Below are 144179 nucleotides of genomic sequence, written 5' to 3' on the forward strand. Positions count from 1 at the left end.
ACAGTGAGAGGCCCGCGTAGCTCCCCCCCCCAAAAAAATGGAGAGGCTCAACAAAACCAAAAATTGGTTCTTTGAAAATATTATCAAAATTGACAAATCTTTAGGTAAAATGAACAAGAAATAGAGAAGACTAAAATTACTAAGATCAAGAATGAAGGAAGAGACATCACTACTAACCTTACAAAAATAAAAAGTATTTTAAGGGAATACTATAAACACTAATACACCTTTTTTCTTTTTGTTTCTGGCCTTGCCACGCAGCTTGCAGGATCTTAGTTCCCTGACCAGGGATTGAACCCAGGCCCTTGGCACTGAAAGCACAGAGTCCTAACCACAGGACTGCCAGTGAATTCCCTAATACATGTTTAATAGAATAAAGGACAAAACCACACACTCACATGAATAGATGCAGAAAAGCAGTTGACAAAATTGAACACCCTTTTGTGACAAAAGCACTCAACAAATTAGGAATGGAAGGAGATTTCCTCAAGCTATAAAGGGCATTTATGAAAACCCCACAAGTAGCAAACATACTTAATAGTGGAAGACTATTTTTCCCTAAGATCAGAAACAAGAATGTTCTCTCTCCCCACTTATATTCAACATTGTATTGGAGGTTCTAGTCAGGGTAATTAGGTAACATAAAGAAATGAGTCATTCAGATTGGAAAGGAAGAAATTAAACTATATTTATGTGTAGATGACATGATCTTTTACATAGAAAATCCTAAAAATTGCACTAAAAAACTGGTAAATAATAAACAAGTTAAGCAAATTTGCAGGATGTAAGGTCAATATACAAAAATCAATTGTATTTCTATACACTCCTAATGAATAATCTGAAAGTGAAATTAAGAAAATAATCACGGGACTTCCCATGTGGCCCAGTGGTTAAGAATCTGCGTGCCAATGCAGGGGACACGGGTTCGAGTCCTGGTCCGGGAACATCTCACATGCCACAGAGCAACTAAACCTGTGTGCCACAACTACTGAAGCCTGCATGCCTAGAGCCCATGCTCTGCAACAAGAGAAGCCACCGCAATGAGAAGCCCGGGCACTGCAACGAAGACCCAATGCAGCCATAAATAAATAAATATATATAAATTTATAAAAAAAGAAAGAAAGAAAGAAAAAATAATCCCATTTACAGTACCAGCAATAAGAATGAAATATCAGGAATAAATTTCACAGAAGTGCGTGGTTTGTACATGGAGAACTACAGAACAGTAGCTTAAGGTAATTAATGAAGATCTAAATCAATGGAAAGACACTGCACTCTCATGGATTGGAAGACAATATTACGATGGCAGTACTCTCCAAATTGTTCTAGAGATTCAAAACAATCTCTATCAAAGTCTCAGGTGCCCCCACTTTTTTGCAGTAATTTAGAAGATGATTCTAAAACTCATATGGAAATGAATGAGACTCAGAATAGCCGAAAAGTCCTGAAAAAGATGAACAAAGTTGGAAGACTTACATTTCTCAATTTTATTTATTTATTTTTTAAAAAATAAATTTATTTATTTATGGCTGAGTTGGGTCTTTGTTGTTGCACACAGGCTTTCTCTAGTTGCAGTGAGTGGGGCTACTCTTCGTTGTGGTGCACAGACTTCTCTTTGCAATGGCTTCTCTTATTGTGGCTCTAGGCACGCGGGCTTCAGTAGTTGTGGCACACAGGCTCAGTAGCTGTGGCACACGGGCTTAGTTGCTCCGCAGCATGTGGGATCTTCCTGGACCAGGGCTTGAACCTGTGTCCCCTGCATTGGCAGGCGGATTCTTAACCACTGTGTCACCAGGGAAGTCCCACTTCTCAATTTTAAAACTCACTGTGCAGCTACAGGAATCAAGAGAGTGTAGTACTGGCATAAGAATAGCTAGAGAGATAAAGTAGAACTGAGAGTCCAAGAGTAAGCCCTTACATTTATGGTCAATTGAGAGACAAGGTGCCAAGACAATTCAAAGGGAAAGAATAGTGTTTTCAACAAATGGTGCCGGGACAACTGGATATCCACATGCCATAGTGAACTAGCTCACATCATATGGAAAAGAACTAACTCAGAATGGATCGTATACCTAACTGTTGGAGCTAAAACTATAAACATTTAGAAGAAAACGTAGAATGAAATCTTCATGACCTTAAGCTAGGTATGACCCCAGAAGCACAAGAAAACAAAGTGGGGGAGAATAAATTAGACATCATCAAAATTAAACACTTTGGGGACTCAAAGGACACCATCAAGAATGTGAAAAGACAACCATAGAGTGGGAGAAGATAATTGCAAATTATATGTCTGATAAAGGACTGATTATATCCAGAATATATAAAGAACTCTTACAACTTAACAATTTAAAAAATCCATTTTAAACTTGAGCACAATACATTTTTCCAAGAAAAAAAAAAAAGATATACAAATGGCCAATAAGCACATGAAAAGATGCTCAACATCGTTAGCCAGCAGGGAAATGCAAATCAAAACTACAATGAGCTACCACTTTGTATCTACTATGATGGGTTTAATTTTTTTAAATGGAAAATGACAAGTGTTGAAAAGAATGTAGAGAACCCTCATACATCACTGATGGGAATGTAAATGGTGCAGCCACTGTGGAAAAGTTTGGCAGTTCCTCAAAAAGGTAAACACAGTGTTACCACGTGACGTAGCGATTCTACTCCTAAGTATATACTCAAAAGAACTGAAAACATGTTCATACAAAAACTTGAACATGACTGTTTCATAGCATTATTCATAATTGTCAAAGGTAGAAACGACTCAAATGTCCATCAACTGATGAATGGATAAACAAGGTGTCGTATATACCTACAATGGCCATTTTTTTTTTTTTTTTTTTTTTGCAACACCGAGCAACTTACAGGATCTCAGTTCCCCAGCCAGAGACTGAACCCCAGCCCCAGCAGTGAAAGCCTGGAATCCTAAACACTAGGCCACCAGGGAACTCCCCCTACAACGGACTGTTATTCAGGAATAAAAAGGAGTGAAGTACTGATACATGTTACAACATGGCTAAACATCAAAAACATGATGCTAGATTTTAAAAGCCAGCCACAAAAAGCCACATATTGTATGATTCCATTTATATGACTTTCCTGGAATAGGAAAATCCAAAATAGAGAAAGTAGGTTAGTGATGGCAGGACCTGGGGAGGGGGAATTGGGAGTAACTGGTATTTATTGGTAGCAACTGCATATGGAGTTTATTTTGAAGGATGATAAAAATGTTCAAAAATTTTATAGTATATTCTTTGAATATACTAAAATTACTGAATTGCACACTTAAAGGGTGACATTTATGGTATGTGAATTATATCTTGATAAAGCTATAATTAAAAAATGGGTCGTAGACTAAATGTAAAAAGCTAACATTATGAAACATTTGGAGGAAAACATAAGAGAAAACCTTTGCAACCTTGGAGTAAACAAATACATTTTAGATAGGACACAAAGAGCACAAATCATAAAAGGAAAAATGATTAAATTTCAAAAATGTAAAACTGCTGCTTGAAAAACATCATGAAGAAAATGACAAAGCAAACCACAGACTGGGGAAATATCTACAATACACAAAACTGAAAAAGGACTTGTTGCCAATATATATAAAGAACTCTTTCAATTAAGGAAAAAGAGAAAAGCCTGGTGAAATAGGAACAAAAACCTCACCACATGAGTGGCCAAAAAGATGCTTATCATCTGTAATCATCAGAGAAATTCATAGTAAAACCATGATCAGATACCACTACACACCCACTAGATCAACTAAAGCTAAAAAGACTGGCAAGTATTTATGATTATAAAGATAAACTAGAACTCTCATATATTTCTGGTAGGAGTATGAAATGTTAAAACCAATTAGGAAAACAGTTTGGTAGTTTTTTTAAAAAATGAAATGAAATATATTCTTACCATAAGAGACAGCAATTGTACTCCCTAGAGAAAGGAAATATATATTTAAATAAAGACTTGTACATGAATATTCATAGTAGCCTTATCCATAATAGCTAGAATCTGGAAACAGTATAAATGTCCATCAACAGGTAAATGGATACATAAATGATTGTATATCCATACAGTGGTATATTATGCAGGAAAAGGAAGAAAAAAAAAAAAGAATGAACTGTTGATACACACAACAACATGGTTAAGTCTCAGAAACAATCTGCTGAGCAAAAGCAGCCAGACAGAGAAGGGTACATACTGTACATTCCATTTATACAAAATATAGGAAAAACAAATCTATAGTTAGAGAAAGAAGATACGTGATTTTTTGGATCTGAGAGTGGTGCATGTAGATCACCTGGGGATGGGCACAGGGAACATTTAGGGATGATAAAAATATTCTGTATCTTGATTGTGGTACTGGTTACAGGTTGTGTGTATGTTTTTCTAAACTCATCAAATTTTACTCAAAATGGGAACATTTTATTATATGTAAATTATGCTTCAATTGAGCTGATTTTTTAAATTTCAAATTGGTTTTTAAAATATATGCAATTCAGGGACTTCCCTGGTGGCACAGTGGTTAAGAATCCGCCTGCCAATGCAGGGGACACAGGTTTGATCCGTGGTCCGGGAAGATCCCACATGCCATGAAGCAACTAAGCCCATGTGCCACAACTACTGAGCCTGCGTGCTCTAGGGCCTGCATGCTGCAACTACTGAAGCCCGCGTGCCTAGAGCCCATGCTGTGCAACAAGAGAAGCCACCGCATTGAGAAGCCTGCACACTTCAATAAAGAGTAGCCCCTGCTCACTGCAACTAGAGGAAGCTCGCACGCAGCAACAAAGACCCAATGCAGTGAAAATATATATGTGTGTGTGTGTGTGTGTGTGTGTGTGTGTGTGTGTGTGTGTGTGTGTGTGTGTGTGTGTATATATGCAATTCAGGGAGTTCCCTGGCAATCCAGTGGTTAGGACTCATGCTTTCACTGCTGGGGGCCCAGGGTTTGATCCCTGGTTGGGGAACTAAGATCCTGCAAGCCTCACAGTGTGGTTATATATATATATATATATATATATATATATATATATATATATATATATATATATATATATATATGCAATTCAGATCACAAAGGCCAATCTCTCTAATAATAAAGAACTTCTAAAAATCAAGAAGTCAAGGACCAACAATTTATGCAGAACATTTATGCAGAAAAATGTAGAAAGGCATGAATATAGTTTTCAGAAAAAGCAATACAAATATGAAAAAGATGTTTAGCTTCACTTATAAAAAGAGAATGCAAACATATACCACGATGGGGTTGCATTCTCACCTATCAGATTGGCAAAATTCAAAAGACTGACAACACACCCGCTGAGACTGTGGGAAAGCAGTCATGCATGAGACAGTCACATATGTATGCAGCTCATGCATAGCTGGTCCAGATGCAGAATGGCAGCTTCCCCAAAGAAGGAAATTTGGCAATAACCACCAAATTACAAATGCACATACATTTTGACCCAGCAATCTCACTTTTGAGAATGTATCTGACAGATATTCCTACATATGGACAAAAAGATGTGTATGCAAGTTTACTTACTTATAAGATAGTTTTTAATAGTAAATATTGGAAACTCAAGTGTCCCTCTGTGGGTTTTTGATTAAATAAACCATGTTTCATCCATATAGTGGCAGGTAGTTTTAAAAAAGAATAAATTCTGGGGCTTCCCTGGTGGCGCAGTGGTTGAGAGTCTGCCTGCCGATGCAGGGGACACGGGTTCGTGCCCCGGTCCGGGAGGATCCCACGTGCCGCGGACCGGCTGGGCCCGTGAGCCATGGCCGCTGAGCCTGCGCGTCCGGAGCCTGTGCTCCGCGACGGGAGAGGCCACAGTGGTGAGAGGCCCGTGTACCGCAAAAAAAAAAAAAAAAAGAATAAGTTCTTTGTATACTGATATGGAAATTTCTCTAGAAAATAGTATTAAATGAAAAAGCAGGGCACAAAACAGTGTAAATAACGTACTATCTGTTTTTGTAAGAAAGAGAGAAAAAATGTGTATAAATAAACTACTTTATTGAGGTCTGATTGACCTACAAAAAACTCTATATATTTAATGATACAACTTGATGAGTAATATACACTTACCTGTATTTTCTTTTATTTGCATAAATAAACACTAAGTATTCACAATAAATGAAAAAATGTGGTTCTCTGCAGAGAGCAGATAGGGAGGTAATGGGGTGATGGGGATGTGAGTGCAAGCAACACTTCTGAGCATGAACATTTATATACTGTTTTTGTATTTGAACCAGGTAAATGTATTACCAATATCTTTAAAAATTTAAGAAAAACCCACCAAGAATGATATCATCAAATCTAGGAAGAATGTAATAAAATTATTTTACACATGTACACATATGCACACACACAAGCTCCATCTGCCTCCAGGCAAGCATCATTCATTGCCAGCATCAAAGATCATTTTTCAGTTGATTTTTTTTTTTGGCCGCACCGCACAGCTTGTGGGATCTTAGTTCCCAGACCAGGGATCCAACCGGGCCCTCGGCAGTGAAGGCGCGGAGTCTTAACCACTGGACTGCCAGGGAATTCCCTGGTTTTTCTTTAAAGCTTCAGTAACTCTGCTCTGCACTACAGAGTAATGTGATGTCTGGGCAGTGATTAGCACAGTGACACAGGAGGCTTGGAAAAATCTAGCTGAAGATGGGAAGAATGGAGCTTTGACTTTCTTTTAAAGCTGCCAAGCATGAACGTATCTATGTCTCTTGGTGGGAGGCAGAGATCATTTTCCACTATGGAAGCCATAAGGGCCAGATACCCACTTTTCCAGCTTCCTTTACAAACAGGGCATGGGCACGTACGACACAGGCTTAGTCAATCAGCTGCATCCTCCCTAGAGCCTGAAGTGAGAGCCAGTGGTGTGAAGAATCCTTTCTAGGGTCATCAGCTGCAACAAGGGTACCACCCAGGTGCTGGGACAGTGTAGGCCAGAAACAATGGTAGTAGAGAGTCTAGGGCTGACAGTGAGTCCAGTGGTGATGTCCCAGATTCCACGTTAACAGACCCAGTAGATGCCGCAGCAGCCTCATTTTATATCACTGGTTTCGTTTTACAGCATAATATTTGCTGTGGCCCTGGCTACATAGCTTCCCTTGGACCTGTTCATTTTCCAGGCCTGGGTCTCCAAGTCTCCCCATATTCATGCTATACATTCCATTTTCCTTAAATCTGTCAGAGTTGGCTTCTGTTGTTTGCAACTAGTAACCCTGATTCAGGCATCTGGATTTTGTCAGAGTTTCTCTAGATAGAAATCAGAGTAAATAAGTGAACCCACAACCTAGCAGGGATCTCCAGGTATGCACTGCTGGTGGAAGAGTAAAAGAGGCTACAGAAGTCCCCTTAATCTTAAAATTGTGTGTGTGTGTGTGTGTGTCTCATAGGACAGCAGTGGGGGTAGGAGTCAGACATGAGAACACAAGAGGCTTTCCTGAGAAGAGGCTGCTGGACCAGGGTCCTGGCTTAAGCTGGAAGGCAAGCTTTGACAGGTACACATGGGTGTTAATTTCAGCCAATTATCATTGGAAGTAAAAGCTTGAGAGTGGGGGTAGGATAGAGAATCTGTGAAAGTGAACCGTCACATAGTTACCGTTTGAGGGTGTATAATTTTTAATAACAACCACGAATTCATATACTGCTCTTGAAATTTAAAAGACAGATGGGAAAAAGGGATTCAGCCGTGAAGGTTTGTGTGTTTGCTCCTCTGTATATGTCCAACAACACTTCCATTAGATCTGATTCATTTATTCATTTAATACATATTCACTGAGCAGATAAAAAAGTGAATTAAACATGTGTGTCTAATTTTACGACTCTGGAAACCCCGATAAAATGACAACAAAGGAATTTATAATTACTTTTTTCTTCATTTGGATCTATCTTTTTTATTGTGGTAAAACACACATAATATAAATTTTATCATTTTAACCATTTTTACACATACAATTCAGTGGCGTTAAATACATTCCTAATGTTGTTCAACCATCAACACTATCCATTTCATCATTCGAAACAGAAACTCCACACCCATTACACAGTAACTCCACGTTCCTTCCTCCCTCCAACCCTGGTGTCTCTGTTCTGTTTTCGGTCTCTATGAATTTGCCTATTCTATGTACCTCATAAAATGGCATCGTACAATGTTTGACCTTTTGTGTCTGGCTCATTTAACTTAGCATAATGTTTTCAAGATTCAACCATGTTGTAGCGTGTGTCAGAATCTCCTTCCTTTGTAAGACCAAATAATATTCCATTGTATAGATGTACCACCTTTCGTTTACTCATTCATCTGTTGATGGACACTTGGGTGTTTCCACCTTTTGGCTGTTGTGAATAATGCTGCTGTGAACGTTAGTGTACAGATATGTGTTCAAGTTCCTGCTCTAAGTTCTTTCGGGTATATGCCCAGAAGTGGGAAGTCTGGATCATATGGTAATTCTACATTTCACTTTTTGAGGAACTGCCATGCTGTTTTCCACAGTGACTGCATTGTTTTATATTTCTATCAGCAATATATGAGGGTTCCAAGTTCTTCACATCCTTACCCACACTTATTTTTCATTTTTTAAAACTAACAGCCATCTCCAAGTGGTATCTCGGTGTGGTATATTGGTTTTTAATGCATAGCCTCACAAAGCCAGGGATGTACACCCAAGCGTGCTTGACTGATCTTTCCATTACAAACCCTGGCCCTTCTGAGGCACAAACATGTTTGTTTTAACAAAGCAGAAGATTTCCCAACATTGCAGGACTTAGCTTAGACATGCAGTGTTTGGTGCTGATACCATGTATCTCATCTTTAGCCCCATACCCTGGAATCCTGTTTCGGGAACTGTGGGAAGATGAGCCTCAAGAACTAACTTTGATGTATAAAAGTGTCCATGACATTATTCTCTTATAAAAGTAAAAAAAACAACTAGAATAATATAAATGTACAACAGGTCAAATAAATTACAGTGTATCTTTTCAATGAATATTATGCAGTGATTAAAGAATGATAATTATGAAGTCTTTGTTGAACCATTGCACCACTGAAAAACACTTAAGTGGAGAAAATGGTCTATAGCTGTAGTAAAATAATATGAAGTTAAATGAACAAAGGCCAGAAAACACACTCCAAAAAAAAGTTGCTACGTTAGGTGATTTTCTTATATTATAGGTGATTTTCTTTTTTAAAAACATCACTCACGTCTTTTATTGCATTTCCAGTAAGAAAAGGGAAGGACAAAGTGAACCAGACACTTCACTGAGTTGGCTTATGAGTGACAACCGAATATCAGGTCTCACTTTCTAAAACTGAGATGCAATTGACATACAACTTTGTGTAAGTTTAAGGTGTACAGTGTGTTGATTTGATACATTTATATTGCAATACAATTGCCATTGTAGCATTAGCTAACTGTTCGTCATGTCACATAAGTACCATTTTTCAAAGTGATGGGAACAATTAAAACTTTAGTATCAGCAAGTTTGATGTTTATAAAATGGTATTGTTGTCTATAATCACTGTACTCTGTACACGTTTACGCTATGATATTGTGGTCTATAATCCCTGTACAAGTATGTCTCCAGGACTTACTTATCTACTAGTTGTAAGTATGAACCCTTATATAATATCTCTTCCAATTCCTCTACCCCCCAGCCCCTGGTAGTCACCATTCCACTCTTTCTTCAAATCTGGTTTTTTAGATTCCACATGTAAGAGATATCACACCATATTTGTCTTTCTCTGACTGACTTAGCATAATATCCTCAAGGTCCATCCATGTTGTAGAAAATGGCAGGATTTCCTTTTTTCTCATGGCACAATAGTATTCTAATATATATATATATATATATATATAAAATACTAATACACATATACATGTATATATTTACATATATTAGAATATTATAGAATAAAATGGATTAGTATTCTATATATAATAGAATTATGTATATTATGTATAGTTATTATTTTTTATTATGTATTGTTATATATATGTATGTTATCTTCTTTATCCGTTCATCGGCTGACAGACACTTAGGTGGTTTCTGTATCTTGGCTGTTGTGAATAATGCTGCAGTGAACGGGGGAGTGTAGATATCTCTTCAACATCAGTTTTCATTTTTGTCAGGCAGCCCATCTCACTATGATTTTGAAATTTATTCTGAATCATCTGCTGGCATTTTTTGCCTAGTTACATCCTTAGATGGGTTCCAAGAAAGGTGTGATTAAAAACATGGTGTCCAAATTCTAGGAGTCCTAGACAAATTTGTCACATTTGGATGCAAACCATCACCAAGGTTTATGGCAGTTGGTTTGACAGGAATATCCTGATCCTCACATTTCCCCATGTATTAAACAACCACTAGATGCTGCTATAGGCTGTGATATGCTTCCCAGACAGGCAGTGTTTGCCTTTCCTCTTTCCTGTGGGGAAATGACAAACATGCATTTAAAAATGTTTTGTGTTAGGACACACCTGTATGCATTTTTATGCCAAGTAAAGATCTGCAAATTGGAAGCATAACTTTTTCTACATCTTTTGAGCAGTGAGTTGGAACTAAGGACTATTGAGTGTCTTCTCTGGGCCGGGCAGGCAGTCTTCATTCATGTTCCATTTAATATCTGCACCGCAACACCCCCCATCCGCTCCCCAGCCCTCTCCACCCACCCTGTGCCCCCCAGAGGCTGAGCTGTTGAGACAGCATCAGTCAGCTCCTTCCTGCTCTGGCTTCCCCTTGGGTTTGGCCAATGGGGAGCACCCCCAGGAGGTGGCACACAGAGGACAGAGCACCTGAGGTGTTTGTCCCCCAGTTTCCACTGAAGAACCCCTACTGGCTGGCTACGTCCAGCCACTAAGGGCCCCACCACCCATAGGGTAGCCCTCCGCACAGCCTCTCTGTCTCCAGTGTCTGTCCTTGAGGCCCACGGGAGATGACAGCCCTATTGTTCCTAGTCCCTAGTCTCTGCTCCCAGAGGACCACACTATCCCTGGTGGTTATTCTACACCTTATTCACACCTTTGTAAATAGTCCCTTTAGTAAACTCTCCTCAAATTACCCCATAGAGTGTGTCATCTGTTTTCTGCCAGGACCCTGACCGATATAATCCCTAAAGAGATAAGGAGTAACTCACCCAAGTTTAAGGGTTCGTAGGTGGCAGAACCACACTGGGAAACAGGTTGGTCTGCATCCTTTGCCAGGCCGGACTACACTGCCCAGGAAGGAGCTGCCTTGAGGAGTGGGCAAGTTGGGCACCAGGGATGAGGTCCAGCACTGGGCACAGGGAATGGCCTCTTCTCCTCCTCCATGCCCTAGGCTGCTGCACGTCCTGAGCCCTTTCCCCCTCTGTATTTCCTGAAGTTGGTGTGTGCCCTCCTCATGATTCAAACACTGCATTTGCCCGGGAAGTCTTTGCTTGCAGAGCCCAGAGCAATCTCCCTAATGATTCCTGTGGTGGTTTTTAATACATGGCCACAAATTCTTGGAGATTCTCACCATCGGGAGTGGAGTCTAATTCCCCTTCCCTTGCATATGCGTTGTCCCTAGTAATTCGCTTCTAACAAACAGAATACAGAAGAAGTGATATGGTGTGACTTCCGAGGCTAGATCATAAAAGTAGACCAGCTTCTGTCTGCCTGTGTCCTCTTGGGACACTCCTTCATGGAATCTAGTTGTGATGAGACCTAGGTCACAGGGAAAGGCAGGTGATCCAGCTGAAACCCCAGCTGAGGTTCTAACCATGAGAAAGCCTTCAGGTCCCAGCCGTGGTTTGACTGCTACAGGAGAGATACCATCGAGAACTGCTGAGCTGAGCTAGGTGGTGACCAAGAAAAATAAAATAAAATAAAATGATTGCCATTGTTTTAAGTCACTAAGCTTTGGGATGATGTGTGACATGGCAATAAAAAATTTACAAACTCCTTTCTGCATCGGTGTGGTGGAGTCACCAATATTGATTGGAGTGTCCAATGTATTCTGGAAGACTACTCTTCTCTAATCCTTTTTAAAAAATCTCCAAATCTCTGATTTTAAGTTTCATCATGATTGTCTTGGATAACTTCTTGGGATTAAATGTAGCTGAATTTTGTTCAGAACAAGTTCATGTTCTAGGGCTTGCTTTTTTCATCAAGAAATATATTGTAGACAACTTCCCAAGTGAGTAATTATAGATATCATGCTTTTTAGAAAGTAGCTTCACAGTAATAAGCTTAGTTTTTAAAGAGTTTTCCCAAGCTAAATATGCCACCAGATAACATCCACCTACTACTGGAGAATTTATTAATTCATTCATTTAGACATTCATTCTCTCACTAGCTTATTCAAAAAACCACAAAGTGTTCGCTATATACCTAATGGTAGTTTTGAGAATATCAAGAACTTTTTAGAACACTAACCCTAATTTTATAGAGAACCTTTTTTTTTTTTTAAACTTTTATTTATTTATTTATGGCTGCATTGGGTCTTCGTTGCTGCGTGCGGGCTTTTCTCTAGTTGCAGCGAGCGGGGGCCACTCTTCCCTGTGGTGCGCAGGCTTCTCATGGTGGTGGCCTCTCCCCCGTTGTGGAGCACGGGCTCCAGGTGCGTGGGCTTCAGCAGCTGTGGCTCCTGGCCTCTAGAGCGCAGGCTCAGTAGCTGTGGCGCACGGGTCTGGCTGCTCAGCCGCACGTGGGATCCTCCCGGACCAGGGCTCGAACCCACATCTCCTGCACTGGCAGGCAGACTCCCAACCACTGCGCCACCAGGAAAGGCCTATAGAGACCATTTTTGCTTAACCTACCCAGAGTTGGTTTTTTATTTTGCCATGAAGAACCCTGAATATAACAGCAATTCATATGAGGTGTGAGGCATAAGCAATAGACTCTCAGGGAAATGGAGAGAATCTGAATCTGGTATCTTCCCTTATTGGGGTTAAGATAATTGTGGTAGGCAGTCTTTAAGATGGCTCCCAAAGATCCCTGCCTCCTGCTAGTCATGCTATTTTGTAATCTGGACCTAGTGACTCGCTTCTAACAAATAAAAGTGTGGCAAAATAATGGGATATCACTTCCGAGATCAGGTTACAAAAGACCATGATTTTCATCTTGCTCTATTCCCTTCTATGTTTGCTTTCTTTTTTTTTTTTAATTGAAGTATAGTTGATTTACAGTGTTTCAGGTGTACAGCAAAGTAATTCAGTTATACATATACATATACTCTTTTCCAGATTATTTTCCATTATAGCTTAAGATATTGAATATAGTTCCCTGTGCTATACAGTAAATCCTCATTTATTTTACATATAGTAGTGTATGTATGTTAATCCCAAACTCAAAATTTATATCTTCATCCCTGCCTTGCTATCCCCTTTGGGTTATAACTGTAAGTTTGTTTTCTGTGTGAGTTTTTTTCTGTTTTGTAAATTAGTTCATTTGTATCATTTTTTAAGATTCCACATATAAGTGATATCATATGATATTTGTCTTTCTCTTTCTGACTTACTTCACTTAGTGTGATAGTCTCTAGGTCCACCCATGTTGCTGCAAATGGCATTATTTTATTCTTTTTATGGCTGAGTAATGTTCCATTGTATGTATGTATGTATATATATATATATATATATATATATACACACACATATATATATATATATACCACATTTTCTTTTTCCATTCATCCGTCAGTGGACATTTAGGTTGCTTCCATATCTTACCTATTGTAAATAGTGCTGCTATGAACATTGGGGTGCAGGTACCTTTTTGAATTAAGTGTTTTCATCTTTTCCAGATATATGCCCAGGAGTGGGATTGCTGGATCATATGATAACTCTATTTTTAGTTTTTTAAGGAGCCTACATACTGTTCTCCATAGTAGCTGCACCAATTTACATTCCTACCGTATGTCTGCACTCTTTAGTGAAGCAAACTGACATGTTGGAGGGGTCCAAATGATAAGGAACTGATGGGGATTTCTGACCAATAGTTCATGAGGAACTGAATCTTCTCAACTACCATGTGAGAGCGCTTGAATATGGATCCTTCTCCATCAAGTTGAGATCACAGCCTCAACTGATACGTTGATTGCCACCCTGTGAGAGACCTTGACATAGATGATGCATATAGACTGTGCCCAGATTCCTGACCCACAGACACTGTGAAATAATAAGTGTGTGTTATTTTAAGCCCCTAAATTGCAGAGTAATTTGTTACGTACCAAAGGTAACTAACAGTAATTATTTAGGGATGGGAACTTGCAAGTTATGGCATGTGGTGATGAAATAAGTAATTTAACTATTGCTTAGTGTTGCCTACAATGAAGTATCCATTGAGGCAAGGCTCTGGGGGACCAGATGGCTGACACCAAAAACCAGCGTATAGGAAACAAGGAATTTAAGGGCTATGGGTGATGCCATTGCTTTGAACTCTGCTGCACAATTTAAGGAAAGAGATTGATAAGCACAAGTTCATAAATTCTTGTTCCTCTTCTACTTCGTTTTACTTTTACTTTTCCCTTTTCTTCTTTTCCCTTACCTTGCTGAAAAATTCAATGCTAAAGGCATTAGGTAGGACAGAACAAGGAAGGCATTTGTGCCTGGAGTGGAAGGAACTGTGGAGGCACAGAGCGGGTATTGGTGTCTGAATTGGGTAAGGAGAGCATTTATATAGGAGGGTGGCCTGGCATAGAGAGTCAGAACTTGAGTTGGCTGTGGAGGGCACAGGAGGGTGGCCTAGCATAGGTGTTAGAGCCCAAGAAAGGTGAGTAGGACAGCCCTGCAAAGGAGATGCTCAGTGAAGGCGTCATAGCCTGAGCATGACACTGAAAGTATATTAATTACCTCTTGCTGCATAGGAAATTACCCCCACATTTAGTACATGAGAACAATAAACTTTTACTATCTCACAGTTTCTGTGGGTCAAGCACTGAGACAGGGCACAGCAGGAATGGCTTGTCTCTGTTCTATGACATCTGGAGCCCTGGCTGACAGACTTGACAGGTGGAGAGCTGAAATCATCTGAAGTCTCAGCTGAGTGGGATCTACTTCTAAGGTGGCTCACTTCAGACTTGGAAAGCCAGTGCTAAAGAGTTGGTTTCTCTCCATGTGGGCCTATCCAGATGTGGCGCCCTCCACAGGGCTGTTGAGTGTCTTCACAACACGGCAACTAGCTTCCCGGAGAGCCAGTGATCCCAGAAGAAGTGATCCTTTTTAAGACCTAGTGTAAAAAGTCATATGGCATCATTTCCTTCATGTTTTATTCATTAGAAGTGAGTCGCTAAATCCAGCCCACGGCCAACGAATTAGGTTCCACCTTTTTTAGGCAGGAGTATCAGAGAATTCACAGACATATTTTAAAACCACTGTAGAAGCCATGGAGGGACAGCCTGGTATGGGGTCTCACAGTCTGAGCAGGGTGAGAAGGGCGTACACACAAAGGGGAAGCTGGCCTGGGTTTCCAGAGCCCAAGCAGGGTAAAGAAGACATCCATGTGGAGAGACAGACTGGTGTGGGGAGTTAGAGCCCAACTGTGTTTGAGGAAGTCATCTGTGTCTGTGTGGGGGTGGGAGCAGTGGTGGAAGATAGTTTGCATACAGGGGATTGAGCACGTGAGTAAGTGTATTAAGGATAACTGGAGTTTCTCACTGTCAGAAGACTGAGTTACAAATATAGAAAGGGAGAAAAATAACATAAATCCTGTGGTGTCAGAGGTATGAATGTTAACTCATGGTTTTCTAGATAAGATAGATAGATAGATGTGTGTGTGTGTGTGTGTTTCCTATTGCTGTCTAGGGGGCCTGGAAGAGGATAATCCTAATAGCAATGATCATACCTAGCAACCAGAAATACCATTTTTCCTAAAAAAGAACCAGTGTTCCTTAGAGAAATGGCAGATTCCAGGCTTAGAGCAGGAAATATACAAGATGAGCTCAAAACATCTTTTTGTACCAGAAGGCAAGGATTGCTCAAAGAATGTTGGAGACGCGTCAAAAGGACCTGTGAGCCAGCATGAAGGGGTTCCTGCTGGCCAAATCTGGGACAATTTGAGCCAGTCAAAAGAAATGACATTAAGAAAGTACAACTCATTAAAATAAAACAGGAAAGCATGAGTCTATATAAATTAATAAACAAATTAATTAATTACGAATGGGATATTTACAGAGTTTCAAAATATCCACAAAATACTTGTTAATTTCAAGGAGAAAACGGTGACTTTACAGTGGCAAGGCCCGGCAGACACTTTCTTACTTAAGTGGTCAAAATGGCGGTCCAGCGCTTAGGGCTCTGAGCTTCCACTGCAGGGGGCACGGGTTTGAACCCTGGCTGGAGAACTAAGATACCATGTGCCATGTGGTGAGACCAAAAAAAAAACCTATTAAAAAAAAAAGTGGACATCACCAGCAATGTGACAAATCAAAATCATGCACCATCTGTTTGGATGAAAATAGAAGGAAACAATATCACGTCAGTGATAACCCAAATCTAATCATGAGGAAATAGCAGACAAATCTAAATTGGGAGCTAAAAAAAAATAACTGAACTGTAATCTCCCAAAATATCAAGGATACAAAGGTTAGGGAAAGACTGAAGAATTGTTCCAGAGTGAAGGAGATTAAAAGGACATGAAAACTAAAAGCAATGTACCAGAAGGCAGACAGCAGAAGCAAGAAGAACTACAATCCAGCAGCCTGTGGAACAAAAACCACATTCACAGAAAGATAGACAAGATGAAAAGGCAGAGGGCTATGTACCAGATGAAGGAACAAGATAAAACCCCAGAAAAACAACTAAATGAAGTGGAGATAGGCAACCTTCCAGAAAAAGAATTCAGAATAATGATAGTGAAGATGATCCAGGACCTCAGAAAAAGAATGGAGGCAAAGATCGAAAAGATGCAAGAAATGTTTAACAAAGACCTAAAAGAATTAAAGAACAAACAAACAGAGATGAACAATAAAATAACTGAAATGAAAACTACACTAGAAGGAATCAATAGCAGAATAACTGAGGCAGAAGAATGGATAAGTGACCTGGAAGACACAATGGTGGAATTCACTGCTGTGGAACAGAATAAAGAAAAAAGAATGAAAAGAAATGAAGATGGCCTAAGAGACCTCTGGGACAACATTAAATGTAACAACATTCACATTATAGGGGTCCCAGAAGGAGAAGAGAGAGAGAAAGGACCAGAGAAAATATTTGAAGAGATTATAGTCGAAAACTTCCCTAACGTGGGAAACGAAATAGCCACCCAAGTCCAGGAAGCACAGAGAGTGCCAGGCAGGATAAACCCAAGGAGAAACATGCCGAGACACATAGTAATCAAATTGGCAAAAATTAAAGACAAAGAAAAATTATTAAAAGCAGCAAGGGAAAAATGACAAATACTAGGGAACTCCCATAAGGATAACAGCTAATTTCTCAGCAGAAACTCTACAAGGCAGAAGGGAGTGGCATGATATACTTAAAGTGATGAAAGGGAAGAATCTACAATCAAGATTACTGTACCCGGTTTTTGATCCACCTCCTAGAGAAATGGAAATAAAAACAAAAATAAACAAATGGGACCTAATGAAACTTCAAAGCTTTTGCACAGCAAAGGAAACCATGGACAAGACCAAAAGACAACCCTCAGAATGGGAGAAAATATTTGCAAATGAAGCAACTGACAAAGGATTAATGTCCAAAATTTATAAGCAGCTCATGCAGCTCAATAAAAAAAACAAACAACCCAATCCAAAAATGGGCAGAAGACCTGAATAGACGTTTCTCCAAAGAAAATATACAGACTGCCAACAAACACATGAAAGAATGCTCAACATCACTAATCATTAGAGAAATGCGAATCAAAACTACAGTGAGATATCATCTCACACCAGTCAGAATGGCCATCATCAAAAAATCTAGAAACAATAAATGCTGGAGAGGGTGAGGAGAGAGGGGAAGACTCTTGCACTGTTGGTGGGAGTGTGGATTGATGCAGCCACTGTGGAGAGCAGTGTGGAGGTTCCTTAGAAGGCTACAAATAGAACTGCCATATGACCCAGCGATCCCACTACTGGGCATACACCCTGAGAAAACCATAATTCAAAAAGAGTCATGTACCAAAATGTTCATTGCAGCTCTATTTACAATAGCCCGGAGATGGAAGCAACCTAGGTGTCCATCATCGGATGAATGGATAAAGAAGATGTGGCACATATATACAATGGAATATTACTCAGCCAAGAAACAAAATTGAGCTATTTGTAGTGAGGTGGATGGACCTAGAGTCTGTCATACAGAGTGAGGTAGGTCAGAAAGAGAAAGACAAATACCGTATGCTAACACATATATATGGAATTTAAGAAAAAAAAATGTCATGAAGAACCTAGGGGTAAGACAGGAATAAAGACACAGACCTACTAGAGAATGGACTTGAGGCTATGGGGAGGGGGAAGGGTAAGCTGTGACAAAGCAAGAGAGAGGCATGGACAAACGTAAGGTAAATAGCTAGTGGGAAGCAGCCGCATAGCACAGGGAGATCAGTTCGGTGCTTTGTGACCGCCTGGAGGGGTGGGATAGGGACGGTGGGAGGGTGGGAGACGCAAGAGGGAAGAGATATGGGAACATATGTATATATATAACTGATTCACTTTGTTATAAAGCAGAAACTAACACACCATTGTAAAGCAATTATACTCCAATAAAGATAAAAAAAAAAACACCAAAATATACTTTAGGAAGCCTTAAAAAAAAAAAAAAAAAAGATTACTCTACCCGGCAAGGATCTCATTCAGATTCAATGGAGAAATCAAAAGTTCTACAGATGAGCAAAAGCTAAGAGAACTCAGCAACACCAAACCAGATCTACAACAAATTCTAAAGGAACTTCTCTAAGTGGGAAACACAAGAGAAGAAAAGGACCTACAAAAACAAACCCCAAACAATTAAGAAAATGGTCATAGGAACATACATATTAATAATTACCCTAACCGTGAATGGATTAAATGCTCCAACCAAAAGACACAGGCTTGCTGAATGGATACAAAAACAAGACCCATATATATGCCGGCTACAAGAGACCCACTTCAGACCTAGGGACACATTCAGACTGAAAGTGAGGGGATGGAAAAAGATATTCCATGCAAATGGAAATCAAAAGAAAGCTGGAGTAGCAATACTCATATCAGATAAAATAGACTTTAAAATAAAGAATGTTACAAGAGACAAGGAAGGACACTACAAAATGATCAGGGGATCAATCCAAGAAGAAGATATAACAATTATAAATATATATGCACCCAACATAGGAGCACCTCAATACATAAGGCAACAGCTAAAAGCTATAAAAGAGGAAATTGACACTAACACGATAATAGTGGGGGACTTTAACACCTCACTTATACCAATGGGCCAATCATCCAAAATGAAAATAAATAAGGAAAGACAGCTTTAAATGACACAATAGACCAGATAGATTTAATTGATATTTATAGGACATTCCATCCAAAAACAGCAGATTACACTTTCTGCTCAAGTACGCACAGAACATTCTCCAGGATAGATCACATCTTGGGTCACAAATCAAGCCTCAGTAAATTTAAGAAAATTGAAATCATATCAAGCATCTTTTCTGACCACAATGCTATGAGATTAGAAATGAATTATAGGGATAAAAATGTAAAAAACACAAACACATGGAGACTAAACAATACATTACTAAATAACCAAGACATCACTGAAGAAATCAGAGAGGAAATCAAAAAATACCTAGAGACAAATGACAATGAAAACACGACAATCAAAAACCTATGGGGGGGCCTTCCCTGGTGGTACAGTGGTTGAGAGCCCGCCTACCGATGCAGGGAATATGGGTTCGTGCCCTGGTCTGGGAGGATCCCACATGCCACGGAGCGGCCGGGCCCGTGAGCCATGGCCGCCGAGCCTGCACGTCTGGAGCCTGCGCTCCGCAACGGGAGAGGCCACAACAGTGAGAGGCCCGCGTGCCGCGAAAAAAACAAACAAAAACAAACAAAAAAGCAATTTCAAGTTTTGTATGGTTTTACTTCTACCCACCTCACATAATGGTGAAGACATTTATTTAATAAAAACAAAGTCAGAGAAAGAGATTGCCTCCATTCAGGAATACAGTAGGAAAACCACTTGCTCAAAGTGACTGAGAATTCTTTGAGGAATGAAATCATATAACCTGGGATTGTGCTAAAAGAACCTCTCACCTCTTGTAGCCACTGGCTACAAGGTAGCCAAAAGTCAGACCCAAAGTTTGAGCAGTAATCTGATAAATTACATGATCAGTTGAATTCACAGCCTCACTGTTTTGTTTTTGTTTTAATTAATTTTATTTATTTATTTATTTTTGGCTGCATTGGGTCTTCGTTGCTGAGTGCAGGCTTTTCTCTAGTTGTGGTGAGCGGGGGCTACTCTTCCTTGTGGAGCATGGGCTCTAGAAGCATGGGCTTCAATAGTTGTGGCACATGGGCTCAGTAGTTGTGGCTCATGGGCTCTAGAGCGCAGGCTCAGTAGTTGTGGTGCATGGGCTTAGTTGCTCCAAGGCATGTGGGATCGTCCCAGACCAGGGCTCGAACGTGTGTCCCCTGCATTGGCAGGCAGGTTCTTAACCACTGTGCCACCAGGGAAGCCCCAGCCTCACTGTTTTTTAGCTGAAAGTCAAGGCAGTGATGAGGATTCTCAAAAGTGCAATGAGGTTCACACTTCTAACCATACTCAGCCTCGTTTGTCTGAAGAGTCACCTTGCTTGAAGACTCGTTAGAGACTCTGGAGCGAGTTACCTGCAAGAGAAGGCCAATCCCTCCTGGTGCTGTATCTAGACCTACTACGAGAACTATGGTTCTCAACCTTGGCTACACATCGGAATCACCTGGAGAGTCTTAGAAAACACTGTCTCTGGCTTTCATGCCTAGAAATTTTGATTTAATTTTTCTGGGGTCCAATTTAATTTGGGTTTTAGCAGCTCACAGACCTTCTAACTTGCAGCCAAGACTGAGTACTACTGGACTATAGAGATCAGACCCAGCTTGTCCCGAGGTCAGATTGCAACATAAAACACAGGAGCAGCCTTTTATGAAAAAAAATTTCAAGATTTAACTAACTCACGTCAGCAGCATGCATTATTTGAAATTCTTGTGAATGGGAGATTTGTCTTTTCTTTCCCATTTATTTATTTATTCAATCATTTATATCAGCATGGACTCATGGATATTTATTTTATATTTTGGGTTATCACCGATACTACTTTTATTGATCAAATTGCTCCAGCTTTAGCCATTGGGAGCTCTTTCAATTGACGTCTGTGTCCCCTTAACACTCCCAGAATTGTGAGGCTTTGTTTTTCAGCGCTCCCTTACTTTCTGGCACTACAAGATGCTCCAGGTTTTTCTTGCACATTTGTTACCCCAGTCCTAGAATGAGTCATATCTCCAAGGGACCCTGGTTCCTTTTATTGGAGAATGGTATTTGAAACCAAGAGCTGAGAGCTCTGTGTAATTTTTATATCCTGCTACACTAAAACAAACAAAAACCACAAATTAAACAAACAAACAAAAAAACCCCTGAGTTCCCAGGGCCAACCTTGGAATCCCTTTCCTGGCTTCCTTTGAGAGTTGGGGTTGGAGGTCGTCCTGACCATCATCTGTTTGGTGACCTTCCTTCAGGTGGGCACCAGCCTGGCTCTGGTGGGCATTGATAAAACTAACGAATGATAGCGTAGTAAGTACTCAAAGAGAGGGAGAAACTAATGCAGTGGGGTGGAGCTGGAAGAAATTTCAAGCCTTGAGAGTAGCTCAGGGTGTGCTGCTTGAGTACAGACACAGTAGCTGTCATCTTTTAGATCCCGTGCTCTTGGTACCCCTAACCTGACCTGCTGCCTGGCCCACAGCAGTCCTCCATCAGCATCCTGCTGATGGTCCCACCCCACTGAGCTCAGAGTTGCCCACAGAATATTAGCAGAGCCCTCAATGTGGGAAGCCCCAAAGTAGTTCTCCAGCCCTACTGCTTGTCCTAGGCAGAAGAATCCTGCCAAGTTTCTGAATTTATTCTGTGTGCCGTTTGGGGATTTCTGAACCATCCTTGGTGACATCTCCACTGAAAGCAGCATCTGGGAGGTTACCTCTGAGGTGAAGTTATCTAAGGGGTCCTCCAGTCAGCTCTGGACTAAGGTGGGTGGAGAGGGAACAGAGAAGAGCGAAGTAAAGGCCCTGTCCCAGGAGTGTGCCAGTCATGGGAACTGAGACAAACCCAATGAAGACAAAGGCTAGGAGGCAGCTGGCTCCAGGTCAGAAGGTTCAGTCAGTTGCTGTGGAAGTTCTGAGGTGATGACCCGTGGCTGCAGTGGAGGGTGGGAGGGGTAGGAGAGTTGCAAGGGGTGGCATTCCTGTAGGCAACTCACTGCTAACAGACACTGAAGCTGGCCAGCCCAGGTACCTACTAGGGAATAACAAGTAAGCCATCTTGACAGGGGTAAGGGAATAAGCAGGGAAATGGAGGCTGGGAAGGTTTTAGAATAGGATTCTTATACCTGGGCCCAGACAAATTTCATGGCCTGGAGACTGAAACTGGGTGCAAAGCTGAGAGATCACATGCGTTTTTCAGGGCACAGGGTTAACAGAGCTCATAGCATTTTTCTCAAAGGTTGAGAGCCACTGTTGCTTCTGGGCAGAGTGAGATAAAACTCGGAAGCTGCCTAGGATCGGACCTTACAGTTTATCAACCCTGTCTGAAGTACAGTGGCCTTAACTCAATGGGGCCTCCTAAAACCCTTTCTGTAGGGGGAAGGGGGACTGGTATTATTGTTTTCATTTCACCGAAACTGACAACTCATTCCTTTTCTATAATCCCAGGGGTCCTCTTGGAGATATCTCCGTGATTCCAGAGAAAAGGGTGCACAGCCTGGGGTGAGTACGTGAGACTGTGTGTGCAAACATTCATTCTGCAGGGGAGACAGAGCGAAGCCAAGGCCTGAGAAAGTCCAGGGCGCACACAACTAATTATGACTGCGACTACAACTTTGTGGAATACCTTCGGGGTCGCCCAGGGATTTGGGGGCAGATAAGAGGCCACGGGCTCGGAGGCCTCAGATTTGCTGTGTTGATCAGCTTCGGGAGGACAGAGGAAGCAAGGCAGGTGTGGGCGCCGGGGAAAGGGGACAGCGGCAAAACGTGCAGGAACCGTGCATCCGGCAGCAGAGACCCCGGTAGCATGGTGCGTGGCCCGATGGGCACTGTGCGTGGCCTCCGGCGCCCAGGACCCGCTGCAGACCGCGGGTTCACTCCCACACTTCCCTCCTGAGCTGCACAGGCCAAACCCGCTGTGGGCGGGAGGCACGGAGGTGTGGGTGTCCACTTCAACCGGGCTGGCTCAGTGCCAGTCGTTGCTAAGCCCTTTTGGACTCAAAAGCCTCAGATAAGGAGGTCAAAGCCCAGCTGGGGGTGGACGGGAGAATCCTGCCGCTGCTAGCCGGTCCCCAGCGGCTCCCGACCACTGTGCGGGTCAGTAGAGCCGGTGTGCTCGGGCGAAGGCTGCTGCCCCGCGTTCTTCCGCCGGCGGGAGCCCAAGGACCCGCCTTCGTTCATCATCCCCCATCCGCTCCCCGGGCCACTGCCGAGTAGCCCCGCGTAAGCTGCCGGGCCATCGGTCAGTCCGGGAAGTGCCCGCGAGGTCGTCGGTACAACAAAGGCGGCCCCAAGCGGCGCCTTCTGTCTTGTAAATACCGGGCCGGGTCCCCGGGCACAGTGGAGCCCCGGGAGAGAAGCAGCCGGAGGAATCCCGCCCCCACTCCGCACCCTTCCCCCACAATTACGAAGCGCATTCATTTGAAATGTTAATGTTTTGAAGCTTCCCTTAGGCCTGGATCTGTCTCCTTGAAAGCAGGCTGCAGCCTCTGGGATTAATAAACAAACCAGCATTTGGCTTGGGTGGGAGCCGGGTAAACATTTGTTGGTCTCAAAGAGAAGCAGGTGTACTAGGACAAACGCGGGTAAATCATTACACAGTCCCGCCACTCGCTTTAAAAAGACTCCTTTGTGCACAGATTCCAAGAGAGAGAAGTTTTCCCAATCTACAGGCCCTTATTTGCACCCTCCGGGCTGACGGCCCCAGCTCCGCTGACTTCCGCCCCCCGACCCGCACGGTGGAATCCGGGCTACAGGTAGAGGGCGGGGCGGCGCCGCGCCCGGGCGGAGCCAAGCCCAGGCCCCGCCCAGGTGCTATCAGGCCAGATCCCCGCCCGCAGCTCCACCGCCAAGTGGCCGCTAGAATTCCGGATGTCTTGGGGTAAGTCCCGACCACCGCGAGGTTCTGTGTTTCTGGCCCGCAGGCCTGAGCCTAACGCGCCCGGCCTCCTTAGCGGGAGGACACAGAGGGTTGTCACAACTGGTGTTTTTAAAAGACTTGACCTGTGTTTCCCTGCTCACATTCCATAGTTGTCGGGTTATTGCCAAAATAGCATCCTGTCGGATTCTTTGCTCAGCCCAGCTGCTAGCGATGATAATAGTACCCGCGAACACTTTGGCAGCTCTGACACTCTGCCAGTCACTGTTCGAATCCCTTCACATGGATTAATTTTTGATGAGATGATTCAAGTCATCAACGTTTCTTTCTAGAACAGGTACATCACTTACTCTCCACCCGTCCTCTCGGGATGAGAGCAAATCGGGATGCGCGCATAGGATATGGGGTTCCAGTTGTGCAGGTATGACTTCAAGGGCTCGGGGTTCATATGTGCTGGAGAGAGGCTGTGGAGGTCGCCAGGGCGCCATTGTGGTCCTGGAACGCTGCCAGGCCCCCACAATTCCCCAACTTCAACATTCTTTTTTTTTTTTTTTTTTTGCGGTACGCGGGCCTCTCTCTGTTGTGGCCTCTCCCGTTGCGGAGCACAGGCTCCGGACGCGCAGGCTCACCGGCCCAGCCGCTCCGCGGCATGTGAGATTCTCCCAGACCGGGGCACAAACCTGTGTCCCCTGCATCGGCAGGCGGACTCTCAACCACTGCGCCACCAGGGAAGCCCAACTTCAACATTCTTTAATCCATTAAACCCTCCAAGCAGGCGCTGCCTGGCCTTCCAAAAGCTTTTTCCTCAAGCTGGGAAAACCCAACAGAGAAATGATCATTTTTCAACTATGAGAGCCAACAACACTCATACATGATGAAGCAAGTCACATAAAAGAAAGAATTCCTTCCCACTCTCCTGGGAGAGGTCCCTCAGCGCAGAGGATATTGAGCTGCCCAAACTATGGGCCAGGCTGGGGTATGTACAGATTAGGAGGGCTCTCCCCCAAGAGCTGGAGTTTGTCACTGGAAGAAATCCCTGCCCAGGTTATTCATAAGCATTTCTTTGAAATCCCAATTCCTGTGTTTCCTCTGTCCCAAGTTGTGGATCCCCTGGGCCAGCTGAGGGACACAGGGAAGGGAGGAGGAACAGCTTAGAGTAGAGGAGCCCGCTCTCTATCCCAGTAATACCATCTGGGTGCTGTCAGAGGACCCAATGGACAAGGTGGGAAGAGATTGTATATCACCTGGGTAAGACTAGGCACTGTGGCCCCAAACTGTTGAATAAGCCTGGTCTTGTAGACACCTGTCTGCCCCTCTACCCTTGGTGTTCACAGATTACATATCTCCTAGGGTCTCCTAGATTTGTTTTATCTTGCAAGGACTAGTCCATTCCTGACTCCAACCTGGCCTCTTCCTCTAAATACCCCCAAAGTCTCAACCAGATTCTTACTTTTCCAGGTAGGCCTGAACCTCTGGCTTAAAAGGACAGCAGAACTATAGGGTTCCTCTACATGGCCTGATATTAAGGGCCCAGGATAGTACATGCTTCATGCCTGTGACCTTTGGAGAAAGACAGACACCTAAGTAGCTGGGTGATCTTTGGCAAATCATTTATCTTTGACAGTGTTCCTTAAGTTTCCCATCAGCAGAGTGGCTGGATAATAGAACCAAAATCCCTGAAAAGGAGATGTAGGGAAATCTGCATCGTAAACTCAGCACCTGGAAGCCTGCTCACCTGTTTTCTCACATGCTCTCCTGAGGCTCTACTACATGACAGTAGAGACGGTAATGTCACTACCACACTATCGTTTGCCCTGCAAGTGAAATACTTGAAACTGAATCACCCTGGCATCCTGGCTTGGGTGAGCAGCAGTCAGAGGGAGATTGGCTTTCAGAGCAGGTGACAACCCAGAGGCCTGCCTCCTGTCACCGTAGCTAGGCAGTCAGCTAACACCACCTCACTGTTGGGATGGATCTTGCTCCCAGCAGCATATCCCACTGCCTCCTGCCTAGGAGGAGAGCCCAAGCAGATCTTCACTGACATTCAATAGCCTTGTTCTGCCACTGTTTCCATCTCAAGGATATTAATCTCTAGCCTGCCTACGGCTATCAGAATTCTTTTTCAACACTTCCAATACATACACTCATCATAGCCATTTTCCAGACTTACTAGAAAGAGGCACAAAACTCTAATATGACCAAAACTCCACATGCCTGGTTTTCTGTATCTACTTTTGAGAACTATGGAAACACGGAATAGAGGATAATTGACTTATGTGAGAGGGTATATGATTCATGGTAAGTCTATTTTTTTTGCAGTATGCGGGCCTGTCACTGTTGTGGCCTCTCGCATTGCGGAGCACAGGCTCCAGACGCGCAGGCTCAGCGGCCGTGGCTCACGGGCCCAGCCGCTCCGCGGCATGTGGGATCTTCCCGGACCGGCGCACGAACCCGCGTCCCCTGCATCGGCAGGCGGACTCTCAACCACTGTGCCACCAGGGAAGCCCCATAACTCTGTTTTTTTACATTTTCCTTCAATAAATATTTACTGACCTTCTATAGCAACTTCTATAGATTCTGTCTATCTAATAAAGATATAATGCAAGGTCACAAATTTACTTTTTCTAGTAGCCACATTAAAAAAGGTAAAAAGGAGATGAAATTAACTTTAATAACATATTCTACTTAACACAATATATTCAAAATATTATTATTTCAACATTTTATCAGTATAACAATTGAGATACTTTATATACACAATTTTTGTACTAAGCCTTGGAAACCCAGTGCTTTGTATTTCCAGAACATCTCAGGTTGGACTAGCCACATTTCCAGTGCTTGGTGGACACACACAGCTGGACAGTGCAGTACCGTGCTGGATGCTGAGGATGAGCAGGTGGACAAGGTCTCTGACATCATACCGCTGACAGTCTAGTGTGGGAGACAGATAGTAGTCAACAAATCATTTTGGAGAGTGATAGGCGTTATTGAGAAAATAATACACCCATATTGTACAGAGACTGGGAGGCAGATTTAGATTGCCTGGGTAGTCGGAAAAGCCTTTCTGAGGCTGCGACCCAAATGAGGAGGCATTAACCATCAATTATCTATTGCCACAATAATGCTGTATAACAAGCTACTTCAAAACTCACAGGCTTACTATAATAGCTAGTTATTATTGCTCATGAGTCTACAAGTCAGCTGGGCAGTTCTTCTGGGCCCAGGTGGGCTCACACATGCATCTGTGAGCAGCTGCAGGTCAGGTGGGTGGCTATGCTGATCCTGGCTGGGCTTGCCTGTTTGGGGTCTGCTGGCTGTTGACTGGTATAGGATGTCCTCAGCTCTTTTCCATATAGCTTCTCATCCTCCAGCAGGCTAGCCCAGGCCTGTTCTCATGGTGGAGGCAGGGATCCAAGAGAGAATGTGGAAGCATTCAAGGTTTATGAAGGCTCAGGCTCAGAACTATTTATCACTTCTGCCACATTCTTTTGGCAGAAGCAAGTTACAAGGCCAGCCCAGATTCTGGGAGGAATTGGAAAGACACATTGCAAGAGGTGTGTGTACAGGGAGGGGTGGAAAATTCAGGCAATTTTGGCAATTCATCTCCCATATTACTTAAAAAGCTTTCAACACCATCAGGAAGTTATAACAATGCTAAACTCTATGTGCCCAAAAAAATATCCTAAAAACATAAAAACAGAAATAGAATTGTAGGGAGAAACTGACAAAATTCCTCTTACAGTGGGAGGTTTCAATATACCTTTTGCAATTATTGGTAGTTCAAGCACACAAACAATAAGTAAAGATATGGAAGAGTTCAACATAATTTACGAGGTATTTAGTTCACAAATATTTTCAGCATGCTTTCTGTGTGTGAGGCACTATTCTAGGTGTGCTGGGCATATATGGGTGAAAAGTCAACAATCCCTGTCCTCATAGAGTTTATATTCTAGTGGAAGGAAACAAACAGACAAGTTAATATGTAAAACAAACATGATTACTATGGTGAAAGACCAGAGGGAAAGGATATGGAGTGTGGGGATAGCAGGGTGAGGGGTTTAACTTAAATAGCATGGTCAGTGTAGAGGCTACTGAGGAGACACTGGAGCGAAGACCTGAGTGGTGAGGGCTTGAGTCCTGTGCTTATCTCTAGGACCAGTGGAGGGAACAGCAGTACAAAGACCCTGAGGCAGTAGCTGGGAGGTTCTAGTAGTAGACAGAGGCAGGCTTGGCAAAGTGGGAAGGGATAGGAGTTGTCAGGGGCCAGATCATGCAGGGCCTTATAGGCCATTGTAAGGATTTTGGATTTTAGTTTTCGTGATGGGAAGTCCCAGGAGGGTTTTTGTTGAGGGAGAGGGGTATCATAGAGCATTAGGGGTGAGGACCTTGGGGAGAAGAGGGCTGTTTCCAGACAAGAGTCAGGTAGCCAGACCTTTAGAGATGACTGGGTACCAATCCTTGTCAGGCAGCCTGTCCCCAGGGAATTTCCCTTGCTTTGTCTTTCAATTACCTAGACAGCAGTTTATTCCCCAAAGGATGTCACTATCTACAGAGAACATGTTCCAATTATCCCAGAAAACAAGGTAATTGGGATTGTAGTAATATTCATCGCCTCAATTCTCAGAATGAAAACCTATCCAAAGCAAGAACAAAAGGTAGCTCCAGAAAGCACTCCCTCCCACTTGGGAAAACCCAGTCATCAACTTATGGAGCCACAATTTATGTGAAACTGTTGTTAGTTTCAAGTCACTTTCTTTTTATGATATAATCTTACATTAAAAAAAGAAAGAAATGGGGCCATTTATTCAACAAATATTTACTGAGCACCTACTATGTGCCACACTCTTCCAGGTGCAAGGGATACAGCAGAAAACAAGACCGGCAAAGATCTCTAATCTCATACGGAAGATAAACACGCAAAATATGTGATATGTTGGATGAGGAGATAAATGCCCTGAAGAAAAATAAGGGGGGGAATAGTGAACATTTGAGAGTGGGTGTGTTACAATTTAAAATAGGCTAGTCAGGGGGACATTAGTTAAAAAAGTCCTATCAGCCCAATATTCCTCGGAACAGAGAGAAGGGTTGCAGAGTGTCAGAGAGATAAAGGCAGGGCGGGGCCCACATCTTGTAATACAACCGCTACAATGTTAAGGGTATGATTTATAATTTTATTCCACATTCCATGAAAAGGAAAAATTTCCTCTAGCCGATGTGGTAATTTCTGACCTCTAGTTCTTGGAACTGAATTATATAAGTTGTAGTACATTTTACTACACATTATCAGAGAAAGACTGCATAGCTCTATTTAGCAACTCCAGTTCTGACAGTTCCCATGACTGGGCTAAAACAAAGGCACAACAATGGCAGAATAGATTATTCTATTAGTTTTCTTTGTGGGATTTTCTTTTTCCAGCTAGAGTCCATCTGAGTGGAACTCAAGGTAGTGGGGATGCTGTGCTCCTCTAGGCAGCATACAGGGACAGCCTGCAGCATCAAAGGGTACACGCTTGCCTTAGATCCTTTTCAGTTTCTGAAATACATAGGAAATTTAACGGAAAAAAAATCAGACATCTGAGAGCTTTGCATAGAGGCATTCTAGCAAAGAAAAAAGCACCTACTGGGTATGTATGTGCACAGATTCAAATGAAGTGAAGAGAACCAACCTAGGGGGTGGGAATGGGGAATGGGCAGGAGTATAAGTTGAGGGAACTAAGAAAACAAAAGCAATAAAATATAAAAAAAAACCCAAAAAGCTGCTTGCCGATGTGTTATCCACACTGGAATCCAGTTCGCTCACTCTGGTAGGGAACTCAGGGCCATGGCAAGGGAATGGGGTGGAGCCTTCAGAGCATTTGTTAGCCTCAGTGGAACCAGGGAGGTAAAGGGTAAAGTGGTGGTACAGCTTGCAAATCCACAGTCTGAACCTCCTCTAGGAGGGGCCCTGGAATGGGCAGGCTCTCCTGTCTTTAGTGTGGGACACATGAGGGTGGAGAGCCCTAGCACAGCTCTTTTCGGTATTCATACACCAAGCTTCCACAGACTCAACACACACACACAATTTATTTTTCAAATCATGTACTGGATTCAAGATCTGAAAGTAATAATGGGTCCTGAATGCTTAAGAAAAAGTTTGATTTCCTCATTAGTTACAACACCTGGAGCAAATGCCAACGTCTCCATTACCTCACTTGTAAAATAAAGATAACAGGTAGAGATGCAAATGAAGACTTCCTCAAGAGCCTGATATCATATCTGATGCATAGTAGGTTCTTAATGTTCTCCCCCATCCTAACAAAAAGAATTAGATTACTGTCAAATGCTATGGGTATACTTTAAAACAGTACTTGTTAACCTTTAACATGTGGACCAATCACCTGGGGGAATCCTGTTAAAGTACAGATTCTGATTCAGGGGAGTTGGGGAGGGGACAAGGATTCTTGCATTACCCAAAAGGCTTCCAGGTTCTGACTATGCTGGGGGGTCACTCTTGGAGTAGCAAGAATGAACATTAAGTTCCATTACTTAACACAACGACCACACAAAAAGCCCTCAAAAGGAGCTCCAAGGACTAGCTATTTCTTTAAAAATTTTACTTTTCCACTTCAGCTTCATGCAAAGTCACTGACCCAGCTAAGTGCCCAGCACCAGCCAGGCCAGGGCATAATGAGCTTTGTGAGGGCATCATTTGGTCCCGGAGGGTTCACAGCACCCTTTTACAGAAAGATCCTGCAACTGTCTCCCCACCACTTTCAGCTTTTTGATCTTAGCCTTTGCCTCTGATGATAATTACCCCTTAATTAGCACCCACCACCATGTCATCTAAATAATTATAGTAAGTGCAGCTTGCACCTCTGCTGGCAGTCTTCAAACAAACTGATAAAACAAGATCCTATGCCAATTTTTTTTTTCTTTTTGCGGTACGCGGGCCTCTCACTGTTGTGGCCTCTCCCGTTGCGGAGCACAGGCTCCGGACGCGCAGGTACAGCGGCCATGGCTCACGGGCCCAGCCACTCCGCGGCCTGTGGGATCTTCCCAGACCGGGACACGAACCCGTGTCCCCTGCATCGGCAGGCGGACTCTCAACCACTGTGCCACCAGGGAAGCCCCTATGCCAATTTTTAAAAAGACAAAACTGACCCAAATAAAAGTCACATGCCGTGGAACACGCAGACTCATTACAACTTCCATTAGAATAAGCTACTTGAGTTGGTTTTGAAAAAAAAAAAATTATATAGTGAAGCCCTAACCCCAATGTGAGGGCATTTGGAGGTAGGGCCTTTGGGATATTATTAGTTTATGAGGGTAGAACCACTATATGAAGAGACAAAAATCATCTGTCTCTACCATGTGAAGAAACAGCAAGAAGGCAGCCATCTGCAAGCCAGGAAGAGAGTCCTCACCAGGAAGAGAATCAACTTGCACCTTGATCTTGGACTTCCTAGCCTTCAGAATGTGAGAAATAAATTTCTACTGTTTAAGCCAAAAAAAAAAAAAAAAGAAAAAAGTTGGTTTTGATACAATCAAGTATTGATATATTTGGGAAATTGTAAATGTCGGAATGTAAATTTTGCAAGCAGTTGTGCAAAAGTAAAACAATTCAGCCATACTAAAATCCACTTTAAATTCCTGTTGGGAAGGGCTACAGGACGTCTGAACTATTTTTTCTGTTTGTAGTTGCCCGAATATATTGGAGGAGTTTGGTAACTTCTGGTGCATTCAAAAGCAAATTACCTTTTGTGGAGGAAGAGGCGGGCTTTTCAAATAAAGCAATTAGTAGTTTTCTAATTTCCCAAGTGGATCTCCATTCACCGCCTACCTAACAGCAGTGCCATCCGAGCCCAAAGAATCATGTACATCTCTTAGGAGGAACCAATTGTGCTACTCTTAACGTGGTTTTCCTTCCGCAGCCTTAAAAACAAAAAAGGAAAACTAAAACTTTCCGAGTTTCTGAAGAGGTAATACATTGACACGGAAAAAACTTCGAACAGCACAAAATGGTGTATAAAGAAAAATAAATGATCTCCCATCATCCGCCACCTCCCTGTCCTCCCCAGAGGCAATCACTGGTTAAATTTTTTATTATGGAAAATTTCAGATATATAGGTAGAGATATTGGAATGAGCCCGTGTATAACACAGCATCAGCAATGGAAAACACCCCACTGGCTTGTTTCATCCTCCTTCCATCAGTTTTTGTAGGAGTTATTTTAAAATAAATCCCAGACACTGGATCATTTTATCTGTCAAAACTTTTAGTATTTCGTCTTTTTTTTTTTCCTTTCTCTCCTTCACATAACCACATTACTGTCATCACACCCAACAAGGTTAACGATAATTCCTTAATACCATCCAATATTCTCAGGGGTCACTTTTAACGGGTTCGGGATGGACAGAGGGAGAAAGAACTACGAAGGTAAGGACCGAGGGGATACAGGTGGCACAATAAAGAGCCGAGCTGACATCGCTCCAGGCCGCGACCGTGGATCGGTTGCCCAGCTCCCCGGGCCTCCCAGTTCCCGCTGTCATTAACTGCGCAGGTACAGCACCGGCCAGGACGGGTCGAGGGCCGCACGGAGCCGCGAGCTCCCAGCCTCCCGGCTCCCAGGCGGCGACCCTAGCAGGCCCGGCGCAGCTGTACAACCCACCGTCCCCTGACACCGGCGAGTCCCTGGAGGGGAAACGATTGACACAGCTGCCTGCACTGCGCCCCCGGCCCTCCCCCGTGGCACCTGCGTCTCCCGGCAGGGCCAGCAGCTGGAACTTGCTCCGGAGCCCGGGCCGTCCGGGTCCGCCGCCACCTCTCCTCCCGCTGCCAGCTCCCGCGCCGAGCTCTCAGCGCCGCGACCTCGCGGACCCGGACTACAACTCCCGTCGGGCCCCGCGGTCGGCCCAATGGCGGGCGCCGGAGCATGCGGGGCGCGGCGCCTGCGCGGCGGTTTGAGTAAGCAGCTGCGCGATTGGCTGCGGGGTCGGGCGGCCGCGCGGGGCCTGTGGGAAGCGGAGTGACGGAGCGAGCCGCTGTTGGAGGAAGGAGGTGGGGGCCGGGAGCGCAAATGGCGTTGAGATGGTTCAGGGCCCTGTTCAAACTCTAGCGCTGACCATTCACCGACGGAAGCGGCGGCGCAGGAGGCGGCGGCGGCCCATTGGGGGCACGTAGCGGGCTCTGGTACCAGCTCCGGCGGCGGCGGCGGCGGTAGCCAGGGAGGCCTAGGCCCGGGCCCGGCCGGCGGCGCTCGAGGCGGGGAGGGAAGTTGCGGTGCCGCCGCTCCTCCCCCCCCTCCACCGGGTTTCCTATTTACCGAGAGCGGAGTCGCGGGTTCTGACGGTGGCGGAGCCCTTTGCCTCTCTTCGCTCACCAGCCGGCCCCGTTCTCCCGCGCGGGGCTCCGGCGCCCGCCCGTGGGCCGTTGGGAGCGGGAGAGGCGGAGGCGGCCCGAGGCTAAAGCACTCGCCAGGCGCCGAGGGTAAGTGAGGTCTCGGGTGGCTGCCTAGGCCCGGAGCTTGCCGAGGGTGGGGGAGGCAGGGGTCCGGGAGGGGGTGATGGAAGTCTCTGTACCTCACCCACCCGGCCTCTGAGGAAGTTGGGCAGGGGAACGATCTGAAGAACTCTTTTGCCTTTTATTCTGAGTTCTTTCTGGGCTACGGCTGATTTAGTTCCCTCCCCAGGCACGGTCAAGTGCGTTGGTTTCAGGCCGGAATTTTTTGCCGTCTTTCCTCCGCCCCTGGCCGCCGCGGAGGCCTTCCACTGCCCTGGGGATTCGGTGGCAGAGGCTTCCGGGGCGTCGGAAGCAACATCCCTTTCCTGGGAGGTGGGGGTGGGGAGGAGAAAAGTTGCGTGAGCTTCCCCGGGAGGGGGGCCGCCTCTCCCCGCCACCTCCTCGCGCACCGCCGCCCCCAGGTGAGGATTTCTGGGTGATGAGGTTTGGCTTTTCCGGCTTTCATTCCGTCGTGGAAGCCCCTAAGCCCTTGGAGATCTGAAAGACGCTGGATTTGGTTGGGGGTTAAGTGTGAGGACCTTTTATCCCAGCGCACTTCCCAGAAAATTCGACCTGGCTTTGGGCTGGGGCAAAGGCCCACCGACAGAAAAGACTTACTTGTGAATCATTCTTTCCTTTTTGGTTAGGGTAATCTTTGGCGTTTGAAGCCTGAGCAAGATAGCCTGTGTTCTTGAAGTATACTGAAAGTACAATGTCACATACGTCTACACACTTGTTTTTGAATTTCTGTGTGCTTTACACTCGAGGCTTGGATAATGTCATCACAATAGTTTGTCTAGTGACTTTAAAAAAAAAAAGACGTGGAAAACTGTAAAGACAGTCAAAGGTAGGGGATATTGTGTAATGAACTCCCATGTATTCATCTTTCAGATTCAACAGTTATTAACTCTAAACCAAATTTTTCTCATCTATGCACTTTCCATTCCACACCCCTTCAAGTTAGAGAATCACTGACATTATTGCATCAGTATTTCAGTATATATTTGTTAAAGACATGGGTTTTTTAAAAAAAACATAAGCATGATTTTCTTGTAACTTGAAATAATTCACTGCTTAATATCAAATATTCATCTGCAGACTTTCAAGTTGTAACAGTTAATGCTTTATGGTTCTCGGACCACTTTTGCCATGAGTTTTTCTGGTATGGGCCTAAAGTAGCCCAAGTCTAGATTTTTGGTTTGGCCTTTAGTCAGCATTTTTAGGTAATTACCGTGTTAGTGTATCCAAAACATTCCAGCTTTGTTGGTGTATGTGTAAATATAGATCTGTAGATCAGGGCTTTACATCCCAGGAGGAATGAAAAGAAATGACTTATTTTGTGTTTCTTGTACCTGCTAAATATACTTAGTTTTTTTAGCTATTCTTAACAAGAAAGACAAGATTTTTTAGTGTAAATCTACAGTAGAAGGGGAAATAGATTTCCCAAAGGAGAAAGTTTTGTGAGATGTTAAAAGATTTTCGAACAATTACAAATTATTTTCTCTTAAAGCAGAACAATTACAAATTATTTTCTCTTAAAGCAGATCATGTGTATGATGACTAAATTAAGTATTATTTTGTCCAATTAGAATTGGCTTCTAACCAAAATATTAGAGGGGAAATTGCTTTACTAAATATATATATGCACACATACATATATCAAACTGAGTTTATAGGGATTCCCTATAAATTGGGAGAATTTAAGTTGATAAAGGGAAACATAAACTACAGATTAAAACGTTGAAAAGTATAGGTCAGAATATCATTCTGATGGTTGTATTGTGTAAGAAATGGATAAGGATTGATAGTGTTTAAGAAGTACTTTAACTTGTTTTAAAAATGTTTGACTCTTGATTTACTGTCCTGAAATTTTTGTCCTAGTACTTAGTATGTAGATAAATCAGATGAATCAATTTATCCTATCTTCAAGCAAAGAGGAAAATAAAGTTACATGTTTCTATTGCTTCTTTTAATAATCCATGGACCAGTCATTGTAATATGCTGGAGTTCACTAGCTCCAGCAAATGAGCACAGCACTATGGAGACAAGGAAGGTAGAAGAAATACGGTTTCTTGCACTAAGGGAGATGACCAAGTAAGGAATATTTTTCAAGTCATAATTCATATTACATTAGGCCAAAAATCAGGTTTTTAAGGATGGGTTAAAAGCTGCAGGTTCTAATATGTGGGAAAATAGCACCATTTTTCTGACTTTTTCCCCCTTATATGAGTAAGTGCTCTGAAATTTCAAGGAACTATATTTAGTCAATTATTTGACATCTCTAAAATCCTGAAAAAAATTAACATTTTGTGCTTAAGATTTTATATTAAGGGTAATTAGCCTATTCAGATTATTTTTTATGGTAAAAGTGATATGAGAATAATAAGTAGATGAATTTGAAACTTTTAAAGAAATCAGTGTTCCAGTATAAGTTGGTTTTGTGAATGCTGGCTTATAAGTTGGTTAGTTGTTAGGCTTTCTTATTCTGAAAGTAGCAAGTGAATATGTACTCGTAAAAAAGATTAACAGAAGTATGTAGAGTAAAAAATGAGCCCCTCTCCGTATACTCCCTCCCCTTATTTAACCGTTTTTAAAGATTTGTACCTTGAATGTGGAAAAGCCATATGGGGAGAAAAGCCATATTTACTTGTTAAATATTTGGTGATTATATATTTTCTTACTTTTTTTTTCACAGAGAATATGAAACAGGTGTCAAAATGACATCCAGATTTGGGAAAACATACAGTAGGAAAGGAGGAAATGGCAGTTCAAAGTTTGATGAAGTCTTTTCCAACAAACGGACCACCCTTAGCACAAAGTGGGGAGAGACCACATTTATGGCTAAATTAGGACAGAAGAGGCCCAATTTCAAACCGGATATCCAGGAAATTCCGAAGAAACCTAAGATGGAAGAAGACGACACTGGAGATCCTTTTGGATTTGACAGTGATGACGAGTCTCTACCAGTTTCTTCAAAGAATTTAGCCCAGGGTAAAGGTTCCTCTTATTCAGAATCTAGTGAAGCTGCTCAGCTGGAAGACGTCACTTCTGTACTTGAAACTAATAGCAAAATTAGTCATGTGATGGGTGAAGACATTGTTGTATCTGATAAATGCTTACGTTTGGAGGATACTTTGCTTGGGAAAGAAAAGAGCACAAACCGTGTCTTAGATGATGATGCAAGCAGAAGTAGCTGTGCTAAATTAATTACTTCAGGTAAGTTTTGATTTTCTTTATTCTGAGCCAGGAGAGCTTTGTGTAAGCTAATATTTAGTTAAATGATTTTGATTTAGATTCTGAAATATTACACCTCTTGGGGTTTTTTTTTCTGCATTAATAATTAATGGGGACCAAAGATAATTTTGTAGAAGAGATTTAAGAAATTAAAGGAACCAGTTAGGAGTTGAAATTTTACTTAAGCAACTTGGAAATTAATGTTTCCAGACTGTACCCACAGTACATTTTGGGAGTGATCTTTCATTAATCCTTAACTCCAATTGAAGTAAGAAACATCTTTTTGTTGTGTTGGGATTGCACAGTATCTCATTTCTATTACTGTGGAGGATTTGGATGGTTACTGATAATGAAACTGAGATGAGCGTTTACAATGAGGATTAAGTTTAGGAGTTAACACTTTCTTCCAAAACTAGGAAGATTAAGGAAGTATGGAGTGGAAACAAAGAATTGAGCAAATTGAAATTAGTTTGGAGTCTGGTGCCAGTAGCAACTTGTATTAATAGATTTTCATCCACAAAACCAGTTGTATTTTTAAAATGTTAATTTGTAAACCTGGCATCTAGTGTTTGTTCTTAAAACAATGTATTTTATCAGTTGTACCCCAACTCATTTTTTTTTTTTTTTTTTTGCGGTACTTGGGCCTCTCACTGTTGTGGCCTCTCCCGGCACGAACCCATGTCCCCTGCATCGGCAGGTGGACTCTCAACCACTGCGCCACCAGGGAAGCCCCTAACTCGTTTATGTAAAGGATTTAAGACTTAATAAATGATAAAAAGTGCAATTAACTAAAAGACTGAAGAGCTTAGATTGGAGATGGCAAGGGAGACAGCCTGCGTGCCTTATCAGCAATAGGATAAGGATTGCACTGTGGTCTAAAACAAACCTTAGTTCTTGACTTCCTGACAAAATTTAGTGATAATAAAAGGTTACATAGGGACTTCCCTGGCAGTCCAGTGGTTAAGACTCGGCGCTTCCATTGCAAGGGGCTCGGTCGGGTTCGATCACTGGTGAGGGAACTAAGATCCCGCATGCTGCGCAGCCTTTAAAAAAAAAGTTACAGAGAGCTCATATTTTAAAAGGAGGTAAAGACAAAACTTTCCTATTTTGGAATTCTGTAGAGGAATTTGTCCTTTGGGGGCTTACTGTAAGGCACCTCAAATACTTTGCCTTGCATAGTTTTACAAAAAATCCTGAACATTTTTCACTCTTTTTCTCACCCTTGGATGAGAGGATGAGCCAGCTGTTACTGTCATTCCCTTGGTCCTCCTGGTTAATTCTGATTTGGCTCTTCTTATCCTTTTCCTACATTTCTCCTGAAACATTGTTCATAAATTAAGGTTAGGTTAAATTTTCATTAGAAAACAGAGCATAAAAGCTGTTTTCCAGATAAGCTCCTAAAAGTGTATTCTAATCATAGAACCATTGAGCCAAAATGAACTTTAATTCAGCTTTCCTTGTTTTATAGATGAGACTCAAAAAGATTAAGTAACAGTCCAAGTTTGGGTAGTGGCAGAATTGGAATGAGATTCATTTATTGATTTTTTTCAAAACGCACACCTACTTGGTGTCCTCCACTGTGCCAGGCTCTGGGAATGCTGTTCCAGTCAGTTATCCAGTGTTCTAGTCCTCAGTATGGGACAGATAGGCTGGAGGAGGGAAGATGAGGCTGGGGAAGTGGTGAAACTGGTCAAGGTGCGCAGACACAAGCTTTCCCAAGTGCTGTCTTTGGAGGAGAGGGGGGCATCACTGGCAGGCAGAGGGTATCATCAATAGGATAAATGTTTAGGTACAGGGAGAACAGGAACTTGGAAGTGAAATATTCATAGGCAGCAATTGCTTATATAGTTTTGCTCATGTTACATCTATATATATCCAGAGTGCCATTTGAAGTTGTTCACTGGGAACTGGAAACATAATTTTCTGTAGAAATGAGGTATTAGCTTCCCAGTATAATGTAGCTAAATTGTAGTTCTGGTGCTGATACTGTGGACTGACTGGAAATCCAAACTCCATTGTAATGGGTTTGTGAGGGGAAAATATATACTAAAATAGAGAAAATAGATGTTCAAGAACATCTTGTTCCTCTTCCTTCTTTCTTCGCAAGGCACCCTTAGTAGAAAGGGAATGGTGTAGCACTATAAATATTTCTTACTTTCTCCTCTCCCTCACCCATCCAGAGCTGCAGCAACCCTGGTAGCTTGCTGTAGGATAAGAAGGGAACTTTGAAGGAGTGCATTTAATTCTCATGGTCTTATCCTATCCCTAAGATGTAAAAGTTATTGTTCTTATAAACCCTGTATAAGTTCATGTTTATAAGTTGGTTATAGTTCTGAGAATACTTCTATACATGATGAGCTTCCTTTTTTGCCCGTCTTCTCTAAAATTTGGGCATTTCTCTGTGCCTAGACTCTTTTCTTGCATTATGTCTGTCAGATTGTCATTGCCTTTGCTATCATTCAGAAAACCTTCTCATTTTAGCTGAAGTTTAGAAATTCAAACCTAAGGTTTTGATAAAAGGAGTCTCTGTAAATCTAGAGTGGTTCCTAAACCTTTTTTGAATTAGAGATCTTTTGAGAATGATAAAATTTTGGACTTCAGATAAAAGTGCTGTACACCTATTTTGGTCTCAGAAATTCTTTGCAGGTCATGTACAGGAAATTTTATGATTATTCTGTTCAAAGTGCACAAGTCAGTTTCTTTGGTATCCTTCCAGTGGAATGTTCCTGCTCATTCATACCATTTTTGCTGCAGAATTATATCACATCAGTGAAAAGGACTTATCCAAGCTCAAACTTACTATATCATATCTCCTGGCATTAAGTTTTAAAGTAGATCTCTTTATGGCGTAGTATGTAGTTAATTTTTAGGTACTATTAAAATTCTTTGTTTTAAATATTTCATACCAGATAGTGCTTTTTAAGATTATGGCTTACTTGAAGAGGAAACCCAGAATGAGGTCATGATAAAATATGATGGTTGCTATTTTCCAAATAGGTGCTTGGTGGGTAAGGGAACCAGAAGCAAGATTACAAACTGAATGAGAACTACAGGGAAGGACTGAGTTGCTAAAACATCCTAACCTTGATTTAAGAAAAAAAACTTTTTAGTGTGGAACTTTCAGACACACAAAAATAGAATGTTAAAAAGAACGTCATGTACCTGTTTTCTAGCTTCAACAGTTGTCAGTATATGGCAAATCTTGTTCCATCTATTGTAGACACTACTCTCTCTGCCTCCTGGATTTTTTTTAAAATTTATTTTATTTTATTTATTTATTTTTGGCTACGTTGTGTCTTTGTTGCTGAGCACAGGCTTTCTCTAGTTGGGTGAGCGGGGGCTACTCTTCATTGCGGTGCGCGGGCTTCTCGTTGTGGTGGCTTCTCCTGTGGAGCACGGGCTCTAAGGTGCGAGGGCTCAGTAGTTGTGGCGCACGGGCTTATTTGCTCCGCGGCATGTGGGATCTTCCCAGACAAGGGCTCGAACCTGTGTACCCTGCATTGGCAGGCGGATTCTTAGCCACTGTGCCATTAGGGAAGTCCCTCTCCTGGATTATTTTAAAGCAGCTTCAGGATTTGTTATTTTATCTGTAGATACTTCAGTTGCAGTTATCATTAAAGCCAGTGAATCCTCAAACAAGTGCGACACTTAAAAATGACTTTTAGCAGGGCCTAAAACTTTGACCTTTTGAGAGATCTTGGAGTACTCTTATAAAGTTTGGAATCCAGGGCTATGTGCATTAGGGGTAAAAGAAAGCTTCTCTTGCCTTTTATATGCAGCTACTTCTATTTTCCATCTTTGTGCTTTCTGCTACAGGTTTTTAATCTGGGCTCCAGAATAAAGTGTGTAAAGACTTGTATTTCTATTTGGCACACTTTCCTTGCTAGCCAGCTGGGATTCAGTCTACATTTCCTGCCAAATATTGAGATAACTATGGCATAGGCTCTTAATTTGCATGACTGTCTTTGTAGCCAATAAAATTTTTTCCATTTGCTTAAAGCTGTACTGAGTATTTGTATAAGTTAGAGGGCTGTTACTGTCAGGAAATTAGCAACTTTGATTTAGAACTGAAGAGGTTTTTAGAAAGGGAAATGAATTGTTCTCGTCCTGAAAGCTTAAAGTAGGCCAGGAACTTGTGACCTGAGAGGAGATTGTCATCTACTCATTGGATAAAGTACAGGTGATTAATAAGGATTACTAAAGAATTCTGCAAGTACAGCATCAGCAAGAGTTACCTGCCTTCATTTAGATATTGAATGTATTTGTCATATAGAATATACCTGTCGTACCTGAAATCAGCTTCTTTTAAGAGAAGAGGATAAGGGACTTCCCTGGTGGTCCAGTGGTTAAGACTCTGTGCTTCCACTGCAGGGGGCATGGGTTCAATCCCTGGTCGGGAAACTAAGCTCCTGCAAGGTGCAAAGCTGGCCAAAAAAGAAAAAAAAAAAAAGAGAGAAGAGGAGAAGATGCCTGTTGTTACTTTGTTCTAAGCCCTTTATGTATCAGTTGCTCTTTAATCACAACTATTTAAGGCAGGTGTTATTCCCATTTTAGAGCGGGTAAAGCATAGTTCAGAGAAGTTGAATAACTTGAACTATTAAGTGGAAGATCTGAGAAACATCCAAAGTGTTCTTTTCGTACAGTGCTGCTGTATTCTGATGTGAGTGAACTTAATTTTATCATATTTAAAGCTTTATATTTAACAGACTGTCACTATACAATGAGTTTTCTCTTGATGTTGGAAATAACTTTGACAACAAATTATGGATTATCTTTTGCCTCTGTTTAAGTAATTTTCTTTTTAATAAGAATAGAGGCCAAACTACCTATAATACTTGCTGAAGAAAGCTGACCTTATTTTTATAGTTAATAGGTATCTTCTGTTTGTTAATTTTTTGTTCTGTATGGAAATTTAACAATATGCAAATTCTGAGACACTGTAATTTCAAGTAAATACATTTTGTTTTAAAGTAGAGCTTTAGTTTCTTGTAAAGGAGTTTCTTTGTGAAAGGAGGTTCATTCTTAGCGTTTGAGCAGTAACACAAGCGCAGGTAATCACTAATAAGTTTCTTCTCAGATCCAGGTTGAATACCAGCCATGAGCTGGTACAAGAAAACCGTAAGCATAGTCTCTGTCCTCTAGGGATGGAACTGTTGACTTCTGCTGGCTATGATAAATAAGTATTTCTAAAACAATGGCAACACATTTTTGTAATGTTTGTTGTTTTTCAGAGCATTTTCAACATGTATTCCATATTCTTAGAATTTAGAACAAGATGATGCACTGTATATTTTTATGGTTCAGCCCCTGACTCTTTAGGAAATAGTCCTCAACTTTTCCAGACCTCTGGTGGTAGAGGAGGATGAATTTTTCATAAGTAGTTGTGGGGATGCCTTCCTTCCAACCATCCAACTATAATTTCAGTGTCTTCTGTATGCCGGGTGTTGGGTGTATGTCCATGAAAAAGATCTTGCTTTTTCACATTCTAGTGGGCAAGATGGATTGAATAAAGAATAAGACAGATTGAATAAAGACAAACATTTTCTGCAGAAAATGACAGAAAAATATAGGATGCTGTGAAATATAGGCTAATTTACCTGGTCTGAGTGAGGCCTGGGGGCAAGACTGACATTTGACTTGAGACCTGCTGGTGACTGGGAAAGGATAAAAGTGAACCTGCTTGGTGATGTGGGCTATAAGGAAGGAGACATCAAGAATGAATCCCAGGTATCTGATGTGAGCAACTGAGTATGTTGTAGTGTCATTCATTGAGATAAGGGGACATTTATGAGGGGAAGTTCGTGAGTTCAGTTTTGGATACATTGAGTTTAAGATATTTGTGAGATATGTTCAAGAGGCAGCAGGATCTGCTGGTATGGAACTTCTTAGATAAGAAGTCTTGGTTAGCGATGATAAATTTGTGAATCAGCATATAAATGTTATTTGAAAGTACAGGATTAGAAGTCATTACAGAGAATGTAAGGAGAAGTACTGAACTGTGAAGAACTTGCAATACTTAATGGATGGAGAAAAGAGGAAGAAAAACTAGATAAGGAAATTGAGTAGGAGAAACTAGAGTACCTGAAGGAAAATCATGTGAGTGATATTTTATAGAACCCAACAGAAAAGTGTTTCATGAAGGATCTACTGAATTGGAATTCCTGCTGTAAAATCAATGAAAATGAGGACTACAAAGCAGGCATTGGATTTTACAGCTTGGATAGAAGTGGTCTGAGCAGTGAGTACACAGCTAGGAAATGGGGTTGGCAAGTGTACACAACTTGTTAAAGATGTTTGAAGGAGAGAAGAAAAGGGGCAGCTAGAGATAAATGAGGGGTTCTGGAAAGTTTGATTACACAAGGGAGCCTTGAAGCGTAGGATCCAAAACCCAGGGGGAGAGTGGTCTTAGGAGAAGGGATGCTGCATTTCTTGGCTAGGAGGAAAGGTGGGTGAAAATGTGAGTTTAATGGGAAGATGGAAGATGAGGTGGTTTATGAACAAAAGCTTCTTTTTTTTTCTTTCTTTCCATAAAGTGGCAAAAGAAGTCATCTCTGAAAGGGAGATAGAAAAAAGGATGGGTATGTGGTGGCTGGAGGGGAGGAGCAAAGGGTTCAAATAGATGTTGCAGAAAGTGGAAAAGGAGGGAGCTGTCTAGGGAGAAAGTAGAATTTCTGGACATTATTGATGCCTTAGTTGAAGTTTGTATCACTGAAAACTCATGGTTGCTGATCTCCCCATTGAGTATGTGTGTTTCCCCCTCTTCTTTAGTAGGCCCTATTAGCCAGAACCTGCACAAAATACAGAATTGGATAGAATAATGAGAATTACCCTGGACTGGCATTTTGTCTGAGTAGATATGGAATGAACAGATAGAGAAGAAAGAATTTAGGCTATCAACCAGAGAGTGACTGAAATGATGGACTGTGCAGTTTAAAGTTTACTAACTGGACAGGGTGGGTGGGTGGGAGAAAGGAGAGAAGAGAGGTCAGTATACTGAGAGTCTTATTAAATAAAAGCCAAGAATAGGATTACTGGAACAAGCAAGTTGGATAGTTGGTAGTGATTAAAATATGGGTTATCTGATTTTTTAATATTTGAAAGTTGAAGCATTTTAGGACATGACAAGTTCTGGATGAAACTGTGAACTGGTGGCACAGATGGAATGTAGAAGACTGTTGATGGGAGAAGATTAAGAAACTGGGAGGTTAGGGGTTTGGAATTTGGTGTAATTCAGGATGATAGCGAAAGTGGCATGCAGGGGTAGATTATAAATCTTTGTGTAAAATCCTTTAATGAAGAATAAGGTTGTTAGATGACAGATATGAGGAATATTAGAGGGTAACTAGGTGGCACAAGCCTCAAAGGAATGGGCTTTTATAAGAGTGGGGAGTAGTAATAGTTTTATAAAGGGCAAGCCATCCTTCTCTGAGATACTAGAGGGCACTGCAGCAGAAGTAGCATCCTTAGGTTTCAGTTAGGACAAGGAGGTGATAGAGGGCATGACCCCCAGGTGTGTGTGAGTTTGCTCTTCACTGAGGCCTGAATACTCTGGACTTAAAAGGTACGGGGGGTGGGGGTAGTGGGTTGTTGGATTAGGAGATGGGAAAGAAGTGCAGGTACATTTTGAGTGTTAGAGTACAGGAGGAGGTAGATGACAAGATGTATTTGCCTTCTCATATATTTTTAAAGTTTTCATCTTGATTTATCAGTCAAGGTCGCACTTGGAAACATGGCATGCCCCAGTTAGGCTCAAACCGGGAGGGTTTTAGGCTATCTACAAAGGTGTGGGAGGAATGTTAGGGAAAGCCTAGCCTGGGTTAGCTGCAGTGAAGCTATTATCACCCAGTTTCACAGGGGCAAGGGGTTAATTGGGCCATTTAGAGGCCACCTTAAGAAGAGCAGTATCCTTCTTTTGAAGGGGCCTCATAAGGAGGGTGCTTGAGGATAAAGTATTTGAACCTAACTCTGCTCCTTCCCTCCTCTGTCCTGAGGCTCCTCATAGATGGAACCCGAGGGAAGCCTGAGGGTAAGGAAACTTTGTTACAGGTCAGCCTCCCGGGGCTGAGATCGGGGTGGAGAGTACATCTGGAAGGGCAAGTAGAAGATAACTGGTGCAATATCGAAGGAAAAAAAAAAAAAAAAAAGTGGAAATGTACACAATTAGGTAATCATTATCAAGATAGAGACTACTTCCCTCTTGTCAAAAGCTCTTTCATGCTCCTTTGTGGTGGGTCCCTTCTCCCACCACCAACCCTGGCATCTACTGATCTGTTTTCTGTTCCTGCAGCCTTGTTTTTTCCAAAATTTCATATACCTGAGGTCATAGAGTATGTAGCAGTTTCAGTCTGGCTTTTTTCATTTAGCATAATGCTTTTAAGAGTATTCCACGTTGTTGCATGTTCCAGGTTTTTTTTTAACATCTTTATTGGAGTATAATTGCTTTACAATGGTGTGTTAGTTTCTGCTTTATAACAAAGTGAATCAGTTATACATATACGTATGTCCCCAGATCTCTTCCCTGTTGCATCTTCCTCCCTCCCACCCTCCCTATCCCACCCCTCTAGGTGGTCACAAAGCACCGAGCTGATCTCCCTGTGCTATGCGGCTGCTTCCCACTAGCTATCTATTTTGCGTTTGGTAGTGTATATATGTCCATGCCAAAAATATGGAACGCTTCACGAATTTGCGTGTCATCCTTGCGCAGGGGCCATGCTAATCTTCTGTGTATCGTTCCAATTTTAGTATATGTGCTGCCGAAGCGAGCACTGTATCAGTATTTTTATTGTTGACTAGTATTCCATTGTACGTACCACAATCCATTCACTAGTTGAAGGACATTTGGGTTTTCAGTTTTTGGCGATTATGAATGAAGTTGCTTACAATTCCATTTAGGTTTTTGTGTAGAGATATGTCCATATTCCTCTTGGGGCAAGTAGCTAGGTGTGGATTGCTGGTCACGAAAATACTGAAATGCTTGCAAAGGATATACATTTTCTGTAAAATAATAAATAATATAATTTCCTGTAAATATTGGCATTTTAAAATAAAACTGACATGCAATAGGTATCATAGTGATTTCTTTAACTTTTTTATTGTAAAATAAAACACAGATACAGAAAATCACACAATATAATAAAATATCTAGAAATACATGTTTTGCTTAGTGAATTATTATAAGAGCAACACTGTTGTAACCACCACCCACATCAAGGAACAGAAGAGTGCCAGCCACTCCAGAAGCTCTTCCTTGTGTCCCCTCCTTCACCTCAAAGTAATTGCTATGCTGTTTTTTATTGTAATCACCTCTTACTTACAAATACATAAGTATTTGCTGTTCACTTTCATACATTAAAAAAAAACAAGTTTTTCTTTAACAGCCAGAAGATTTACAGCACCCTTTATCCTTTTTGAAATTGTATTTCTATCCCACTTGCCCTTTAGAATTTGATCCTAATGAATATGTCTTTTTTTTTTTGGCTGCTTTGGGTCTTTGTTGCTGCACGTGGGCTTTCTCTAGTTGCGGCGAGCGGGGGCTACTCTTCGTTGCGGTGCACAGGCTTCTCATTGCGGTGGCTTCTCTTGTTGTGGCTCGCGGGCCCTAGGGTGCACAGACTTCAGTAGTTGTGGCATGTGGGCTCAGTAGTTGTGGCTTGTGGGCTCTAGAGTGCAGGCTCAGTAGTTGTGGCGCACGGGCTTAGTTGCTCTGTGGCATGTGGGATCTTCCCGGACCAGGGCTCGAACCCGTGTCCCCTGCATGGGCAGGCGGACTCTCAACCACTGCGCCACCAGGGAAGCCCCCTGAATATGTCTTTTTTTTTTTTTTCCCCTGGTACGCGGGCCTCTCACTGTTGTGGCCTCTCCCGTTGAGGAGCACAGGCTCCGGACGCGCAGGCTCAGCGGTCATGGCTCATGGGCCCAGCCGCTACGCGGCATGTGGGGATCTTCCTGGAGCGGGGCACGAACCCGTTTCCCCTGCATCGGCATGCGGACTCTCAACCACTGCGCCACCAGGGAAGCCCCTGAATATGTCTTTTAACGGTCATCTTTTCATAATTCTTTGTACAAAAATATGTTTATAAATTTAAATGTAAACTTTTAAGAATTTTCTGTGATTCTGATGCTTTAAGTATTTAAAAATTCTTCTAGATTAAGTTATGACCACAATTATTAGTGTATAATTGATCAAATGTGATTGCTGTGAGTCTTAAAGGCAAAGTTTATTGGAAATACACCTCTTAATGATATGCGTGGCACCTTTTTTCAATTAGCTCATGTATATGTGGATGAATATTATTGCTAGAATTACGAAGTCTTTGGCATCAATCTATTCCTATTTTTTAATACATGTAAATGTTGAGACACCATATTGACAAAAATAAGAATGGAGAGAGTTTTGCTATGGTAGTTTCTATTTGGAAAGCAATAATTGGAACCACCTGACATGCAAAGGATTTGTTACCAAGACATTAGAGTTACTCAGTTATTAAGCACAGAAGCTAATAATGTATCACATTATTTCTTTATAGGTCATGCCAGAGTAGGAGCAGTGTATCATAGATTACGGGTAGGTGAGGGATATGCCATTATTTGTAACGTGGGAGAAGAATGATTAATCCCAGGTGGGTTGGTAGATCAGTTTTTGGACCAGAGTACATGAGGAAGATGGGGATTTAGAAACCAACGTCCCTAAAACTTAATTGTGCCTGTATATGTTTTGGAAGGTCTTTGTGTAACTCCAGGGGTCTGTGTATCTAGTTTGAAGAGTTAATTGTCAGGGTGGCCTACAGTTTGAGGATTGGCTTGGGTATGTGGGTGTGGTTCCCTGTTCTTCTGCAAGGGTGGGCAGAGTTAGGCAGCTTGAGCAGGAGGCCACAGGAGCAGACAAGCTTCTTGGTGTGTGGGTGGGCAATGGCAGTGGGCAGTAAGGCTCTCCATGGGCTGTTGTTGATGGGAACTGAGGGGAAGTTGAGTTGACTTGGACTGCTCTGTGTAGTGGACCCAGCTGAATGCTGCTTTTGAAGTTTTTTTGGCCATGCTGTGCATCATGCAGGATGTTAAGTTCCCTGACTAGGGATCGAACCCGTGCCTCCTGCAGTGGAAGTGCAGATTCTTAACCACTGGACCACCAGGGAAGTCCCTGAAGTTGTTTTATATTTACTGTTTTATCTTTAAAATTACATGTGGGCTGTGTGTTTGATAGGTATGATTTATAAAATGTAAAAACATTTTAAATTACCACTTGAAATGCTTAACTTTTTAAGTACTTTTTACCTTCCACATCTTTGAGTAAAACTGATCCACTGAGGATGATGTGCCATGTTTTTCCTGTGAGTTTTTTAAGTGCCCTTGATAGATAGCCACATACCTTCATTGACAGTGAAAAATCAGTTCCCTTTCACAGAAGCAAGTGCTGTTAACAATTTCTTACATAGACTTTCATAATCTTTAATATGCACAGCATATAAATCTGTGTATCCTTAAAAACAAACACATAAATGGGAGCATGATGTATATCTGTGTATACTGTGTGTGTATAGTGTATTGTGCCTTAAAAAACACGGAAAGGGCTTCCCTGGTGGCGCAGTGGTTGAGAGTCCGCCTGCCGATGCAGGGGACACGGGTTCGTGCCCCGGTCCGGGAAGATCCCACATGCCGCAGAGCGGCTGGGCCCGTGAGCCATGGCCGCTGAGCCTGTGCATCCGGAGCCTGTGCTCTGCAACGGGAGAGGCCCGCGTAAAGCAAAAAAAAAAAAAACACACACACAAAAACACAGAAAAATCTTTAAGATGTACACATCAGTATTTATAAATCTATCTTGTTCTTTTTTAGCAGCTTCATGGTTTTCCATTATATGGATGTACCATACTTTAGTCTCTTAGGGGTAGTTTGGCTGTTTATAGTCATTTGCTATTACAAATAAATGCTACTTGGAAAATCATTCTACTTATGTTTTTGAGAATCATGTTGTCAGTATAGTGGCAGAAGATGTTTCTAGAAGTTGAAACATCTAGAATTGAAAGAGCATATACATTTAAATATTCAATTGATATTGCCAAATTTCCCACTTAACAGTGTGGCTTTTTTTTTCCTAGCATATCATTCTAACTTTGGACTTTGTCTAGCTGAAAGTAGGAAAAAAATGTTTATTTTGGGGGTTTAATTTTTTCTGCTTTAGAATATATACATCTTTATGTTTTAAAAATTTTAAAAATCTATCTGCACATGGTACAAAATGATAGTGGTTAAAAGCTTCCCAGCCCCTTTCTCCGGTTGTCCCAGCTCTTCTTGGAGTGATCGACCATTCATAATTTTGTTACCCTTTCTGACATATGCTGTGCACCTACAAGCAATACAAACAGTTGCATATATGTGTGTGTATTTAGATCTACAAAATGATAATGTGCTGTTTTGTACCTTGCTTTTTCACTTAATATATCTTGGGAATAAGTCTATGTCAGTATATGAAAGTTTTCTTTCTGGCCTCCCTCCCTTTTTTATTTAAAAATACTGCTGCATGGTGTGTCAATTTCCCTATGTTTTGTAATTTCTTAACCAGTTCCTTGTAGTTGTCAGACCTTTGGGTTGCTTCCAGTGTTTTTGTTTTCTTTAAAAAGTTGCTTTTATTTTTCAGACAATAAACACCACTTAACTATGTGGCTGTCAACTGTCTACTAACTGAAATCTACCGTCCCTCATCTGCAGAATGGGATACAGCTTCACATTTCCTTATCTGAAACCTTTGGGGCCAGATTTGTCTTGAAATTAGGATTATTTTGGAATTTAGAAAGTGTATGTATTTTACATTAACACCCGTCAGGGGCTAGGCAGCAGTCTAATCAAGACAGCTGTTTCTTCAGGAAAAAATACTATCAGTAGCCTCACTTAGGTGAGGTCAGGTTTTGCTTCAAAATGCATTATGAGAAAACTTTGTTTTCAGAGCTTTTTAGATGTTAGAATTGTGGATAAAGGCTTGTGAACTTGTAATAGTACCTACATCAGATGGTTGCTAAGAGATCAAATGAATTAATAGATGGAAAGTATTTAGGACAGTACTGGGCACATACTGAGGCCTTAGTAAGTATATAGTTCAATTGTTTTACTTTTTCCAGCTTTATTGAAGTATAATTATTATATAACACTGTGTACTCTGATTTTTAATTGTGAATGAAATTGAGTGCCTTTTCATAAGTTATTAATTCATTCTATTTCTTTTTCTATTGATTGCTTTTATGTGTCTCTACCTGCTTTCTCTGCTGGGACATTCATTGGACTTATCGATGTGTAAGAATTCTTAGTATATATATATTTTTCATAGAAATCTTTTAAATTAATTAGTTTATTTCTGTCTGCGCTGGGTCATCATTGCTGCGCCTGGGCTTTCTCTAGTTGCGGCGAGAGGGGGCTACTCTTCATTGCGGTGCGTGGCCTTCTCATTGCGGTGACTTCTCGTTGCGGAGCACAGGCTCTAGGCACGCGGGCTTCAGTAGTTGTGGCATGCAGGCTCAGTAGTGTGGCTCGCGGGCTCTAGAGTGCAGGCTCAGTAGTTGTGGTGCACGGGATTAGCTGCCCTGCGGCATGTGGGATCTTCCCAGACCAGGGCTCGAACCCTTGTCCCCTGCACTGGCAGGCAGAGTCTTAATCACTGCGCCACCAGGGAAGCCCTGAATTCTTAGTATATTAAGGAAATCAGCCTTTTGCGTTTCCTTCATGACTAATGATCATTTTTCATGTACTTATTTGGTAACAGTATAGTTTCTTTGGTGACATCCGCTCACATTTTTTTGCTCAGTTTTAATCGGGTTGTTTATTTTCTCACTGAATTTTGAGAGTTCTTTATTCTGGGTACAAGTATTATATCAGACATATTTATTGCAGACATTTTCTCTGACTCTGTGGCTTGTCTTTGCATTCTCTTAACAGTGTTTTTTGTAGAGCAGAAGTTACTGGTTTTGATGTAGTCCCATTTTATCAAATACTTCTTTTATGACAAGGGAGTACACTCTCCTCCCTAGGCATCCCCTTCATTGGACAGCGCTAATTGATTTGTTAAAGAAAATATTTATTTATTTATATTTACATATTTATTTATTTAGCTGTGCCGGGTCTTAGTTGTGGCACACAAGATCTACATTACATCGTGTGGGATCTTTAGTTGCGTCATGCAGGATCTTTCAGTTGCGGCATGCAGGATCTTTTAGTTGCAGCCTGTGGGCTCTTAGTTGAGGCATGCGGGATCTAGTTCCCTGACTAAGGATTGAACCCGGTCCTCCTGCGTTGGAAACGCAGAGTCTTAACCACTGGACCACCAGGGAAGTCCCTCTAATTGACCTTTAATGCTCATCAGTCCTTTTAGTTTCTATGAATTTGAATGATTTCTACACATTGAATAAGTTTGTTCTCTCTTTGCATGACAGCCACTCAAATTAGAGGCAGCTTGCCATGTAATGGTGGCACACACCCCCCCACACACACAAATTAAACTTTTCTCGGTACCTCAACTGTATTTCATGGGTCATGGTCTCCAAAGCCACTTCTCTATCATCTGTACAGTCGCCTTAGAAGTCAGAGGTTTTTGTTTAAATTTAGTATTTAGCACATCAGGTGATACGCACTGCAATTTGCCCAACACATTAGATTTTAACCTCTTCATCTCATCTAGACCTCTTATATTAATGTGGGTTAAGATGGTTTATCTGCTTTAGTATTTCAATTTTCAGCAGCCACCACTAGAGGTAGTGTAATGTGTATTAGAATTTGGTATGGTTCTTTTTATGAGATCTCTTGGTCATTGGTTTAATTGGCAGCCTTTGTCGTCATTGGCCTCTCTGGGCTGCCTTTTCTTTATCTATATAATGATGGGTTTGGTGAAAAGTGAAAGGAAATATCTTCACTTTCTTCTAAGAAGGGTGAAGGTAGTATATATGCTGTTTGTATATACAGACTAGCATACAGTTACACAGGTGTGTGTGTATATCCATCTTCAGTAAACATCAATTCATAGTCAGTCTTATTTTTATTACCACCTACTCCCTTTCAACAGTGGATTATTTTGAAGCAAATTCCAGACACTGTATTTCATACATAAATATAATTCTTTTTTTTTTTTTTTTTTGCGGTACGCGGGCCTCTCACTGTTGTGGCCTCTCTCGTTGCGGAGCACAGGCTCTGGACGCGCAGGCTCAGCGGCCATGGCTCACCGGCCCAGCCGCTCCGCGGCATGTGGGGATCTTCGCAGACCGGGGCACGAACCCGTGTCCCCTGCATCCGCAGGCGGACTCTCAACCACTGCACCACCAGGGAAGCCCATAAATATAATTCTTTAACAGCTCAGCACTCCAAAAAAAAGATAACTGTAGGATCACTGTTACAGTTTAAGGTACTTAATATGTACCTTTGTTAATTTTTACTTTTTTTTTGTTTTTTTGGTTAATTTTTACTTTTAAGACTTTTGAATAGACTATAGACAATATAAAATTCAAGAGGTATGGAAGACTTTCCCTTTATCCATCTGTCATCCCTTTCCCTAAGGGCAACCGTATCTGTAGACCTGCCTCATTCTTTTTAACAGCTATATAGTATTCAGACATGTGGTTGTATGATAATTTAGTTAGTTCTTTATTGATAGGTATTTGTATTGTTTATGAAAGCAGAAATCAGGAAACAATGTTCCTTGTTGCTTATGTTATTCATACTCATGGAGAGTTATTTGTAGAGTAAATAAAACAGCTTGCTTCAGGGTCAGTCTATTTCTTTCATATGTACATTTTTAATTTTAAAAAGTATTACCAAATTGCTCTCTGTAGTGATTGTACTAAGATATACTCCTACAGAAATGTAGTTTTATTTATTTTTATTGCTCTGCAGTATTTCTTTGTATTAATAGACCACTATTGATTGTACTGTTAATGGATATTTATATTTCTTTGTTTTGGAATGACGTCATAAGTGTACTTCCCTTATGTTGAACCACGTGGAATGGCGAATACTTGATTATTTTAAAAGTGGAAGTTTCATATGGTTAAGTTTAATAAGTCATTTAGTGCACATATGCATACATTTCTTTTAGGTAAGTACTTTGAAGTGGAATTTCTGGGTCATAGGATAACTGTTATGTTTAGCTTTTGTAGATAATTCGAGAGTGGTTGTTCCCATTTCCATTCTGAGCAGTTGAAGTTGCTTTACCTCCTCCGCAATACTTGGCACTGTGAATTTTAACTCTTTCGTTGGTTGTTTAGTAGCATCTCATTATGGTTTCAGTGGCATCTTTCTAATAACCAATGAATGTCAGTGCCTTTTAATATATTTATATTTTATATGTTTATTGAATATCCTTTTTTATCAAGTGACTGGTCAAGTCCAAGTCTCTTGATCATTTTTCTATTCTAACTTTTTATTGGGTGTCTTATTGAGTTGGGGCATTCTTTACATAGCTGTAATCAACCCCCCACCCTGCCCCGGCCACCCCCACCCACACCCACCCACCCACACCCACACACAGACACACACACACCCACAAACACACACACACACACTCTCTCTCACTCACTCTCTTTCTCTCTCTCTCTGGTATGGTAGTTCTCTTAAATAGCGTTTTTTGGTGTGTGTGTGTGTGTGTGTGTGTGTTTTAATCTTTTCTTGGCTGCGCTGAAGCATGTGAGATCTTAGTTCCCTGACCAGGGATCGAACCTGTGTCCCCTGCAGTGGAAGTGTGGAGTCTTAACCACTGGACTGCCAGGGAATTCCCTAAATTAAGTGGTTTTCTAATGGACATTTAATTTTCTTTTTAACATCTTTATTTGAGTATAATTGCTTTACAATGGTGTGTTAGTTTCTGCTTTATAACAAAGTGAATCAGTTATACATATACATATGTTCCCATATCTCTTCCCTCTTGTGTCTCCCTCCCTCCCACCCTCCCTATCCCACCCCTCTAGGTGGTCACAAAGCACCGAGCTGATCTCCCTGTGCTATACAGCTGCTTCCCACTAGCTATCTACCTTAATGTTTGGTAGTGTATATATGGACATTTAATTTTGATGAAATTTCTTTTGCTTTATGGTTAAAGATACAAGATGTTCCAGTACACATTATTGAATAATCCTTCCCATAGAGATTTGAAATTCTGCAATTAACATATACTGATTTCCCACAGATATTTTGCTCCTTCTCTTGTCATTTACCAATTAAAAAATGTATTTTGGAATGTTTGAAAACCGGCTAAAATTATAGATACTCTCCCTGAAAAATGTGTGCACAGGCATTTTTTTCACACAGTGTCACAAGGTTTGCAGAACCCATGAAATCATTTCATAAATCTCTGATCAAACCTCCCTTCCCACTTTTTAAATACTTCAGAGTTCACTTTACGCATGGAAGCCTTAAATTATCCCACCTGATTATTATCCTGCATAAACCCATATATACTCATATTATTGCAAGTACTGATGTGTTTTTATTTTTAAGGGAATCATCTATTTCCTTTCAAAATTAAGAATCTTAAGGGAATAATAGGCATTTAATTAATCTTTAATGTGAGGTTGCTTACTGTTTTTTAGATAAGCAGAATGAGGCTCAGAGAGGAAATTCGACTTGCCAAATTTTTACACATCTAGTTATAGTTTTAGCTGTGTGGTTCAATACCATGTTTCTCAAATTCCACATAGCCTTTATTATGCTAAATTCCCTCCCTTGTGTAATACCGAATATGCAAAAGATTGAGTACCTATCCAGTGATACTAAAATCTAGTGATATTAAAAAGCATTTATTAAGTATCTTTGCAGATGGCGCTAGGCTAAGTCTTCTGCTAAAAACTTTCTACTTATCCAATCTTCACCCTTTAGGCTGAGGAAGAACAGTAGGCGTTAGAGTGTAGTTTCGGATTCCTTGCTTGAAGCTGATAGACACAGGACCTAAGGGAATATTGATGAACATACAGGTTAAATTCCACTAAGAAATGTCTCACTAAAAGATTATTAAAAATATATTTTATATGTGGCAGAGTTGTAACAGCTATGATAATTTGCATTTGTGTGATGTTCTGTAACCTGCATACATCCTTAGATACATTATCTTCTTTTATCTGTTCAACTTGTCCTTGAGACAGATTCTATTAGCTCGTTTTTTCAGATGAAGAAATTGTCCCAACTTCTTTTTTTTTTTTTAATGTTTATTTTATTTTATTTTTGGCTGCGTCAGGTCTTAGTTGCGGCTCGTGGGATCCTCCGTTCTGGCCTGTGGGCTCCTTGTTGTGGTGTGTGGGCTCCAGAGTGCATGGGCTCTGTAGTTGTGGTGCGTGGGCTCTCTAGTTTTGGCCTGCGTGCTCAGTAGTTGTGGTGTGCAGGCTTAGTTGCCCAACAGCATGTGGGATCTTAGTTCCCTGACCAGGGATTGAACCCGAGTCCCCTGCATTGGAAGGTGGATTCTTAACCACTGGACCACCAGGGAAGTCCCTGTCCCAAGTTAAGGTGACTTGCCTAAGGTCATTTTAGCCACTAAGTGGCAGAGCTGACACTCATCCATTTAACTCCTAAACTGTTACCTTTGCTAGAAATACATTACTGTTTATATAGCTGGTTTAGATTAAAACAGAGTAAACACTGATATTTATCTTCTCTGTTTACAAAAAAAAAGAGGTGTGGGGGCATACCAGGTTGGACATTTGAGCAAGATAGATGAGTATGCTTCCTTGCTAAGGTGGTGTGAGTGAGCCTTGTTGGCATACAGAAAAGAGTTTAGCCACCTAAGAACTGGAAATAAAGAAGAGTAGAAATGTTGCAGAGGCCCTAAAAGTGTCTCAATAAAAGCCATTTTAAAAGAAAAAAAAACCAACTCATTTTTATTTCCCCTCCCCACCCTTGATGTTTTGAGATATAAAGTGAGTTTATCTGACAAGGAAGCTGGGATGTTTGAGGAAGGAGGGCAGTTGAAAGTAATTGCTATTTTGCATTTTAGGACAAGATAACCTTGCCTTCTCTTCTGAAGGTATAGTTAAGAATATTTCTTGAAGACCTAAATGATGAAGGACTGTAGAAAGTATTTATTTTACATATCAGAATACTGTTGTGGAAAACTTAGATAGCTTTTCTTGTGCAGAACTCTTTGTTGATTAAGTTAGTTTTTATCTGTGCAGTGTATTTCTGAAGTTTAAAAATTATATAATATACTTTAATAATCTGTAGGATTGTTTATGCTATATAATTGAATACATGAATAAATTGTATTTACTAGTGACATAACTTTTAGTGATAATACTTCTTTCTCTAAGGCTCTTTATTATTCTTTGCACTTAAATTTATAAGGTATACTCACAACAGTTAGATTTACATATGAAAGGCAGCCCATGAGAATAGTAACTGTTAAAACACAACACATATTCTCTGACTTTAGGGGAAATGGGAGTGGTAAGTAAAACTTGAAGTAGTAATTTTTAAAAACATGGATAATAAAGTTTACTGTAACATAACCTTTTTTTTAAGTCAGAAGGATGTTTATTACATAAAACAATTAGAAACAGCTTAAATAAATTTTGTGACATTAAGACAGTAGAATGCTATGTAACTATAAAAGTGGTGTGGTATAACATTTAGTGACATCTCATAGACGTCTGTATAGCTAGGCATGCAAAGCATTCCCATAGTCATTTTTTAGCAAATAATTCCTTTAATAATGCTGTAAAGTAGTATGGGTCAGTGGATTCCCTTTTGAGCACAGGAGGAAATTGAAGCCCTCAGGAAAACGCCCAAAGTTAAGGGTCTTGCCTGAGCTCTGTAGGGCTAGTTGGTTAGGGCAACACAAGTCTCCAAATTCAACTACTAGTGCTCTTTCCACTTGTTATAAGAGCAGTGGTATCATTTCTTCAGGTTTGGTTTTAAACTTGGCTTTGCTTCTGCCCCTTTAAGAAAGTATCAGATGCCAGAGTCAGCTTTTAATTCTTCGCTTTTCAGTATTGTATACTTACTGATTTGGTACTTCTGAGATTATGAAAACTATAGTTCCTTGCCTTTGGTTGGAAAATATCCAAGAATAAAACAGGTATACCTATAAATTAGTTGCCTTGTAGAGGTAGGTAAATACAAATTACATTTACACCCATTGGGTAGCATTAAAAATTGTACAGTGAATTCATGTAAAGCATCCTTTGCTTTTATTTGATGGTTTGTTAATTGAGATTTGTAAATGACTTTTCTTAAATGTAGGTTTTTTTTGTTTTGTTTTGTTTTTTGGTAATTTTATTATTTGGCATAAACTTTATTTTTTTTGTTTTGCGGTACGCGGGCCTCTCACTGTTCTGGCCTCTCCCGTTGCGGAGCACAGGCTCCGGACACGCAGGCCCAGCGGCCATGGCTCACGGGCCCAGCCATTCCGTGGCATGTGGGATCCTCCCAGACCGGGGCACTAACCCGTGTCCCCTGCATCGGCAGGCGGACTCTCAACCACTGCGCCACCAGGGAAGCCCCTGGCATAAACATTTAACCCGACTTTTCCTACTAACAAGTGCTTGGAGAATTAATTGTAGTACCAGTTTGAATCACATTTCCATCTCATTTAGAAAAATTTTAAAAATATTTCTGATGATAAAATTAAAGACAACAGAAATGAATTTCCCAAGTACAAAATGAGTAGGCAGTTTAAGATTTACCACTGGCTGATATGGATAAATAACCACTGTAGCCATGTAACTTAGGCATCAGAGCCACTGTTTTAAAAAAAAAAAAAAAAAAAAAGAGCCTTGAAGTTGTATGGCTTTTAGCATTAGAAAAAAGAATGGAAAGCAGAAATAAAGAAACCTGACCCTGGAACAGGTTTCTAGACAGAGCTGGCATGCCATATGGGCAACCCTACCCCAGAGGAATAGACACCGCCAGAATGTTTTCATTAATTGTGTTACATTGTTAAGGTTCTATTAAATAATTTTTAAACATCTTTATTGGAGTATAATTGCTTTACAGTGATTAAACATTTTTATTTGAAAAATCCATAGTATGTCTTAGAAGGTTTGGCTGAGTTATTTATATGTCATTCTGAATTGATCCTGTTTTTTAACACTGCTGAAATCTCTTGAGTTTAGGGTAACAATTTTAAGGGACTTGGATGCCTAGGGAGAGGTCACTGGAAGACATGAGAGCTGTATACTGGAAGGGGAATTATCAGATATATAAACATTTATTTTTTTCACAATTTAAAATTTTTGCAATTTTTTCATAATTGTACTATTAATTAACCAAATGTCCCTTTTATTTGTTAACTTTTATATTGCTGTCACTCATATTTTTATCCTTTGACTTATTTTTCATTTTTATAGATAAAGTGGAGAACTTTAGTGAAGAACATGAAAAAAATAGTCACCATATTTACAAAAATGCTGAAGACAGTACTAAGAAACCCAATGCAGAAACAACAGTGGCTTCTGGATACAAAGCTGATGAAATCAAAGAAACAAATGATACTTGGAACTCCCAGCTTGGAAGAAGGTCAGAATCTCCATCAGAAACATCTTCAATCAAGGGATCTGTAAGAACTGGTTTGTATGAATGGGATAATGACTTTGAAGATAGCAGATCAGAAGATTGTATTTTAAGTTTGGATAGTGATCCTCTTTTGGAGATGAAGGATGAGGATTTTAAAAATCGGTTGGAAAATCTAAATGAAGCCATTGAGGAAGACATCATGCAAAGGGTTCTTAGGCCAAGCAACTGTAGGACGTATTGTAGGGCCAATAAAGCAAAATCCTCACAAGGAGCATCAAATTTTGATAAGCTAATGGACGGCACCAGTCAGGGCTTAGCCAAAGCAAACAGTGAATCAAGTAAAGATGGCCTGAATCAGGCAAAAAAAGGCAGTGTAAGTTGTGGGACCAGTTTTAGAGGGACGGTTGGACGGACTAGAGATTATACTGTTTTACATCCATCTTGCTTGTCAGTTTGTAATGTTACCATACAGGATACTATGGAACGCAGCATGGATGAGTTCACTGCATCAACTCCTGCAGATTTGGGAGAAGCTGGCCGGCTAAGAAAAAAAGCAGATATTGCAACGTCTAAGACCACTACTAGATTTCGACCTAGTAATACTAAGTCTAAAAAAGATGTTAAACTTGAATTTTTTGGTTTTGAAGATCATGATGAGACAGGAGGTGATGAAGGAGGTTCTGGGAGTTCTAATTACAAAATTAAGTATTTTGGCTTTGATGATCTCAGTGAAAGTGAAGATGATGAAGATGATGACTGTCAAGTGGAAAGAAAGACAAACAAAAAAAGATCTAAAACGGCTCCATCACCCTCCTTGCAGCCTCCTCCAGAAAGCAGTGATAATTCCCAGGACAGTCAGTCTAGTACTAATAATGCAGGTAAGACTTAAAAAAAAAACTACAAGTAAACGTGTTTTTCAGGCTTAAGTAACAGCTACTTAGTTTCCTCCTGGATACTTAGTTTTAGCTTGTTACTACATTTAATTTTAATAGGAGTACCTATTTAGTGCTAAAGATTACCTTATCCAAAGATAACAGCATTTAAATGTTAATAAAGTCCCACCTTGTAAGGAACCAGTTTGTAAATTGGGGAGTCTTTTCATATTTGTATTTTAATTCTACCATTAGCACTTGAGAATTTTAGTGTGTGTCCGTGTGTGTGTGTGTGTGTGTGTGTGTGTGTGTGTGTGTGTGTGTGTGTGTGTGTAGGGATAATGAACATCTTGATATTTCAGTTTTGAAAAACTAAATGCAATGGAAACATAAGGATAGATTTTGGTCATTTAGAACTATATTGATACTAGGTGGTTGTAATGAGGGAAGTATTAGAAAATTAAAATAAAAAAGCCTAATCAATAAATGTTAAAAAACATTCTAAAGAAATCTTAAATTTATGAAGTTAAGATTAAATCTTAAGAATCATCCTCGTAAGTTGACTTAATAAAATTAAAAAGTGCTAGTTAAGTATTTATACACTCTTACCAGTGAAAAATTAATTTGTCCCTTAAGATAGTAGGACCAGTAATGACTTGAAGTCCTTGAGGAGTTGATAGTCTCCACTGAGAGACAAACAAAAGAAATAGGTTAGCTTTGCTATGAGTAAGTCACTACTTGACAAGGGCTTTGTGAAGTGGATTGACTGTTGAGCGACGAAGAGTATGTGAAAGCCTCTGGGATACAGGGGTTATATTTATTTGTATTTAACCAAATACAGTTTTCCTATATCAGTTTACTTGTTAAATAGAGCTTTTGTCCTTTTAGGGTCATAGAACAAGAATCATTATGGTGAATTAGAACTATCATAGTAGGGACTTCCCCTGGTGGTCCAGTGTTTAAGACACCACGCTCCTAGGACTTTCCTGGTGGCGCAGTTGGTTAAATCCACCTGCTGATGCAGGGGACACGGGTTCGAGCCCTGGTCCAGGAAGATCCCACATGCTGCGGAGCAACTAAGCCTGTGCGCCACAACTACTGAGCCTGTGCTCTAGAGCCTGTGAGCCATAACCACTGAAGCCCGCACATGTAGAGCCTATGCTCCAAGAATAGAAACTACCGCAATGAGAAGCCCACGCACAGCAGTTAAGAGTAGCCCCTGCTCGCTGCAACTAGAGAAAGCCCGTGCACAGCAACAAAGACCCAGTGCAGCCAAAAATAAATAAATAAATTAATTAATTAAAAAAAACAAGACTCCATGCTCCCAATGCAGGGGACCTGGCTTCTGATCCCTGGTCAGGGAACTAGATCCCTCATGCCACAACTAAGAGCCCACAGGCTGCAACTAAAGATCCCATAGTATTCTTACATACAGATTTTCTTATAGAGTGTATCATACTTGAGGCTACCTACCATTTTGCTTCATTTGGCCTAAAAATAGGTTTGCTAGATTAGAATCGCTAAAGCTAGAATTACACAGGAGTAGCCCCTAGGAGCCCGCCTTACTCCCCACTGCAAAAAAATAAGAGTATTTTCAGAATTCAACGTTGTGTTGAATTGCTTCTGAAGAACTGAAGTTTGCTGCAGCCTTGCTAGTCACTTGAGATATGACTGGGTAGACAGCTTTACATTTGCTTTCTCAGGAAGATGGTTAGTAATTATGTACTGAAACCTGAGCTCCAGTTCTGCTACAGCCTTCTTAGCTCTTATCCTAACCTTGATAGCAAGTTATCGTAAATCATTAGGCTCCCTTTGAAAAACATCATGTTGATAACAAATAATGTTTAAAAATGAGAGACTGTTTGATTGATATATCCAAAGTTGGAATCTGAGTCTTCATACACTGTATGAAACAGCAAACATTTTTAAGGGTTGGGACAGAGAAAAGTCTTCCTATTTTTTTTTTGAGGGGGGAATTGATAGTTCATTTTTATTTATTTATTTACATTTTTGGCTGTGTTGGGTCTTCATTTCTGTGCGAGGGCTTTCTCTAGTTGCGGTGAGCGGGGGCTACTCTTCATTGCGGTGCGCGGGCCACTCACTGTCGTGGCCTCTCTTGTTGCGGAGCACAGGCTCCAGACACGCAGGCTCAGTAGTTGTGGCTCACGGGCCCAGTTGCTCTGTGGCATGTGGGATCTTCCCAGAACAGGGCTCAAACCCAGGTCCTCTGCATCGGCAGGCAGATTCTCAACCACTGCGCCACCAGGGAAGCCCAAGTCTTCCTATTTTTAAAAAAATACTTATTTATTTATTTAGGCTGTGCCGGGTCTTAGTTGCCGTACACAGGATCCTCGTTGCCGCGTGCAGGCTCTTTAGTTGCGGCATGCGGGATCTTTAGCTGCGGCGTGCAGAATCTTTAGCTGTGGCATGCGAACTCTTAGTTGTGGCATGCACATGGGAACTAGTTCCCTGACCAGGGATCGAACCTGGGCCCCTTGCACTGGGAGCGTGGAGTCTTAGCCACTGGACCACCAGGGAAGTCCCCTTACTATTTTTTTCTTTTTTGTTTTTGTTTAGGCTAGAAAAAAATATAGCCATTTGGAAATTAGTGTAATCCTTTGGTTAGTTTTGTGGTAGTACCACAGACCACTGAACTACATTGTACTAGGTCATTCTGTATCTTGCCAAGGATAGCTATATCCTTTTTTGGGGTTTTTTAAAAATGTGGCCTCTTCAGATGTAAGCAGGCATTCTTTGAAGGCCAACATGATTAAGTGTACTTAAATTCTAGAAAAATGTTACAGGTGCATATCACCTGATGATGTGTGTGTGTGTGTGTGTGTGTGTGTTTAAACTAGACCATGCCAGTGTTAATGTTGATAGATAACTAGCAGTTATATGAACTTCGAAGAACAAATTATTCTGGAAAAGAATTGATTTTGCCAGTGAAACTGGAGCACATACACAGCAACTAGGTTTCTGATTTTCTTTTAGAGTAGGGGACAAGCAGGGAGTGAGCACGGGAGAATGAGACTTAATATCATTGGAGTATTTTGTCAACTCTGTGGTGCTTTTATTCCTTTTTTTTTCTCCCCACAATATGCTTCTTTCTCCTCAAAATGTTCATAGGTTGTCTGGTAGATAATTTGAAATAATAGAAAGCTAGCTAGTTTTGATTACCATTTCAGAAAACTTGGATTTTACAGAGGATTTGCCTGGTGTGCCTGAAAATGTGAAGAAGCCCCCAAATAAACAAGGAGATAAATCAAAGGAAAATACCAGAAAGATTTTTAGTGGCCCCAAACGGGTAAGTAAAGCACTATCGGTGATTTGTATTATTGTTGGAGGGCTCAGCTCTTTTTTTATTTAAAAATTACTAACAAACATCATGGCAATTAAATTTTGTCTTTCAGAGGATATATGTAAATTATTTTTTCAAAGCATTGTAACCATTTTTTGAAGTGTGGTAAAACATATATAACATAGTCTTTATTATATGCAAGTGTACAATTCAGTGACATTAAATACATTCATAGTGTTGTATAACCGTCACTGTTACCTATAACCAAAACTTTTTCATCGTCTCTAACAAAAACACTGTACACATTAAACAATAACTCCACCTTGACCTTCCCAGCCTCTGGTAAACACAGTTTTACTTTCTGTCTCTATAAATTTGCCTATTCTAGGTGCCTAATATAAGTGGAGTCACGCAATGTTTGTCTATCTGTACTTGGCTTATTTCACTAAGCATTATGTTGTCAGGGTCCATCCCTGTTGTAACATATATCAGAATGTTTCTTTTTTATGGCTGAATACCAAATTTTGTTTATCCATTCATCTGTAGATGGACAGTTGGGTGGTTCTCACTTTTTGCCTATTTGAGTCCCTGCTTTCAATTGATTTGGATACTTAAGAGTGGAATTTTGGGGACATATGGTAGGTCTTCGTTTAACTGCCAAAGTGTTTTCCACCTTGACTGCACCATTTTTATACTCATATTAGCAATGCACAAGGTTTCCAATGTTTCCACATCCTTACCAACATTTATTTTCTGAGTTTTTTTTTTTTGATAATAGCTATCCTAATGTGTGGGAAATGGTATCTCATTGTGGTTTGATTTACATTTTCCTAATTATTGATGTTGAGCATCTTTTCATGTACTTGCTGGACATTTGTATAGCTTTTTTGGAGAAATGTCTATTCAGTGCCCTTTTTTTTTTTTTTTTTTTACATTTTATTTATTTTTGGCTGTGTTGGGTGTTCGTTTCTATGCGAGGGCTTTCTCTAGTTGCGGCAAGCGGGGGCCACTCTTCATCGCCAGTGCCCATTTTTGAATCAAGTTGTTTGGTTTTTTATTGTTGAGTTATAGGAGTTCTTTATATATGAATGTCTTATTAGATACATAATTTGCACATAGATGTTCCTATACTGTGAATTGTCTCTTTACTTTCTTGGTAGTGTGCTTTAATATCAGTGAAGTCCAGTTTATCTATTTTTTTCTTTTGTTACCTGTGCTTTTGGTGTCACATCTAAGAAATCATTGTCAAATTGGATGTCATGTACCTTTTCCCTATGTTTTCTTCTAGGTTTTATAGTTTTAGGTTTTACATTTAGGTCATTGATCCATTTTGAGTTAATTTCTGTATATAGTGTAAGTTAAGGGTCCAACTTCATTCTTATGCATTATATAAGTCATTTTAATATGGTCCAGCATAGGTATTGAGAATAATTTGCTTGACTTTACCTTTTTTTAAAAAAAATTCCTTTACTTAAATAGCTTGTATAGTGTTAAACAGTTTTATTATTGAAAATTGCAGTTAGAAGTTGTTGACATTTTTTGTAGATTGAACTACTTTTAAGCAACTAAAGAATGAGTGTGTCCATATTATCTGGCCTCATTTTATTTTTATTCTTTTACCTCTGTAAACAGCCAGTTAGGAATCTTTTCAGAGTGATTGTGTTATACTTTTGCAGCCCCAGGTGCTCACCCCCCACCAGAAAAAAAAAATGCTTAATGCTCATTTCAACAGAGCTAACTTGCTCTGGAGCCAGGGGCCAGGGTAGTGTGGTATAATGGCTATAGCCCTTAATGCTTAGGTGAGGTTTTGGTTTATAAAATTGTGTATGGCATGTGTTGATTTCTAGTGTAAAAGTTATACATTTTTTGGTCTCAGGATTACTTCACATTCTTAAAATTTTATTAAGAATCCCAGAAAGCTTTTGATTATATATGTTATATTTATCAAATTGGAAGTGAAAACATATTTCAAAGATACTTATTAATAATTCACTTAACAGTAACCCATTACATGTTAATATAACATTTTAGCGAGAATTATTTTCTTAACAATGTGGTGAGAAGAGTAGCATTGTACATTTTTTGCAAATCTCTTTATAAAGTTTGGCTTAGTAAAAGACAGGTAGATTCTTTGGGATTAGCAGATGCAAACTAGTATGTTTAGAATGGATAAACAACAGTATCCTACCGTATAGCACAGGGAACTCTATTCAGTATCCTGTGATAAACCATAATGGAAAAGAATATGACAAAGAATATATATAACAGTCACTTTGCTGTACAGCAGAAATTAACCTAACATTGTAAATCAACTATATTTCAATAAATTTTTTTTAAAAGAGCTAGATTCTTATATCCTCTATATTCAGTATTTTTCATTGTTGTTTTAGTTGAAAAATATGAAGAAAATCCAGCCTCACATAGATAAGTAGTTGTATTTTAAGTAGCTTTTCCAGATAATTATAGACATTCTTCGTTGACATTACACCAAAATTGAAAAAAAATGGGAGTTTCTTTTATAAATAAATAAATAAATAATTTTATTTATTTATTTATTTATTTATTTATGCATGCCTGTGTTGGGTCTTCGTTGCTGCGCACAGGCTTTCTCTAGTTGAGGTGAGTGGGGGCTACTCTTCCTTGCGGTGCGTGGGCTCCTTACTGCGATGGCTTCTCTTGTTGCAGAGCATGGTCTCTAGGCGTGCATGCTTCAGTAGTTGTGGCTTGTGGGCTCTAGAGTGCAGGCTCAGTAGTTGTGACGCATGGGCTTAGTTGCTCCGCGGCATGTCACATCTTCCCGGACCAGGGCTCGAACCCATATCCCCTGCATTGGCAGGCGGATTCTTAACCACTGCACCACCAGGGAAGCCCCAGGAGTTTTTCTTTTCTTTTCTAATATTTATTTATTTATTTACCTATCTATCTATCTATCCATCCATTTATTTATTTATTTGGCTGTGCTGGGTCTTAGTTGTTGGCATGTGGGATTTAGTTCCCCAACCAGGGATCGAACCCAGGCACCCCCTGCATTGGGAGCGCAGAGTCTCACCCACTGGACCACGAGGAAAGTACCTACCCCAGGAGCTTCTTAAAGATTAGTTGTAACTTGGAGTCTAAAACCGTGCCAGTGAACCTTTCATAATGTTGCATTAAAATCTGTTGGTCTGTCTTGCCTTTGAATGGATCTTTTACACATGCATGCTTTGTAACATTATACATTGGTCATTTGGAAAATACTGGTTAGACTGATTTATCTAAATCTTTCAGTGGTGACACACTTCATTATACAGTATCAAAAATATCATTAATATCACTGTCAAACTCATCAGAAAAGTCTTTTAAGTATTGGGAAGCTATCAAGTTCACAGTTCTCCAGAATTTTAGTTTTTGCTTAAAAGTTGAAATTTTTTCATTGGCAGAAAATACTTCAGGGAAAATGACTGGCAATGACAGGCCTACTTTGTTCATTTTTGAGAAAATGTCTGCATAATACCCAAGTCTGTATAAGCATAGTTTGTCAGTTTTTTAAGTAAAGAATGGTGTTCAGGAAAAAAGTGGCTGGTTCAGCTTGAAACTTGAGCCAGTAGTGGTTTTTTTTGATACAACCACACTTTATATGCAACAGAAGTGTTTTAGGCACACTGGTTTTGTCACATAGACCATTAGTGCACTTAGGGTTACGATTTAATCACTAATTTTCACTCCTTTATCAAGGGCTTTTTTCTTATGTGAAACTGGCATTTTATTTTTTAACTATGAAGTGTGTAGCAGTGAAGAATATGACTACTTATATACAGTTCAGAGCCCCTGCCTTGATTCATGCTAAGACACCAACAGCTTTACCCAGCATTGCTTTTGCACCATCCCTGCAAATATCAACGAAGTGAAAAAGGCAAACAACATATTATTATTGTGAAAATGTTTTTGTCTTTGTAGACACCCTGGAAGAGTTTCCTGAGTCCTTTAAAGCATTCTACTTTATTTCTCCCACCTCAACTTTTTATTATAAAAAGTTAAAATATACAGAAAGTGTAAAAAAATGTGATGAATAACTATATTCCTCTATCTAGATTGATCCCCACCCCCCCACCAAATCATCATAATTACACACAGTCCCCTTCCTCTTCCCCTTTTTCTCTTCTCTTCATATGTGTGTGTGTGTGTGTGTGTGTGTGTGTGTGTATTATATAACATTTTTCCTGTCGTATTTGAAAGTTGTTGAGATAGCATGCATTTCTTAAGAAAAAAGACAGTCTCATACCTAACTGTGGTTATATGATTGTAATACTTAAGAAAATTAGTAATTCTTTGATATAATCCTATGTCCAGGCCATATTCAGTTTTCCTCAGCTGTCTCCAAAATGTCTTTTAGTGCTGTTTTTCTCCCCAAACTATAATCATTTACTTGTTATGTCTCTTTAATCTTGAATAGTCCCCTCATCTTTTTAAAATTCCCCATGGCACTAGTTTTTTGGTTTTTTTTTTTTGCTTTTAAGAGCCCAGGATATCTGTCTTGTAGAATGTTTCACATTCAGAATTTATCTGATTGTTTCCTGATGATGTAAGTTGTTACTCCACTATATTAAAGTAGTATGGTGTCATAGAACACTGGAAGTAAGTCTCTACGTTTGATTAGGCTGAGGTTTAAACATATTTTGGCAAGAATGCCTCAAAGTCATATTGTGTATGTTGCATCACATCGGAAGGTATGTAATATCTGGTTGTTCCACTCAAAATTGTTTGACCACCTATTGAAGGTTGTGACCACTGGATCTCCCCAAAATAAAAGTATGGTTTTCCTTTTATAATTTAATTAGTAAGCTTCTGGGTGTGACTCTGGCAGCACGTGAATATTCTGTTCCCCATTATTGTTTTACCTCATAATTTTAGCATCCATTGTTGATCTTTGCCTGCATCAGTTATTACACTGACAGTTACAGAATGGTGAGTTTTCTAATTGCGATTTCTTCTACATTTAATAACTGGAATTTTGTAAAAAGGAGTTTTCTTTCTCCCCATCCCAACCCCGAACTTCTATCACTATAGACTCAATAATTTTTACTTATTAAATGTATTTATAATAGATTTGGCCAGAGTAAACCATTTCAAGCCATTTCTTGTGTCCTTTTGATATAGACCCATCATCTTTGAGCTTTTCTTTTGCTTTCTGCACGAAAGATGACCCGGACTTATCTTGTGCTTTCAATCATGGACCCATCCAAGGATCCTTGGTTCTTTTTGTGGGGATTAGTACTTAGAAACCCAGAACTAAGTGCTGGGTGTGTTCATTGCTTCTAGGCTCTTTCACTGGACAGAGCTATGAAATACATTGCAAAATAAACTGAGTTCATACTGATAGTTTCATTTCAAATCTAACATTTCAAAATTTGGTACTTAGCTTTCTTTATTGTACAGCACACATTACTTTTTAAATTATAACACCAATATTATTATGAACAGTAAATACACTAAGTGAAGTTAAAATTTCTTTCCAGTTCTTTTTGTCTTCAGATTATTTCACTAATGATGAAGTCATAGTAATGTGTTCAAAAGTTTTGAAGTAATTTTTATCTTGTGTATGTTAATTCAGTATTCAAGTTCATATGTACTTATTTATGTTCATTTTTTTAAACTTAGTTTTAAACTTAATATTGGATATATTTCTTTCCTACTAACACAACTTAGGAGGCAGCAGTGTACATGTACTTGACCCGATTACGAAGGAATCTCTCCGGCCTAAAGTAAATCAGGTCATGCAACCAAGTAGGCAGAAGACCTATTTACTGTTGATGGATAGTGTCAGAGGAAAATTAAGAAAATCATTATTAATTTATGAAACCAAAAGAGCTATGAGATTGAACTCATTTAAAAGATGTAATATAAGTAAAGCCTGCCTTAAAACAATAGTCCTGATTTAATCCCCAAAGAGGCTTCAGTAAATGTTTTAATTTCCTTTTAAACCTCCTATTGAAAGATTTGCCCAAAACCCTCTTTAAGTGGAATTGTGTCCGAATTTTTTCACTTAGATACTACTACTATTTAGGTGGATCAGTAAGATTCAAAAATGAGACTTTGATCCAGAGTGTTATAGTACTTTAGTAAAAAGTAATAAAAAATGCTTTAGATCCCATGGAAGTTATGTATCCTTATGAAAATATCTAGGTAAAGAATTTAGAAGCCTCCTTCAGGAAGAGAGCAGCAAGAAGTTAAGCAGTATAAAATCCCTAGCTCTTAAAATAAATAGGTCATCCATTTGTCTTCAAGACAGCTAAAAGACTACTTAAGAGTTGTTTAAAAGGAGAGAACCATTGAGAAACAGAAATAGTGGAAATTTAACCTTATTGAGTTTTGATGAGTATAAAGGAATACAGGAAATAAATGGGATCAAAGTTTTAAGCATTTATAGATTAACAGAGTGGAAAGAATAGATTTGTTTCATATGTGAGAAATCAGGATTCATGGTTTCGATGTAAAAAAGGATAAGCTCAGTTCTCCAAGGAGTTTTATGTAGGTTATCCCCCAAATCTCCAGAGAAAAAGGAAAGGCAGGGGTCACTAGGTAGGTGGGCATAGGAAATGTACTCAGCAGTTGTTCCATTTCTCCATTATAATAGAAATACCCTCCTGTAGCTGATAGGTCAGTGGGAGTATCTGGGTCTTCTGCATTCTGATTAAAGGCACTAATGACCTCATTTCTGAGTGGTAGAGAGGTGGCCCACGTCTTGTAGTGGCAAATTTTCCTCCTTACCTATCAGGCTTTCTTAGCTCATGTTTTGGATTGAATAAAGCTGTTGTGGAGGGTAGCCCTGTACATTGGAGGATATTTAACAACATCGCTGGCCTCTACCCACCAGATGCTAGTCCTGTTTTCCCCTGCTCTGTGCGCCTCCATTTCAACCAAAAATGTCTTGGACATTACTAAATGTCCTATGGGGGTCAAAATGGGCTCCCCTCTCATTGGGGGTATGTGTGTGTATGTATGATTTGAGAGTAAGTTGTAGACTTAATGCTGATTACTCCCAAATACCTTAGTCTTTACTTTCTGAAAACAAGAGTACTCTACTCTATAGCTATAGTATACCCATCAAAACCAGGAAGCTAATAATAACATTGATATAATAATTCAGTCTAATCCACAGATCCCATTCAGTTTTACCAATTGTCTCATTAATGGCCTTTATAGCAGAACAAATCACACATTACTCCCCCCTCCCCCACGTCTCCCAGAGAAAGAACCCATGATCCAATCCAGAATCACATGTTGTATTTAGTTGTCACAAGTCTCCACCCTCCTTCTGTCTGGAACATCTGTGTCTTTCCTAGTTTTTCCATGGCTTTGACATCTTTGAAGAGTTAAAATCAGTTATTTGTTGAATGTCCCTCAGTTTGTGCTTGTCTGATGTTTTCTCCCGATTAGATTTAGGTTTTGTGTATTTGGTGGAAATACCTCAGAAGAGGTGCTCTGTTCTTACTGCATCATACCAGGTGGTGCACAATGTCACTTTGTACCATTGCTGTTGATATTAACTATCCCTTGAGGCCTGTCAGGTTCCTCAACTCCTCATCAAACTTTTACCCACTAGTTTTAGCATTGATTTTTGCCTGAATCAATCTTTACTATGATGGTTGTTGAATTTTTTTTTCTAATTACATCCTGCCTTCTCTAGTTGTTAGTAGTTGGCCTTCTACTGGTAAGGTAGATTTTTTTCCTCTCCTTCATGTATATAAAAGAATATATGTATTTATATATTCATTATGTAGTATATACATTATATATTCATTTATTTATAAATTTCTTTATATCAGTATGAACATGGATTTCTGTTTTATTCAGTCATTTGTTACTGTTATTTATTTAAATGATAGTACTGTTATTATTTCGATACTCAGATTTTCTTAGACTTGGCCTGTTCGTGGTTTTTCAAACTGGCTTTTAACATGGCCCACCACTTTGCATTTCCTTACTAATGACACACAAAGATGTTCAAGGCTCATGATGCACATTCCCAGTTGTGGAATCAACCATTCCTCCAAGGACCCCTGTTTTCTTTTAGTGGAGAATGATCTTTAAAATTTGGTCGCAAAGTATGGTCATTTCTTCTGGGGTGTCATTGCTTCTAGGCCTTCTTTGAGTTAACAGAGCAAGGAAACACGTGAATATATGCATTTTCTTCCTCTCTCCTTCGCCACCCCCCGCCACCACACAGACACATACTTATTTCATATCTATGTATATTTAGAACCATGAGTTCACACTGATACCTCCAATTCTAGTTCAACACCACATGTTTTATTCTAGCCTTCCCACTTTGCACATTTTACTTCTCTTTGCCGACAGTGAAGAATCTGCTTCCCAGTATCCTCAATACATTTACGTATTTGCTCAGTCCTCTTGTATATAGCCAATTTCCTGACCACACAGGCCATCTCCTCAGCTTTAGTGCCACCAGCCAAGAGGTCCCTCTTCCCTCTCTCTATCTTCCCATGTTAGAAAACATTAACTTGGGAATTCCCTGGTGGTCCAGTGGTTAGGACTCTGCACTTCCATGGCTGGGGTCCCAGGTTCGATCCCTGGTCAGGGAACTAAGATCTCACAAGCTGTGTGGTGCAGCCAAAAAAAACAAAAAACTAACTTTTTAAGCTTGCTGGCTGTGAGAATTTTCCCCAACACCTCACCAGGTATATAAAGAATTCTGTTCGTAACAGAATTGAGGGCTGGCTGGGTAAACACATGTGGCAGAAAGAAGATGAGGAGGTAAAGTAAACTTCTGGTAAGAACATATTTGAAATGATTACTCAGAAAAGTTGTCACTTACAAGGGAGAAAAGTAAATATAGAGTTTGAGGCATTAGCTTGAAACATACCTGGTTTTAAGTACCTGAGCCTGAGTACCTGTTGTTTCTGTATGTGGTTTTATCATTTGATAATTTTTTTAAAAATATTTATTTATTTATTTATTTATGTTTGGCTGTGTCGGGTCTTCGTTGCTGCACGCGGGCTTTCTCTAGTTGTGGCTAGCGGGGGCTACTCTTTTTTTTTTTTTGTGGTACGTGGGCCTCTCACTGTTGTGGCCTCTCCCGTTGCGGAGCACAGGCTCCAGACACACAGGCTCAGCGGCCATGGCTCACGGGCCCAGCTGCTCCACGGCATGTGGGATCTTCCTGGACTGGGGCACAAACCCGTGTCCCGTGCATCGGCAGGCAGACTCTCAACCACTACGCCACCAGGGAAGCCCGGGGGCTACTCTTCGTTGTGGTGCGCAGGTTTCTCATTGTGGTGGCTTCACTTGTTGCAGAGCACAGGCTCTAGGCACACAGGCTTTAGTAGTTGTGGTGCGCGGGCACAGTAGTTGTGGCTCGTGGGCTCTACAGCGTAGGCTCAGTAGTTGTGGTGCACAGGCTTTGTTGCTCCGCAGCATGTGGGATCTTCCTGGACCAGGGCTCGAACCCGTGTCCCCTGCATTGGCAGGCGGATTCTTAACCACTGCGCCACCAGGGAAGTCCTGATCATTTGATAATTTTAATGTTTTTTTTTTTCTTTCAGTGCCATCTTATTTCTGATCACTGGCTACAGTTTCCCTGAATCCCATTATTTGTAGTTGCCATATATTGGGTTGGCTAAAATGTACGTTCAGTTTTTTTCCATAATATGGCTCTAGTAGTGCTTAGTTGTCACTAACTTCATTTGAAACAATTTTGTTAGATTGTATGTGACTGTCATATCAGCGTGCATTTAAAAAAAAACAGCAGGGGCTTCCCTGGTGGCACAGTGGTTGAGAGTCCGCCTGCCGATGCAGGGGACACGGGTTCATGCCCCAGTCTGGGAGGATCCCACATGCCGCGGAGTGGCTCGGCTCGTGAGCCATGGCTGCTGAGCCTGCGCGTCCGGAGCCTGTGCTCCGCAACGGGAGAGGCCACAGTAGTGAGAGGCCCGCGTACCGCAAAAAAAAAAAAAAAAAAATCAAAATCGGTGAATTTTTGTGTAGCCATTTTAATATTGAAGATGGAAGAAAAAAGCAACATTTTCGGCATATTATGCTTTATTATTTCAAGAAAGGTAAAAACGCAACTGAAGCGCACAAAAAGATTTGTGCAGTGTATGGAGAAGGTGCTGTGACTGATCGAAGGTGTCAAACGTGGTTTGCAAAGTTTTGTGCTGGAGATTTCTCGCTGGACGATGCTCCACAGTTGGGTAGACCAGTTGAAGTTGATCGTGATCAAATTGAGAACAATCAACGTTATACCACGTGGGAGATAGCCGACATAATCAAAATATCCAAATCAAGCGCTGAAAATAATTTTCACTAGCTTGGTTATGTAATTGCTTTGATGTTTGGGTTCCACATAAGTTAAGCAAAAAAAGCCTTCTTGACCATATTTCCACATGCGATTCTCTACTTATTGTAATGAAAATGTTCCGTTTGTAAAACAAACTGATGGGTGATGAAAAGTGAATACTGTACAATAATGTGGAATGGAAGAGATTGTGGGGCAAGCGAATCACCACCAACCACACCAAAGGCTGGTCTTCATCCAAAGAAGGTGATGTTGTGTATACAGTGGGATTGGAAGGGAGTCCTCTATTATGAGCTCCTTCTGGAAAACCAAACGATTAATTCCAACAAGTACTGCTCCCAGTTAGACCAACTGAAAGCAGCACTGGACGAAAAGCATCCGGAATTAGTCAACAGAAAACGCATAATCTTCCATCACAAGACCGCATGTTTCTTTGATGACCAGGCAAAAACTGTTACAGCTTGGCTGGGAAGTTCTGATTCATCCGCCATATTCACCAGACATTGATTGCACCTTCGGATTTCCATTTTTTTTGGTCTTTACAAAATTCTCCTAATGGAAAAAATTTTCAATTCCTTGGAAGACTGTAAAAGGCACCTGGAACAGTTCTTTGCTCAGAAAGATGAAAAGTTTTGGGAAGATGGAATTATGAAATTGCCTGAAGAATGGCAGAAGGTAGTGGAACAAAACAGTGAATACGTTGTTCAATAAAGTTGTTGGGGAAAATGAAAAATGTGTCTTTTATTTTTACTTAAAAACTGAAGGAGCTTTTTGGCCAACCCCGTATGTGCTGATAAGTTTAGATCATTTTTTCTGCCTGCCCTGCTTTTTGTTTGATTTCTAGCTTTCCATTCAGCTGCTGCCAGTTTGCTCTCTTCCTAAGGGATTATCTGTATAATCATCCCAACTAACCTTCTGTGCTTGGAGGGTTATATTTTACCTTGGGCTTTGGCCATCTTATTTTGCCGGTTAAGACTATTTGCTGGGTCACTGATGAAACTAACCATAATGTCAATCTCAGTTTCAGTTCTCAAATATTTATAGCTTCACTTTCATCATTTCCCTGTGGTTTAATGCTGGGCCCATGTGGTACTGTCTTTTGTTTGACTCTCAAAAGAACATTCTGGACTTTTTTTTCCTCTTCCCTCCTGTCATTCAATATGACATAGGATAGTGGGTTTATGGGCAGTTGAATTAAAACTTGATTATCAGTATAAATCATGGTTATATATTTAGCTGTATTCAAAAGTTAAAATTGTATAAAGCTGCAGTTTTAAAGTTCAGTATAGTTTTTATAGTTTTGTAAACTCATTTTTTTTTGTTTTATAAAATGAGTTTATATATATAGGTTGTCAACTTAAAAACAGAATCTTACAATTGAAGAGATTTTAAAGGACAGGTAGTTCCACCTCTCACCCAAGAACAGATGTTCCTTTATAGTATCCTTCTCCAGCAATTAGAACTCACTCTGATGAAGCAGCTTATTTTTCTGTCAAATTGTTTTACCCATGGTTACCTTTGTTCTGTGTCTGGGGATTCATTGACCATCCTGGGATCCAGTCATCGAGATAGCAGTATGAGACTCACTATAGTCTCATGGACTAGAAACCTGAGACATAGATAAACGTGAAGCCGAAAAAAAGAGAGACTGTAAGCCACTGGTCTGCTGATGAGGGATGCTGGCCAAAGTGTAAAAGTAAAAAGCAGGTTGGTGAGTCAAAGAGTTGTTGAAGCTGAGCGTGTTCTGGCTGAGCCTGGGTATGGAAGAGGGTCAGTTTTAGTTGACTTTTCGTTGTCATTGTTTTTACATAATACCTGCATTTCACAGTACTAGGTACTGGGGATATAAAAAGGAGAAAAATAAGTAAGTGTCTTAGAAAGTGAGGTAGAATGTTTTTTCCCCACGGAAACTTTTGAGTAGTCTTAGTATTTCATACTCATTATGTTTGTTCCAAAGCAGGAGTATCTGTCTTCCTTTTATATAGGTAGTATTTAACTTAAACATTGAACCAGGTACTTAAGTCATTGATCTGTATTCTATAAAGATGTAGGAAAGTGTAAGTTATTTTCTTTATGAGATCTAATTCGGGTGGTTTTCTTTCCTGTAATATTTTATTCTGGAAGGATTTTAATAAGGAATAAAAGCACCATTAATCTTTTTATTTTCTGTAGTTCAGGTTCCTTTAAAGTTTGAAAGTTCAAAATATTTCACTATAACTTATTTCCCAGAAAGTGAAGTTTGAAATGAGAAAATGTAGCCATGGGTTAATCAAGAACATGGGAACTCGAACAAACATTTGACAGAGGGAGAGAGAGAGAGAATGTGTGTGTGTGTTAGGTTGTTTATAGTTTGGAATTTGGTTTTCTAGTTTGTAGTACATTTTATTTAGAGTTCATTGGGATTCTGACATCCAGAAAACTCTTTGCTGAACTTTCTTTTATTGATAGTCTTACGACTTTATGCTGATGATGACCATAAATTAACATTAGATGTAAAATATTGGGAGTTTTTGGGGGATGGTGACCATATATTTTTTCACCTTTAAATTCTTAGTGTCTGAGATACAGAAGGTGTTCATAAATGTTTATTTCTAGGATTTTTGAAAGTATCTTTCAGCAAATAATCTTCATATAGTACTAAATGTTTGGCTTTTTTATGTTTGAAAATTGGTAAACATCAAATTTGGGAAAATTTTACCCAATATTCTTCAAATAGTTTTTGGCTCTCTGTCCCCTTCTGGGGACTCTTATTATACTTGTCTTGCTTGTATCAGCCTAAAATCAACACGTATAACCTGTAGTCTGACAGAATAAGGCTTATTGACTTATTGCAATAAAGGATACTGCACAGCAGAGAAACCAAGGGGCATCTTACCAAAGAAAAGTTTTTGTAGGATTTTGGGGGAACTGGGGAGTTTGGGTAAAATTTAAATGAAACAGTGTTTGAGAGGTTCAGGGCAAAGTACTATCTGTGAAGGGAGTTAATTTTTACTTTCTCATACAGTTATTGGGCTGGGTGAACTTGTCCCAGTGTGTGCTGACATTCTTTCCATCTTTTTAATTTTTTCAGTCTTGGTTTCATTTGGAGATAGTTTAGATAGTTTCTGTTGCCCATTTTCAGGTTCTTCTACAGCATCTAAGCAGCTATTAATCCCATCTCTGAAACTTTAGTTTGGGTCTATTTTATATCTTTCTTGTCTACTTAACGTACTCAGTTGTTTTCCCTACTTTCTTACATATGTGGAATATAGTTACAGTTATTTTCAGTGTCTTTGTCTCCTAATTCTGTCATCTGCCTTGTTTCTGGGTCTGTTCTTACAGTGAACAGAGACAAATTTGGTAGAACCAGATTGAAAATAAATGAGGAAACTGTGTTAAGAAAAAGTAAGGAATAGATGAGTTGAATCCAAAATTCAAGCCTTTTTGTCTTGATGGATTTCCTGGGGATCTACCACAAATACAACTTTGAGCTTCTTAGAAGCCAGGGCAAAGAAGATTATCAGTGGCCCGTTTGCTTTTTAGGAGGGGAGATTAAAAACAGAAAACTCTTACTACCATTGCACCAGGTATGGGTTATGTTTTCATCTTTTTCTGTGCCTCAGCTAAGAAGTATTGCTATTTCATTTATTATTGATGGGCTATTTAATTAACATTTGATTAAAGAACATAAAAGAAGAATATCTTTATCCCTTCCCATTTTGTAGGATTGCCTGTATTAAACTTGAATTCATCTTTTTATTACTCTTTGATTTCTTAATTTAACTGTTGTCTGAATTTGATTTAGTTGTTTCATGGAAATTAAAATATTAACTGATAGAATGATGATTTATACTTTTTCTATTTTAAAAGTTTTCTGAGAGAATTTTTAAAGATTTTTAATATTTTTTATCTGGGAATAATTAAAAAATAGTTTGTACTTGGAAATAATTTCAAAATTACGGAAGAGTTACAAAAATAAAATAGTACAACAAACATTCCTTATGAATATTATCTTAATATTCGCTTTTTCATTTGTTCTTTCTCTTTGTGTGTATATTCATACACATGTATTTTTTCTGAATATTTAAGGGTAAGTTCATATATATATTTTATATATATAATTAGCCCTTTGCCCTAAATACAGTGTGTACTTCCTAATCAATTACATATCCACATCACAGTAATCATCTTTAGTAAATTTAACATTGTTCCAGTATTTTTACCTAATCTGTTGTGTCAGTTTTGTCAGTTGACACAGTAATGTCCTTTGTAGCATTTTCTCGTCTCTGCTACAGGATCCAGTCTAGGGTGAGGTATTTCATTTAGCTGTCATTCATTTAGCTGTTTAGCTGTGTCTTTAGTCTCTTTTAACCAGGAACATTTCTGTAGTCTTTCTTTGTCTTTTATGACATTGACATCCCCTGATCCCCCTTTAAAAAAAAAGCTTCTCACTTTGGTTTAATCGAAGTTTCTTCATGATTGTATTCAGGTTATTCATTCTAGGCTGGGATACTGTGTAAGTGATGATGTATTTTTTTCAGCGTGCCACCTCTGGAGAATGTTAATTATGATCACCCAGTTAAGGGGTTGTCTATTCCTCTGCTGTATAATTATTTTCTTCCCCATGCAACTAAAAAGCAGTCTTTGAAGAGACTATTCAAATACCTTGTTCTTCATACTCTTAGATTTAATATACATGATGATGCTTTCCTGATTCAGTGTTTGCTGTGCCGCTTGCAAAATATTCAGTCGATTTTCCCCATTTATTTATTTATTTTATTTGTTTGGTTGTTTTATTTTTCTTTTATCAGTATGGACTCATGAATCCCTGCCTCTTTAATGGTTCAAAATTCATTATTTATTTTGGAGGTACAGTTGTCCTGATTTGGCTAGTCTGGCTCTTCTGTCGCTGTGACATACCCCCATCATTCTATGGGCATTTTCTTACTTATTGACATAACACAGTTTTCCAGATTCATATTGTACCTGCTCTGCTCCAGCCCTGGAATTAAGCCCATTCTCTGAGAAGTCTCCATTCCCTTTAGTGGGGAATGGTACTAGAGACCAAGATCTGGGCAGTAGATGTGGTCATCACTTCTTGGCCCTTTTAGTAATAGATGGAGATAGGAAACTTTCATGTATATGCATATAGATTCCTGCATATGCACGTACCTGTTCTAGAAATCATGAGTTCACACTAACTTCAATATTAGTCCATCCCTACAGGGTTCTTTCTTGCCTTCTGTCTTAACCCTGACTCCCAGCAATATCAACACTTTTACTCAAATCTATAATACATCTAAAATAGTTTGAGAATTGCTTTGTCCATTCCACTACAATAAATAACTCTACTACTGTGTTTAGGATTTATTTGTAATCCTGCACTTGCCCTACCCTACACTGCCACTGACCCAAGGTATAAAGTCAAATACTGTGTTCATAAGTAATTTAGATGAGTTCTGTCTGCCTGTCTTTTCTTCCTATCTTCCCTTCATTGTATTTGCTATTCATTTGAATTATGAGTAGGTTTATGTGTTCTGGTTTGCTTTCACTTTTAGGTTTTTTTCCCCTTTCATTCTCATTTATTTAATTTATTTGGTTGAATATGTACAACATTAGCATGCTTCCAAAAGTCAGCACTATACAAAAAGGTAAGTTCAATGAACGGTCACTTCATTGAGTGATGTTCTGGCCCATCACTCACCCTGGTAGGGACTTCTCTGCTTTATCCTTTCTGTATTTCTTTTTACAAAGATAAGCACAAATTTTCTTATCTTCCCCCTTATATAAAAGGTAGCATCTGTATGTGCACTTTTCTTTCTATTTAAATTTTTATTTAGTAATAACTCTTGGAAATTGTACCCTGTGAGTTCATAGATCTTCCTCAGAATATATATGTTTACACTTTTTTTTAAAAAAAGTTGGCTTTAGATTGTATTTTTCCTTGGTTTTTTCCTTCTTCTCTTAAATGTTCTTTATATCCTTCAAATTGTTTCTTTTAAGGTTATACGTGTGTAGGTTATATATATACAAATCCAGTGTTGGCAAAATCTTATATATTCAGCACACCCCTATCATTATTTAGTCCTAATTTCAGTTGTAGCATTTGCCTCAACTACTGTGAAAGAAATCTCAAGTTAGTTTTTAATAGGTAGCTTATTTTTCTGTGGCGTATCAGACCTTGGCTGTTTATCTCTGGACTATTTTCAAGTTGCTGTATTGTCAGAGACCCCTTCCTCTGTGGGTGGTGTCCTGCCATCTCTAGAGTATTGAAGAGTACAAATAGTAAGAACGGGAAGGGGAGGCAAAGAACCATCCCTAGAAGGCCAGGACCCAGAAGGTGTACCCTACTTTTTTGTTCATTCATTGACTAGAACCTGGTCATGTGCCCACACAAGTAGCAAGAGATGTTGGAAAATCAGGGCAAGCATACGTCCAGCTAAATAAGAGGAAAACGAAGGGAAGAATGAACATTCTCTATCTACCCATAGGTGTCTCAAGATATTTTCAGCTTCTCTTTTCGTGTTTCTAAATTTGATAAATCATCTCCCTAATACGACTGGTCCATTCTATATTTAGTGATATTTTTAGTTGTAAAACTGATGCTTATTTCAGCCGATTTTTCATCATGGCTCATTCTAGTATCTTTTTATTTAACAATTGTTGAATTGTAGGCTTAGTTGTATTAGTTTTCACAAAGGACCAAGTATTGGATTTTATGCTTTGTTACCTGGACTTTTTTAGAGCTTATGTTCAGGTTATGCTATTTCAAGGTGATATTCTGATGTGGCAATGCTCGCTTTTATAAAGTTTTATAATATTGATATAAATACTTTTGAAGTTAAAACAACTGAGTAGTAGGTGTATTGTTCTTCTTGTGGATAGGAATTGACAGTTTCTTCATAAAAATAGCAGCTGTATCTTTGAAAGGTTTATCTGTAGCACTTAATTGAATCAGGCAGAAAAGAAAGATTTTCAGCTCTACTTCTCCCGTATACCTTTGGATTATATTCTTTGCATAGTGCTCTATCTTAACATATTCTAAATGTCTAGTTCTTAGCAGTACAGACATTCTTGGTTTTAGTTTAGGGATAGCTGCAGTTTTTCCTCAAATAATTTAATGCCCTGAATATGTAACAAATTATGAAAATTTACTTTAAGGCTTTTTTGGTCATAGTTTAAGACAATTTGGGATTATATGATTATGCTTAAAAGAAAGTTCTAAAGAGCTAAAAGGTACCCTAATCTTTGTAAAACTTTCTTCCTCAAATTCCCTCTGCTTCTACTGCCCACCTTTAGGGGGAAAAAAAAAAAACTTAACAATTTTTTTAAAAAGCCAAATCCAGATTAATTTTCCCTTTTTGAATTGCCACTAAAGTACTGCACGTGTGTACAAACGCACGCACAGTGGTGCGTTGTGGCACTTTGCTTTTTCAGAACTCTTCTAGTTTTAGAACGTGCTGATTGAATTACTGGTGGGAGTGCAATTCAGTTATGACATCCTTGTGTGCGTAAGGCTGGATGAATTCTAATAGGCTTACTATATTTGTTCTCCTTTAGTACACAGTATACACAGTACTCTTTAAAACTCAGAAATACGTTTGGTACTGCTAAAAAATTCATATGGCTTAAGAGCGGTTATTCCAATTTTTTTCCCTTTTGAGAGCCAGCTCAATAAAGGATAACATAATACTGTAATTTCTTCTTAGCTTTTCATGAAGGAACTCTTCTTACCTCTGCTTTATAATTGTGATTTAATAAGCCAATCTGTTAACCACAGCCTTGGCATTAATGTAAAAACCAGTTTTTATCCATTGTTTTTGTAGATGCTGGATTCTCTCTCATGGATAAATGCTCTGTGGGTCTGTCACTGGCATATTTTTTCCTTAGCTGTAATACAGTGTTACATTTGAGGTTCTTGTTTGTCATGCCCCTGGAGAACTGAAAGAAGAGAATAGTATGTTTAAGATTACTAGGACTGAAATGTGCTACAATGATTGCAAATCTTTAGAATGTTAGAGTAGTCTTAAGAGCTTTCTGCTTTTTTTGTTCTAAGTATTCTTCCCATTACATTTCAGAGGAAACAGAATCCACAAATCTTTTAACACAGAAAAGTTAAGGAATCTGGTTAATATGTGCATCTGCTTTTTAAACCAGAAAAAAATGAACAAGAATTACAGATAAGCCTGGTGGTGTAATCAGAATGACCCAGTTAAAACTTAGCTAGGTTGCTAAATGATAGGAGTGATTTTCATTTTCCATGAAAAGTTGATTGCTATCTGGTATATTTGCAGATGCTGTACACAGTCACTTTCACTGAGTGACATTATGATGTGACATAGTAGTGTTGTATTGTTTCCATATACAATTCACTTAGGTGCATGTGGAACCGTTATACCATTTGGAATGATGTGAAGAGCTCAGAGTCGGTCAGTGTTGTCATAACTTAACCTCTGCCACCCCCCCACCCCATGTGTATGTATTAGCCACATCCAGATGTTATTTTTTATTTTAATTTTTAGATAGTAGGGTGTATCTTCATCTCCTGCTGCCGATGGTAAGCTCTATATTAACCTTGTAAAACTTTGAAATAATTAATAGTCGAGGAACAGTTCTCATTGGATTCACTTTCTTTTAGATTAATCATTAGCATTAAAATGGCAAAACCTTGTCAAAACTTTTAAAATAATAGTATTTACTAAGCTGCCTAGTTCAACAGAGTAAACAAAATGTTCATTGAATGTGTCTTTTGAATATAACTTATGCAGTTATTCTGTATACTTTTAAGCTTCAAAGCCTTTTCAAAGTTTTTTTTTATTGTGGTAGAAAACACAACATGAAGTCTACCCTCTTAGGAACATTTTAAGTGTACAGTATTGTTAACTGTAAGCACAGTATTGTGCCACAGATTTCTAGAATTTTTTCATCTTGCATGATCGGAACTCTATACCCATTGAATAGTAACTTCTTACTTCAGTCTCCCTCCAGCCCCTGGCAACCACCATTTCTGTTTTTATGAGTTTGACTAGATATCTCATAAGTGGAATCATACAGTTTTAAAGTCTTTCTGTGACTGGCTTATTTCATTTAGGGTAACATCCTGAAGGTTCATGTTGTAGCATATGATAGGATTTCCTTTTTCCTCTTTTATGGCTGAATAATATTCTGTTGTATGGATATGTAACATTTTCTCTGTTCATCTGTTGATGGATAGTTAGGTTGTTTCTACCTCTTTGTGAAAAATACTGCATTGAACATGGGAGTGCAAATATTTTTATGAGATCCTGCTCTTAATTCTTCTGAATAAATACCTGAAAGTGGGATTGCAGGATCATGTGGTAGTTCTACTTTTAATTATCTGAGGAACCTTCATGCTGTTTTCCATAATGGCTTCATTATTTAAATTCACACTAACACTGCATGAGGGTTCCAATTTCTCTGCATCCTTGTCAACACTTGTTATTTTCTGTTCTTTTGCTAGTGGCCATCCTAATGGGTGCGAGGTAATATTTCATTGTGATTTTGATTTGCATCTCTCTTATGATTAGTGATGTTGATCATCTTTTTGTATACCTATTGGCCATTTCTTCTTTGGGGAAATTTCTGTTCAAGTCCTTTGCCCATTTTTTAGTCAGGGTTTTTTGTTTTGTTTGTTTTTGCTGTTGACTTATAGGAGTTCCTTATATATTTTGGATAATAATCCCTTATCAGATATATGGTTTGCAAATATTTTCTTCCATTCCGTAGGTTGCATTTTTCTCTCTTGATTGTTTTCTTTGCTGTGCAGAAGCTTTTTATGATGTAGTCCTACCTGTCTATGTTTGCTTTTGTTGCTTGTGCTTCTTGGCAAGAAGTCATTGCCAAGACCAGTGTTACGTATTTTTTTCTCCCATGTTTTCTTCTAGGAGTTTGTAGCTCAGGTCTTATGTTTAAGTCTTTAATACATTTTAGTTGATTTTTGTGTATGGTATAAGATACGGGTCCAGTTTCATTCTTTTGCATGTGGATATCCAGTTTTCCGAGCACCATTTATTGAAGAGACTGTCTCCATTGGTGAAGATCATTTGACTATATATGGATTTATTCATAGGCGTTCTATTCTGTACTGTTGGTCTATATATTTGTCTTTATGTCAGTACCCTACTGTTTTGATTACTGTAGCTTTGTAATGTTTTGAAATCAGCAAGTGTGGGGCCTTTGGTTTTTTTGTTCTTTCTCAAGATTGTTTTGGCTATTCAGGGTCCTTTGGGATTCCATATGAAGTTTAGGTTCATTCTGTCTATTTCTGTAAAAATTATTACTGGGATTTTGACAGGAACTGCATTGAATTTGTAGATCACTTTGGGTAGTATGACCATTTTAAGAGTATTAAGTCATCTAATCCATGAACAAAGGATGTCTTTCCATTTCTTTGTGCCTTTATTTTCAACATTTTGTAGTTGTCAGTGTACAAATCTTTTGCCTCCTTGGTTAAGTTTATTCTTAAGTATTTTATTCTTTTTGATGTTACTGTGAATGGAATTTTCTTCATTTCCTCTTTCGATTGTTTTTTGTTAGTGTATAGAAATGCAGATGAGTTTTGTATCATACAGCTTTATTGAATACATTTATTTGTTCTCACAGGGTTTTTTTTTGATGGAATCTTTATGGTTTTCTATATACAAGATTATATATGTGAATAGAGAAAATTTTACTTCTTTCTTTCTGATTTGGATGCCTTTTATTTCTTTTTCTTGCCTAATTACTTCTGCTAGTATGTAGAATCAGTGAGCATCGGCATCCCTGCCTTGTTCCTGATCTTAGAGGAAAAGCTTTCAGTTTTTCATTGTTGAGTATGATGTTTTAAAATATGACCTCTATGTTGTGGCAATTTCCTTCTGTTCCTGTTGTTGAGTGATTTTTTCATGAAAGAGAGTTGAATTTTGTTAAATACTTTTTCTGCACCAATTGAGATGATTATGTGATTTTTGTCCTTCATTCTGTTAAGGTGGTGTATCACATTGGTTGGTTTTCATATGTTGAACCATCCTTACATCCCAGGGATACATCCTACATGGTTATGGTGTATGATCCTTTTAATGTGCTGTTGAATTTAGTTTTCTAGTGTTTTGTTGAGGATTTTTGCCTCTGTATTTATCAGGCATATCATTCAATTACTTTTGAGATGAATTAGAACAGTATATCCCAGTCTACTTCTTGTAATAATAGTATTTGTTAACAGAGTGTGTTCATGTCAGTTATCCCTTTTATTGCAGTCCACTGTTATGTGGGTAGACCATATACTCCAATTCTTTTTATGAAGATGCTGAACTCAGAATTGCACATCATCACATAATTATTATAACTTGAATTATCAGCAATAAAACTTGTATAGCACATATTGTTTCAGGCACTCTAATATGTGTTTTACATATATTCATTTAATCCTCACAACAACCCTTTACAGTCGGTACTGTTATTAACCCCATTTTACAGATGAGAAAGATGTTTAGTAACAGGCAGTAGTAGAGCTTACTATTTATCTGGACCATCTGGTTCCTGTGTCTCCTTTATAACTGTTAGGTATATATTGCCACTCACAATTAACTGGAAGGGGGTCTGTTTAATTTATATATAATTTTTGGTATTAATCTTTCTAAAATTTTTATTGGAGTATAGTTGATTTACAGTGTTAGTTTCAGATGTACAGCAAAGTGAATCAGTTATTCATATACATATATCCACTCTTTTTCAGATTCTTTTCCCATATAGGCCATTACAGAGTACTGAGTAGAGTTCCCTGTGCTATCTAGTAGATCCTTATTAGTTATCTGTTTTATATATAGTAGTGTGTATATGTCAGTCCCAATCTCCAGGGTCTGTTTAATTTAGAACGTTGACCTGACTGTGCTATATTGTTATCTGTGGAACCAGATAATCTTTTTGTTATCCAAAAGATGGTTTGTTACCTGAAATCAGTGCTTTTTAAAAATAAGTAAAGTGCTTAAGCCTTGAGGCACCTATTCCTTTCAAAAGTCTGTTATCTTCCTGAGCTTATGGCTGTGCTTTGGGGATTAGAGGTTGCTTAAATGAGGGATCTAACAGTTAGCAGGCATGTAGATTATATAGATAATGTTTGAGAGGAAAATAGTAAGGAATAGAGCTAGGTTTAAAAATTTATGTTCAGTCTGCTCTGTATGGTTGTGCCTTAGGGGGCCTGATCAAGTCATTGCATGAGTGCATAAATTGCTTTAGATTACTAATGCTGCATTACTTTATGCTAACCTGATATATAAGAATAATACGTTCATATACACAATACAAATGAGACTGCTTTATGTAAGTTTCACAGTAGATTCCTTTTAGCATTAAGATTTTCTGACAAATTTAATATGTGAGTCAGTTTAAACTTTATCTTTTGAAAAACCAGTTCTTTTGGAGCTTACACTGTTGTCTTTGTCACAGCATGGTTATTTTGAAGATCATATTTGTATAAAAAGATAGCTTTGTATGATGCTTAATTCCAATTATGTTACTTCACTGCAGCTAATAAGGGAAGATGGTTAATTTTTTAATGCAGATTTTTGGCCAGTCTTGAAGTATGTTTCTCTTGTACTCTTTTTTTTAATGTAGTACTGAAAGTATGAAGATCATTAATTACAGTATTAAAAACAAAAAATTTCTAATGAGATTATTTATTTGAAGTTTAAAGGACATAATTTAATATCACTTTTGTAAAGGATGGAGAAAATGTCAGTCTGTTTAATTAGTCCCCTTTTGAAAGTGAGGATTTGTTCCTTTTATACAGATTTAATCCTATGGATTTGATCATGCAGGCTCACAGTTATTTATCCTCAATTCTGAAATTCAACGTGTTAAAACTGAAAGTTTTTTTTCATTAAGCTTATAGTATATTGATTTGGCAGCAAACTAATCTGAACTGGGGTGGGGCAATTTACATCTTTATCCCACCCGGTGTGAATTTTTATACATTTGCATGTATTTTAGTATATAGTACTGCTTTAGATTCCAGTGTGTTATGTAATATGTTATACATACCATAGTTACCTTTATAAAACCTGAAAACTTGAATAACGGCACTCATCTGGCCTCACCAGTTTCACTTAAATGAATAAGGACTTTTATCCCTTGTCATAACCTGCCTTATTTTCCGTGTTAGAAGAACGTGGGGCATGAATCAGCAGTTACGAGGAATAAAGAACAGGTTGAATTTAACTATATTGATTAGTTAATATAATTATAAGTTAATATAAGCCTGGCAAGAGGTTTAATTGCTTTTCTTGGTTGGTAATGACTGTCCGGAACACTGATTGTTGATTTTGTGTCAGAATAGCACTGTGACTCCATGTCTGCCATCGGCATGGGAGCGTGGTGGGAGTATAAGCCAGATATTGTTTATCCTGCTCTGTCTAGGATATATATTTATGTATTTAAATTACTCTATATGATTTTTAGTTTTAGTTTTAAAATGAGGTAATTTTATAAGGATGCAAAGTAAGATGGAAACAGTTGATCTTTTTCTCATTTCTCTAGTCTCCTACAAAAGCTGTATATAATGCCAGGCATTGGAATCATCCAGATTCAGAAGAACTACCTGGGCCACCAGCAGTAAAACCTCAGAGTGTCACAGTAAGTGAACTGTACTTTTTGATTTCATGTTTGTGTAATGAATTTTAAATTAAACAGTTGCTATCTTCATTCATAATTTGAAAGTCTCTGGCTTTTCTGTTTAACAGTTTATTTTCAACTTCCTCACTAAAATTTAGTGGCTTTAGTTTAACTCATTGGAAAAGTAAGGATTGTGGACAGGATAACAGAAATTCTGGTGTTGCTCGGTTATAAATGAAAGCCTTAAAAAATATTGGACTACTTTTTCACTCCTGACATTTTATGGAATTATAGTATTTAGTGTTTAAGGGTAAATTATTTGAAGTTTTTATTAACTGTTAAGAGCTATATTATAAATTACATATTTCAAGTTTGTATTAATGATTAAAAGCTATATTATAAATTATATCCTACATTGATCTTAAAGTGTCTTTGAGTGATTAATTTGTTTTTCAGAGCAGAACTTTTTCCTGCATTCCAGTAATACCTTTCAATTCAAAACACATTTGAAAAAGATTCTTATCAAATTACTTTTTTCAGAATAACTGGTAGGACCATGCATTAATACTTACAGATTAATGGTGACACCTCAGTCATCTGGAGCTATCAAGGAATGGGTTCTTTATAGACAACAACAAAAAATAGGGATAGAGATCATTCTAAAATGTAATGTACAGTTCCATGTCTTCTTGACATATTAAACTTCTTTCACTAGTATTAAACCATTATTGTGTATATTAGTAATTATATACCATGCTCTTATTATGGCTTTTTCCCCCTACCCCAAACTATGGACTCCTGTACTTAAAAAATTCTTTTGTCTATCTATTGTAGTTTTCCTGTCTGTCCTGAGCTGCTTATCAATGCTATTTATGTATGTAATGGTGGTTCTTTATTCCTTGTAATGGTCCTGGAGATGATAACAAATTGTATGAAATGTAAAGTTAAAAAGACCAGAATAACTTCCTGAGTGGTTCTTTTGTGAATAAAACACATATGAGTCTTATCTTATAGTGCATGGAATTTTAAAGTATCCCTTGTGACCTTTCAGAGGCCTCCTCCTACCTTTGAGGGGGAGAATAGGGGTTTTATTACTCTTAAGCTAAATTTGCCAAGTAGATGAGATGTTACTATTTTTATATATTTATTTAGAACAACTAATTTAATACCTTTATTAATAGGTGAGGCTGTCTTCAAAGGAGCAAAATCAAAAAGATGATGGAGTTTTTAAGGCTCCTGCACCACCACCCAAAGTGATAAAAACTGTGACAATACCTACTCAGCCCTACCAAGATATAGTTACTGCACTGAAATGCAGAAAAGAAGACAAAGAAGTAAGCAGCCATATACAGTTTTACTGCACGTGGATAGAATTTCGTATGTAATTTAGCCTTTTAATATCTTGAACACATATCAGTATACTGATACTCAGTTTTGAACCACAAACTTATCTTGTCCTACTACTACCCATGTTTTTAAAACATTTCTTTTGGTTGCCATCTAATAAACTATTTTATACACTTTTAAATAAAGCATAGCAAGTGCTTTAAATATTTAAATATGCTACTTCATAGTTACAAAAGAGGTGGACATATTTTTTTCTTGGCAGTTGTATACTGTTGTTCAGCACGTGAAGCACTTCAATGATGTGGTGGAATTTGGTGAAAATCAAGAGTTCACTGATGACATTGAGTACTTGTTAAGTGGCTTAAAGAGCACTCAGCCTCTAAACACACGTTGCCTTAGGTAAGATCTTATTTTTATATTTGAAAATTGTGTGCATGCTTTCTCATTAAAATTTTCTAGCTCATTAGAGCCAAACATTTGTGATTTTTTCTTATCATAGGTGTAGGTTATAGCCAGTGATGTTAAAATGTGATTGATTTCTTTTAAGGGACTTGATTCTACATGCACAAAGGAAAGTTGGATGATACAGCATTTTAGCACAGCATAGGCTTCAGTTTCCAGATGCTTAAAAGAGTGTTATGCCAAAGAATCTTTTAAGTACTTTTAGCCCCAGATTTTACACATGCAAGTGATAGATTTGATTTAATTTAAGCATGTTTTGATTTGGATCATCTTTTACATACTGTAATGGATTGAATATTTTGGTTTGATTGAGTTATCCAGTCATTTGGAATATGTCCAATTAGATATTTATAATCTTTATGGATCAGAAGCATTTTGAAAGGTAGCTGAGATTTTTTGCTTTTCATTTAATGGTAGTAGTAATGTAAGGAAAACACTGAAGATGATCATGGGTTATTCATATTTTTTATATAGCATACCTAATCACATCAGTAAATTTTTAATAACTTGTTTTGCCCGTGTTTTTAATATTGTGATCTGCATGGGCAATGCTTTGACACACATACACCCCCACCCCTGAGCACCCTTTTGCTTATTTTGGTATTACGCAAATAAAAAAACTTCAGCCCCCTTAACCTAGTCTATTTTCTTCTAGTGTTATTAGCTTGGCTACTAAATGTGCCATGCCCAGTTTTCGAATGCACCTGAGAGCACATGGAATGGTAGCAATGGTCTTTAAAACCTTGGATGATTCCCAGCATCATCAGGTATTTAAGTTTCTGGGATTGAGAAGCATTATTTTAGAATTCTAGTTTATTTGGCTACTGAGAAATACCTTCAGGAGTTCCCTGGTGGTCCAGTGCTTAGGACGCTGAGCTTCCAATGCCAGGGGCCTGGGTTCGATCCCTGGTCAGGGAACTAAGATCCCATAAGCTGTGTGGCATGACCAAAATAGGAAAAAAAACCAACCTTCATTGGATATTCATCTGTAAATATTTCTCATTATGGGTTGAGTTAGTTTTATGTGCTAAATATTTAGAGCTTAATGCCAGAATTCTTGCTTAATAAATCATTTAAGATTATCTTCTCATGACATTTTTCCTCCTTAACTTGTCAGTATATCCTATTAACCATTATATAACATACCATACCATACCATACTGGATACTGTAGCTAACATACCATGCCATACTGGATATTTAATTCTGTAAGTACTGATTTCCTCAAATCAGAAGGTACTGGAAAAAAAATCTTTTACTAGTTTTTGATAATAATAGCATGAAAAAAAAGTTTTGATACTAATTTTTTTTTAGCATTCTGTCTGGATGTTGAATCCCACTGTGAAATGGAATCATATCCTCATTTTCATTATGACTGACACTTAAAAATAAAGCGTATTTACATATAAAAATCGGGTTTAACATTTTCAAAGTTAGAAAAAAATCATTATTAATCATCAATAGTGATATTTTGAGATGGCTTTATTATATTTTTGTTCAGGGAAATTATGTTCCAAGTGCAGATTAGGTGACATAATCTAATATTGAGTCTTCTGAAACTGAAATCAGTATACTTAACCCCGAGTGAGGATAACTCCATTACCAAGTTGTAGCAGGTACAAAACAATGAGGGAGAAGAGAACTAAGAATTAATTTGCTTTCTTATGCAGTTATGAGAGGACCAAGGCATTAATATGTGTTCTTAGGGGCAGTGGATCTCCTAAGTCCTGTACTGTGGCATCCTTATTTCCAAATATATTTTGCTGTGTAAGCGTTTAATTAGTCACCTAGTCTGAATTTTGGGGATTCAAAGTTTAAATCTTTAGATAGTTAATTGTGTTTCTGTGCATTGAAATAAGTGTAAGATCAACTATACTTCAATAAAAATAAATACATATGTAGGAGGGAAAAAAAGTAATATCTCAAATGTTGGAATATTCAAACATAGACCTCTTTGTTATATTAATGCTTACCTATATCACCTTCAGTACTTGTAGATTTTATTATAAGCAGAGTGTGCTAACTACCAGATCTGAATGATTTTGAGAGCACATTATATTAATGATTTTAAAAAAATTACTTGGTTCAACCAGACCTGATAGGTTTATTTTAAAGAAATGAGTCTAAATATGTTTATTTGAGCATCCTAGTTTTATGTATTGACACAAACCCAGCTGTGTTTATTTTTACAAGAAAAAAATAAGTTTCTGATACAGATTTTAAAACACATTTACATTATTGATTTTGTTTTTGTTTTTTTTATTTTTTGGATGTGTTGGGTCTTCGTTGCTGCGCTTGGGCTTTCTGTAATTGCGGCGAGCGGGGGCTTCTCTTCTTTGCGGCGCGTGGGCTTCTCATTTGCGGTGGCTTCTCTTGTTGTGGAGCATGGGCTGTAGGCGCGCGGGCTTCAGTAGTTATGCACAGGCTCAGTAGTTGTGGCACACGGGCTTAGTTGCTCTGCGGCATGTGGGATCTTCCCAGACCAGGGCTCGAACCCGTGTGCCCTACACTGGCAGGCGGATTCTTAACCACTGCGCCACTAGTGAAGTCCCTACATTATTGATTTTAAATGGAAATTTGACTTTACTGTATCATAAAGGACAAAGAGTGAAGTGTATTGTAAAATAGGATTATATATCTGAAAAAAAGGTTTTGTAAACTCTTCATTTAGCACAGAATGGCCAAAAACATGTAATTCCACTTAAATGCTTCTAGCTGTGGCGCGTTCATATAGGGAAAGTCTGTAGAAAGGAAAATCTTAAGCAGTGGTGCTTTATTTATGTATTTATTTAATTCACATTTCCCTAGAATATTTTAAGAGTGAGGTTTTCACTGAATAAAACATTTTCAAGGTTTCCAACATATGAACAAATGTCAAAATAGTCTTGTTTCCTGAAATTGTCACTAATTGCTTACATTAACTTTTTTTTTTTTTTTTTTTTTGCGGGGGGTCCGTTGAAGAATCTGTCCCTTTGTACAGCTGCCCTCATGTACATACTGAGTAGAGATCGTTTGAACATGGATCTTGATAGAGCTAGCCTAGATCTAATGATTCGACTTCTAGAACTGGAACAAGATGCTTCTTCAGCTAAGCTGCTGAATGAAAAAGACATGAACAAAATAAAAGAAAAAATTCGAAGGCTCTGTGAAACTGTACACAACAAGCACCTTGATCTAGAAAATATAACGGTGGGTTCCTTCCTTCTATTGTAAAATGAAAATTACTTTCAGAAAGTTTTTAATTTGTCACAGCAGCTGTATGACTTTGGACAAATCATTTAACCTCTTGGTTTACAATTTGGCAAATTCTTCTAAGGTTTAGCTCTGAGCATAATTCTGTTCCCTGCCTGAAATTCCTAAACTTGGCCCATTGGTATTTAGATTTCTTTTCCCAGTAAATTTTTTATTGTGTTTTGCCTAATCCTTCCCTTTTGAAAAAAATTTTTTTCCAGCGTAGAAACTACATTTAGGCTATTAGGAACTTCAGTTTTTAACCCTCTGTGGGTTTCAGGAATAAAGATTTAAAGGATCTTCAGAAAGAACCAGTTTCAATGAGCATTCATTTATTCCATAGTATCTTACGATGTCTGATTAACTGCTGCAAGGCACCAAGACTCGGAAGATTCCTAGGCACCTGCCCTTCTGTCAAGCAGTGTCCTTCATACTCAGGGTCATGGCCATGGCTACCCTTATGCTCAATACAACTCCCTAAGTTCAAGATGACTATGTTGCCTTTGGTTGATTTTAGTTCTACTTTCCTCTGGCTTTTTTTAACTTGTAGAATCCCCAAAGACTAGTAGGCCAGTAGAAGATGAATTGGCCTTGTCGTTTTGAAAAAATAAGATTATTTATATATACCTGACTTTCAGATATTTCCAACATCTGAACTATATAAACATTGATTTTTCGACTGCCCACTAAACTGACAACTGAAGACATTTGCCTCAGAAAATTACAGAATGCTTTGTGCTACCCACATATGAACTTAGGGTTATTGCTCTGTTTAGTTAAGGTAGAGTAGGGAATAGATTCAGGTAGAGTGGAGGGTTGAGGGGTAAAGCAAGTTAACATTAAAAAGCAGGATACAAAATTGACACGTATTCAGTACTTTCACTTATTAAAATTAGAAAATAGCTGTTATGTTCAAAGTGTGGCTAAACAATCTTTCTACCTCACCAAACTATTTGTATACTGCTTTTAAAATATATTCATAATTTTTATTTACTTTTAACAATTTTACAACATATACTAATTTTTAATGCTATAAAATAAATTTGAGCCTATAATTTTTATTTGCATAATGGAATAAATACAGCTTTTAAAAATTATTATTATTAGTTCATCTCCCATATTATTGAACATTCAGATTCTTTCCAGGCATTCGCTCTTAAATAACATGATGGGAAACTTGTTCATTGAATTTTCTCCATCTTTTGTGGAATTTATTAGGATGGTAAACACCAGATAATAACTTTGTTATACTGTGTTAAGTAGTTAACTCACATGATTAAAACCAGAACACACAGTTGCTAATATTAGGATGCCTGCCTCCCCCCACCCCAACTTCAGCTATTCTTGGATATTGTGTTTGTTTTAAATTTTAACAGTAGAATTGTTTCATACAGTGACTATCTCCTACACATTAATTTTGTTTGTTTCGTTAATTGCTCAACCTCTTCCTTGAAATACATTGCTTCTCCTGATGTGCCATGGAAAGATACTTTAAAACATTAATATTATAATATTAAAATATAATTCAAATAACTGAGAGCTCACAATTGCTGAATAGCATTCTGATTAGTGATTTGGTTGTGCTTTAATGCTTTGAGGACTATTCCAGTTTCAAATAAAATGTTTGAATTGTAGGCTATTACTAGCTTATTATATACTGAATATAGCCTAAAATATCAAACAGTCCTTTTTATGCCTATAGAAACAGTCAAGTCCCTTTTTTGCATAAAATCTTATGAGTCTTTGCTATATTAACATCAAATCTTCCTAAGCAAAGAAAGCCTCATTAGTCTTCAGTTTCACTTCTGTGACTCATGTGCTAACCTGCCTGTACCGATCTCATTACATTACTCTTTCAGGGACTTAGAATGAGAATTGAGCAAAATTTAATTTGTTTTTGTAGTGTTGAATTCTAGTTATATATTTGTCACCTTGGATATCAACCTTGTTCTTTTTAAAGTATAGAGTAAAATCTATAAGGTACAGAATAAAATCTCTTCTAAATCAGTAATAGGAAGATTTTCACTGATAAGGTCTGTTTTTTGCATTTCTGAATATCTATTTTATATGCAGTTCCAAATAGGCCAGGAAGACTTAATGTAAACTTGGATCTTTCAAAGGAAAAAGCTTTGGGAAGATACCCAGGTCTTTTCAGCCTTGTTAACTAAAGCATTTCTTTTGTTACACTAACGTTCCTTTATTGCAGCAGGAACCAAATTGCCCATTGTTGGTGGGTGGTTTTATGTTTTTTAAAAGAAATACAATAAAAAGTAAGATTAATAATTAAAGGCAAATAAAGAGAAGGAAAAACCGAAACTGGTTTATAAATATGGCTCTGACTGTTCTATGCTTCCTCTAGTGGTAGTCCTGAATCATTATTTATATATAATTTTGTCATGGTGGCCACATTATGTATATCGAAGCTGCTAATAACCCTGTAGTATAAAGTTTAAAACTGGTGAATCTGAAACCCTAAAAGTAACAAAGGATTTTTGTTCAGAATAGATAAGAAAATGTATAGAACAACAGGAAAAAGACAAGCAACTTTGCAAGAAAATAAGGAAAGAATATTTGACGGGACTTAACAGTAGAAGAAATACAGTTAACTGATAAATATGTGAATACAAGCTCATTTGCTATAATTAGAAAAATGCAAAGTAAAGCAATAAGATACCAGTTTTTACCAACAGACAAAAATTTAGACACACCCACACCTTGTTCCTAGAGTATTACTTTTTACAGCCTTTGTGGTAAATTAATCCAACATATTGATTTGCAGTTAAAATACATGTACCCTTCAATTTGCCCTTGAGTCTTTGTATGATGGTACCAGTATATATTTTATTGAACTGGCAAGTGATAGACTACTTTAAATAATGGATTTTCTCTGAAAACAACCCAATGGTTAAAAACATTTCTTCAGCTTAAGAATTTAAATGTTTAATTTTATTTAAAAAAGCATTTTCTGTATTACTGTGGGCTGGTAGCATGCAGTATGCGTTTTAAAAAAAGCAGTCTCTAGAAGTGTTGCCTCAGAGTTATTGCTAAGAGTCAGTATTCATTAATGGTGCTTTTGATTTTCAGACTGGGCATTTAGCTATGGAGACATTACTGTCCCTTACTTCTAAACGAGCCGGAGACTGGTTTAAAGAAGAACTACGGCTTTTGGGTGGTCTGGATCATATTGTAGATAAAGGTATGATATACACACACGTATAACATTTTTATATATTATTTGAAGCCTGCGGAAAATATTCTATTTACATACTTCAAAGAATAATTGCATCAGTTTGAAAAGGTCTGTTCCTTTTCGTAGCATCTTGAAAATCTCTTAACTTTTAAAGGAAAGGCCATTAACAGTTTGATATTGGGGAATTATGGAAATAAAATAATTATAATAAATCAGATTTTCGTAAATTTCAGCATCTCACACTATAAAACTTAGAATAAACAGTGTTCGGAGAGGTTCCAGCATATTCATAGCATGTGTACAGATGGCTTTTAATGTTAGTAAAGGGGGTAAGTATTGAAGTGGTGAGACATGCTAATTTATGTCCATTTCTTTTCTCCTAGTGAAAGAATGTGTGGATCATTTAAGTAAAGATGAAGATGAAGAGAAACTAGTAGCCTCATTATGGGGAGCAGAGAGATGTTTACGAGTCTTAGAAAGTGTAAGTATGGACAACTATTTGGAGAAAATTATTTAATCTTAAATGTGACTCTGTATGTGAGACTGTCATAGTTTATATTACATATCCCTAGAGTTTCACTTTTGTTAATCCAAATTGAAATTGTAACTGTAATGCAGTCTATTTGTTCGTTGACTTTTATGAATGACTTAACCCAGTTCAGTGTAGATTAGAATTTATTCTGCCGGTGAATTTCAGGATGCATAGACTGTGTGTTGACCAGATTGGATTAGCTAGGTACTTTATGAAACATCTATGGGAAAATAATCTAGTGTGAATGAAAAGTTCCTGGCACAGATGAAATTGTTCCTTTTCTAGAGTGTCAGGTACATTTGATAAACAGATCTAATTTTTTAAAATTCTAAATGAATCTACTTAAGTAGTTTAAAATATTAGTTTATTAAGTTAGTGATTGCTCTTTTCTGACATTTAAAGTGCTTGGTAGTTCATTACAGTGAATGTATAGTACGGAATATATTAATTATGAGCAAGCAATTATAAGAGTGGTGTTTACATTCTGTAAAAAAGCTATAGCTCTATTATTTTAAATTTAGAACATGTGGGTTGTTATTCCCTTAGATGACAAGGGCTAATTATGCCTCATCTTTATGTCTTTTAGAGCACTGTGTGTTGTGTGTGAATGAATGAATGTTATGGATTGCCACAAAACTTCAAAATTTTCCCTTTTAGGTAACGGTGCATAATCCAGAGAATCAAAGCTACTTGATAGCATATAAAGATTCACAACTCATTGTTTCATCAGCTAAGTAAGTTTTTCTGAAATGTCATGCTATTTATTTAAAGCATTTGGATTGACCATAAAGGAAGTGCCATTGTATCACCTTCCTCCATAAAGTACTTCTTTCTGTCAAGTTCTGTGAACCAGAAGTGGTGCAGTATAGTACAAAAGTTAGAGGAGTACAGATTCTGAAGCCAGAATAACTTGAGTTTGGATCCCAGCTTCAGAACTTCAGCCCTATAACCTTGGGCAAGAATACTTACAGGTTCGTCAGAAGGGGGGTAATAATTGTATCTACCCACCCAAGGTTGTTGTTGCAATAAAAAGAATTAGTATATGTTAATGTATCTTAAATTATATATGATATATATTTTAAATAATATTTTAATTCTAAAAATTTTTAAACTATCTTTTGTATATTGTATATAATATATATTATATACAATATATATTAAGGAGTTTTTATATATATATGTAAAGTCTAGAACAATGCTTGGCATATAGTAAGCACTAAGCATTAGTCCTTATTTTTATTGTAAATGAAGTTTACTAGCTGCCTTCTACTGTTTATTTATACCTGTTTCCCCAGATCTATATGTAGCTTCCTCCATTTCACACTCTCCACCCAACTTTCTTGACATTAGGCTAATGCTGTCACTCAGTGTGTGTAAAATTTCCAAGTATGTCTCCAGTCCTGGTTCTAGCTTATTACAGCAGCTTCTTCCTAATATGTCTATTTTAGTTTTTGATACCTCTGCCCTGGTACTCTGGCCTCTAGCCTCTCCAACATAATACCACAGGGGTTTAACTTGCCCCAGATTTCTGTCTTGTAAAAATAATCCCAAACTCCTAATCTCTGTGATCCCTTGTCTTTGGATGTATGTTCAAAGTCCTTAGTAGAGTATCAAAGGTCCACTACAGCCTGACTCAAGTTTATCTGTTTTTTAAGTTCTTATTTTGGAGAATTTCAAACAGAGACAAAAGTAGACAATAGTTTGATAAACCCCAGTGTACACTTCATGCAGCTTGAATAATCATCAAACATTGGCCAGTCTTGTTTCCATGTATAACCCTATCCATTCCCCCCTCTACATTATTTTGGAGCAAATTACAGATTTCATCCATAAATACTTGAGTATATAATCTCTAAAAGAGGACTCTAAAAAATATAACCACAATACCATTTTCATCTCTTAAAAATTATTAATTGCTTAATATTATCATAAATCCAGTCAGTATTCAAATTTCCCATAGTCTCAAATTTCTAATAGTCTCTAGTTCCCAATAGACTTGTTTTTAATCTGTAGGTTTCCCCTCCATCTCTTTAAATTTTGTATCACAGTTAGTATCCTTAAGGCATGTGTTGTTGTTTTGTTACCATGTTTTACCCTCCCTCACCAAAGAGTATTCTTGCAAGTTAAATCTATTTCGTATTTTTAAAACGTCTCCTGTATACTTCATGACCCCTGACAAATGGACTTCTAAAAGGAGGTTAGGAACCTTTGCGATTAGGAACTTGTGTCAGATGTCTTAGAAGTGGCAGTAGACGTCAGAATTGGATGTTTGTGAAAGACTTTTTGAAACTTTCAGTAGAACCCTGATAAATGCAGGGATAGCATATTGAACGATTAAATGGTATACCCTTACTGTTCTCCCCTCACCTCCCAACAGATTTAGCTCAGTGCTACTTAAGGCAGTTAACAGTAACGGCATGGTAATTCTGGCGAACATCCTCAAACATCTAAACAAATTATTTTAGGTTAGACACGAACACCTTCCTCACTAGAGGGTGTGTTTTAAGGAGCAGCTAGAGGGGGATTAGATATAGTACAGTTTTCTTTAAGGGTTTTGTGTGGTATATAATACATGAAGAATCAACTGACAGAGTCAGCTTACCTCATTCTCTCATAGACTTTTTTAAGTTAATGGACTTAGTGATTTAAAGAGAGTCTTGAGAAATACTAGACCCACTTAAAAATTACATTTCCTTGTTATTTTGGGTAGCATCTTGAGAGTCCTTGGATGTATCTGGTACCCTTGTATGTCTGCCAGGAGACATGTCAGTTAAATGACCTCATGTTAAAAAAAATGATTTGCTCTGATGTTTATGAAGTATTTAACATCCATTTACATAAGGTTATTATGCAATGTTAATATAAATAATATACTTTACTTGCTAAGAGCTTACATTCTAAAGGAAAAACATTAAATCAAATTCAGAAGTGTCCAGTGTTAGCTTTTAAAGGTTTTACCTTGTTTGGAGTGGGGTAGTGGTAGTTCTGTTATGTTGGAGAGATTGGTAAAATGGGGGACAGCTGTAGGTAGTATAGTTATAAACTTCTGCATTGACTTCATAATTTTAACTTTGCTTAGAAAAATTTATATTATCAGGTTTTCCCAAAATAAAATTGAGCACCTGGTGTGATATCAGACATGTTTGGTACATGACTGGATAGCTGATATAACTTTTGGGGTAGAAAAAAATTAATTTGGCAGCATTTATGACAGATTTATCTTTTTTCTTTGTATGTTTTAAAAATATTTATTTACTTATTTATTGGCTGCGTCGGGTCATAGTACTGGCACGCAGGATCTTTAGTTGCCGCATGCATGTGGGATCTAGTTCCCCGACCAGGGATTGAACCTGGGCCCCCTGCATTGGGAGCACGGAGTCTTACCCACTGGACCACCAGGGTGGTCCTTATGACAGATTTAAAACATTAAGGTCGAAGTAGGTAGAAATTCTTAGTGTAACTATTTTAGTTTAGCATAATAGTCTGTATTTTGTCTTCTCTTCAAGAGCATTACAGCATTGTGAAGAATTGATTAAGCAGTATAACCGTGCTGAGAACAGTATATGCTTACCTGACAGTAAGCCTCTGCCTCACCAGAATGTAACTAATCACGTGGGCAAAGCAGTGGAAGACTGCATGAGAGCCATCATTGGGGTGTTACTCAATTTAACTAATGATAATGGTAAGTCATATTTTCTACATATATTCTCAATGATAGATTGTATTACATGTTTAAGAAAGTTAATCCCCCCCCTTTTTTTTTTTACTCTTTTGTTTGTTTATTTTGGCTGTGTTGTCTTTGTTGTTGTGCATGGGCTCTCTCTAGTTGCGGTGAGCACGGGCTACGCTTGGTTGCAGTGTGTGGGCTTCTCATTGTGGTGGCCTCCCTCGTTGTGGAGCATGGGCTCCAGGTGTGCAGGCCTCAGTAGCTATGGTATGTGGGCTCAGCAGTTGTGGCTTGCGGGCTCTAGAGCACAGGCTTAGCACTTGTGGCACACGGGCTTAGTTGCTCTGCGGCATGTGGGATCTTCCTGGACCAGGGCTCGAACCCGTGTCCTCTGCATTGGCAGGCGGATTCCCAACCACTGTGCCACCAGGGAAGCCTCTCCCTTGTTTCTTGTCTTGATGTAGTGATTTTTAAATTGCCATCATGTAATTCACTTATTCATGTATAGATTTAACTGCTTTTAGGAGTTGATATTTTTAGAACCAGCTTGGTAGCTTGGCTCAGAAATATTATAATCAACGATGTATTTTAATAAAGGAATAGCTATACTTTTTTTTCAAGATACATGTTTTTAACTTTTAATATTCATGTTAATAAGTATTGGTTGTCATAAAGAATCAGTAACAATTTTCATACTCTTCCCATTCTCCATTTTAGAATGGGGCAGCACCAAAACAGGAGAACAGGATGGCTTGATTGGCACAGCGATGAACTGTGTGCTTCAGGTTCCAAAGTACCTACCTCAGGAGCAGAGATTTGATATTCGAGTGCTGGTGAGTTGAAGTGTGACTGTTTCAGAAATGAGTACTTGATCTATTAAGATAAAAACTTCATCTTAGTTTTGGATTTAAGAACCAGCTGTTTAATATGTTGTGGGTTTCAATTGATTCCTTATGAATATACCTCTTATTGTACAAAAGAGAGCTATGAAGGGCCCTGTGTAAAAATAAAAAGTATAAGAACTAAAAGTGGTGACTTTTAAAAGTGGTGAAATCTTTGTTTGGGAAGATCATATACTGGTTTTTAACCACTTTGTAGATGGTAGAGCACTGATTAGTTTTCTGGCTGCCAGTAAGAGTTATGTATATTGTGTTCATTTGCTTTTAATTCTTCCCTGTGGTAACATGCATGTTTTAATTTTTATAGGGTTTAGGTCTACTGATAAATCTAGTGGAGTATAGTGCTCGGAATCGGCACTGTCTTGTCAACATGGAAACATCGTGTTCTTTTGATTCTTCCTTCTGTAGTGGAGAAGGAGATGATAGTTTAAGGATAGCTGGACAAGTTCACGCAGTTCAGGCGTTAGTGCAGGTAAGCAACAATTTAAAACCTAACACTTTCAGTTTGTTGCATCTGTCCAATTTCTTGATCAGTTGCATCTTCTCTCTCCCCCCTACCTCCCCTCTCCCTTTCTCTAACTCTCACCAGTTCTGTGAGAGGTACACTGGGTTAGAATGTATACCATTACTTCTCTGCTGACTGTTTTCAACTACTATAATCACTTGTTAGACATTGTTAGCAAAAAGCAGAAACAAGGCATATTTGTTTATGAATCAAGGTAGATGATTAACAACAAATTAGGAATTAAGTTCTAGCGCTATCCTGGTTCAAGTCCTCCAGCATTTACTTACTGGTCTGATCTGTGCAACTAAATATTGGGACGTACTTTTCAAAGTATAATTTCCTGGCTTAGGAATTGTGTCAGAATATGTGTTTTAAAATTGATGTCTCCAACTCGCTCCACCCCAAAAACCGAACACTCCCTCTCCCCTCTATTTATACTCCCCCCCAAACCGTATGTGAGTTTTTGTTTTTTGACAATGCTGGGCATTACAGTTTTTACTTTTTGCCAGTTCCTAGCTACCTTTGTAATTTTCTTAAATGACAATTTGTACATGTTCACAAGTGATAGAGAACCATTCTTTTCATTTTTTTCTGAAGCCTTTGCTAACCTTTAATCCTTTCGGCCTTTTTGAAACTAGAAGTGCTTGAACTGTGTCTTGAGGTAATCTTCAACAACTTGGATCTTTTCCTGAGTCATAACTAGAAGCCCAACATTTCAAACATTTTGATCTCAGGACTTCTCTATACTCCTAACAATTATTGGGAACTCCAAAGAACTTTTGTTTATGTGTGCTTTATCTATTGATATTTACTAAATTAGAAATCAAAACAGAGAAAAGTGTAAAATACAGGCACTCATTCTATTAACCACTGGAGCAATAACATAATCACATAGCATGTAGATTCTGGAACACTCCACCATACAGTCATGAGAGAATAAAAGAAGTCGGTTGACCTTTTAATACTCTTATGAATGCAGTTTTGACTTCACCGACTCCCTGAAAGGATCTTGCGTTCCCCTAGGGATCCTTGAACCCAATTTTAAGAAATATTGCTTTATATAAAGCTTAAATTTTATTTTCTTAAGGGTATTAAAGTTTACATACCACTCTTGTATATACTCAGCAAGTTTTTGAGATCTACCTGGCATTTAGTTTTCAGGTAGTTGTCATTAGTAACTTGGGATTTTCTCCAAATTGTATCAGCAAATATATGAAATGCTTTCTGTACATTCAACACTGTATCAGCACAGGGAAGTAAGTGAAGGCAAAAGATTTTAGTGTGTGTTCCCTTTCAGACTTTTTGGTGTATACTTCCATTGACAATTGTACTTCCATTGTTTGTTTTTAATTGAAGTATAGTTGATTTAAAACGTTGTGTTAATTTCTGCTGTACAGAAGAGTGACTCAGTTACACATATACATTCTTTTTCATATTCTTTTCCATTATGGTTTATCCCAGAACACTGACTGTAGTTCCCTGTCCTGTACAGTAGGACCTGTTGTCCGCCCATTCTATATGTAATAGTTTGCATCTACTAACCGTAAACTCCCAGTCCATCCCTCCCCCACTCCCCTCCCCCTTGGCAACAAATCTGTCGCTGTATCTGTGGGTCTGTTTCTGCTTTGTAGATAGGTTCATTTGTGTCATATTTTAGATTCCACATATAAGTGGTATCATATGGTATTTTTTTCTTTGTGACTTACTTCACTTAGTATGATAATCTCTAGTTGTAAAAAGTATGGAACACTTCACGAATTTGTGTGTCATCCTTGTGCAGGCGCCAGGCTAATCTATTGTTCCAATTTTAGTATATGTGCTGCTGAAGTGAGCACTGTACTTTTTTTTTTAACATCTTTATTGGAGTATAATTGCTTTACAATGGTGTGTTTGTTTCTGCTTCATAACAAAGTGAATCAATTATACATATACAAATGTTGCCATATCTCTTCCCTCTTGCGTCTCCCTCCCTCCCACCCTCCCTATCCCACCCCTCTAGGTGGTCACAAAGCACCGAGCTGATCTCCCTGTGCTATGCAGATGCTTCCCACTAGCTATCTGTTTTATGTTTCGTAGTGTATATATGTCCATGCCACTCTCTCACTTTATCACAGCTTACCCTTCCCCCTCCCCATATCCTCAAGTCCATTCTCTAGTAGGTCTGTCTTTATTCCCGTCTTGCCCCTAGGTTCTTCATGACATTATTTTTTCCCCTTAGACTCCATATATATGTGTTAGCATACAGTATTTTTCTCTTTCAAAGACTTACTTCACTCTGTATGACAGACTCTAGGTCCATCCACCTCATTACAAATAGCTCAATTTCGTTTCTTTTTATGGCTGAGTAATATTCCATTGTATATATGTGCCACATCTTTATTCATTCATCTGTTGATGGGCACTTAGGTTGCTTCCATGTCCTGGCTATTGTAAATAGAGCTGCAATGATACATGACTCTTTTTGAATTATGGTTTTCTCAGAGTATATGCCCAGTAGTGGGATTGCTGGGTCGTATTGTAGTTCTATTTTTAGTTTTTTAAGGAACCTCCGTACTGTTCTCCATAGTGGCTGTATCAATTTACATTCCCACCAACAGTGCAAGAGGGTTCCCTTTTCTCCACACCCGGTACTTCTATTGTTAATAATACTAGTTGAGATTCACTTCTGAGTCTTTCTCTGAAAACTGGCCTTTTACTTTCACTGGTTCTTGTTTATTTCTTTAAATTTCTTTTAAAGAAGCTATGTTGCTTTTCCCCAATACTATGTAGCTTTATTCAGTGTCCTTCCTTCCCTCCTTCCAGTTAATTTATCCAGGCTGCTTAGGTTTAAAGAATTTTTAACTCTTTTAATTTTAACCTTTAATTTGTAGTTTTTGCTTGAATTTCCTGTCAGTATTATCTAAATTAAGGGAAGGAGTTAAGATTTTCATTTTTAAAAACAATGTATGCATAAAAACAATGTATGCATCATCAGTAGATTGCACTTGATTGAACCCCAGTGGCATTTATATTTTTGTTTTGGCCTTCAGTTGGATGTAGAGTGAAGGCTTTTATTGATACCCTTTTTACCAAACAGCATGCTTCTTAGGGTTAGTGATGTTTAAAAGCAAATAGAGCCTTATATTTGGGTACATACATGTTGGTTGGTGATCCTTTTGATGATCTTCAAAAATGATGTTTATCAGCTATTCCTTGAGAGAGAGCGAGCAGCACAGTTGGCAGAAAGTAAAACAGATGAATTGATCAAAGATGCTCCCACCACTCAGCATGATAAGAGTGGAGAGTGGCAAGAAACAAGTGGAGAAATACAGTGGGTATCAACTGAAAAGACTGATGGTACAGAAGAGAAACATAAGAAGGAGGAGGACGATGAAGAACTTGACCTCAATAAAGGTATATTTATTTTGACTGGTGTATTAAAAAAAGTAATGTGGTTTTTTTCCTGCAAGACTTTCTTTTAATTCGTGTGTTGTAATAATCTTGCTATTTTATGGCCTCTCTAGTTCAGTGCAGACAAGCTTTGCTTTTTCATAGTTCTTCTTCCTTGGCTTCCTAGCAGTGAGGAAGGTATATGTGCAGTGTGGGGGAGGTTTGCTTTTCCTCCCTGGTTCGTTCTTTACTCATCTGTAAAGAGAAGCAGCCAAATAATATGACCTCTAAAGGTTTTAGAGTTTTGAAATTTTGCCCGTATTTTAAATTGGGTTGTCTTTTTTTGTTGTTGTTGAGTTTTAAGAATTCTGTGTATTTTAGAGACTTGACTCTTATCAAGTACATGATTTGCAGGTAAATTCGGTGAGTTGTCTTCACTTTGTTGATGGTGAAGCTTTAAATTTGATGAAGTCTAACTTAATCTGTTTTTTATGTTGTCACTTGTGGTTTTGGTGTTGTGTCTAAGAAACCATTTCCTAACCCAAGGTCACAAAGATTTAGCCCTGTGTTTTCTTCTGAAAGTTTTATGGTTTTAGCTTTTAATTAAGGTCCCTCTTCCACTTGTGTTATTTTTTTGTTAATTTGTGTGGATATCCCATCTTCCTAGCACCATTTATTGATGTTCAGCAGTTGGTTTCCTGGGGGCGTTTGTTTTCTTGTGGGCTTTTTTTTGGAGGTGCTGTTACGGTTTTGTTTTAATACTTTCAGCCCTTCAGCATGCTGGCAAACACATGGAGGACTGCATTGTGGCCTCATACACAGCACTACTTCTCGGGTGTCTCTGCCAGGAGAGTCCAGTAAGTTCAGTGTTGTTTTATGTATCTTAAAAGGATTCCATTGCGATCACTTCACATCATTACCTAATTATTATTTATTTCCCCTCATGCTAAAAACATTTATATATTTGGTGAGCTTTAGAAGGTGCATTTCAAAGTAAGAGTATATTGGGTTTGATGAGTAAGTTCCAGATTGATGGAGGAATGATTTCACATGTCTTTGGTTGAAGTAAAAGAACATCATATAAAACCTGCACTCAGCTGACTTAAGGTGGAAAAGTCTAGCCTCAGTGATATCATCAAGGACTCATAATTTCTATTCTTAAACTCTGCTGTCCTCTGCATATTGTCTTATCCTTTGCTAGCTCTCTTCATGGCCCTATGCTGACTCTGGCTATGTGTCTCATCTAGTTAAATAATGTCCAGCAGAAGAACGTGGCCTCTTTGTTTCTTTGTAAGAGCAATGGTTTCTTTTCTCTAGGACCTCTCCACACCCACTGCAAAAAGTAGACTTCCCTTTACCTTGGCCAACATTAGCTCACATGATTTTGTTTGATCTACTCACTGGCCGGGAAAATGGGATTACTATGTGAGATTTAGATCATCATTATGTAACTATGAGAAGCATGTGAGTGTCTACACAATTGGGCTGGATCAGCACAAAAGTGGACAGGTTCTGGCTGTTCAGACAGTCTGCTTTAAAATCGGGGACATGTGGATTTTTTCTTTTTTTTTTTTAACATAAAGGCCCAGTAGAAGAGCCAAATTTACAAAAAAAGGAGTTGTTTTTTTCCCTTACAAGCAAGGGCATTCAGGACGCAAGAAAGAGTGGAGATGTATTGTATAGGAGGATTAGAAGAACATAATTATGATATGAAGGGCTTCTATCAGCCTACCCTTATTTCCTCATTTTTGCCATTGAGTTTTCTGCATTGCCCTGTATCTGTGTTAAGTCCTGTGCATTTTTCTGAATCCTTCTTGTTCATCTCTTCCATATTTATATTATAGACAGCTCAGATCTAAATGCACAGTAGCCCACTTCGTTGTGGCCTTTGCTGGCACAGCTGCTTTCAGGATCAAGACCAGAGTTCTTACTGTGGCTCTGGAGTCTCTGCAAATCTTTATTCCTTTTCCTGAATCCTTCAGCTCAGCTCTTTTCCTTATTTCCTTAAAATCCGGAGATTAAGGACAAATGAGAAACACATACCAAGCAAAGGGAAGGAGGAAGACTCCCCCCTCGCCCCCTCAAAAGAAAAAAACAATGGGTATGCTATTTAAATTTAAAGATTTTTAGGTATTGTATTTTGTATACACCTGGTTTCAATCATGTTCTTTCTTAAATAATCATTCTTAAAATTAATTATCAGGTGTGATTTATTTAGGGCCATCTTTCCCATGTTAATAATTTCCTATTTGTCTATTTCTCTCCTGTCTCTAAAGAGATAAGTTCCTTAGGTTGTAAACAATATTGTGAATTCATAGAGCCCAGGATGTCTTTGTTGCCTTGGGAATCATTATGATTATAACCCCAAAGAGCTAGCTGATGCCACAAAATCTGAAAGAAACTGGTTTGCCCAATGTTTAAGTGGAGGAGAGACAAGAAAGCAGGTGGTTATATGCAGTTAAGTGCTGCTTTATGGTAAAGGACAACATGCTTAGGAAGCCCAGGAGACTCTGGTGTCATTTTCCATTACCCACTATACATCTTGGTGCATTGCAATGGTCAGTCTTCTCTCTGGTCTTTCTGTCCTTGCTGCTCTCGACACTCTCCATTCCTGAAATCCTGCACACTGCCACCATAGCTGACTTCCTTAAGAGCACATCTGATCATGTAACTCCTCTCTCATCAGTCTTTCCTGACTCACCATCATTTAGGGAATGATGACTTTGTTTACTGTAAGACTCCAAACTTAAATGCTTCTCCAATTTTTCTTATTTTAAATTTTATTTTATTGAAGTATAGTTGATTCAATATTAAAATCTGTCATACCCTGTGGGTACTTTTTCTAAATTTCCCAAATAGGCCATGCCATTTCACACCTTTTCTTTTTATACCTGCTGCACACTATTTAAAAATAAATGCTCAGGGACTTCCCTGGTGGTCCAGTGGTAAAGAATCCACCTTTCAATGCAGGGGATACGGGTTCGATCCCTGGTCAGGGAACTAAGATCCCACATGCCATGCAGCGCGGCCAAAAAAAAAAAATTGCTCAGGCTCTCCTTCCTATGCCTCAGCTACTTTTTATGTTGTATTCTGTAGTGTGTTGATAGAAAAGGATTTGATTTGGGTTGTTGAGGGCTTTCACTCAAAATCTAGGATCTCATCATTTATTCTGAATGATAGAAGTACACTTTTCTATTGAGCACTCTTCATAGACAACATAGCCACTGTTCTTCCCACCACGGTGCTATCATGTCCCTTTCCTAGAAACTGGTTAAAGATGTCATTAAATCCAGCGTTCCTTTACCTCTGCAGTTAGTTACCATAGCTATTGCCCTTATAACATACTCTCCACTTTTCAGTATATTTAAAAAATATAAGTATTTTAAAGATTTTAGCTCCAAGATCTAACCCAGTAGCAGTTAAAGTTGGAAGGAGGGGATTGGTTGCAAATTTCCTAAGAGATAATACGTACTCTTTCCTCCCCTGCCTCCATCAACAAAAGTCAAATCGGAAGCTTCCCACTTCCTCCCCATCTTGTGGCCCAAAACTCGGGACAACATTTTTTTGTATGTGCTTTTTATTATAGGTGAGCCTCCTTAGAAGAGCTATGCTTAAAATGCTTAAAGCATTTAAAAAATATATTGAAATAAAACAGTTTTTAAAGCAGGCCATCTATTTTTCTTACAACAAATTGGTTTATATATAGTTTGGCTGCTTCTTGGTAATAATGGAGGGAAACATTTTAATCTTCTCTCCTGGCATTGCCTACATTTTCCTTCTCATAGATAATATTATATTATCTTTGGAAAGATACAGTTAATTCCTAGCCTACATAGGAACACTAAGAACTTTCTTTGATCTTTTTCTTTGTATTCCTAAGCAGCTTTTTGGATACATTCTAAGTCTGTACTCCTTCCCTCTCCCTCCATCTCCTTCCATCTCCACCACCCTTCACCCCCCCAACACACACATTCAACAGTGCATTTTGTTATTTCAGGCATCTTTCTGTGCATTTACAAAAGTAAACATGCACATGTTTCTTTGTAGCCTTTGTCAGCTTTACCTTTTTTCCTTTCTTTCTGAGAATGGGATAGAGTAGGGAATGGACACACACACTTACAGAATTAAGGAGTGTGGAAAAGGAAATCACATAGGTCCTTGAACTACTATCTACAAGGAGTTCAAGGACCTTGTAGAAGTTTGAAATAGGGTGTGTGTGCCAAAACCAACAACACAGTGCAAGGTTCAAGCTTATGGTTTGTGTCACCTGATCAATGTTTCCATGTTTCCTCAGATCAATGTGACCACTGTGCGTGAGTATCTGCCAGAAGGGGACTTTTCAATAATGACAGAGATGCTCAAAAAATTCCTGAGCTTCATGAATCTTACTGTAAGTGGCTTCTATTGCAGCTTCTGTGGTTTTAATTATGATACATTAATGACAGTAGAAATACAAATACTTGGCCATAGTGAATAGAAGCAAAAAAAAAGATTCTCTTAATAATTGTGTTCTGTTTCTTTAAGATAACTGAATTATTATGGCCAAATATATTGATACTGTATTATCAAAGCCACAGTTTAATCTGTTTTGATTCATAGTGTTTGTTTGGTTTAGTAAAGCTAAAGAATTTAAGCTCTTATTCAATACTTTTGAAAATTTGATAAATATTAATTGTTACTTCCTCTCCCCCCCCCCCCCCCCACCTCAAATCCTCCCCTTTTCAGTGTGCTGTTGGAACCACAGGCCAGAAATCTATCTCTAGAGTGATTGAATACTTGGAACATTGCTAGCTGCTTTACCTTTGCTTCAGGTGCTCGGTAATGCTGGAGCTATTCTTAGACAAAGAAAAGTCACGAAAGAAGTCCTTGAAGATATACCAAGAACATTCATCAGTATCATTCATATGTGGATTTTTAAGGCCACCTGATTTCTTCTTCGTCATGCATTCTGCATTTGCTAAATGACAGTTACTACATCAATCTGCAACTATCAAAAATGAGGGAAAAGGTTCAGGCTGTTAACAGTTCCACACAGTATTTAAACACACTTTGGCAGAATTTATACTCTCCCCTTGTTTTCTTGCTTTTATTCTGGGCAAGTTTTAAGGGGAAAATTTGTGCTGCTGTTAGTGCAACTGCTGTGTATGTTGAGCCACTGTTGTCATGCCAGCCAGGTGCAAAGGCAGCTTAGCTACTGAGGTATCGAATGTTCTGGGGACATTCTAGACAACAGCTTAGTTCCTTTTTCAGGCTCATTTGCTTTTGCTTTTTTGTTGAATGATTCCGATCGTAAATAAAGCTTTTAATAATTTTGTGAATTTTTTTTGTTGTTGTTCCCTGAACTACTGTCTATATTTAAAATTAGATGGAATCCAAAGACACAAGGGATTAATAGTATATTTTTTTATTCTTGATTTGGTTTGGGTTGTCAAAACTATTTTTCACCTTTGAGACCATGACCATATTCATTATCATATCATAATGAGTCATAGCTATAGACGCAAGAAAACAAATAACAGTTTGAGGGAATATAAGATGATGTGCCCTGTTAAAAGGATGAAGCAAAATAGACAAACCCAGGGTAGTTTACCCTTAATGTTAGGGGAGGCTCTTGAAACATGATTAAGTTTTGAGGGAGAACTCTCTAGATATATTTTCTAATGTTCAGTACAGTAAATATAAGTAAGCTAAAACACCAATGTAGAATTCATGTTTCCAGATAACATGTATATTCTTCTATAAGAGTGACAGGATCAAATGCATAAACGCAAAGCCTTAAATTGTTGGTTTAGAGAAGATCCTTTTTTTCATTCAGATTCTTTTAGTTCATAGAACAGTGTGTTGTTTGGAACACACAAAACACATTTTATGTATTTAATTTCACAACACTGCAAATTTTTATTATATTAATTATTGTTCAGACCACTGGTTAATACATTTTTTCTTTTTTCTTGATCAGGCCTGAATACAGGCTTTCCAGAGATTTCGTTTAATACATTAAAATACCTTTCAGGTAGTTATGTTTCTTCATTGGATTTGTAAAACTTGAAGCCATAAAAATATTAGTTTGGTGTGTATTGGGGAAAATAGCTGAAAGTCTAATTTTTACCCATTTAGACTTTGTTATTTCCTTGTATAAAGTGACAAATTGGGGCTCTTGGATCAGTGCCACCTGTAATGTTTTTTAATGCAGTGGCTGCCTTTTATTGTCTTCCTATTTTTGATAATGCAGATTGTTGGGAAATCTATAAGGAAGTAACTGATTCCAGTCAAATTGTTTTCTTCTTCCTCCTACCCACCCCAAACCCCACCCATCACCTTGTAAGAGCATAGTATGCCAGTGTAACTTGGGAAAGATTGAGGTTGTATTTGCCCTGAGTATAAAAGCTAGCTTAGCAAACTATTTTAAAAGCTTATTGGTAAATGATATCCATAAAATTGAATTAGTTAAATTATTTTAAAATACACTGATATTTATTACTCATTGGATTTAGGAAGAGATTTTTAGTGTTGATCAAACTGACTTGTGGCAGATGGTAAGGGGTATTATAAAACATTTGGATAAGAACAATCAGGGCGAACTACATTTTTCTGTTACACTGGTAATCATTTGAGAATTGATTTACCTCAGTGTTTAACAGTTTTTTTGTTTTGTTTTTTAAATAATAACTAATTGTCAAGCACTGATAGAGATGCAGATTTTGGTGGGGAGTGGTGGGGGAGAAATCACCTCACCAACCGCAGTGCATTTGTGTGTTTTTAACCCTCAGAGAACTCTGCATTTTAGGGTACTTGAGGCTGACTTGCAAATTAAAGTTTTAAAGTAACCTTTTTTTCCATTGTAAATATTTCTGTAAATACTATCAATCGGAAATTAGAAGGTAGAGTACTTTTTTGAATCCAATCCTATTTTTATTTTATACAGTATTTCTCAGCTGTGATCTTTGGAGCAAAAGCCAACGGCAGGAAAAAACTAGTTTGTACCAGTTTCATGAAGTATGTCTTTGGGTTTTTGTAAATAATTTTAACTCAAATAAAATTGCTACTTTCAATACACATGTTGTCTTTAACATAAATCTATTGAACTATTTTGGAGGAGGAAGTCTCACGAACTTGATATAGCCAACTAATGGGAAACATGATGTGTCACTTAAGTGAGTTTCACACTTTGAATATGCACATAAAAATTTAACCAATTTTTGTTAAACACTATATCTCCCCATGTTTTTAATAATACTCATCTGAATGTAATGTCAACTGAGCAGCTCACATATTAGGGATGGTAGTTTTCTGGTTAAGTAGTCATGCCCTCGGTGTGTTTATTAAGTTGCTTTAATCCTTTTGCTCCTCTGAATATGACCCAAGACTTCTTTGCGTTTGAGTTTTTAGAGCTGCTTTTTAGTTTTTCAGTTTTCTTCTTAGTTGACAGCCTTTAAGTTTCCTGTATTTACTCAAGTGGGTTCCTCAACCTCTCCTCAGTGCTTTTAACTACAAACCTAGATGAAAGGATCTGTCCTGGAAGTTCCCATCTACTTTCCCCTCTTACCCACATAGAGATAGTATATAACCTGTTTAAGAGTGCAGGCTAAGGATATAGAAAGATCGTAAAAAAAATGCATAAATTTTGAATATTAGTGATGTTTATGGACTTTGAATAAATTCCTGAACTTTTATTCTGTTTACTCAGCCAGAAATGGGGGATAGTACTTAACCTCAGTGTTGTGACAATTAAGATGGTACATGTGAAGCATTCAGTGTTTCAAACAGGTCTTGGTAAACAGTAGCTTTTATCAAACAATTTTGTTTTCACTCCATCAGGAAATGGAAGAACAAATGTGAAGAACAATTTTAAACACCTGGTATAATACCTTTTCATATCACTGTGGGTACTGGGTTTGGGTTACTTTAAAGGCAAATCTCTAAAATTGTTGTTTCAAAACATATTATTAATATCTTGGTAGTGACTAATAAAGCAGGGGAAAAATGGAATAAAATTAAGTAATCATTAAAATGTTTCAAATAAGATTTTTCCTTACATTAGAAGCAAGGACCAGAAGAAGTTTGCACAATTCACTGTCAGTTAATTGGTATCCTGATACTGGATGCATAGATAATTTCATACAGAAAGTTTTTAAACTGAAGAAAAAAATTGAATAAATACTGTTCAGTGTTTTGGTCAAACCTCTATTCCCTTAGCTTCTGTGTTTGCAATTTGAATACTCCAAAGGCCATGCACTGGCTCAAGGAGCAAAAATAGAAAACCATACCTGTACACCACCTAGATTAAAAGGACCTGTCTGCCAGAGTTGTATAACGGAGACTATGGGTAAATAGAACTATACTGTTACAAGGCTCAGAAATCTTAATGTAAAGTAGTGTAATACTTAGTAGACTGAAGTCAATTAAAGATGCCTGTTATAATGCCTAAAGCATCCAGTAAAAAGTAATGCAAAAAGATAACAGCTGGAGCCCCTTACAGGAATGGAAGTCAAACACTGGAAAATATTTGATTAACCAAAGGTAGGGAAAGAGTAGCAGTAACAAAAACTGATGAGAAAAATAGAAAACACATGTAAGTAAAAAGCAAAAACTGCTTTCCTCCTAAGACAGGAACAAGCCAAGGTTGTTCACTAAATCTAATGATACCAGTAATTATTTTAAATTATTTTAACACTCCAATTAAATCGCAGAGATTGTCAAATTGAAAAATGAAGAGTCACACAATAAACACAAATATACAAATAATTTCAAAGAAAATGGATATACAAATAGTTTCAAAGAAGATGGATGGGAAAAGATACATTGTGCAAGAATTAATCATAAGAAAATTGGAGTGATTAAAATCAGGCAAAGTAGACTTTTAAGACAAAGGAATATTAACAAGTCTAAAAAGCACTGCATAATGATTAGGGAAAGGGAAAAGTCTGTATCAGTAAGAAATAACAATTATGGCTATGCACCTAGCAGTAGAACTTTTAAAATGCACAGCAAAAACTGAAATTAAAGGGAGTGTCTACTGAAGAAAAACAGCCTAAAAGTTGTGAGTTAAGTTTTATTTGGGGACCTTACTGAGGACTATAGCCCGAGAGCTTCTCATATAGCTCTGAGGAACTCCTCCAAAGAGGTGAGGGTGGAGCCAGAACACATAGGAGTTTTTGCTGAAAAGAACATGTAGTCAAACATTGAAAGATTACTGCTGATCACAAAAACTTCAAGCTAATGGTTTTAGTGCTTTTCTGTGCATGGGAAGATGCAAGAGTCGGCTCACAAATCATTCCTTAGATATGCATCTTAACTACCTAGGGCCAGTATCCAGATCACAGAATCTTAACTTTTTTCTTCCATCCTGAATTCCCCTCAGGGTATGCCTTCGTGGTGGTGGGGAGAGGGGGTGTGCAGTGGCTGAGGGCAGGCAACATTCTTTTTCCACAGGAGAAATAGATATAGTCACAGTAACAGTTTGATATTTTAACACCTCTCAGGAATTGATATATTTTACAAATCTGTAAGAAAAGAAGAACTGAATGACAATATCAACTACCTTGACCTAACTGACATTTGTGGGACATTTACACTGAACCGTTTTTCCAATGCATGTGAAACCTTTACCAAGACAGACCACAGATGGTGGTCTCAGTGAATTTCAGATGACTGAAGCCTTGATCACAAGGAATTATATCAGAAGGCAATACAGTACAATATCTAGAACATAATATTTGAAAATTAAATACACTTCTAAATAACAGATCAGAAAGGAAAACTAGAAAAAAAATTGAACTAAATGACAAAATACAAAAAAAAATTTGTTGGATGCAGATAAAGCAGTGCTTAGAGGAAAATTAGCTTGAAGAAGCTAATTACTGGAAGAAGCTAGAAAAAGATGAGCAATTAAAGCCAAGTAAGTTGTTGAAGGAAAGAAGTCAAAACAAGAGCAGAACTCAATAAAATAAAAAAGACAAGCAATGGAGAAATTTTACCAAAGCCAAAATTTTGTTGTTTGAAAAGTTAATAGAATTGATAAACACTTAGCAAGACTAATCAAGAAAAAGGAAGTTACAAGTTACCAATGCCAGGAATGAAAGATGGAATATCACTATAGATACTGCAGACCTTTGAAAGGATGATAAAGACTTATGAACAACTTAAGCCAGTAAGTTTTACAACTTAAGTGAAATGAGCAAATTCCTTGAAAAACAAAACTTACCAAGGCTGACTCAAGAAATAGGAAACCTGATTTGCCCTCTATCTATAAAAATAATTTATATTTTAAAATCTTCTTACAAATAAAAGTCCTGTCCCAGAAGAACACTAGTGTATCATAAAACATTTAAGGAAGAGTATCAATCTTAAATAGACTTATTGAGAAAGCAGAGAATGGAATACTTCTCAAATCACTTTTATGGTCTTACCCATATATCCCTAATACTAAAGGCAGACAATGGAAAAAATAAACAGCAAAGGGAAAAAATACCACTACAGACCAAATTTTATGAATAAAGATGCAAAAGCTTTAACAAAATACTAGAAAATAAAATCCATTATTATATAAAAAGTATAATACATCACAAGTGGGGTTTATCAAAGGAATACAAGGTTGTTTTAACATGAAAATCAAGATAATAAACCATATTAACAAAATAAAGGACTAAAATAATATGATCAGCTCTTTAGATACAGAAAAAGTATTTGACCAAATGCACCCCCCCATTCATGATTTTAAAAACCCCCAACTCTTGGCAAACTAGAAATAGATGGGAACCACCATAATAAGAAAAAGAGCATATAGGAAAAGTACAGTAATGTATAATACTTTACTCCTAATATTGAGAAAAAGGCAGAGATGTCCAATCTCAATACTTTTTTTTAAGAAGACTTGGCACACGGACCTAAAATTCACATGAAAATGCAAAGGACCTAAAGTAGTCAAAATAATCTTGAATAACAAAGGATGTACACTACTGAACTTCAGGTTTCACTATAAAACTACAGTAGTCAAAACCTTGTGATATTAGCATAAGGGCAAATAGATCAGTACAGCAAATAGAGCCTAGAAACAGAAGCACATATATATCACCAACTGATTTGTGGCAGAGGCAGCAAAGCAATTTAATGCAGAAACTACTTTTTAACAATGGTTCTGAAACAACTAGATATCCATTTAAAACAAAATCTTGATCCCACCTCATACCAAACAAAAAATTCATTCCAGATGGTTCCTAGATCCAAGTGTAAAAGCTAAAACTATAAAGCTGTGCAAAAGCTTTCACGTTTCATTAGGTCCCATTTGTTTATTTTTGTTTTTATTTCCATTTCTCTAGGAGGTGGGTCAAAAAGGATCTTGCTGTGATTTATGTCAGTGTTCTGCCTATGTTTTCCTCTAAGAGTTTGATAGTTTCTGGCCTTACATTTAGGTCTTTAATCCATTTTGAGCTTATTTTTATGTATGGTGTTAGGGAGTGATCTAATCTCATACTTTTACATGTACCTGTCCAGTTTTCCCAGCACCACTTATTGAAGAGGCTGTCCTTTCTCCACTGTACATTCCTGCCTCCTTTATCAAAGATAAGGTGACCATATGTGCGTGGGTTTATCTCTGGGCTTTCTATCCTGTTCCATTGATCTATCTGTTTTTGTGCCAGTACCATACTGTCTTGATTACTGTAGCTTTGTAGTATAGTCTGAAGTCAGGGAGCCTGATTCCTCCAACTCCGTTTTTCGTTCTCAAGATTTCTTTGGCTATTCGGGGTCTTTTGTGTTTCCATACAAATTGTGAAATTTTTTGTTCTAGTTCTGTGAAAAACGCCATTGGTAGTTTGATAGGGATTGCACTGAATCTGTAGAATGAGACTTCAAAGCTTTTACACAGCAAAGGAAACCATAAACAAGACCAAAAGACAGGCCTCAGAATGGGAGAAAATATTTGCAAATGAAGCAACTGACAAAGGATTAATCTCCAAAATTTACAAGCAGCTTATGCAACTCAATAACAAAAAAAACAAAAACCCAATCCAAAAATGAGCAGAAGACCTAAATAGACATTTCTCCAAAGAAGATATACAGACTGCCAACAAACACAAGAAAGAATGCTCAACATCATTAATCATTAGAGAAATGCAAATCAAAACTACAATGAGATATCATCTCACACCAGTCAGAATGGCCATCATCAAAAAATCTAGAAACAAATGATGGAGAGCGTGTGGAGGAAAGGGAACGCTCTTGCACTGCTGGTGGGAATGTGAACTGGTACAGCCACTATGGAGAACAGTATGGAGGTTCCTTAAAAAACTACAAATAGAACTACCATATGACTCAGCAATCCCACTGCTGGGCATATACCCTGAGAAAACCATAATTCAAAAAGACTCATGTACCAAAATGTTCACTGCAGCTCTATTTACAATAGCCAGGAGATGGAAACAACCTAAGTGTCCATCATCGGATGAATGGATAAAGAAGATGTGGCACATATATACAATGGAATATTACTCAGCCATAAAAAGAAACGAAATTGAGCTATTTGTAATGAGGTGGATGGACCTAGAGTCTGTCATACAGAGTGAAGTAAGTTAGAAAGAGAAAAACAAATACTGTATGCTAACACATATATATGGAATTTAAGAAAAAAAAATGTCATGAAGAACCTAGGGGTAAGACAGGAATAAAGACACAGACCAACTAGAGAATGGACTTGAGGATATGTGTAGGGAGAAGGGTAAGCTGTGACAAAGTGAGAGAGTGGCATGGACATATGTAAAATAAATAGCTAGTGGGAAGCAGCCGCATAGCACAGGGAGTTCAGCTCAGTGCTTTGTGACTACCTAGAGGGGTGGGATAGGGAGGGTGGGAGGGAGGGAGATGCAAGAGGGAAGAGATATGGGATCATATGTATATGTATAACTGATTCACTTTGTTATAAAGCAGAAACTAACACAACATTGTAAAGCAATTATACTCCAATAAAGATGTAAAAAAAAATTAAAAAGTAAGATATATATGTATTGATTAAACCAACAAGCTTAAGCTAGCTTTAATACCAGATATTGACTCAAAATTAAATATTTACTAGATCACATGACCCTAAAGTTCATTCTAGCCAGCTACCTTGATATTTAGAAATATTTAATTTGTAAGTGATTATTTCTAAGTCAATCAAATAGAAGTTTTTTTTTTTTTTAATAAAGATGTACCACCTACCTATAAAAAAAACCCAACAACTATAAAGCTTTTAGAAGAAAGCATGAAAGAACATCATCATGATTTGGGGATTGGCAAGAATTTTCTTGACAAGATACAGAAATCAATAACCAAAAAATTATTCGTTAAATTTTATTAAAATCAAAAACGCCTGTTCATAAAGGTACACCATTAAGAAAATGAAAAGGCAAGTTTTAGACTGGGAGAAAATATTCACAAATCATATGCTTGATGAAGCACTTGTATCCAGAATATAGAAAGAACTACAACTCAAAAAAAAAGCAAACAGTCTAATTTTTAAATGAACTTGAATAGGTACTTCACAAAGGATGATGTATGAATTAATAATCACATTTAAAAGCGCTCAACATCATTAGTAATCATGGAAAATGCACGTTTAAATTACGAGATACTACTCTATTCAACTGAACAGCCAAAATTCAACCAAATATAACACTAAATGTTGGCACAAATGAGCAACTGGAACTTTGTTAATGTTGCTGGTGGGAATGTAAAGTCATAACACCACTTTGAAAAAGTTTTGGGATGTGATTGTAAAATTAAAAATACATTTCTCTTTCAACTCAGTATTTCCATTTTGTCCAGGAGAAATGAAAACATTCAACAGAAAAATGTGTGAAAAAATGTTCATAGCCATTTTTTATTAACAATAGCCAAACACTGGAAACAACATAGATGTCCATCAACAGGCAATGGATAAACAAATTGTGATTTATTTATGCAACATAATTTAGCAATAAAGAGGAATGACCTACTCTTTCAATCAACAATGTAGATAAATCTCATATTTATAATGCTGAGTGGAAGAAGCCTAACAAAAAAAACTTACATATAGCATGAATCAATTGATACAAATTTGTAGAACTGGCAAAACAAGCCTAAGGTGAAAACATTCACAACAATTAGTCTGGAAAAAAATAACAGTTAAATGAAAAAATCTTTTTTTAGAAAGTTTAAAACAAACCTCCTGATAATTTATGGGTTAGAGAAATTATGATGGAAATTCTTCAAAAATTAGAACTAAATGATGACAAAAATAAAATATCAAAAGTCATAAGAAGCAGCAAAACAATACTAAGGATAAACGTTTAACCTTAAATGTTTATATTTGAAAAATAGAATGACTGAAAACTCTAAAGGACAAACTTTCCACTTTAAAGATAGAACAGCAATAGAATAAACCTTTGATAAGTAGAAGTTAACAGGCATTAGGCTCTGCTGTGCTGCGCCCTGGAGACAGCCCCCGGGGGCGAAGCAGTTCCAGCTAGAGGGTCTTCACCTCCCCTTTTTTCCCCAACTGACAAACTGAGGCTAAAGGTGCCTGGCTTCCTGACTGTGCTTGGGCTAAAGCACTCCAAGATGGCAGAGGAGTAAGATGTGGAGATCACCTTCCTCCCCACAAATATACCAGAAGTACATCTACAAGTGGAACACCTCCTACAGAACACCTACGGAACGGTGGCAGAAGACCGCTGAACCAGCCTTAGCCACTGGGGCAGACACCAAAAACAGCAGGAACTATGAACCTGCAGCCTGAAAAAAGGAGACCCCAAACAAAGTAAATTAAGAAAAATGAGAAGACACAGAAACACACAGCAGATGAAGGAGCAAGGTAAAAACCCACCAGACCAAACAAATGAAGAGGAAATAAGCAGTCTACCTGAAAAGGAATTCAGAGTAATGACAGTAAAGATGATCCAAAATCTTGGAAATAGAATGGAAAAAATACAAGAAATGTTTAACAAGGACCTAGAAGAACTAAAGAGCAAACAAACAATGCTGAACACCACAATAAATGAAATTAAAAATTCTCTAGAAGAAATCAATAGCAGAATAACTGAGGCAGAAGAACGGATAAGTGACCTGGAAGATAAAATAGTGGAAATAACTACTGCAGAGCAGAATAAAGATAAAAGAATGAAAAGAATTGAGGACAGTCTTAGAGACCTCTAGGACAACATTAAATTCACCAACATTCGAATTACAGGGGTCCCAGAAGAAGAAGAGGGAAAGAAAGGGACTGAGAAAATATTTGAAGAGACTATAGTTGAAAACTTCCCTAATATGGGAAAGGAAATAGTCAATCAAGTCCAGGAAGCGCAGAGAGTCCCATACAGGATAAATCCAAGGAGAAATACGCCAAGACACATATTAATCAAACTATCAAAAATTAAATACAATGGAAAAATATTAAAAGCAGCAAGGGAAAAGCAACATTTAATGGAATCCTCATAAGGTTAACAGCTGATCTTTCAGAAGAAACTCTACAAGTCAGAAGGGAGTGGCAAGACATATTTAAAGTGATGAAAGGGAAATATCTACAACCAAGATTACTCTACCCAGCAAGGATCTCATTCAGATTCGACAGAGAAATTAAAACCTTTACAGACAGACAAAAGCTAAGAGAATTCAGCACCACCAAACCAGCTCTACAACAAATGCTAAAGGAACTTCTCTAGGCAGGAACTTCTCTAGGCAGGAAACACAAGAGAAGGAAAACACAATAACAAACCCGAAACAATTAAGAAAGTGGTAATAGGAACATACCTATTATGTTCCTATTATGTTCCTATGTTCCTATGTTCCTATTATGTTCCTATAGGAACATACCTATTATGTTCCTATAGGTATGTTCCTATAACTACCTTAAGTGTAAATGGATTAAATGCTCCAACCAAAAGACATAGACTGGCTGAATGGATATAAAAACAAGACCTGTATATATGCTGTCTGCAAGAGACCCACTTCAGACCTAGGGACACATACAGACTGAAAGTGAGGGGATAGAAAAATATATTCCGTGCAAATGGAAATCAAAAGAAAGCTAGAGTAGCAATTCTCATATCACACAACATAGACTTTAAAATAAAGACTATTACAAGAGACAAAGAAGGACACTACATAATGATCAAGGGATCAATCCAAGAAGAAGATATAACAATTGTAACTATTTATGCACCCAACATAGCAGCCCCTCAATACATAAGGCAAATGCTAACAGCTATAGAAAGGGAAATTGACAGTAACACAATCATAGTAGGGGACTTTAACACCCCACTTTCACCAATGGACAGATCATCCAAAATGAAAATAAATAAGGAAACACAAGCTTTAAATGATACATTAAATAAGATGGACTTAATTGATATTTATAGGACATTCCATCCAAAAACAGCAGATTACACTTTCTTCTCAAGTGTTCATGGAACATTCTCCAGGATACATCATATCTTGTGTCACAAATCAAGCCTTGGTAAATTTAAGAAAACTGAAATCATATCAAGTATCTTTTCTGACCACAATACTGTGAGACTAGATATCAATTACAGGACAAAATCTGTAAAAAATACAAACACATGGAGGCTAAACAATACACTACTAAATAACCAAGAGATCACTGAAGAAATCAAAGAGTAAATAAAAAAATACCTAGAAACAAATGACAATGAAAACACAACAACCCAAATCCTATGGGATGTAGCAAAAGCAGTTCTAAGAGGGAAGTTTATAGCAATAGAATCCTAACTCAAGGAACGAGAAACAACTCAAATAAACAACCTAACCTTACACCTAAAGCAATTAGAGAAAGAACAAAAAACCCTCAAATTTAGCAGAAGGAAAGATATCATAGAGATCAGATCAGAAATAAATGAAAAAGAAATGAAGGGAACAATAGCAAAGATCAATAAAACTAAAAGCTGCTTCTTTGAGAAGATAAACAAAATTGATAAACCATTAGCCAGACTCATCAGGAAAAAAAGGCAGAGGATGCAAATCAATAGAATTAGAAATGAAAAGGAGAAGTAACAACTGACACTGCAGAAATACAAAGGATCATGAGAGATTACTACAAGCAACTATATGCCAATAAGATGGACAACCTGGAAGTAATGGACAAATTCTTAGAAAAGCACAACCTTCCAAGATTGAACCAGGAAAAAATAGAAAATATAAACAGACCAATTACAAGCACTGAAATTGAGACAGGTTAAAAATCTTCCAACAAACAAAAGCCCAGGACCAGATGGCTTCACAGGCAAATTCTATCAAACATTTAGAGAAGAGCTAACACCTATCCCTCTCAAACTCTTCCAAAATATAGCAGAGGGAGGAACACTCCCAAACTCATTCTATGAGGCCACAATCACCCTGATACCAAAACCAAAGATGTCACAAAAAAAGAAAACTACAGGCCAATATCACTGATGAACATAGATGCAAAAATCCTCAATAAAATACTAGCAAACAGAATCCAACAGCACATTAAAAGGATCATACACCATGATCAAGTGGGGTTTATCTCAGGAATGCAAGGATGCCTCAATATATGCAAATCAATCAATGTGATAAACCATATTAACAAATTGAAGGAGATAAACCATATGATCATCTCAATAGATGCAGAGAAAGCTTTTGACATAATTCAACACCCATTTATGATAAAAACCCTCCAGAAAGTGGGCATTGAGGGAACTTTCCTCAACATAATAAAGGCCATATATGAGAAACCCACAGCCAACATCGTTCTCAATGGTGAAAATCTGAAACCATTTCCACTAAGATCAGGACCAAGACAAGGTTGTCCACTCTCACCACTATTATTCAACATAGTTTTAGAAGTTTTAGCCACACCAGAGTAGAAAAAGAAATAAAAGGAATCCAAATCAGAAAAGAAGTAAAGCTGTCACTGTTTGCAGATGACATGATACTATACATAGAGAATCCTAAAGATGCTACCAGAAAACTACTAGCGCTAGTCCATGAATTTGGTAAAGGAGCAGGATACAAAATTAATGCACAAAATCTCTTGCATTCATATACAAGAATCTTTTACATGAATCTTTTCATGTGATTGTTAGCCATTTACATATCTTCATTGGAGAACTGTCTATTGAATTGCTTTGCCTATTTTTGAAACTGGGTTATTTGTTCTTTTTTTTTGTTGTGTTGTAACAGTTCTCTCTATATTCTGGATACTAGACCCTAATCGGATATATGATTTGCAAATTTTTTTTTCCGTTTTGTGGGCTGTCTTTTTACTTTCTTGATAGCTTCTTTTTTAATTTTAGGAAAACATGCATAAAATAAAAGTATCAGTTTAACCATTTTAAAGTGAAAAAAAAAGAAGTTAAAAAAAAAAAAGAAGTTAATAGAAAAAAAATTTTTAATTGGCCAAAAATAGATTCTTTGAAGAGGGTAACCTAACTTTGGGGATACTGACCAAGAAGGAAGACATAAAGTACACATTTAAAAATTAACTACAAAAATACAAAAGTACAGAGATAGTGATTTAAAAGACATTAACTGAATACTCTGAATAGATATATGCTAATGAAATAGATAAGAGACATTATCAAATCAGAAAAATTAAGTGAAAAAAACACACAAAAAGAAATGAAAAGCAGAAGAGTTTTATAACTTCTAACGAAATCAACATTAAGAAAAAAATTCCATAACATATATAACAGAAAGTTCATGGTTTTGAAAGTTATTTTTGGGCTTCCCTGGTGGTGCAGTGGTTGAGAGTCTGCCTGCCGATGCAGGGGACATGGGTTCGTACCCCAGTCCGGGAGGATCCCACATGCCGCGGAGTGGTTGGGCCCGTGAGCCATGGCCACTGAGCCTGTGCGTCCGGAGCCTGTGCTCCGCAACGGGAGAGGCCACAACAGTGAGAGGCCCGCGTACCACCAAAAAAAAAAAAAAAAAAAAAAGAAAGAAAGAAAGTTATTTCCACTAAATTTCCAAGCAATAAACAGTTCCAATTTTACACAAATTCTTCTAGAGCATTGAAAAAGAGGAAACTTGCCTAAATACTCGATGAAGTCCATATAACACTAATAACAAAATAAGACAAGGACAACAAGGAAAAGGAAATTGCAGGCTTCTCCCACTGAAAACCATAGACACTAAATTCCTTTAAAACATGTTAGCAAATTGAGTCCAGCAATTTATTAAAAAAATACAGAACATGTCCAAGTTGGATCTATCACAGGAAAGCAATGGTAAATTAACATTAGGGAAATCAGTATCTGTAACTCTTCACATTAATAAATGACAAAAACCGTGGGATCTTCTCAGTGGATGCACAAAAAGCATTTAATTAAATTCAAGTAATATTCAAAATAAATCGAAAGCCTAGCTGAAAGAATTATTTTATTTGAAGATTCAGTATTAACAAAACAAATTCAAAAATATTCAAAGAAAAAAAGATCTTTTAGCAAGGTAGGAATAGAAGGGAATTTCCTTGAAACAATCAAAGGTATCTAGTATAAATCTACAGAAATGTATCTTTTTTTTTTTTTTTTTTTTGTGGTTCGCGAGCCTCTCACTGTTGTGGCCTCTCCTGTTGCGGAGCACAGGCTCCAGACGCGCAGGCTCAGTGGCCATGACTCACGGGCCCAGCCGCTCCGCGGCATGTGGGATCTTCCCGGACCGGGGCACGAATCCGTGTCCCCTGCGTCGGCAGGCACACTCTCAACCACTGCGCCACCAGGGAAGCCCCAGAAATGTATCTTAATAGTAAAATCCTAGAAGCATTTTCTTTAAAGTCTGTAACAAAATAAGGATTTCCAATGTCAGTACTTCTATTTAACATTATTTAGAGGTTCTAGCCAGTGTGATGACAAGTAATTACAGACATAGAAGTTGAAAATAAAGAAAACCTGAAACCACTTGCAGATATGATTGTCTAATACAAAATCCAAATAAATCCATAGAGAATTTGTTAGAAATAAAAAGATAGTTTAGCAATATAGTAGATAAGAATTAAAAGAAACTGAACAGCCAACAGAAGAGTTCAAACCATCCTGCTGAAGACAAATTAAAATGCTGGCAAAAAAAATTCTTTTAAACCTTTTAAGAAAAGCACTGAAGAACTAGCAGGCTAGTGAATCATTACTTGGCTTAACAAAGAGGTGAGAAGGAAGAACCCAGCACTCACAATCACTTTTGCCCTGAGGGATTTCCTTGTCCCCAGGTAATAATAGTGAAACTTTTTTTAAAAATTTATTTTATTCTTGGCTGCGTTGGGTCTTCATTGCTGCACGTGGGGTTTCTCTAGTTGCGGCAAGCGGGGGCTACTCTTCATTGTGGTGCACGGTCTTGGCTTTTCCTTTTTTTTTTTTTTTTTTTTTTTTTTGCGGTACGCAGGCCTCTCACTGCTGTGGCCTCTCCCGTTGCCGAGCACAAGCTCCGGACGCGCAGGCTCAGCGGCCATGACTCACCGGCCCAGCCGCTCCGCGGCATGTGGGATCTTCCCGGACCGGGGCATGAACCCGTGTCCCCTGCATTGGCAGGCGGACTCTCAACCACTGCGCCACCAGGGAAGCCCAGGGTGGCTTTTCTTGTTGCGGAGCACAGGCTCTAGGCTCGTGGGCTTCAGTAGCTGTGGCTCACTGGCTCTAGCACGCAGGCTCAGTAGTTGCGGCACACGGGCTTAGCTGCTCCACAGCATGTGGGATCTTCCCGGACCAGGGCTCCGACCTGTGTCCCCTGTATTGGCTGGTGGATTCTTAACCACTGCACCACTAGGGAAGCCCCAACAGTGAAACTTTAAAAAGGATTATGCGTCATAAACATTACATAGGCAAATCTCTGAAATACCATACATCTGTGCAAAGAAAGAGATCATTCTTCTACTGACACGATCTCAAAGTCGTATTGTTAGGGGGATATTTAAGTTGCACAGTAATATGTACAGTGCATCATAATCAGTTAAAGTACATATTTATATGATATCTAGATATGCTTATGAGTGCATAGACAGAAAAATTCTGGAAGGCTACTTATCAAACTGATAACAATGATTTTTATGTTGGAAGATGAGGTGAGGGGAGATGTCAGGGTGAACTTTGTTTAATCGGTATCGATTTGGCTTTCTTTTAAATAAGAACATATTTATTCATTTCATATGTATTAAAAATAAATTTGAAAGGCCAGAAAATCAAATGAACAGACATAAAGCTGGTATTTTTGCCACTGCTACCTAGTAGCTATCTACAGAGGATTCTAAATATTGAGCCTAAATGGTGATCTGGTTACATTCAAGAGCATCCCAGCAAACCACCCTCAACTTAGTTCAAATAGTCCTAATAGCTCAGTGGAAACTTGAGCTTTGTGGGGGCAAGTTATCATTATTTAGTGCCAGACGTAGGCAGTAAATATAATAAACATGTTACGTGCAACTAAGAGTCCTTGAGAGGTTAACAGGTACTGTATATTTCAACCAGCATCATATGAATAGCTTAATGCAAAACTGGGAATGATTTTTAGATCTTTTTAATGAATGTCTTGATCCCTGGAAAAAAGCAAATACTATTGAAAACAGAGTCGATTTCCAAATAACAGTCTGTTTAAGGCATTTAAAGTGTTTTAAAACATCAAGAGCAGAAGCAACTCAAAACAACTCTGTTCAAGGATGTGATGAGAACGGGACCACTATTTGCTGATAAACGATCAAGACTTTGGGAGGGAAAGCAGGCCTGTGAGCAGCAGAAACCTGACCCTCCGACGAAGAGCCAAGTTGAGGATGACACCATAGGGCAGTCGCACTTTTCAGCTTTCAAGTAATACTCCCTGATGGCTGATTTGAAACCTTATAATTCTCTTAGAATATGAAACATCAGAATTTTTACTGGGGCGATTTTTCTCACAACCACCGCCAGAATGTCTGACACACAAAACTTGAGTCGAGCTCTGAAATGGGGATGAACTGAAACAAAGGTTTTACCTTCCAGTAAAGTTGAGCTTTTTACTCCCCTAGTTACAAAACTGTAAAAGCCTGGAGTTTGTATGGTGGTTTTGGGGAGGATGACTGCAATATGAAATCAACGTTGGCACAAATCCTAAGGTATGTGAAGCTTGGATTTTATTTAGAGAGTTTTTTTGTGACTGCTACGGGTCCAACGTGGTACTCGGTGCTTTCACATGTCTCTTCTCTGATATAATCTCTCCGACATCCTGGAAGGGTGAGTGGTATCTGTATTTCATTGAGAAATAAATTGAGGCTCTGGGAGGTCAGGTTGGTTACCTGAGGTCCCACAGGGGGCAGAATCAGGATTCAAACCCACAACTGCCTGATTCCAAAGGTAAGCACCCACGCTGTCCCACCTGGGGTGACCTCTCATTGTATCCCCTGCAAGGGTCTCTGCATCTTTCTGTTTCATGGGTTTCCCCATCCACACTGAGTTTATTGAGGGCAGGAAGCATGGCTTATTCATGTTTGAATGCTCAGGGTCCTGATGAAACTAGCTTAAAATAACTTTTTATTTTTCTCTCATCCAATTTCTAAAATAAATTCTGATTTCTTACAGCAAAGAAGAAACCATTTAAAGTTCTAAGGAAGAGAGTAATTAGAAGCAGTAGGACTCCAGGAGGGACATAGTTAAGAAAAACAAATTAGGCTGCTGGATACCTCATTAGTTTGAATGTGCTGAGAAGCAATTTATATGTCAGTTGGCAATTTGGGATGAATTAAAGACAGGTACTTAGAAAACTAAGCAAATTATTAACTTAGAGGTAACCAAAGTTACACAAGAAAAGAAATGTAATCGAGGTATATTATATATAGCTCATCTGGGAGTAATATTTACACAATTGTTATTATGAATATTGAATATTGATTTCACCAAAACTTGTGATATAGATATGTTGGAAGGGTAAATATGGGGCGGGGGCCATAGGAGAGGGAATCTGAGTCTTCCAGGGTGGCTAGTTGATGAAAATACCAAGAAATAGCAGTACAAGCATATTGTTTAGAAATAAGGAGGTGTGACTTCCCTGGTGGTCCAGTGGCTAAGACTCTGCTCTCCCAATACAGGGGGCCCGGGTTCGATCCCTGGTCGGGAAAATAGAACCCGCATGCATGCCACAACTAAGAGTTCGCATGCTGCAACTAAGACCTGGCACAGCCAAATAAATAAATAAATATTTAAAAAAAAACTTAAAAAAAAGAAATAAGGAAGTAACAGGCATAAGAAACAGCTGAAAGAGCAGGATGTGGGTACTTCTGGGGAACGGGGATGAGGGTGCGTTGGAGGAAAGCCAAGGGAACTGTTATATTTCATTGTAAGCATCTTCACTGTAAAACTTCTGACTTTTTAAGGTACATACATCTATTACTTTGACAGAGATAAAACTTAAATTATAAAGTAAAGTGAGTGGTAGCTGGGACTGTCTTCAGGGTGGAACCCACATCCTGAGTTGAACCTTTAGACCATGGAACTGTTTCTGAAGTACCTGAGTGTGAATTCTTGCATGATTAGCCATGTGGAGCATCAAATAATTTTTGGTGACTAAACTGAAACAAAAATAAACGTTCAGGGTTTTAGTACTGTAGCTGTCAGTACTCTAGCCATACAGCACATCATGGAAAATAAAACAGTACAAATCAAACATTACTTAAGCACATACTGCTACTCCAGCTTTTTCTGTTTTCTGTTGCTGTTGTCATTCAAGGTGAAAATGTAAGCACAGTTTTCATAAAAATAATTCACCTACACTGAACATTCGCTGTATCTATGCCAGACGCTGAATAAACCACTTCCTGCCTTTAACCTCTGCATCACTGAAGAGTTTCTGAGACGGTAAGCATGAATTACTGCACGATCTACCGTGGCCAGCCAGAAATAGCTTAAGTGGGCTAATATTAAATACAGCATTTATTTTTAGGGTTTTAGGAGTGACAGAGCAAAACCACATTCAAGAGAAACTAAAATGGAATAAAGTAAACCATCTTTTTAAAGCACCTGTTAATTTTCCAATGACTACCTCACCTTGCCTCTCCAACCTAGGATGACATTTTGAGGGACGTTTTAATATAAACTGCTAACCTTTACTGAGCACCTAGGATATGCCTGGCATAGCCTTCAATATTTAGATACTTCCAGAAGAGCTGATGTTTCAGTTATGGGGTTCTAAGTCTATGCTTGAAGACTTTATAAAGTGTGAACAAGCTAACTCTTAATTTTCAAGGCAGTATGACGGTAAAAAGCAATGAAAATTAACTTTAGGGCTTGCTTGGAAGTTAATGAGTTATTTATCATGCAGCGTGTAGCTCCCTTACATGCTACACCAAATTAATACAATGACGTTTGAATCAAATCTTCTATATGGTAAAATGACCTGCCAGTGCTGGACCCACTAGGGGTGAGCCACAGGTGTATATAGCCTCATGTGGTAGGAAAATGAACAACTCCTTTGGAAGAGGCAGTGCCGAATGGGGAGAGCCTACCAGGGCCTGGTTCCATGACACTCGATAAAGTGGTTGGACATGGCCAGCTGTTTGCAGGGCTGGGCTGCTCCAGTAGTCCCAGTAAAAGCCAACATCTACTGCATATCTACAAGGTGCTATGTATGGTGCTAGGGGCTTCCTGTGCACTCCCTCAGTAATTGTCACACTGGCAGGAACTGCAGCCTGGAGAAGGCCAGGATCACAGTTAGCAGATAAGGGCTAACTCAGTGCTGTAACCCAATTCTCTAAGCCTGTCCTGTACCAGCAATGCTCCCTGTGTCTGCAAGCTCTGAAGGGCAGTTATGTCCTGCTGAGCTCCATGGATGTTTCCTGAAATAATCTGCTGGGTTAGAAGACTGACTGATGTATTTTATCTGTGCAGTATTTGACATTTATTTCTGTTTTGCTCCATCTACATTTTTTACTAATACTTTGGTTTTTTGAAGATGTAGCCTGAATGACATATCCAGGAAGAAGCTGGGTGTATTGAGGAACAGTGTCAAGAGAGGAGACTGAGTTAATTGTCCACTCATGGGTTCACCCAAAGTAACGTTTTCTTTTTTCTTTCGTGAAAGAAGTAAAATAAAGAATCTTAGTCTCCTAATTACAGAAAGGATAATACCTCTGTGTGTTTCCTTAACCAAGGTTTCTTAGACACACAGTGGACATCTGATGCTGATGCAAAGCCTAAGGCCCTGGTTTAGCGTGATTTTATGTTTGTTTTAGGGATTGTGGCAGCCATTATGTGAAAGTTTCACAAGACCTCAATGGGAAAGGAGATGATGTATTAAAGTAATGCCTAATGAGCAGGCATTGTTAAGAAGAGGGAAGCCCTAGTTGAGACGTTCCCGATGACACCATGTGGAGAAGAAGCCATGCCCACTGAGCCCAGCTCAAATTTCTGACCCACAGAATCATAACTGACAAAAGGACTGTTGTTTTAAGCTACTAAGTTTGAGTGTACTTTGTGACACAGCTATAGCTGACTGAGACAGAACCTTATTAGGAACAGCCTAAGTTGGAAAGATTCATAGCCCAAGGTTGAATCCAAGCAAGTTAAACTCGGGAGCATAAAAAGTACACAGAGAAGAGGGTGAAAAGGTGACAGAATGAGGCAGGTACAGAGGGAAACAAACTATGAAGGGGAAGATGAAGCTAGTTCTATTGCTAAGGGATAAACAAGATGGCCTGATCCTTAGAGGAGAACTTCGCACTATGTCTGCACATGGCAGAAGTTCAAAAAGTATTTGTTGAATAAACAAATGAATTCATGGGGCAGTCAGCTTTCCTGTCCTACTTATCTCCATTCCATCAACAAAATACATTCCTCTCAACTGTGTCAGCTGGTTTCTTGTTTATCTTGTGAGCCATATTGTGCCCCTAATAATACTGTTTCTTTGCTGTCTTTGCTCACTGTGATTCAAGTGGCTTTCCTCAGGCAAAATGTCAAAGATTCCAAAATTCTTATACAGGGCATGCTGGGGAGGAGAAACCTGGTTGAAAGAGGACACTAGAAAAAAAAATTTTTTAATGGTATGACCTATATAAAGTACACTACACAAATCTTAATTGTACAATGCTATAAAATGTGCATATGTATACACCATGTAACCACCACTCAGATCTAGAACATCCATCATCCCAGAGGTTCCCTCATGCATTTCCTAGGTACCATGAGGTAACCACTACTCTGACTTCTATCATCACAGATTAATTAACCTGTTCTTGAACTTCATACATATGGAAATACACAGCATGTGTGCCTTTGACTCCTTTTGCTCCACATAACGTCGAAAATTCATCCATGTTGTATCAGTAATTTGTTTTTATTGTACAAATATACCAACATTTATATACCTTGTTGATGAACATGAAGGTCATTTCCAGTCTGGGGCTATTATGAATAAGGCTGTGATGAACATTTTCCTACATATTTGTAGACATATGCCCTCATTTCTCTTGGGTAAATACCTAGGAGTGAAATTGCTGATTCATAGGGTTGAGCATATGTTTAGCTTTAGTAGATAATGTCCAACAGTTTTCTGAAGTGGATAAAATGATTTACTCTCCCTCTGAAAATGAAGCGTGCTCCATGTCCTTGTTAGCACTTAATACTGTCAGACTTTTATATTTTAGCTACCCTGTCTGGTATGTAGTGGTATCTCACTGAGGTTTTAATTTGCATTTTCCACATGAATGATGAGGTTGAGCACTTTTTCAAATGCTTATTGACCATTTGGATGCCTCTTTATGAAGTGTCTGTTCAAATCTTTTGCCCATTTTTTAATTGAGTTGTTTTTCCTTTTCTTATTGATACGTAGGTGTTCTTTTGTCAGATAGATGTGTTGTGAATCTATTCTCCCAGTTGCTGGCTTGCCTATTAGTGATATCTTTTGCTTAACCTAAGTATTTACTTTTAATGAACCAGGACTTATCTTTTTAAAAATATGATGAATATGTAAATTATAATAATAATAAAATGAATACCTGCAAACTCACCCCAAATTTCTGATCTAGAACATGACCCCTACTTTGGAGCAGCTTGCCCTTCAAGTCAACTACTCCCTCCCTGCTACTCCCTCAGAGATAACTCCTGCCTTGAATTTTGTATTTATCATTCACATACTTTTAAAAATAGTGTTACCTAATATGGATGTATCCCTAAACAACATGTTGCTCCACTTGTCTGTTTCTGAGATTTATAAAAATAGTCTCTTATACTGTGTTGTCTTCTTAGGCTTTCTTTTTTCCTCCTACTCACTTTATGTTTCCAAGATTCATCTTTATTTCTGCATGTAGTTGTAGATCATCCATTTTCACAGTTGGATAACATTCTACGTGATTTTTTCCCCCACAATTTATTTATGCATTAGCCCATCCATGTTGTTCTCAGTATTTTTTTTTTTATTTCAAAGAATGCTGTTAGGATCCATCTTGCAAATATCTTCTTGTGCACCTACCTGTGCAAGAGTTTCTCTAGGGTATATACAAAGGAGTGGAATATACAGCTCAAAGAATGTGGTCATATTCTGTTTTGCAAAATACTGTCGAATTGTTTTCCAAAGTGGTTGTACCAATTTATACTTCCACCTGCAGTTAAAGGTGTCCCCATTGCTCCACATTTCCTCCAACACTTTGAACTATCAGATTTAAAAATTTTTCTAATTTGGTGGATATAAAATGATATCTCATTGTCATCTTCCGCTTTCTTCATTACTAATAAGCTGGAGCATATTTATGGACCACTGGTCTGTAATCCATTTTTCTATTAGGTTATCATTTCCTTATTGATTGTTATAATTATTTACTCTCAATACTATTCCTTTGTTGGTTATATATGTTGTGAATATGTTCTCCCAGTTTGTGGCTTGACTCTTCACTTTCTTTATAGTGTCTTTTAACAAAGAGAAGTTTTTGATTTTAATGTAGTTGCATTATTAATCTTTTCTTTCATGATTAGAAAAATATTTTTTTTGGCTGCACCGTGTGGCTTGCAGGATCTTAGTTCCCTGACCAGGGATTGAACCTGGGGCTATGGCAGTGAAAGTGCCCAGTCCTAACCACTGGACCACCAGGGGACTCCCAGAATTTTTAAATATTATTTAGTAAACTATTCTCTACCCAAGTTGATAAAGACATTCACCTGTATTAACTTCTAAAAGTATTAAACTTTGCTTTCACATTTAAGTGTTTGATTTGGAATTGACTTTTGTGTTACAAATATCAATTTCATTTTTTCCATATAAATAACAAATTGTCCTAGCTTGATATGTCTTCATTCTCTATTGGTCTTTGTGGTAGGGTGAATAATGGTTCCCCAAAGATGTCTACCTTCCTAATCCTTGGAACCTGAGAATGTGTTACCTTTTATAGCAAAAGGGAATTTGCAGGTATTCATTAAGTTAAGGATCTTGAGAATGGGAGATTAACTTGGATTACGTGGGCGGGGCGAACCCAATGTAATCAGAAGGATCTTCATAAGAGGGAGGAGTAGACTTAGAGAAATACAAGGACAGAAGCAGAGGTCAGAGATGGAGTTATGTACTCTGAAGACAGAGGAAGGGGTCACAAGCCAAGGAATGCAGGCGTCTTTAGAAATTGGAAAAGGAATAACAATACATTCTTCTCTAGAGCTTCTTTCTAAAAGGAACAAAGCCCCGTGGACACATTTTAGAATTCTGACCTCCAGAATGATGTGATATTCAATCTGTGCTGCTTTAAGCCACGTAGTCTTTGGTAATTTGTTGCAGCAGCCACCGGAAACTAATATAGTCTTCATCATCACCTTTGTCATATATCAAGGTTTCATATTCTCCTGAGGCTTTCTAGGCTCTCTATTCTGCTTTATAATAATTATTGATCCTGGTAAAGCAGGTCCTTCATCCTCCTCCTCCCTATGTCTTGGCTAACTGACTCTTCTTAGGCCTTTGCTTTTCCAGATAAATTTCAGAATCTGCTTGTCAAGCTCCTCGTAAGACCCTATTGTGGCTTTGTTTAGAAATATATTGACTCTATGAATAGTCATTTTGGGAAAAATTAACCTCTTTCAATCTTGAGTTTTCCTAAGAACATAGTATACTCCTGTATTTACTTAGGTCTTTGATGTGTTACAAGAAGCTTCAAATTTTTTTCATACTGGTGTTGTACATCTTGTGTAAGATTTTTCCATGGATATCTTGTGGGTTTTTTGTTCCTAATGAAAATACGTTATTATTAAGATTTTATTCTAACTACTGTTGAGGTATAGAAGTGTGATTGATTTTTAGATACGTTTTTATTAACATAATAGTTTGTCTATAGATTTCTTTGGTTTCTATTAGACAATGATATCACTTGTGTAATGACAATTTTGTTTCTACCTTTCCTTTTTTTTTTTTTTTTTTTTGGCGGTACGCGGGCCTCTCACTGTTGTGGCCTCTCCCGTTGCGGAGCACAGGCTCTGGATGCGCAGGCTCAGCAGCCATGGCTCACGGGCCCAGCTGCTCCGCGGCATGTGGGATCTTCCCGGACCGGGGCACGAACCCGCGTCCCCTGCATTGGCAGGCGGACTCAACCACTGAGCCACTAGGGAAGCCCTACCTTTCCATTTTTTTATACATTTTCTTTTTCTTCTCTTACTACATTGGCTAGGATCACCAATGGAATATTCAATAGAGGTGGTGATTGTGGTCATCCTTTATATATTTCTAGTTTTAAAGGAACTTTAACATTTTCCCATTAACAACAATCTCTGATGTAGACTTTTTTAAAGTTACGACCTGGTGTTGAACATCAAATGCTCCCTCTCATATTTTCCTTTCAGTGAGACGCAGCAACGTATTTCAGTAAGAATAGACTGTCCCTGCTATTGCTTTTGATTGCTTCTCTTCAGCATTTCTACCAGACATGTCATTCAACTTCTGATCTAATCTGCTTTGCCAAAGCTCAAGAAGGGGCAGCCCTGGGTGACCCCACCCAAGAGTAGATACATGACCCAACACACACGTAGTTCAATGCTGGACAAGTATTCCCATGTCAAGATCCCAAACTGTTCATAACTGTGCAGCACTGGAACTTTCAGGTCACAGAGATAAGAGGTCAGAATTGGTGCCATGGTAACCCTGGACCACTGCAGAATGAAGTCACAGGGAACAGAAACCTGGAACCGTGGAGAACAGGGTAGAGTCTCAGAAAGGAGAGACAAGGACCACACATAAAAAGAGGAGCCTCCTCTGATCTTAATGCTTCCCAGATCCGAGCCTTGTTCCCATGAGGCCTGATTCTGCTTCATTTCCACCCTTATAGAAGACATCCCTTTCCCCACTATTTGCAGCCTGAATGGGCTTGTCCACATGATTAAATAAATAAGCCTAACCCATATCTCTTCCATATCAGTCTTTGTGATGCTGGCCTCCACAGCATCTGTCACACTGACCCCCTGCTTTTCCATCTCCACCACCTCATTCAGGTCCTTCTCATGTCCCACTAGGGCTCTTGTGCTGGTGCCAAACCAGTCTCTAGGCTCACCCTTAGGTAAATCATTTCCCCAGCTTCCAGATACATCCGTCTGCAACCTAGCTCTGAATCTGCCTTGCCCAACCTTGCAATTGGCCATGGCTGCCCATCCCCTCTGGAGTCTGAGCATCTCCCCACGGCATTCAAGGACTCCCATGGTTTGTTTTCATCACCTCTCAAACTTCTCTCTCCTCTCAGCTACAAGTGACCCGAACTGATCAGAACTGTACTTACTTTGGGTATTGGTGTGCTCACACTTTGGTCCCCAGAAGCCTTTGCTCCTGTTCTTTACTCCATCTGCCCTGCCCGTGCTCCTTAGGTCTTTGCAGGCTGCACAGAACAAGGAACCTCTCAGGTCCCTTAGGGATGGACACACAGGGAACTTAGGACACATCTCAGTAGTGGTGACCAGCCCTCAGGAGCACGTGTGCATCAGTCCTCTGCCGGCTGTCCTGTGATTCCCATGCCTCATGTGCCATCTGTCACTTCCCCTCCTATGGTTCCCCTGCTCCATCTACTGCCCCCTCTGTTCTCACTGCAGACACTGGTCTGTCCTTCCCTCCTGTCAGCACCCGAGGGCAGTGGAGCCGGGCTGACTCGCCCTTCTACCCCCAAGACCAGCTCAAAGCTGACAAGGAGCAGTAAGGAGGGCAGGAGATTGCCCTTGGTGGACTCCAAGTCCAGGGCTCCAGTCCCTGCGTGCATCTCTACACTGGCTAGATTGCGGAGGAAACTGCACTGCTGACCCCAGCCAGCTGGATGTCCCCTCCACTTAGCTCTCTTCACCCAGGGGTGGAATCAGAGGCCCCAGGAGGAGCAAGCCTCCCAAGGGCTACCTGGAGAGGAGGCTGACGCTGGCAGCTGCTGACAGCCATCATAGGCCCCACGCCTGCCTAAACTTGTCCTTGTCTGACCTCTCCTGGGGTCTCGTCAGCACCCTGGGGCCGGCGGCACAGGGCCAGGATTCGCAGGTGTCACCGCGTGGGTAAGTAGGTAGGCAGAGTGACACATCCTGGCGTAGGCACCACCTCCCTGGACCTCGCCCTGCTCTGCTCCTTCCCCTGGGGGCCTTAGGAGGTGCTGGCACCTTGGCTCCCATTCAAACCCATGGCCTCGTGCTCCCAGCCTTCAGTCACGGGAAGATCCACCTCTCCCACTCCCCACAGTCCCTAGGGGAGCCCATCAGCTCCAATTTTGACCTCCTCTGTCCCTGCGCCACCATCCTCTCTGGATCGACTGGCCCTTCCTCCGAGCCTGGAAGATGTGGGTGTGGGGGAACTTGCAGGGTGGCGAGGCTGACCCCAACCAGTGCAAACAGCTCCAGAGCCCAAGTCAGGCTGGGGTCCGCCTGAGCGGGATGCAGGGGAAGTCCGAGAGGTTGGCAACTGCCATCGGCATCAGCCCAATCAAAGGAGCCACCGGGACAAGCAGAGCTTGGCAGTCAGCCAGCCGTGGGGTCGGGGGGTGGGGGGGCGGTGGGCCGCCTCCTCCTGGACCAGATTGTTGGCTGGGGCTCAGCGAACTGCACATTTCCACCCTCCTGTGCCTGGCTGCAGGCCAGTTCTCTGGGTGCTCAGGGCCACATGCCCAGGCCTGCCTGTCCAACCCTGGGGCTGACGTCAACCAGCTGCGGAGCTCAGATCCCCGACGCCCTCTTCACTGTCTGCTCTCCGGTTCTGAGTTGGACTGGAGAGGCCTCTGGGCTTCCCAGGAGTTAGGTCAAAAAACTGCAGTCCTTTCCTTGATTCCAGTGTGCCTACAGCGCTCCCTGCAGTGAGTCTCCAGTATGGGTAGCAGGGGACCCATTTCCCAACCTTGCCTTAACTAGAGATCCCTGGAGCCTTCCTTTTTTCTACCTGACAGACTCTGCCTCTGTGGGCTGTAGCCTTGGGTGTTGGAGTTAGAAGTTCTTAGTCTGTATCAAATATCCAATGTATAGAAAATGACACAAAACAAATGGGAAGCTTAGTGAATTATTACAAAAAGAATAACCTTGTATGGTTCAACACCTGCAAATGAATGTGATATATACCACATTAACAAACTGAAGAATTAAAATCATACGTTCATTTCAACAGATTCAGAAAAAGCTTTTGACAAAATTCAACATCCACTTATGATAAAAAACTCTCCAGAAAGTAGGCATAGAGGGAACATACCTAAACATAATAAAAGCCATACATGATAAGCCCACAGCTAATATCATACTTAACAGTAAAAAGCTGAAAACATTTCCTCTAAGATCAGTAACAAGACAAGGATGCCAACTCTTGCCACTTTTATTCAACATAGTATGAGAAATCCTAGCCATAGCAATTGCACAAGAAAAAGAATTAAAGGAATCTAAAATGGAAGAAATAAACCTGTTACTGTTTGCAGATGACATGATACTATACATAGAAAATCCTAAAGATGCCACCAAAATACTACTAGAGCTCATCAATCAATTCAGTAAACTTTCAAGATACAAAATTAATATCCAGAAATCTGTTGCATTTCTGTACACTAAGAACAAACTATCAGAGAAATTAAGAGAACAATCTCATTTGCCATCACATCAGAAAGAATAAAATACCTAGGAATAAATATAAGGAGGTAAAAGACCTCTACTCAGAAAACTATAAGACACTGATGAAAAAAACTGAAGAACACACAAACAGATAGAAAGATATAGTGTGTTCATGGATTGTAAGAATGTAGAATTAATATTGTAAAAATGATCATAGTACTCAAGTCAACCTACAGATTCAATCCAATCCCTATCAAAACATCAAAACAGAGAACTAGAACAAATACTTCTAAAATTTATGGAAACAAAGACTCCAAATATCCAAAGCAATCTCAAGAGAGAAGAACAGAAACGGAGGTATGATGCTCCCAGACTTTAGACTATACTACAAAACTACAGTAATCAAAACAGTATGGTACTGGCACAAAAACAGACACATAGATCAACGGAACAGAATAGACTGTCCAGAAATAAACTCATGAATATATGGTCAGTTAATCTACGACAAAAGAGGCACCGGGAAAACTGGACAGCTACATGTAAAAGAATGATTAGAACATTTTCTCATACCATATACAAAAATACACTCAAAATGAATTAAAGACCTAACTGTAAGATCAGAGACCATAAAACTCCTAGAAGAAAGCAGGCAGAACACTCTTTGACCTAAATTGTAGCAATTTTTTTTTATTTGTCTCCTAAGGCAAAGGAAACAAAAGCAAAAATAAATGGGAGCTAATTAAACTTAAAAGCTTTTGCACAGCAAAGGAAACCATCTACAAAATAAAAAGATTACTGAATTGGAGAAAATATTTGCAAATGATATGACCAATAAGGGGTTAATATCCAACATATATAAACACCTCATACAATTTAAGGTCAAGAAACCAAAAAACCCAATTAAAAAGTACATAGAAGATATGAATAGACATTTTTCCAAAGAAGACATACAGGTGGTCAACAGGCACATGAAAAGATGTTCAAAATTGTTAATCCTCAGAGAAATGCAAATCAAAACCACAATGAGATCTTACTGCCCACCTGCCAAATGGCTATCATCAAAAGGACAATAAATAACAAATGTTGGCAAGGATATGTAGAAAAAGAAACTCTTGTAGAAAACAAAAACACCAATGTGAAAAGATATATGCATCCCAATGTTTATAGCAGCATTATTTACAATAGCTAAGATATGGAAGCAATCTAAGTGTCCAGCAAGAGATTAATGGATAAAATATATATGTAAAAAAATACATAAATATAAATATATATGTAAGTATATATATAATGGAATGCTACTCAGCCATAAAAAAGAATGAAATTTTGCCATTTGCAACAGTATGGATACACCTGGAAGATATTATGCTTAGTAAAATAAGTCAGACAGAGAAAGACAAATACCGTATGTTATCACTTCTATGTGGGAGCTAAAAAAAATGAAACAAACGAATGTATATAACAAAACACACACAGACTCACTCATATAGAGAACAAACTAGCTGTTACTAGTGGGGAGATGGGGGAGGGACAAGATGGTGAAAAGGATTAAGAGACACAAACTACTATGTATAAAATAAACTATATGTTGTTAGGAATTTTTACATTTATGTTTTTCACTTAATCAAGACCCCAGTTTTGTTGTGGGGATTTGTATGGGTGCCAGGGCTAGGGTAAAGCTGCCTTTGTCAAATAATTGCAAACTTTCCAAAAGTTCAAAATAATCAGCTTTCAGTCCATCTCTAGGTGAACTGGTGACCAACTTTTAAAATTCTTTTAAGAAAGTGGTCTGTTTGAAGTCTCAGTCCTTTCTAGATTAATTTTAGTCACCTTTGTTTTCCAGAAAATTATCCACATAGCGTAACATGTCAGGTATACAGATATGAAGCTGTTCATTACCTTATTTATAATTCTTTTTTTGGTAGAGTATTCTTTGTCTTATAATAAACTAATTTTTTATTGTCTTGACAGGGTTCACCTATATCCAAATAGAAACAATACTTTCCTTTGCCAAGAACCAACATTTAGTTGTATCCATCAAGCATGAGGTTTGCTTTCCAATTGGTTTTTTTAGGTTTTCCATATTAAATTTCTCCTCCATTTCCAATGTTTAAAATTTTGCTTTCAATTCTTAGGTTGAATGCATGCTTTGTGTAATTTCAATCTTGCTAAATAAAAAGTTCAAGTTTTTAATGGAAAAAAAAAAAAGAAACACAGCTGCCATAAAGGAATAATGAGACCAGAAACAAGGTTATAGTAAGTGATAGGTGGAAGAATATCTTTTAAACATAGCTAAGACAAAGAGTTAAAATCAGTTACATACAAAGCATACCACAAATGAAGAAAAAAATAGAAAAACTGATAAACGGTATAACAAAAAAGTCATATATGAGGAATTGCAGTGCTCACTGAATCTCAAAAGACGTCCCTGACCAAGTAATAAGAAAAAGAGCATTTTTAATGACTTCCAATCATATCACTACTTTTATATAAATATTAAAAAACTGTAACATGCTTTACCTAACATTAAATGTACCTCTTCTCCACAGAAACCAGCAAATACCCTTGAAGATGAAATGCTAAGCACAGACCTTCCTTTTTTTTTTTTTACATCTTTATTGGAGTATAATTGCTTTACAATGGTGTGTTCGTTTCTGCTTTATAACAAAGTGAATCAGTTACACATATACATATGTTCCCATATCTCTTCCCTCTTGCGTCTCCCTCCCTCCCACCCTCCCTATCCCACCCCTCCAGACGGTCACAAAGCACCAAGCTGATCTCCCTGTGCTATGCGGCTGCTTCCCACTAGCTATCTACCTTACGTTTGGTAGTGTATATATGTCGATGCCTCTCTCTCACTTTGTCACAGCTTACCCTTCCTGCTCCCCATATCCTCAAGTCCATTCTCTAGTAAGTCTGTGTCTTTATTCCTGTTTCACCCCTAGGTTTTTCATGACATTTTTTTTTCTTAAATTCCATATATATGTGTTAGCATACGGTATTTGTCTCTCTCTTTCTGACTTACTTCACTCTGTATGACAGACTCTAGGTCTATCCATCTCATTACAAATAGCTCAATTTCGTTTCTTTTTATGGCTGAGTAATATTCCACTGTATATATGTGCCACATCTTCTTTATCCATTCATCCAATGATGGACACTTAGGTTGTTTCCATCTCCGGGCTATTGTAAATAGAGCTGCAATGAACATTTTGGTACATGACTCTTTTTGAATTATGGTTTTCTCAGGGTATATGACCAGTAGTGGGATTGCAATAACATGGATTCTCATGGAGAGTCATTGTACCCATCAGCTTAGCTTTCTCCCAATTAATCCAATGAGAGAAGAGGCTGGGGGGCTGGGGAAGTTCCTTCAAGGAGAAGCTGGAGAGAAACCCTTGTTATATGGGTGTTAATATCATGTACTTGTGTGAAACACTAGGAAGTCAAAGATTTGTATTCCCCTGGCTGTTACTGGTAGTAGTTTCCTTTGGCTTCACCTGATGATGGTTTGGTCAACATGAGGGAAACCTCCTTCTCAGTTACCACTCACTTCATACCAGTGTTTCTCCACTTGCCTAAGCATGAGAATTCCTGGGACCCTTGCTGAAAGCACAATTATCCTGGTGCTTCATGGAGGACTCAGAAGTGGGACCAGGAGGATGGACTTTCCACAGCACCAGGGGCTGTGGAAAAGACCAGGAAACACTGCTAATAACCATTCGCTCTGTGCTGCTTTATTCACAGATTCACAGATGTACAAATGAGATACAAAATACTGCACATATTTAAAGTGCACAGTTCAATGAGTTTTGACATAAATACCCAGAAAAGCATCAGCTTAAAGAAGATAAAAAAATACCCATCACCCCCCAAAATTTTCTCATGCCCCTCTGTAATTCACACCTCCCTCCCTCCCATCCCTAGGCAACCACTAATCTGATTTTTTTCCACTAAAGGTAACATTGCAGGGGGCGCCTTCAAGATGGCAGAGGAGTAAGATGTGGAGATCATGTTCCTCCCCACAAATACATCAAAACTACATCTACATGTGGAACAACTCCTACAGAACACTTACTGAATGCTGGCAGAAGACCTGAGACTTCCCAAAAGCCTCAGGAGCAGTGGATTAAATCTCCACAATCAACTTGATGTACCCTGCATCTGTGGAATACCTGAATAGACAACGAATCATCCCCAAATTGAGGCGGTGGACTTTGGGAGAAACTGTAGACTTGGGGTTTGCTTTCTGCATCTAATTTGTTTCTGGTTTTATGTTTATCTTAGTTTAGTATTTAGAGCTTATTATCATTGGTATATTTGTTTATTGATTTGGTTGCTCTCTTCCTTTTTTAAAAAAAAATATATATTTTTCCTTTTTCTCTTTTTGTGTCTATGTGCATGCTTCTTTGTGTGATTTTGTCCATATAGCTTTGCTTTTGCCATTTGTTCTAGGGTTCTAACAGTCCTTTTTTTTTTTTCTTTAGTATAGTTTTTAGTGCTTGTTATCATTCATGGATTTGTTTTCTGGTTTGGCTGCTCTCTTCCTTTTTTTTTTAAACTATCTTTGAATATCTTTTTCTATTTTAATAACTTTATTTTATTGTATTTATTTATATTTTCTTTCTTTTTTCTTCCCTTTTCTTCAGAGCTGTGTGGCTGATAGGGTCTTGGTGCTCTGGCTGGGTGTCAAACCTGAGCCTCTGAGGTGGGAGAGCAGAGTTCAGGACACTGGTCCACCAGAGACCTCCCTGCCTCATGTATTATCAAATGGCGAAAGCTCTCCCAGAGATCTCCATCTCAATGCTAAGACCCAGCTCCACTCAACAACCAGGAAGCTACAGTGCTGGACACCCTATGCCAAACAACTAGCAAGACAGGAACACAACCCCACCCATTAGCAGGGAGGCTGCCTCAACTCATAAGTTCACAGACACCCCAAAACACACCACCGGAAGTGGTCCTGCCCACCAGAAAGACAAGATCCAGCCTCATCCACCAGAACACAGGCACAAGTCCCCTCCACCAGGAAGCCTACAAAACCCACTGAACCAACCTTACCCACTGGGAGCAGACACCAAAAACAAAGGGAACTACGAACCTGCAGCCTGCAAAAGGAGACCCAAAACACAGTAAGTTAAGCAAAATGAGAAGACAGAAAAACACACAGCAGATGAAGGAGCAAGGTAAAAACCCACCAAACCAAACAAATGAAGAGGAAATAGGCAATGTACCTGAAAAAGAATTCAGAGTAATGATAGTAAAGATGGTCCAAAATCTTGAAAATAGAATGGAGAAAATACAAGAAACATTTAACAAAGACCTGGAAGAACGGAAGAGCAAACAAACAATGTTGAACAACACAATAAATGAAATTTGAAATTCTCTAGAAGGAATCAATAGCAGAATAATTGAGGCAGAAGAACGGATAAGTGACCTGGAAGATAATATAGTGGAAATAACTACTACAGAGCAGAATAAAGATAAAAGAATGAAAAGAATTGAGGACAATCTGAGAGAATTATGGGACAACATTAAACACACCAACATTTGAATTATAGCGGTCCCAGAAGAAGAGAGAAAGAAAGGGACTGAGAAAATATTTAAAGAGATTATAGTTGAAAACTTCCCTAATATGGGAAAGGAAATAGTCAATCAAGTCCAGGAAGCACAGAGAGTCCCATACAGGATAAATCCAAGGAGAAACACTCCAAGACACATATTAATCAAACTATCAAATATTAAATACAAAGAAAAAATAGTAAAAGCAGCAAGGGAAAAGTAACAATTAACATACAAGGAAATCTCCATAAGGTTAACAGCTAATCTTTCAGCAGAAACTCTGCAAGCCAGAAGGGAGTGGCAGGACATCTTTTAAAGTGATGAAAGGGAAAAACCTACAACCAAGATTACTCTACCCAGCAAGGATCTCATTCAGATTTGATGGAGAAATTAAAACCTTTACAGGCAAGCAATAGCTAAGAGAATTCAGCACCACCAAACCAGCTCTACGACAAATGCTAAAGGAACTTCTCTAGGCAGGAAACACGAGAGAAGGAAAACATTTACAATAACAAACCCAAAGCAATTAAGAAAATGGTAATAGGAACATATATCGATAACTACCTTGAATGAAAATGGATTAAATGCTCCAACCAAAGACACAGACTGGCTGAAAGGACACAAAAACAAGACCGGTATATATGCTGTCTACAAGACACCCACTTCAGACCTAGAGACACATATTGACTGAAAGTGAGGGGACAGAAAAATATATTCCATGCAAATGGAAATCAAAAGAAAGCTGGAGTAGCAATTCTCATATCAGACAACATAGACTTTAAAATGAAGATTATTACAAGAGACAAAGAAGGACACTACATAATGATCAAGGGATCAATCCAAGAAGAAGATATAACAATTGTTAACTATTTATGCACCCAACATAGCAGCCCCTCAATACATAAGGCAAATGCTAACAGCCATAGAAAGGGAAATTGACAGTAACACAATCATAGTAGGGGACTTTAACACCCCACTTTAACCAATGGACAGATCATCCAAAATGAAAATAAATAAGGAAACACAAGCTTTAAATGATACATTAAACAAGATGGACTTAATGATATTTATAGGACATTCCATCCAAAAACAACAGAATACACATTTTTCTCAAATGCTCATGAAACATTCTCCAGGATACATCATATCTTGTGTCACAAATCAAGCCTTGGTAAATTTAAGAAAACTGAAATTATATCAAGTATCTTTTCCGACCACAATGCTGTGAGACTAGATATCAATTACAGGACAAAATCTGTAAAAAATACAAACACATGGAGGCTAAACAATACACTACTAAATAACCAAGAGAGCACTGAAGAAATCAAAGAGTAAATAAAAAAATACCTAGAAACAAATAACAATGAAAACATGATGACCCAAAACCTATGGGATGCAGAAAAAGCAGTTCTAAGAGGGAAGTTTATAGCAATACAATCCTACCTTAAGAAACAGGAAACATCTCGAATAAACAACCTAACCTTGCACCTAAAGCAATTACAGAAAGAACAAAAAACCCCTAAAGTTAGCAGAAGGAAAGACATCATAAAGACTGGATCAGAAATAAATGAAGGAAATGATAGCTAAGATCAATAAAACTAAAAGCTGGTTCTTTGAGGAGATAAAATTGATAAACCATTAGCCAGACTCATCAAGAAAAAAAGGGAGGGGGCTTCCCTGGTGGTGCAGTGGTTGAGAGTCTGCCTGCTGATGCAGGGGACACGGGTTCGTGCCCCGGTCCGGGAGGATCCCACATGCCGTGGAGCGGCTGGGCCCGTGAGTCATGGCCGCTGAGCCTGCACGTCCAGAGCCTGTGCTCCGCAATGGGAGAGGCCACAACAGTGAGAGGCCCGCGTACAGCGAAAAGAAAAAAGGGAGAAGAATCAAATCAATAGAATTAGAAATGAAAAAGGAGAAGTAACAACTGACACTGCAGAAATACAAAGGATCATGAGAGATT

At 38.7% G+C, this 144179-nt stretch overlaps 2 protein-coding genes across 3 annotated transcripts; one reads left to right on the top strand and one right to left on the bottom strand.

Moving 5' to 3' along the window:
• Positions 1-31446: 31446 nt before the first annotated feature.
• LOC307175479 (uncharacterized protein) lies at positions 31447-36390 on the bottom strand (the record flags this gene model as incomplete). The annotated part of the gene is made up of 3 exons (XM_079900588.1): positions 31447-32183; positions 33004-33845; positions 36354-36390. 3 exons carry the CDS (start codon positions 36388-36390, stop codon positions 32160-32162), a joined length of 903 nt encoding a protein of 300 aa, XP_079756714.1. The 3' UTR covers positions 31447-32159.
• WAPL (WAPL cohesin release factor) lies at positions 33308-111167 on the top strand. 2 transcript variants are annotated; one of them, XM_079899405.1, is made up of 19 exons: positions 33308-33737; positions 36445-36965; positions 58286-59329; positions 62512-62630; positions 86431-86526; positions 87687-87839; positions 88115-88251; positions 88970-89081; positions 91275-91502; positions 94629-94740; positions 95118-95215; positions 95924-96000; positions 98773-98948; positions 99651-99766; positions 100140-100304; positions 103523-103730; positions 104475-104563; positions 108001-108096; positions 108432-111167. In XM_079899405.1, exons 2-19 carry the CDS (start codon positions 36467-36469, stop codon positions 108495-108497), a joined length of 3591 nt encoding a protein of 1196 aa, XP_079755531.1. In that variant the 5' UTR covers positions 33308-33737; positions 36445-36466; the 3' UTR covers positions 108498-111167. The 2 variants fall into 2 exon arrangements, with proteins under 2 accessions (XP_079755531.1, XP_079755532.1); XM_079899406.1 differs by having other exon boundaries at positions 62530-62630.
• The last annotated feature ends 33012 nt before the right edge of the window (positions 111168-144179 follow it).

This window comes from Stenella coeruleoalba (genome assembly GCF_951394435.1).
Source record: "Stenella coeruleoalba genome assembly, chromosome: 16".
Taxonomy (NCBI): domain Eukaryota; kingdom Metazoa; phylum Chordata; class Mammalia; order Artiodactyla; family Delphinidae; genus Stenella; species Stenella coeruleoalba.

Bases quoted from the DNA above. Each gene is read 5' to 3' on its own strand.
- WAPL (XM_079899405.1), top strand. From the start codon at position 36,467: ATGACATCCAGATTTGGGAAAACATACAGTAGGAAAGGAGGAAATGGC. The intron at 86,527-87,686 runs GTAAGTGAACTG...CTTTATTAATAG, and splicing joins TAAAACCTCAGAGTGTCACA to GTGAGGCTGTCTTCAAAGGA. The intron at 94,741-95,117 runs GTATGATATACA...CTTTTCTCCTAG, and splicing joins GGATCATATTGTAGATAAAG to TGAAAGAATGTGTGGATCAT.